Raw genomic sequence first — 126,207 nt, forward strand, 5'->3', positions numbered from 1 at the left:
CCAAAATATAACATGTAGCTTGAAATCAAAAGTTACAATCAGCAAAATCTGAATTTTTTTGTTGTGGCTCTAAGTAAGAAGTAATGCTTTTGTTAACAGTTTTATATGCTGGCTTTTATGTTCCCGCTACAGCTGGTGCTTTACCAGATTTTGGATGACTTCACTAGCACCCGCTAATGTTACCACTGAACTCAGGAAATACGAAATGTGTGTGATAATCTTTGAAATTTCTCATGCTGAAACCCTAGTCACTTTTGTCTGGTAGAATATGTTGGAGATTCATGTCTCTCTAGCATTATTTATCGTTTATTTTGGAATACTCGTATCAATATAGCTTAGCAACATTTTTCTTCATGTCCGAACGAGGTTTATACGCTTATTCAACTCTAACAAGAAAAAAGAAGTTGTGATTGACTTACGAATGTGGGCATTGGTGAAAAAGTAAAGAATATGAAGTCATCTTGAATCATCTCATTAAAAGATGAAAGCGAATCTGAGAAATCCAGAGAGGTTCCTATACCCACGCTTTCAGGAGCTATGAATACGTTTGAAAAATAACGATGTTCAAACTCAAAAATTGCATCTCTTTCATTTTCTAAACCAACTAGAAGATTTTGTTCAATGTTAATGAGCTTCCAAAAGAAAACAAATAAAAATTACAAATTTACAAACAAAGTACTTGTAGTTTTCGTGATCGTTTCATACAAACACAAGTTGCAAAAACGAAGAAACCGGCATAGTAAGCGATAGCACATTCATTTTTATGATTACTAAAAGTTTTTAATTTTGTAAAAATATAGTTATCCTTTATTGTGTGATGAATTGGATAATTCGAACTTTTTTTTGCTGTCCCGTGATCTTCGAATTAACTATGTTCGACTGTAGACCAAAATAAACTGATGAATCTGAAGTTCCAAGAATAAGTTAGTTATACATGACTTAAAATCTAATGCTGTTTTTTAATTACCGAGGCCCGGATGTTGTTGACCTAAAACTAAAAAATCCTGAAAAATGACCATAAAAATGGCCTAAAAATTATAAAAAATGCCTTAAAAACTTGAAGAAAAAAATACTTAAAAATATGACAAAATAAATTTGTTTTAAAAAATTATGTTTTAAATTAAAGGGATAAAGTTTTTATGGTATTTAAATTCACGCGTAAATTTATATGTATATATATTCCCAAGAGTATATTCAAAAATTGACAATGGAATTTTTCGAATAAGTAATTTCTAATTTATGAATGAGTTAAGAAATTTAAAAGCCAAAATATTAATTTCTGCGAGTTAAGTTTTAATATCGTATAAACTTTTTCAATATTCCCACGAAAGTATTGATCGAACACTGGGGTGTTGACAGTTCATGAAATGATTTTCAAGCTCAAATTGAAATACACTTATAATTTTTTCATTTTTTCATTACTTAGAATGATTGTTTTTTAGCAAAAATTTTCACTCAAAGGAGAAGAATGATTTTTATTTTTGTTTTTGCGTTTCTAACTCTTTTTAAGTGACAATTCGGAATCATTAATCCTCCCCATTCAAAATGCCATATCTTTTTTTTATAAAGTGGGCTTTCTTCTGATTTTCAGCAGGTGTAAACTAAGGGGTATAGGGAAAAGTTTGCCATTGAGAAATCAACTTTACGAAATATCTGGGATTGTCCATGCTAAAATGAGAAACTTTTATCGAGCGAGATATCTCGTCATTACCGCTTAAAAGGTTTATGTACTAGTGTAGTGTTTTTGTACATGATCGAACACTTTCTGCCAGGGGTAGTATATACATTTTTTAAGAGTTTGAAATCTGGGAAATATATAATAGATCAAAAATTATGACTGATACAGGTGATGAGCATCAACGAAACTATAACGGATATCTTTTGAGAATTGCTATTCAACCCTTTTTATTTGGCAGTGTTGCCCTCAAGAAACATGAGTTCCTTACATTTTTCAAACAAGGGCATCGTGTATTTTGAGATACTACTCCTGAGTTAATCCTAAACATTTGATTTTTACTTATAAGCTGTTCATGAAGTTTCTACGTTTACCACCTTGTGCTCACGAAGGTACAAATTCTCCTATTTCTTGACAAGCCAAGCAAGAGCGAATTTTAAACCTTGCACTTTAGGGGAATACCATGTGTGGATGAGACATATTGCTGTGCGTTCTTCAACAATGATGGTTAATACAAAAGTAAGTTGGTAAACAATAAATGACATTTTTATTGTTATTTATTGTCATTTTTATTATCATTACTATTCAACTCGATGTAAATCATGTAAATAAAGTGCAAATGAAGTGCAACATCCTATATATTTCAGATATTGACAATAATTTTTTTTTCATGTAATAGCATTCAGTGTGTACCTGATTTGCTTAATATAATCCCTCAGTTTTTTTCCTCTGGATATTTCGATGCTTCCAATTAAAGGGTTAATACGTTTCGTAATATTAACATAAAAAAAGAAGATTGCAACAGTCTGAAATCTTGCACAAAATCGATGCGAAGCACCAAAGCGAAAAAAACAATTTCCATGCCGTTGTTAGCTTACATTAGCATCCAAAATAAATCAAGAGTAATAACGAGTGATTTAGCAAACAGCCCATAAGGAGTCAATATTTCATCAGTCATCTCCTCTCTCACATCGTCAAATAAATATCAGTTCATCAGTTTCCAAGTTGAAAAAAAATGTATTCGTAAAACTCATGGGACAACAACAGAAAAAGAAAAGAGGATGGCCGTCTTTTCTCTGATACATAATGGATGATGCAAAATTTACGCAAATTTCACTAAAGAAGCTCGTCTTATTAATTATATTATTAATTAGGAGAAAGCAATTATCTCAGCGTGATTATGATGAATGGTTCTTTCTCTTTCTTACGTTTTAACACGTTCAAAGCCCGATATATGAAATGTCAAGTTCTTATTCTTTCTTCTTGTCCGTTTTTTTCTCTTCTCTTTGGAAAACTCCCTCAAGCTGTGATTGAATGTAACATTTTACGATGAAGATTCAGTGATGAAAGGGAAATGGCATCTATCATCGAACTATTATAGCTCCACGTTCTTTTTTTTTTACTTTTTCATCTTTTTTTTTCTCCTTTCTTAATCTTTGTCTGCGAGCCCTATCATTGTCTTTGGCCTCACAAACTCCGCTCTTTCTCTCCATTCAGAATACAAGTCACTTAGTTATTGGCGGTAAAACTGTACGAGCATTAATTACATTCCGAGAAAGGCGATATTTTGGTTGTTTTTATTGATTGGTTGGTCGATGTAAAGCTGCTTCTCTTCTCAGCCGAGTTTTTCGAGAGAAAAATTCCAAGAAGTCGATTAGGTGGGTGAATAAAATATGGATATGAAATGATAGATGCCATAAAACAATTCACGATTGCGAGATACTTTTCACTAAATCTTATATAACAGATATCCATAGAGTGACTGATCAAATAAAGACTCAAAAATTTAATAAAATGCTAAAATCTTGTTGACGTTGATCAGTATTATATTGGTACAGCTGAGCGTTTTTTGTTGTGGTTTCTTTATTATTTTGTCGATTGTCGATGCATATTCTAGTTGCTGTGGTGTCTTTCTATGACATTAAAATTAAAAAAAATTATACGGAGGCCCCCCCAAGATGAAGTTCAAGGTCTGCTACGACGTCCAGTCTGATCCTTAACCTAATTGGTTTAGTTTAGATATTTATTCGCAGGATAGGGCTATACACTATTTAGGGTGCTTGCTTAATTCCCCTTGATGCATTTTACTGGTGAACCGTTGGCACACCTGCAATTAGAAAAATTATCCAAATTATGGCAAATAACGTGTAGAACTCAAATACGTCATTCATGTTTCAGGGGGTTGTGTAGTTATTAAAGTAAAAAAAAATTAACTTTTATACGGAAACTCTGTCCCCAGAACCTCAATCACAAAAAAAGTGTTGTTCCTCTGTCTTTCCCGAGGCCAACAAAAAACTTCTACGTTTCTAAGTGCAATATTCTCTGAGATATTTAAATTCAAAAATCGAAGAAAAATGGGAAAAGAACAACATAAATAAGGGAAAGAAGCGTTGTCCGTTAGTTTTTGCTGTTCTTTCCCAATTTTCAATTCAAATATCTCAGCGAATATTGCGCTTAGAAACGTGGAATTTTTTTTTTGTTAGCCTCGGGATAGACAAGGCAACAATTTTTCAATTAGGTTTTTGAGAACAGGTTTCCGTATAAAAAGTTAATTATTTTTTATTTTACAACCTATTTACTATACATGACGTGTCTGACGTAATCTGATATCTACACGTTATTTGGATAATTTCTCTAATTGGAAGTATGCCTCTAGGATTAACGGTTAAAATGCGGCATAACTTAAGTAATCACCCTGTATAATAACAGCATATAAAAATATAATTTTTAAGAGCAGTTGATGCTATTATTTTTTTCTTGAAGTGAAGGTAATGTAGCTCAAACTTATATGAATATTTATTAATTTCATCGAGAGATGATGCTTTAGGTTAATCAACTGTTCAACAATTCCACAAAGTTTTATATCTTGGAATTTCAGTCTAGAAGATGACGATCGGAGAGAGTAAATGATCTGTTGCAATGGATCACACACGATGTTATGAAGGTGTAAACTGAACAAACAGAAAATTAATCACTCAAAATTTAACAGGGGTTCTAAACATTCCAAATAAAAACGAATCGGCGAAAAACTGTGTGGATTGATATTTGGTGTGTTATGAGCTTTTCAAACGCAACAAAAGTGGAGCCCATTTCTGACGTTACATTTTTCTTTGGTCACCTAAAACAAAATCCATGAGATGGTCTGGGATTTTTTATCTCGCATACCATTCTCATCAGACATCGCACCGTCTCAGGTTTCATTTCCATTACAGTTCTTCATTCGGAAAATCTCTCGTTAAAGACTGAAGTGATGCTGTCAAAAGTCATATAAATAAATAAATTTTATGCCTCTGAAATTAGCAATGTTTCCAAGGACGGAATTTCGAAACGATCCAAAACACAACTAAAAAAATAAAGTTAACACCACGATAGAGGTTATTTTATCTCGCCCAAAAACATATAAGAAAAAAAAATCGGAAATTTCGAGACGACCAAACTGGGAAGACAGTGATAAGAATACTTTTCGACAAGTAGTAAAAAATGCAGGAAATTTGTGATAAAAATGTAGCAAGTTTTCATTTTTTATGTCTGAACATAATTTGATATTGAAAATTTCACTTCATGGAATTTATCTGCCCCTCATCAAAATTCTAATCTATTAGCGAAGCTTTTAGATTCGAAATCACTTAATGCTTCACGGCTATGTCTTTGCCACAGCAACGATCATTCACACGATTTCATTTTTATCAATTATTCTTTTTAGCAAGCTGAAAAACAGAAGTCGGAACATTAATAAAAACTGCTGTCATTTTCTTTTGTCTCGCGAAGTTCGAAGTTTGATGGAACGTTTAGTTCCCTATGAAAGAGTTTTTCGTACTGAATCTGAGAAGATCTTAGAAGCAAAGAATAATAGTAAATGATAGAAAGATATGTCCGGACGTGCCGTGAAGCATGCGAACAGACATCATCGTTACCACAAACATTATTTGTCGTACAAGTGAGTGATGGGTCAAACTTCAAAGGCTTCCTTTTCTTACGAGCGGCTAAGAATATAATATAGTGAGTGAGTGGCAATGGGAGAAGGCAGAAAAACAAAAAAACGTATAAAATGGCCCCTCGTGTCATCTGAAAAGACAATTGTAATTATAGGTGTAGCGTCTTGGGAAAGGAGAAGAAGAAGAAAAACAAAGTACTTCTGATAGACATAACGACGAGAAGAGGCTGATGGGGGCTGGGTGTGACCCGTGACCTCCACGTAGGCTACAACCAAAACCCACGGGTGACAGTTAGCTTCGGTGTCGTTCGCCCCATGACCTTTACCCGTGGCCCATGTGGAAACGGAGCCACCTGCCCTACAGGCTTTTTCTTACTATCATTGGGTATCTTCTACCATCATCATGACCAAAATATATTTAAAAAAAACATTCCCATAGTCAATGCTATTACATTTTATGCGTATCTTAGTAAGGAATCTTGCGGTTGTTTTTTTTTTCACTATTATTACGAGGCTAATGATATTTCAGCTCCATTTAAAAACAACATAACAAATGCAAATTGAATCAATCAAGTGAATCTCATTCTTACACGCAAAAAATATGATAGTTCAAGTTGTTTTTATGACGTTTCATCAACTCAACAAAATATCATCAAACTGTTGCTCTCGAGCGCCACGGTGCTCATTAAAGCATCTAAGAGTATTCGATACTTTTTCCGGATTTTTTTATTTATCGATGGGTATCGATCGACACTCTAATTAAACACGACATTCGAGCTACATTCCAGAATTAGCATTATGCTGATTTGAGTCGGAGTATATGTCATAATTGCCATATGAGCACTGTTTTTCTTTTTATGGACACATAGATGATACTCATGACTTTAAAAATGTTGACTAACCCTGCCCTAAAACTTGGTCGGGGCTTCATTACACAATATTAAACATAAAGCATTTTATTACACATGTATGAAACTCAATGAAACCGTAGAAGACCATATCCTTGACCACTTTTTTGACTTGCCCGTGTCAGACACGGGCATCCTCTTCCTCGCGAAATTTACTTACTCGTGCCAAGCATGGGCACCTTAATCTTTGCCCTAGAAGGCGCTAATGAAAAGTAAACATTCAACTAAATTTGCACAAACGATATGGCTTATCGTTAAATGCGGAAAAACCGTTTTATCCGCATTTAACGCTGTTCTTTCCCAAATTTCCTCCGTTTTTCGAATTTGAATATCTCTGTGAATATTGCGCTTAGAAACATGGAATTTTTTTTGGCATTAGGAGAAACATCTTTTTAACTCGAAGTTGGAGCACGGGGGCCGTATTAAAATTTATATTCTTTATTTTGTTACACACTGTATTTTCACTCTCAAAACTGGTACAGGGCAATTTTTGAACGTCTGTTGAGCATTTTTATATGAGAATCATACGTCTACGACTGACGGTTGATGAGATAAAGGCCGTGCTAGCACTTACAGTTACAGGACACCCTGTATAAGAGAATACGATGTGTGTGTTCCAACAAAACATCAGTTCCTTAAATGAATTCAACTATTTTATTCGGAATTTCGAAAATCAATAATAACATGGTTAAAGTTCCTATTCTTTAATTTCACCTAGTCTTCCTGGTAACAATTTTAGGTTGCGTAAAAACAAAATGTTTAACCTCATTTTGAAACATTTCCATACTTCACTCGTACCAAAACCTCCTGAGATTGTAGTGTTTATTACATGGAATGCAAGAGCTGTTGCGTCAATCTTCCTATTAAATTTACGGGTCGAGACTTATTTTATTTTATTTTTAAATCTTATTTTATCACTAGAGAATCTGCAAGTGACTGACTGACTGGTCGAAAGCTTCTCTTGCAAGGCCAGATGTCAATTGGATGATGTTTATGAGGGGTCGTCTCTGCTTCACAAGACATTCTGTTTGCCTCTTATCTAAGGCCGATGGCAGAGCATATTTTTGACAATACTTGTATTCGTTACAAGAGATTTTTTATAATCTTTAAAAAAAATTCCTTACAAAACATCTTTTTTTTCGCCTTTGCTCCTATTACCTCAGGGTTTCAGAGGGAAAAATGAATGAATTTTTTTTCTTTTTGGAATTTCGTATTTGATAAGATTGGGCATAGAGAATTTCGGAATGCCGTGGATCGTCGGTGTTTCAAACCTCAAGATCCGGTTCTTATTACGATAAGACTTATCCGAAAACTTTTGTAACCTTAAGTGCTCTTTCGGTTAAAAGTTCTCTTCCGCCTATTAATTGGGTTTCTAACTAAAAAGAAAATACAACTGGCCAAAAAACCTTTATATTTTTCATATAACGGCCTAAAAATTTGGAAAATTTCTTACAGTAAAAGATCATTGGGGGATACATTATTGGAATACGCTGAATCGAGATCAAACTTGAAACTAAAAAAAATTTTAGTTCTCAAGCTCAACTGGTGTAAAATGAACAAAAAATCTTTTTAAAACTTTAAATTCTTAAAAAAAATTTCTAACGAGAACTTTGATGTTTCCCAATTTCAAACAATGGTTGGCATTTCAGGATATTTTAATATTTTTTATTTTTCCTTAGGCTCAGAAAAGTTGCAAATGTTGACAATTAAAATTTTGGAATCAATTCAATTAAACTGTATTTCCTCGTATTCATTCTCCTGATTCAGTTTTAAAAATTTCATTCATTGTGAAACGGAAAAATATTCATTCTTCCACGACCAAAACTAAGTTTTTGAAACACTGAACTTAATTTTAGACATTTTCGTCATCTAAAACCACTTAATGTCGGCCAGTCTCTAAGGGGGCATTATAGTATTTCTTTTAGATTTTTTTTACTTTTTTGCTTTTTTAACTTTTCAAGTTTTCATTTACTTTGAATTCTTTTTTAGTTTTTTTCATTTTTATTTCTTTTAGCAACTTTTTAATTTTTTTAAAGTTCATTTTAGAGTCTTTTGACTTTTTTTTAAATTCGGAAAGAACAGAAAGTTCAGATTTTTGAATTCGTTTATAGCAGCGAATGTTGCACTTAGAAATATGGAATTATTTTATATGTATATGTATGTATATATATTTTAGAAGAGGCAAGGCAACAACTTTCTAATTAGAAATTAGAAGACCAGGGGACCGAAAAATAAATTTGATTTTTTTATTTTGCGACATACTGTATTTTCACTCTCGATACTGGTACAGGGTGATTTTTCAATACATTTTGAGCATTTTTAAAGTAAAATTATACCTTGTGGTGTTTTAAGATCAATAGATGGCGCTGTGAACGTGGAGTTTCGTCCGGAAGAGAGAAAAAAAAGCACAGACAAGTTCATTCTCGTTTTTGGAGGGTTGGTGACAGTGATGGTAACTCGTGGGAAAAACCTGGTCTGTGTGGGAAATTTCTTAGCGTTTGGGGGAAATTTGGAAATTTCATTAAACCAAAGAGCAGCAGAACATAATTTAATTTATATCGTCGTTTCCCAGCACAACAAGGTCTACTTACAAGTAGACTTTCTGAGGCATTGTGGAGAAGAAAGACAAATTTGAACATGTATGGGTAAAGCATGAGTGTGTGTTTGTGTAGAGCGAACAAAAACCAAATCCAACGTCACATGTCTAAACTACAAATGTAATATGCGCTCCAAGAAATCAAAAATAAGAGAAAGTTGAAAATTTCAATAAGGGAAAAACCCAATAAATCAGTCGTCCACTGGCAGCGACTTGAAGTGATAAACAAGTCGTGCGCATTTGTCTGTATTCGCAAGACTTATCCCATTTCACAGAAAGTACGAGAACGTCATCCACTGCAAACGAACTTGAACGAGCGATATCAGCAGACGAGCGAGAAACCACGATGGAGCCGCCTAAGATGGGATTTTCGCGTCTTGTATTATATGCGCATGCGCAGTAAATGTGGTTTTTCTTCCCACGTTATCACTCTGATTTTTTTTTTTCGGTCTCGCTCCGTGCAGGCAATTTTCCGGGCAGATCTGACGAAATTTTGCTGAAATGGGAGAGGGAGTCCTCCCCTCTGATATGGGAGGGGGGTTAAAAATGGCTAAAAGAACGTATAAATAAGTCAAAGAAGCGTTATCCGTTAGTTTTTGCTGTTCTTTCCCAATTTTTCGCCAATATCTGAATTCAAATATCTCAGTGAATATTGCACTTAGAAAAGTGAATTTGTTTTTGTTGGCCTCAGAACAGACAGGGTAACAACTTTCTAATTGGTTTTTCGAGGGCAGGGTGTCCGTACAAAAAGTTAGTTTTTGTATTTGAATAACTATACAACCCCTTCCAATATGAATAACGTACCTAATCTCCACACGTTATTTGGATACTTTATTTAATTGGAAGTATGCCTCTAGGATCAACGGTTTGCCACTAAAATGTGGCGCGCATAAGGACTTTCCTTACTACCCTGTAGAACTCAAGATTGCAGCTGCTTAAAATGACTAGCAACGAAATATGTCGGTTTCTATTAGGATTAGGAATTAACTTAAAGAACCTGCAGCGGAAGCTATATATGGAACATTATTCAGTCATAAAAACCGATTTCGCAAAAAAAAAAAAAGTGACATAGACCGTCGTTATTCGTCCGAACCCTTCAAATGTTGTTTTTGTTACCTATTGAGGCCGATTTCGTACGATTTCGTGCCGTTTTGTGTCACGCTGCAACCTCTGCGTCAAACGGTTGATGAAATAAAAGCCGAATCAGGATTTAAAGGACACCCTGTATAATTTGAGGAGTATGTGAGAGAGAGAAGATGGAGGTTCGCCAAAACTGAAAGATATTAAGTATACGGTAGCTTATCTACCTATACTGCCGATAAAGAAAAAAATGTGTTGGGAGTGCCTTCTATCATTTCCATTTCGTGTTGTTCGCTTACAACGATGGAACACGTTCTCTCTTAATAGAAAAAAGATAATATAAAAAAAAAGAAAACTTAAGGAAAGGTCGCGTTTTATTTTTTGCTGTTAGAATCGCCCAACTTGGGCCTTTCATTTCTTCTTCCCTCTATCTCTCCTTTGCAATGTTTTGGTCATATGCCGTCTAAAAAAGTCGTGACCCGGGACTTAATTACGTACATGTGCCTCCACACGACGGAAATCGACGAAATCGAAATTTTATAACCGGATCAGTGGCTTCTGTGTGGGAACTTCTTGGATGACCTGACACTTAAAAGAAATAAAAATAAAATGTAAAAAAAAAACAAGATACAGGTGATTTCAAGGGTGTGGAAGAACTACTAAAAAATATATAGATATAAGTATTAAAAAAAGTTCTGTCGTCATTGCTATGCGAGTTACATCTTCTCTTACGAAAGAAAAAAAATGTAATCTCATTTATTAAGGATTGTACGCATGATAGGAATAATACCAACTCGAGTTTGATTTATTTTCTACTTCGAAAGACCATCATCGCAAGCATCTAGATTGATGTGATTCCATTATTCTATTATCATGAAATAATATTTGACTCTTTTTTTTTTTTTTTTACTTTATACAAGTGTGTGTATTAAGGTGGCCCTTAGCTATAGGTGATTTTCCGAACGTTAAAGTTTTGCTGCTCGTACCCCTCTAATCCCGTTCCAATCAAAAAATTTGTATTTGTATAAAAAAAACGATCTGTGCAAAATTTTAGCTCGATCGGACAATTGCTAAGAGACCCTCAAACGACTTGAAGTTGGAACATAGTAAGCCATGTTAATTCCCTATAAGCAATGAATAATTCCGTTCAAAAAGCGATATACTTTTCTCGGCCATTTTCTTTTTTCTTCTTGGGCCGGCATTACACTATAAACGTTTTACAAAAATTCTTTTATAAAACTTGAAAAATGCAACTAATAAGCGTATTGGTTGCATTCGCTCTAATGTAAGGTTCTCCGGTCTTAGAGAAATTTATGAGGACACATACAGGCAACCCAAAACTATTCTGAATCCAACTTCTTAAAAAAAAAATTGTCTCTGGCAACGATTTGTTTCACAGATCGTTGCCGGATACTGTAGAAAATATTCAACTGCTACTAAATCCTCTTGTAGGAAAAATAATGGTCAATGTTCTAATTCGCCGTAAGCCCAAACACAGAGCCAACAGAAGACGCCTGCCACAGATGTGGGTGAAACGTCAGGAAGAAAACACCTTAGACAGTGACCTAACAGCCCGGAAACCATTGGTAACTCATTGAACGCCGGCCATGAACGCCGGCCATGAAATCCTCAGACAATAATTTCTGGGGTCGCCTGGATGTGTACTCATAAATTTCTCTAAGAAAAAAAATGGCCGAAATAGGGAAGAGTATATCACACTTTTGAACGGAATTAATCATTTCAAATAGAGAATTAACATTGCTAACTATGTTCCAACTTCAACGTTTGAGGGTCACCTAGCAGTTTTCCGATTGAGCTAAAATTTTGCACAGATCGTTTTTCAGCTGATTGAAACAAGAAGGGGAGGAACAGCTATACTTTTAAAAAGTTGAAAAATAAAGGCCACCCTAGTGTGTATGTGTGCCTATAATGTTCCCAAATATTTCAGTAAACAAATATTGCAGTAGTCTCTAAATATATCGAGTTAAACCAAAAAATATGACGAAGGAGTGAATCATAATTGAAAAGGAATGAATTAACCTGGATATAAATAACCTGGATTTGTTTCAAAAAATTAGAACGTCTCAGAAATTTACGAGTGCAGTTAATGAAATGTTCACGTTAGGAAGTTAAAATTTACAGTATGTTTGTAATTTGCATTTCCATCCTTGAACATATCGGTGGCTTGTTTGCTATATATTTGTTAGTTTTCATTGGTTTCAAACTTCGAGTAGCAAATGCAAGTCGAGATCTTCCCTTTAAAAAGTCCCACCGCAGAGAGCAACAGGCCTACAAACGGGCCTCCGAACAGCATGCCGTAAAACTCGAGGAGCCTCGGATTTTTGAATGTTGGGGTCTGGTTCGTTCCCGGCTGGGGAAAGCAAGGTTCAATAAGGATCACAATGTACATTAGCCAATTAAATGGATTTTTGAAATAGAGATACAGCATTTTCCAGAAACTCTGACTCGAATTTCCCGGCATGCTAGTCTCTCTCGCTGTTTCCCAGCATACCGGCAGAAAAGAGGGAACACGTTTATTGGAATTTTATGCTTAGAAATTGAGTGGCGGAATATATTATATATTTGAAGACTGCCACGGTTTCATTGCAAATAAGGCAACGGTTTACCCTTTGCAACTGTGAAAAAATTAACACAGTAAGTATATTTTAACAACTTTATGAATGTGAGATTCTCCGTAAGTACGATGCTAAAACCCGTCTTATTATTTCTACAAATCTTTTTCCTGTTACACGATTATGACTCCTCGTATTTTCTCTACTGTTCCCGTATCGGAAAAAAATGCCGCCGGACTTGTCTACTTATGATTTTCTTTCTCCCTCTTCCCGATACAAGCCGTGTACTTCGTTCTCGTTCACAGGTCGGCGTGCCAGCCCACACTCAAAGTGGACTCTCTCAATACCACCTGCTGCTGCCACCTGGAACTTGTCCTCTCCCAAACACGGGGCATTTCCCGGCTTCTATAATATAACTGACTAACTATATAACTGACTTTTTCCAGTGTAATTTCTTTTTTTACAAAAGTAGTTAATTTTTACAAAATTAGGTTTGAGGGGGTCAGGCCAGATCAGATAACCTTCAGGACCACATCTGGTCCGCGGGTCAAGGATTTACCATATATGGCTTAAAGGGTGAGTCGCAATGAATTTTTAAAAAGGGAAATTTTGAGTTCTTAGCCTTCAAATAGCATCGAAATTAACAGGAATTGATTATAATAACATATAAAAGGTATTTTTCCGAAATTTTAATTTTTTCAAAAAATATTTTTTGCATTAAAAAAAAATTCCGTGTGCTGGGGTGCTGGCGCACGAGCCCCGTATGTCCCCCCTCCGGTGTACGTCTCTGATCCCACCGATATGAGTTATGAAGTGGGGAAAAAGCTGACGAAATTTTGTTGACAAGGGAAGGGTGGGGTCAGAGTTGTGCTGACTTTTGCTGATATGGGGGGGGGGGTTAAAAATGGCAAAAAATTTGCTGACGTAATACTTTAATGGCCCAGAATTCAAAATTTCTGCAATATTATTTTGAAATCTGTGGGGAGCCGGATAGAACCTCTAAATAAACGTGTATATTTGATACAATGTCAAGTCACGTATTATACAATGAGAGGAAACTCAAGATATTTTCATTTTACTGTATTTTCGTAATTATAATCTGCGGATTATACGTTAAAAAACATCGAAATTTTTTTGTGTTGGTTATTATAGCACTACTTATTACCCCTTAAACTTTTCTTCCAAGACATTGAAACAGAAATAAATATTTAAAAATTAATTTGCAAAAAGTAATATACTATTTTATAAGATTTATAGATGGCGTATAGTTGTGAGTAGAAAATCACACACAATATTTTTTTTACAAAAGCGCTTCCATTTCTCAAGTTTTCGATTATTGATGAATGAATATTTTTCACATCAGAATTCTATACACCGCAGTGAACTATAAGATGAAATTTTTCTCAAAATATAAAATTTTGAATCTGCGGATTATACATCGCACGCACCCGATCACAATCAGGGAAATTATTGTACATTAATCCATATCCTTTATACATTACCATCTGAATATAAATACTTTAGATATTTATCGGGATCCACACATTTTTTTTCAGAATAAAATCATTATCGAAAATTAAATCAAAATTTGGCATCTATTGACTATTTTGAATTCAGTTTCCTTCCTCAAACAATGACCTACTACTCATTATTAACTAATGCCAACGATTGCTTATTTCTTCATTATGTCGAACAACACTAGCATGAATATCAATATCCCCATTTTCTGGGATAGTCCTCGGCCAAGAATATTCCATAAATAAATGAAAATGTGAAAATGACTCTTTCTCGGAGATTAACTTTATAAAAAGATCAAACCTATTGATAGTTTTGTGTTTGTATTTCCATGTATATCTATCCTATGTATATCTGAAAATTGAGTAGGAAATAATTTTGGTAATTTTCTGTTTTGTGGGATTTCAGAAATAAGCTTAAAGTCTTTCTCTCATAATTTTGTCGATCTGTTTCTAAAAACGTCTGCGTGTTTTAAGTTCAGCTTTAGTTTTCAGTGGCAAAAGAAATCCTATTTTCTAGCGTGCTTAACTTCAATCTAAAATTCAAATTTACAACCGTGAGAACAAAAAAGAAACCTTCCATCTATCTCGTCGGGAAAAAACTACATGTCTAGAGAGAGAGAGAGAGAGATAGAGCCTCACGTGAGAAAGAATCCAATGATCTCGATAAAGGTCTCTATCGTTTATAATATTTCAGTTATTTTTATAGGCGAAATATCTCCTTTCATTTTTAGCTTTGATCCACGGTTCAACTAGTACCAGGAGTATCTGCTAAGGTGGAGCTGTTTGAACAGGTGAGGTTTACAGCAACAGGAGAAAGCAAAAATAAAGTAAAAAAATTTAGAAGTAGATCTTTGGCCTTAACCCATCACAGCTATCTGATTACCACATGTCTATCTAATAACAGAGTAACTTAGAGATCAACTGGTGCCTGATCATGGCAAAAAAAGTGAACGGACGCCCATCAGCGAAAAGTGTTTGCGTTGATTTAAGGTAGTGACGCTCTTCTCTTATATGCCTCCTGTATAATCTTGGGCGAGCAAAATTTCCCCCAAAAGGTCAAGTTTAGAAGGTGAGGCCAGTGATAAGGTGTCTTATAAAAAAATGGGTGAGGCAGGTTTGTGTATATGAACCATCTCTCTCTCTCTTCAATATACGTCTGAAACATAGCAAAATGTATTCCCCAGCGAACGTTGATTTTTCTTTTTTTCAATTTTTGTCTTATATTCCTCATTCTTATTTTTCCCGCACCTAAAAATATAATGGAAAAAAAAAAGTAAATGAAGCCCCGTAAACTTGTGGGTAGAATTTTGAATAAAGAAAACTAATCATATAGATGGTGGAAGTAGGTAGGTTACACTACTTATATGCAATGCAGTTATTCAACGAGAAAGAAACGGAAGATATATATAAGGGTGAATTTTTTTCTGATCTTCTCAACAATAGTTCAGCCGCGTTAACTAGTCACAGTTTATGCGTTCGGCAGATATATAATAGCCCATTTCTGAAACGGAGGCATCGTAATTACAGGTAGATGCATTCCACTAAGCTGCAAACAAGTAAAAGATGTTACGTCATTCTCAAGTTTGAATCAATGGGAAAACTGAAAGAAAATGAAGACTGTTACTTGAGAAGGCGTACGTGCTCAAGAGTAAATAAATAAAACAAGTTTAAATGACGTGCTCTCGTAATAGTTTGATGGCTCTTGTTACTTTTCCCCTCAATAAAAAAATAATAATAAATAAAAATCAGTTTCATTCTGGTACAATTTTCTCGTCCGGATTCTCATCGTTGGACCACATAAAGGTATTTTCGCTAATTACGATTTTCTAACTTGCGGAAATGTCTTACTGTGATAGTTATTTATAGCAAGTTATTTATAGCAATGGAATCTAAATTTTTCATTAAAACATTCTTCTTTAAAAAAGAAGTCACTTCTCATTTTCGTTAAAATGCGGAACTTTTTAGTATAGGGCGTGTTTTTATGGTTACGGGTCTTGAAAATTGGAAGTAGATTCCAAACGCTGTAATTTTGAAATTACTACAGGAAAAGCTGATGTATATATTTTAATGACTTATATGCTGTTTCACGAAAAATGTCTGAAAGGAATATAAATTCGGTGGTTGATTCTAAAATTGAAGTAAAACAAAGAAAAAAATATAAGCGAGAGAGAAATTCTGCTGTTATAATTTCACCCCCTTAAAAGGATAATGTGGAGAAATTTGAAAATTAAAATTTCTCTGCTTTACCTGGTCCAAAACATGCCGATAGTAAAATTTTCGCCTCTCTCGATTACACAAAAGAAATTTATCCCGTATCATTTGAATAAAAATTCGTTGAGATATCGATGATTGAAATGCTTGATTTTTGGTCATTCTTACGTACTAAAATAACAAAGTCTCAAAAATATTACGGAAACAGTCGTATAAAAAGCGACAAAAATCAGGAATTTGCAATCGTTTTAATTCAAATGGTATGGAGTAAATTTTTTTTCGCTGTGATAGCGAGGAGAAAATTTTACCAAATGACATTTTTTTTCACGTTTTTTTTTTGGAGCCATATAAATTTTTCAATTTTTTTCAATTATTTATCTTACGGAGATGAACTTCACAACTCCTTTTTTTCGCTGATATTTTTTTCACAATTTACTGGAATTCTTGAAGTAACTACTAATTCTACTAAATTCATGGGACAAACTTTAACAAGTTATATAAGACACCTAAGCAATAATAATAATAATCTTTATTGATTCAGGCAAAAGCCTCTGCAATTAGGTGGCAACAACAACAAATACAGTATTACAAGAACAAATTACAAATAATCATTTTACAAGCAACACACAAAAAAATAAGTTATTGTAAATGAACACTTCTGTTTGCGAGATAGTTAAAATAATTATGGTAAGTCAAATAAATATATGTAAAATGCAACACATGTTAATGAACCAAAATTGAAAAAGAAAAAAAAATATTTATCAGGTGGAGAAATTTAGTCCACAAACAGATCTCTAAAGGATATTATACACTTGCTTCCAAAAGTTATATCGGCCTATATAACATAACTACAACATTTTAACCGTGTTCTTCTGGATTGGATGGTTAATGGAACACAAATGCGTGTACTCGGGCGCATATTCCCTTCATCTGGAGCTTTCGGTCGGCACACAGTACTGGCAAATATTGTCTTACCAAGTGATACTGCAACAATGGATGTAACAGTAGTGAAAGTCACTCGTGGATTCCGCTTGGGTACTATAGCACTATACCGATCATCAGATTGGACCCATGTCTCCGATCAGCTGTTCGACTTGCTTGGGAATTGTTTTCGTAATCGGTATATTGTGCTATAGTAGCTAAGTGGAATCGACGAGCGACCTCCACAACTGTTACTCACGAGGTTGCAATATCACTTGGTAAGACACTATCTGCTGGTACTGAGTGCCGACGGCTCCACGTGAAGGGACTGTATGAGCGAGTACCACGCGTTTGTGTTCCACTACTGTGCAATCTAGAGGGGCAAGATTAAAGTCGCGTCGTAATGTTACATAAGCCGTCGCGTGCTTAACTTTTGGAAGCGAGTGTATCAGACAGTAAATGGAATAGATGATTTTGATTTTGTTCACAGTTTTTAAGAAAGGTAATAAAAGAGATTGTATGTCTTTGTATACCGAAATATTTGCACCTAAAGGAATCGTAAGCTGAGCATGTCATTAGTACGCGAGACCAGCTCTCAAATTCATTGGAGTTACAATATGTGCACGAAACCTGCGAGTTGATTTCAAGGATTCTCCCATTTATGAACAACCTATTTGCACCAAAACGAATTTGTATGAGAGCTCTTTTAAATTTAAGCGGAACATTGTAGTCAGTGAGATAGCTTTCAAAACCAAAATTGCTTTTAAGTTGTTTGTAGTGGGGGTGGTGAGAAAAATCAGTGCTCTGGATACCATGTGAATTTGCATGTTTTGGATATTAATTTAGTTTAGAATGACAGGAATGTAGTATTGGATGATAGCCTGGTCACTCTTGTGTTCTTCAAAAAACAATAACCGTTGTTATCATTTATTTCCCACAAATGCGCAAGCCAACTGTATTTTTCGCTTTTACTCGCCTCGTATCTATTACGAAGTTTTGAAAAGCATTGTTTTAGGAGCCTATTGGTCGGTATTTTTTCAATCCTGAGCCAGTGTATCGTAATATAAATTTTTTAAGAAGGGCTGAAATAAATGGTTGCCCAAGTTCTGCTCTGACTATATGTCCCGGGGTTTTTCTGTCCAAATGAAAAATTTCTCTGGCAAAGGAGGAGATTGGTTCAAGTTTCTCAAGATAAGATGGGGATCAGATCGCCGAACCGTAAGAAAGTACTGAGAGAACAAGAGAGGAAAAGAGTTTGAATGCTACAGAGGGAGAGGATATTTTTGCCTCAGCTAAAAAATGGGTAAAACTGCGTTTATTGCCGGTTTGGTTTATGGCTGAAATATTGATTTCGCCAAATGAAATGACCTGAGGAGGAAAAATGAAAAGTATAATTTGCGACCCCCTATAAAGGCTGGCCTTCAAAAAAAAAAATTCATATTTCTTGAGCTTGCCTCCTTTCCTGAAAACCATAACCTTGGTTTGACCAGTATTAATTTTCAATTTTTTATAACAGCAGAAATTTTCCAAAATTTGATTTTTGGTAAGATCAAATCACACCCGTATGGGCTCACCACCTTTTAGCTTTTTTATAGCTGCATTGAGTTGTGTCATTGTTATTGTAGTGTCAAGAATCCCGTCCGACCCACCAGTTAGTTGGACCGTATCATAGCTAGATACGCGAGTTTGATTCTCCGAGGTCTAGAATGTGGGTACTATAATAATTTTGCCAAACTTTCGGTAGGTATATTGCAATGTACAAAATTTCTTGGAGTGCGAAATATTTTTAGAGCGTCCCAAAATTGAGAGGATTTTTTGCTAGAATGGATAGAGAACACAGTTGTTTAAAGTATTTTTCCTTAGTGGATCTAAGAGTGGCATTATAACTGTTTTTCAAAATTTTGTAATTAAGCAAATCATGAAGATCGTTACTACGTCTCAGGTGTTTCAGGGCCCTGTTAACTTTGATTTTTTTCTCCAAACATCCCTTGTAGAACCAGTTATTTTTCCTTTGTCTAGTAGAATGGTTTGAGGGTTTTGTATATGATATGAGGTTAGTACGTCTGGCCGTAGCAACCATTGTTTCTACAAAAGGGGGAAGCATTTAATGGTGTTTGTGAAAAAGATCAAGCTCCATTGAAAAACTTTGTACAGCAGAGTCCCGCCCCATTTAGATTTCCCTGATACTGCAGTCGTAGTAGGTACCCGATGATCAGTTGAAAAATTAATTTTGCCTCAATGGGAAAGTGCTGGGGTGCAACGCTATCACAAACCTTAAAATCCGAGAGGAAAAAATTATAGATCGAGTGAGAAACAAAAAACAAATCAATTATATTTGCACCGTTTTGGGCTATACAATATACATAAATTCACCAAAATAGTTAGAGGGACAGGTATCATTTAATAAAATGAGACTATTGCTTACTAAAAATTCATAAACCCCATTCCCCCTACGATTTGTAATTTTATCTTTGGATTGCCTAAATACCATTCGCTGTCTGAAAAATTGTTTAATGGGAAGTAAAGTTTTTCTCCCATTCTGGCGATCAGCAGCAAATACAATAAATTCATACTGTTTGGAAATGTTGGAGAAATAATCAAGAAAATCATGTCTGGATCATATTGATTATCGGGAGGAAAATAACGAAATACGAACATTTTTTGTCGAACGGTAATAATCAGAAACCATCACAAACCAAATAGCAGCAAGATCAACTAGACGATCGGAGTTCGCATCGTATACGTCATCACAAAAAAGTTGATTATAAGTGAAATGAATGTTTGGATCTCCGTTGATTTTGAGATCGTGGGCATGTAAACGCAACTTTGCACGGGCCACGCGGGTGTGTTAGCGGAGAAATCCTCATGAATTTAAATATATTGGATCCCTTGAGTTTCATACGATTTTTGAAAACTGACTATTTCTGTTTATAAGATGAGAATTTGCAAATCACACGGCGGGGTACCTTCCACCCTTTCTTCCAATTCTGTGTACCCTGTCAAAAGACAAGTCACCAATACCCAGATGATTCAAGAATATTTCCACTATCCTGTCTTCCAGTTAATCTTTGGTTTTTTGATCCGTCTCTTCTATACCACTGAAGATCAGATTTTCTCTGCGGCTTCGATCTTCCAGCTCCACAATTTCAGATTCAATAAAGCGTTCTCCAGTGTCAATTTAGAAAGATTTGATTGATGATAAACCAGAGATTGATCCATATTAATTAATCTTGTCAAAATTGTCCATGAGAACTTTAGTACCCTTAATAGAGCTTTCCAAATTGACTATACGGTCCCTCAAAGTGTTAATATTTTTAGAAATAGACACTAGTTTGGTATTTGTGTTCATATTTGTAAGATAAAACCAACTTTATAGCATCCGCCACATTGAAGTTTTCATGCGATTGAGCTAATATAGTTGTGATTTTTTCCGAGGCGGAGGCACCTTCACCATCACAACTGCCATCTTGGATGAAAGTTGACATATCGTCCCACTTACCATCATCACTAACAGATTTAGAGTCAGTACACGCCAGTCGTTCTCAACTATGTCACGGGTGTCATGAATATCCTTGCTGACCACACCGGAAACATCAGCTGCTCTTTTCATTTTCAGGAGGCCGAGAGAGCACTTAGGACAACGCCAGCGAGCTATCTGGGCGTCTGACAATTTAACAGTAACTTTCACACATTTGGGATGAAAATATTCCCAACAAGCTGAACATTTGATTTTTTCTTAGCTGCTTTTACAGTAAATTTCTTTTTACAGGTAAAAGCACACAGCAACACATATATATATTTTCCATTCTGCACCAAAAAAATTCGAAAGCCGATTATTCTAAACTGATTTAAAAATTTTTGATGTTGGAATAACAAGGGGGGAAATCCAAAAATACAGAGCGAAAAAGAAAACGTGACTTGCTCCAGCGAAAGCAGTGTTGCCACCCAAGACACCTAAACAAACATTTTTGATCGTAAAATGGGCTGTCGAATCGCAATAGCAAAGGCGGTAGAGGGTGTTTTTAGAGAGTGGTGCGATATGTGCTATCAACCACTCTAGGGCATGGCTCCCACATCCTGGAGCAGGGTCCCCTCAAGCCAGAATTTTCACGGGCCCTTCTATAGTGAATTTATAGCATGAAAAAACGAAAAATTATGGTAATTGTCCCGGGCCCCAGGGCTAAAGCCCTTCCAGCCCCAACCTTGTAGGGGTCATGTTCGAGGGTGCATATGCTCCTTCGGATTGGATTGGAGTTTGTTTTTTATTCGTGCAAGGACAATTGAGGTTATGCTTCACCAAACAATGATCAAGCGGTAAAATGACTTGTGGTAGTATTTGCGTTACACACAAAGGTTGCACCATGAGCAGGCCTATCACATTACAATACCCTGCACCCTCGAATGGCTGATTGCACTTATTGCAGAAAATTTGTCAGGGAAATATATATATATATATTTGCTTTTGGGGAAATGCTGTTGAGCACTCTCTAAAAACACCCTCTACCACCTTTGCCATTACGATTCGACCACACATTCTACGACCAAAAATGCTTGTTTAAGAGTCTTATATCACCTCTTTTAAAGTTTGTCCCATGAATTTAGAATCACCCTGTATAAAAAAATTGTATTTCTTTCAGATACTCGTCCTAAAACACACCTATATACACCATCATAAAATTTCATTTATATTTTCATTCGAACATCATTATCGTAATTTCAACTGATTAAAAATATTCCAAGTTATGGACGATTCACGTTTCGGAATTTCAGACTAATTCACTCGTTTGAAGGAAGTAATTGTATCAAGTACAAATTGTATCATGTACTTCAGAGATAAAATAATATATCTGTAGGGAAACTGATACTAATGAAGAAACATCTATTAATGACATAATTCCAGCGAAATAATGTTATACTCTGCCTATTTATTTCTTTTCAATCAATGTTTTTCACGATGCGAGTTCACAATTATTTTAGGGCAAAGAACAAAAATAAATAAATAAATAAATAAAAGAAAACAATGAATACTAGTTGACAATAACAATCATCTCCAAGACCTCAAGTTATTGAGAGCTATTCTTTGAGTTCGAATACATAGTTGGATGGTCAACAGATATGGCCAATTGGTTTGCATGAAACACGTTGCCATAAAAGACACAGTTCAAAACGAAACAAATAACTTGTGTCGGACAGAGCGTGTGGACAATGGTATCCCCCCCCCCTTTTCTTCTTATCTACAAAAACCTTTCACCCATTCGGCTACGAACAACTTACGGTAATCACCGACATTTGCCCGAAGCCCTTTTTCAGCTCTTGACCTTTATTCTGTTCTCTACCCCCTCCCCTGCTATTTTTTTTAAACATTACATTGTTTCTCAATACAAAGGAATTAATCTGACCTTAGGCCGCAGTCTGGGCAGGAAATTGCTGCTACTGTTGATCTCTAGAAAACGGCAACGTCTTGAAAGACAACAGGCAATCATTTTGTAGTCGTTCTATATATATAAACCCGAAATTTACAACATTTTTTTTTCCTTCTCGCTTTATATGTAGGTTATTTGTCGTAAATGAATGGCTGTCAGTGGTATATACACGGTTATATGTTTATTGGCGAGTCTTCTCACTAGCTCACTTATTCAACATTTTCCCACTTTTGATGGAATGATGTACGGCTGTTTATGTTCTTCTACTCTAACTCATCTAGATCTCGCAAGTTTATTTCATTAATAACTTTGATTATATAAAAAAGAAATGGAATGTTAATCATGTTTTTTTATCAAAAAAACGTGCCAAAGTCTAACTCAATTGAACAAAACTTATGTAAATTTAAATCGGAACTACGTAACGCAACTGAAAAGGTGATCTTTTTCAGCTACTGTATACAGTTAGTTCTTGGTTTACGAACTTAATCCATTCCTAAAGTCCGTTCGTAAACCAATTTGTTCGCAAACTTAAACAATTTCTCCCATAGGAATCAATGTGAAATGAATTAAACCGTTCTTGGGACTCAGACGATTTCTAGCGTGAACTTTTACAGTAGCTCTTGGGCATAACGTAGAACCAACCAATGGTTAACCAATAAAGCATCGCTGAAAAAATTACTATAATTTGAAAAAAATGAAAAACGTAAACGAATGAGAAAAATATGCCAGAGCAATGTCTGGATATCACCTCGGTGTCAAAGCCGTCAAAATCTCCACCTGTAATACAATTTAGCAGTTATCATCTAAGCCAAATTGATGGTTCTGTAAAGCACTAGCTAACAAGCTTCGTAAGTAAGACCTATGCAATTTCAGATAAGACAATTATGCTTCTAGAAATCACTGGCTATTAGTTGTATGTCAGATATTATTGCAAAATATCTTTTCTTCACAGGGGTTTATAGTTTAAAGACCTGTTAATACAGGCTATATAAGAGGAGTCGTATTTGGAAGCGGGAACTTTATTTCGATGAAATATATTCTTCAACAAACTCTTCTGACGAAAAAAAAATTTCCATCACAGACTTGTGAAATATGTTCCCTCGGGATTTAGTCCGTTCTGCGTGTTCGTAAACCGAAACGTTCATAATTATGAACGCTTCGATTAAATATGTTGTGTTTACATGGGAAAGTTGGCCTTCCGAGATGTCCAATCTGGATTTTATCAGCTAATTTTAGCTACTTTCAGGGTGTACAATCGATTTGGATACATTTTAAGCATTTGATATTTGTTTTTGATTGAGATTAGTGCTGCTCTAACTTGAAGATATATTTATATATATGAAGTTTATGAAAATGAACTTCAATTGAATCAACAACTCGACTGTCTTGCGAAATTGCACATCCAAGGTTTTCATTCTAGAAAACGGGAATCGGACTGAACAATCTGTTTTAATGGATGATTAAGTCTCAAAGACGGTAAATAGAAATAACCTATAAAAGTGACCACTCGAAATTTATCAGGAATTCCGAACAGTGATTTAAACATTAAAAAAATTAACACAAATATTCATGAAAAGTAGAAATCATTTGCTCATACAGAAGCTGTCAAAAGCCATGTAGATGACATTTTTGTTTCTAAACCAGATAAATTTTACAAAAAAAAAAATTTAAGAAATTATCGAAAGATAGCTGAAATTCAGGGTGAAAAATGAAGAATGCTTCGAAGAGTAGAGGCTAAGTATTATTTTTCTTTGCTCAATAACCAACGGAAAGAACTTTCAAAATGTGCATGCCAACCAAATAATTTTAATAGTGTACAGACTTTTTGTATCCCTTGTCATTAGATGATAAAAATTCAAACAATGTTTTTGTAACTATGTCGGAACATGTTTGAGACAGGAGTTCATGAGAGAGAGAGATAGAGAGAAAGAATGTCATTCACATTATATTTTCATACTATACTCAAGTTTTCCTAATAAAACTGAACGTTTTATTAGGAAACGCTTCAACACAAACTGAGCACGAAAACCGCAACTTTATAATTTATGGATATGTAAAAAAAATTATATATTACTCTTTTTATGATGATGTAATTGGTGATGTACTTCATGTGCACTAGAACCAAAAACCACTGCTTTTAATACAATAACTAATATTGCTTTGTTAATCCTGAGTATTCAAAGTTTCATCTGCTTGTGTGACGAAATGATAGGCGAATTATAAGCAAACATTAAATTTTAACATAAAATTCTTTTTTTTTTATTCTTTATTATTAATTATTAATCGAAGAAAATTATTTTCTTTGATTAATAATGCTCTTTTCTCGGGCAGGTCATACAGATATAAAAAATATTTAATGTAAAGTCCCTGTAGTGGAAAAAATGAAGCTTTCTTTGAGAAAAAGATTCATATTGGTCTCGTATAACCACATACGGCCTTCTCAAGAAAACCATTGAAATAAAAAACCTTACCAAGAAGTCACGTACTTGAAAATTATCTCTAAAAAACTATAACTTCAGAGTCTGTTTATTATCTGAGTATTTTTTTGTTCAAGTATTATCATCGATGGATATGATGTCAGTAGTTACTTTTGTTTTTCAGGAACCATGTGTCTACGAAAGAGTTTTGCATCTTTCACCGACGAATCATATCTTTGATCGGTCATTCAATCTCTCATTTACTCGTCAGGAATATATGGTGGAAATTCTTTTGAGTGTATAACATTACAATAAGCTCTGAAGCGTGAGATTCACGAGATAGATTTTCCACTAAAGCCTGCTCATCCGCGTATATTCCGTAGTAGAAAAAGGGTCTCTCTCTCTTGTACGCATCGCAGCGAACTACTAATCTTCATCTTGGAGACATTTTTCGGTGACTTTTCTTGTGACCCTTGCAGTCTTTTCGCGCATGAAAATGCGTTTTTTAATATACTCCCTTCTTCCATTTTTTTTTTCCTGCGTTTCCGAATTTTTTGAGTTTTTATTCGTTTCCAGGTGATTACTCAGAAATCTTATCAGAGCGATCTGGAAAATTCATCGGCTTTCTCCTTCGCCCATACAAGAAGACCGTTTCCTGTCTGATGCATGACCAGTTCATACAGTTTTTCAGCGCAAATTTTGTGAAAATCTTCGGTTTTCTACCTCGTGATGGTTCACCGGTGATGGGAAATGATGAGAAAATAAAAACTTCAAATTCACTCGAGTAATTCCAAAAAACATTTTTTTTTTTCATTCCAGAAACGCAACTTCCGACATAAGTCGCATAATCTTAAATGGACGATAACTAATATCTCTTCTCGTTTAAAGCCAAGAAATATGTGCTTCGACAGATCTTACAACGTTTTTGTCTATATATATATATATATATATATATATATAGTATAGGTTAGGGTCTTCAATCCGTGACCAGCGGCCACTGGTGACTCACCGACAAAATTTTAGTGGCCCGCCTAGAAACCGATAAGTGAAAAATGAAATAAGCGTTCCACTATTTGAAACTGGAACTATGATCTTAATTCTCATTCATTTTGGATATTCTTCTAATCGTGTGAACAGTTGGTATATCTACAGAAAAATCAAATCTTGACCAGAATTCTTACTGACCAGTTTCCACTTTAAATCAATAAAAGAATAATTTGCTATTTCAAGATGTATAAGTTGGTTTTTTTTAACATCAGACTGATACTCCTGAGCATTAGTGTACAAAACGATCAAAGTGAGCGAGCTCTGAATTTGTCAATTTAATTAATAATTACTTCATGATTAATGATTGTTTATTTAATTAATTAAACTACTCTCACACACATTAAAAGCATTTTAAAAAATGTATGTTTTTAAGGCAAGTTTAGTGGTTTTAAGTTATATTTTTTGGGGCTGCTGATTCCAAAACTGGTGTTGGTTTTTGGCTCTAGTTTTCAAGATAATGCAGACTCTCAACAATGTAATTTGTATGCTGCTTATGTATTACCAATGAAATTTAATTTTCACTTTATCTCAAAAACTACAGCCAATCTGACAAAACCAATGCAGATTCGGAATCAACGCCCCAAAATCATCCTAAAATCACTGAAATATCTTTGTGCAAAAAATCAGTGTTGAGTAGTGTTATTGATATTTACTGTGTATGTGTGTGTGTGTATATATAATTTTTTTTGCGCAAAATAAATTCAAATTTTACCATAACACTTCATTGTGTAGTCGCGAAGTGGGAAGGCTGCCCAGCACCGATGATTCACCTTTCTCATTAAATGCGTCCCGCGTAACTTCACGAAAATTTAACTTGATGCAAAACGTTGAAGACCCCCTAGTGTAGGTATCTGAACTGCATTATTGATCTGTAGAAAGATATTTTTTCATAATATTGATACAAATCTCATTTCTATCATTTCAGTCGACTCTACAATATTTGTAATAATATTATATACTTTCAAAGAGAGTGATTCTGACTTTTTGATATTATCTACCTGACGAAATTTTCAAGTGACAGAAGCTTTTTGATTGATCTATGTTATGGTATATAATTGTCATCCAATTTAAAAGCCCCGAAAGAAAAAAATTATTCCTGTCATCCAGAGTCCAAACACTATCGTGTAGTCGAATCAATCATCTCGATTGTACGGTTGCTTTTCACCTTTGGTAATCATAGGCAATGATATTTTTCTAAACTGCGAGAATAGGTTGTTCTTGAATTCAAATTTTTAAAGAAAAAATTAAAAAATCGATGATAAATATGATATGTACCAAAGTGTTACGACACTTAAGGACTATTTACGAAAAACTATATCTCCTGAATATCGGTCAGTCTAAACAACTGTTTAATATCATTTCAAAAAAAATTATGACTGGTGCCTGATTATGCACATTTCCGATGCTAACATTTGCAATACATAAAAATTTTGTTTTACTATCTCCTGTTTCAATCTGTTAAAACATCATTCTTTGAAATTCAAGAAGATTTTTCGGATAGTCATCGTATGCATTAAATTTATCGAGCGAAACATACACTTTTTTCCGAATGAAATAAATAAAAATCAATAGCCATGAAAACAATAAATTTCACTCATGCGAAGTAATCACACATTCAAGGTGGCATCTCTCTCTTTTTTTTTCTTTTTTTGATACACCCAAAAGAAGTTTTTTTCATAAATTGTCAAGAAAAACCATCTGTTCTTACATGACCTAAGAATAAGCTACAACCTATTGTATTCCTCAATACTATCATGACGAATAGATAACGAGCAGTTAAAGTATATATATATAGATTTATTCTTTGTCCGAAATTTTTTTTGCAACAAATCTTCCATTTTCCAACACAATCAACTGGAACAATCTCTTGAAGAATATATGTACCTAGTGTTATACCTCTTGCAGCTGACTGATACATAGCTCTCCATTAAACTGATCTTTATTTAAAAAATGTGGGTTATTTCATTTTTAAAAGTTTTTAACAGCTGGCTGATGCGAAGATATATTTTGGAAGAAAGACAGAAAATTCAACTGCCCCGGTGGGGAATGGAACCCACGTCCCTTCACTTTCCGGGTGAACTCCCTAGACCACTAGACTACAAAGGAAACGAATATCTCAATCTTTCCTTGGAGCTCCTGTGCAACGAACACGAGCGTATTTCCTTTTGCCGTAGAATAATTGTATTAGCAAATAATGTGAATTGAAAGTTACGTAACAAGTGGCATTTGAAGTCCAAGTTGAGAAGAGTCGCAATATGACTTACTACTATAACTGAATCGCTTGCCATAAATTTTATTTTTTCCCGCTCAAATACTTAAAATATGGAAATGAAATGTTGATAAAACGTTAGACAAAAAATCAATAATTTTAATATTTTTCCACATTTCCCACACATACAGTCTTCGTATAAATTAACACTTTCACTACATCGTGACCCACCCATGAGTCACGCTGTTTTTTCACTGGACGCGTGTGGTCACCGGTGGGTCACACATCAACCAGTTGATTAAAAATATGTCTAAAAAGGGTAAAGGTATGTATGTTTGTATGTTTATGTATAATAGATGTGCAGACATAATAATTGAAGGGAAAAAAATGCGCCCTTTAGAGTGACCCAGTAGATTTTCTAGCGTCGCAAACGTGGTAATCAATTAATTAATTATATTACCTGAAAAATTGAAAAAATATAAACATCTGTAAATTCTCACCGAAAGTTGTCAAATTTTTCAACAAAATCAAGGTTTCAAAATCATTAAATTAAAAAGATAATGCCACAACATTTTGAAAAGCATATCAAGAGGGGCTTCACACCTTTTAACATAGTGAAGAACTATGCTCAAGTAGAAATATCATTAAAAATACTACTTATATATAACCATTGATATATTTCAAATTTTTTACACATATTTTTGATTATATACACTATCTTATGTAAATATATAAAGTTTTATACACCTTTAATACTTAATTTTTTTTGCAAATTTTAAAAATAAAATTCATTATAAAACAGCTTGGTCGCATGATAAAATAACATGACATCAATGTAATTGAATAAAAATTGATTCAAAATATGTAAAGGTCACTTTTCAGTTCGTGAAATGAAGCAAAAGATTGCGATTTCATTCTCTCAAACTTATTTAAAATTAAATTTTATGATTAATTTTTTTTAAATTTCAAAATTTAAAATTTAGTTTTAAATAAGATTGAGTCAATGAAATCTCAATCTTTTGCTTCATTTCATGAACTGAACAGTTTTCTTTATTTTGAATCAATTTTTATTCAATTTCATTAATGTAATGCTATTTTATCATGTGCGCAAGCTGTTTTTAATGCATTATTTTGGAAATTTGCAAAAACATTAAGTATTAGATATATGTAAAACTTTATAGTGACATAGGATAGCATAGACAATTAAAAATATGTGAGAAAATCTGAAATATATCAATATTTAAGTAGTATTTTCAATGATATTTGTACTAGAGCATAGTTTTAACCATGTTAAAGAGTATGAAACCCCTTAAAATTATAGTGCAATTTGGAATATTTAAACGAGTGGAAAAGAATAGAGTCAGATATTGCCTCAAACGATGGACAAGATCAATTGATAAACACAAAAGATACCGGAATATATTGACCCTTTGAATCCGAGATGTCGTGAGAGACAAAACACTTTATTTATTCGCTTGTTTTCTCTCTAAAGTTCAAATGTGAGAAAAATGATATGATCATGATTTGTGTGGATGTTTTTTCCCACCTATCATCATGAATATTATAATTTTTTATTTGAAAAAAATGTTATTCATAAAAATATGAGATATAGAATGACGTATTCGTACTCAACGACTTGTCACGCTCGCTACTTACCCGATAAAAAAATAAATAAATAAAATATTTAATGATGGCTTCGATCGCTGACTCAACGAATCCCATCACGAGATATACGCAGATATGTTTTAATGTTTTTGAATTTTCACTGTTCAATGGACTGGAAAGATGTTTTTCACCTGCAAAAGAAATACTATAGACTTTTTAAGAGATTAAAATCCAAACGATTCAACTTTTTTCCGTAACAGTTTGGAACGTGTCGGTATAATAGATGCGTGAAGAAACCGAGACTTTTTTCCGCACCCATTGAAGTTTTTATTCAGCAATATATATCGAGTTTTTCAATCTGTTCACGATTGCAGAATACACTCGGTGAGCCATCGATCATCGAGATATGTATACCAAAAAAAGCGTCCTTGTGCAGGGTCGAATAATAAATGATGGCTTCTACAGTCATTGACTTTTAGTGGTTCGAATGTCGAGTGTTTTCATGCTCTTTTCGATTTATGAACTCTAAGCCCGAGTGGCGTGGTGGTAAGGTGCTCGTATACAGGCCAAAACACACTGCACTGACGTGACGTGATCATCATGTCACGTCAGTGTAATGTGTTTCGGCACTTAGGTGAAGGTTTCCGTCAGGTTTTCCGGGAAGAATATAGATAACCATATTTATTCCCTAACGAGCTTCAGACGACCACCAATAGATGGCACCTTCATTTCTAACCCAACTCGTTAGCGGCATTAAATTGCAGTATAGCGATGCAGCTGGAGTTGGTGTGTGGTGAAGTAGTGGTATAGCAGTCTTACTCAGGCCGGGATTGCACTATAAATGTTTTATAAAAGGACTTGTATCAAATTTTTTGTGTAATCCCAGCCTTAGTTTTATTTTCTAGTAATTTGAAGTTCGTTTGATATGTGTTAAAACAGCAAAAAGTGAATTGCGTATATACACTTGTATAAGCTAAGTTTTTGTTGAAAATTATGTTCTTTAGTTTCGGGGGATCGGAGGAGAAAATATCGACACCCCACTTCACCAAATCATATAGCTACATGGTCTCCGCACGGCTCGCTTGAAGATCCGCGACGTCCTTGGACTACTTCAGATGGCGTTACTAATCAGTGGAAACTAACCCGCAGAACCGATTATATTAAAGTCAAAGCAAAACAAAGAATCAAAAACGTCGTTGCCTTTGATACACAGTGGACTAACGTCGATTTTGCAGCCTTTAGATATGAACATGAACAAGCCTTTTAAAGATTATTTAAGAAATTTATGAACCGAATGAGCGAGTTCCGAAAAAGAAACAACAAAAAGTGGTGCCTTTTTTAAAGAAACCCAATATTGGTCTAGTGCAGTGTTTCCCAAAGTGGGCGATGGAATGGTCCAAGGGGCGATAGAACCTGCTGATTTAACATAGGATTCTATGGGTTTACTTGAGTTGGGGGGCGATGAGAGGAAAAAATTTCTGATGAAGGGGGCGATGGAACAAAAAGTTTGGGAGACTATGGTCTAGTGTGAAAGTGGGTTCACGAGGCGGGAATTCTATATCCAACGAAATCATCATCAAATCCTTAAAAAAGTGTTGTATCAGTAACGTGGTGGACGAAACTGAAGACGACATTCTCTTTGAAAGTGACGACGGCGATAACAGCACAGTTGAAGATGAAAACGAAGATGCCACACCGTATTGACTTTCGATATAGAGATTCGAGAATCAGAAGAAATGCATTAGAAATTTTGAATCATTTTTCATTGTAACTTGTTTGCATGAAAATATACAATGTTTTCCCCTCTAAATTGCGCTAATTTTTGGGGGTCGGGTATACACGAGTATATACGGGTACATCTCTTCATTATTCGTGTAACTTGTAGGGCTAGGAATCGATAACAGTTCATCAAAATTTTTTAATCGATTAATCGAATGATTAATTTAATTTTAATCAAATATTTTTCGTAACCATATAATATTCATTGATGCTATGTGAAAATATATTTTATATTCATTTCTTTTTCTCACGCACCTACTCACTAGATGTAAATAAATACGATATAAGAATAGATTTGTAAATTGCGGCTACCCGTTTGAAGACATTTAATGTGCTGAGCTGATCTGTTTTGTCAAAACGTGGAATTTCTTCACTTGGATGTTGTCTTTTTTTTAAAAAAAATCGGTTGTTTTAGGTTACCTACTGATTTCTAAATTGCTTTCGATCATACTTGCTTGTTTTCCTATAAACTCCTCCCAAATGGTACTTGCGAGGAGAGGAGCTGACGCTTCCAAGAATACAAAAAACTACTATTCATAATAGAGACAATAAATTTTTCAAAGTTTTCTAAAACGCCCATCAAACTCAATTTGAAACTGAAATCATCAATATATAGAAATCTAATTCGTTTCGTTAAAAATATCAGGTTAAATTACAAACTTACTACGCAAATTTTGATTGAATATTTTTAATCGGATTGATTGTGTCGATTAATTCAACTAAAATTTAACTGTGATTTACAATTGATCGATTGACCAACCCGATCAATCGATTAATCGGATCAGCCATAGTAACTCGCAATGTTTCCACGCTTGAATGGAGAAGAAATTTCTTGATTGTTTTTCAATTTTTCTACAAGATTTTGTATGAGTGCATAGATTGCAATCAACTATTGATGAAATTACCTTTCATGTACCCAGTTATAGCATTGAAATCAACATCTATTTCCCATGCCTTCTTTTAGAACAAATATTTTTATCAGTCATTTCTTCATTTTTTTGAAATGTGCAATAGCATTAACTTGGATAGTTTTTCAGATGGCATGAGTTTGTTTATAAAAAATGTATTCTTTCGTGTCTTTTTTTTCCTGACTTCTATCTTTTTATTTTTATTTTTTTGTATAAATCTTTGTGTGTTCTATTTATTTATGTCTGTGTATATACAGGGTGTAAATTGGTTTATCCTTATACACCTTTATCTTTTGAACCATGGGTGATTGAAACATACTTTCAATTAGTAAAAGAACCCAATTAACGTGTTCATTTCAGGTGTGTCATTCTTTTTACTGGGAGCGTATATGTACTGAGATGCACAATTTAATTCCTTATACAGCCCCTTGTCTTCTAATTTTCAATTGAAAACATGTTGTCTTGTCTCTTCTGAGCCCAACAAAAAAATTTAATGTTTCTAAGTGCAATATTAGCCGAGATATTTGAGTTCAAAAATTTTTGAAAATAAAATAAAGAACAATATGCAACTTCTCTGAGATACTCTTTTTTCAGATTTTCTGACATGCTTGCTCCCTTAACTTTCAATCAACAGTATTTCAGTGAATATTACACTTAGAAGCACGAATTTTATTTTATTTTATTTTATTTTATTTCATTTTATTTTATTATTTATTTATTATTATTATTATTTTTTTTTTTTTGAGAGCAGGAGAGACAGGGAAAAATATTTCAAAATGGAAATTAGGGAACAGGGGAACAGACATAATAAATAAAACACATACGAAAAGATATCAAAAGAATAAAAACACAAAAAGGGAAAAATTTAAAAACAAGAACGCATACATTTTCTGAACAATCGATTCGTCATTCGAAAAAATATGCAAGGCAATGCTTTCACACAGATCAAGAAATATAAGAATTGACTGTTTCTTCAAAATATCTGTTCTTGCAAAAAATTATGGAAGATAGATTTTTTTTATTTCTGATGCTATACCTAATTGGGTACACGAACGGTGATTTTACTCAACAGTTGACCGTAGTCTGGATCATTATGCTGTATAGAATCTTGTAGAAAAATTCAGAAATCAAAAAATTTCTTCTGGATTCAAGCGAGGAAAAACACGAGTAAGCGTGTTATACGAGTAACGAATGAAGAAAACTTTATTGTTGGAAAAAACCCAATTACAGTGGAAGCATGCCTATATGCAGTCCAATTCAGTTATACCACCAGTAAGCTCCGGTCCTGGTCGATTCTTAAAGAGAATGATGCTAATAAACCACGTTTCCGACGTCAACAAAATGCAATGATCTTGAATATAATAATACGTTTTTCAGCAATTTGGCTTCTGCTTCCGTGGCATTTTTTTCAAGAAGTTCTTAAGATTAGGGCTCAACGTATTGATGGGGTGATTTTTCAACTTTTTTGTAATGATAACCAGACAATAAAATCGCGATCCGAAGCATGATTGTCGATCATTGTTCAATTTACAATGAAGTGAGCCTAAAATTGCCAGTTGTCCCATATATACAGACTGTCCCAAATTGTTTGCACAGCATATATCTCTGTAACCCTTGACTTTACAAACATACTTTCAGTTACAAAAAGTTTTCAAATGACCTGCAGTTATTGAAAATCTGAAAATTTATTTTAGGGGTCGTACACATAAGAAAGTGAAGGAAATAACTTTTTATACAGTCCCCGTGTGATTAAAACCCCTTTGGAAAGTTGTTGATCTGTCTCTCCTGATGCCAACAAAAAAAATCCACGTTTCTAAGTGCAATATTAACTGAGATATTCAAATTCACACAAAAAAACGGAGGAAAGTTGGAGGGAAACAGCGTTAAATGCGTATAAAAATCGTTTTACCCCCATTTAACGTTGTTTTTTCGACGGTTACGGCGATATCCGCTGTGCAAACAATTTGGCACAGCCTGTATAGGACTAACAATGCATTACAATGTAAACTCATGAATTACACTGTTCTACAAATAAAAATGAAAATCGTTTTTCTAGGGTAACAGTCTCGATTCTTATGGAAATCTGCCTCCAGAATTCATTTCATGTCCACAACACACGTGCGTATTCATATTGTCGTATTCATGTTGCTCACCGAATAAGGTACTAAGCGAGATGGCACGGGTGATCCCTAATTGTATATATTCCTCCACACAATATTTCTATTTTGTATATTTTCATTAAATCCGCCGGAGCGAGTGAACTCAACCCAATAAAACTGATGCTCTCCGCAAGTTATCAAACCCATTTGCTCACCAATAAGGTGTTAAGCGAGATGACTCGCTCCAACGGATATTTGGTCAGGCGTTTTGGACCGGCGGTGGTCAAAAAATCGAATAGAATGCTTGGTCTCATTTTCAAGAAGGTCTCTTCACGTTCTCCTAAAGTCATTCTTCCGCTTTTTCGTTAGTTCGTCCTGGACTGGAGTATGCTGTAAGGTTTTGGGGACCATACCTACAGAGGGGCATAGACTTGGTTGAAGTGGTGCAGAGAAGAGCTACACGTGTCCTTATTGGAACACGGGGCTTGAGTTATGAAGAGAGACTTCATTTTTTGAATATGTTTACATTGAATGAACGCAGGTGTCGAGGAGATATGATTGAAGTGTTCAAAATTTTCAATGGGATGGATAGGAGGGACCATGAACTTTTAGTACACCGCCAATCGATTGCTTTTACAAGGGGACACCAGTATCGATTGGTGAGGGACAATGCAAGGTTATGGTGTCGCAGGGAATTTTCTCTAATAGGGTTGTTAATAAATGGAATAGCTTACCCCCGGAGGTAGTAAATTGTAACACAATTGACAATTTTAAAAAGAAATACGATAAACATGTTGGGATAAATTGGAAAGCTATCCATACTTAGATTAAGACAACCATAAGTATTCTTTATGGGCATTGTAGAATATTTTATCATAAACATATATTTTTTATAATGTTTCTAATTACATTTTTAATTGGGTTGCTTTATTTTTGAAATATATGACATCCATATTTGTTATGGGCATCTTTTTCTCAGCCACCTCGCTGGGCATTTTGCCTGTTGTGGTGTTGTATTTGTATTTGTATATTTTATATTTCACAATAAGATTCTCATTTCGTTTCTTTTTTTTGTATCCTGTGTATATAATATGGCAAGTGTAAGATAACAGATGAGATGGCATGCCCCCCCCCCACCTCCAATCGCTTTCAAAATATACCTCCATCCTAATATGTATACATATTCTTCCGTCTTAACGAAACCCTGAAACTTTTCTCCAACTCCCGACCCCATCTCGTCTGTAATCACCACAAAATTTGTTAATCACGACAGTACCCAATTGTCCAGGGAAAATATGTTGTAAAAATTTTGTATGTTATTATTTTTTATTTTTGACACAAAATAAAGTATTCCAGACTCTACCACGAAGCTGGCCTGGAAGAGATCTCGTCAACGGGATAAGTCCAGTGGCAAAGTTCTGGCGTTCATTCATTCATTGCCTCCAGAATTCAAATATGTAATTTGTTTCTCTGTGTCACGCACAGTTTTTAAGTTATGGGCAATTTCAGATTTTAGATTTTCTCCGATGCTGTGTATAACTGTGTGCTGTGTATATAGGCAAAATATGTAACAATCACTATTCTAGTCATTTTTAAAATTGTATCAGAACATTCCAAACGGAATAGTATCATATATTTTATGAAAAAACTTATTTTACTGATAGAAAATATTAACAAATTTATGTTTCCCCAAGAATTTGAAAGGCTTATTTTTTTTTCTCTTGTGGTCACTTCTGCTCTCTCAAATAATGTTTCAGCAAGCATTGCAGGTATCTAATTTCCTGCATATCGCTTTTCCATGGTCAGTATGTCTTTATGAAACCTTCCACCATGTTCTCCGGAAACATCCCTACAGTTTCTCAGGAACATAATGCAGATGTGAATCTAGGAAATTAACCTTGGGACATGTTGCATCCTAAATCCCTGTATGCACATATGAGCTGTTGAACTAGTTCTTCATAGTTATCAGCTCTTTTCTTTCCTAGAAAGTTTTATTCGTTACATTCCCTAAACAAATCCATGCACTTTTCGTTTTTGGTACCAGGAATTGTTCAACATTTGTGTCTTTCTGAAGTTCTCTAATTTGGGAACTCGCAAAAACACTCAATTCTATATTTTTCTGGCCAAAACAAGAGGAAACTTTTTTGAAAGCTAGATAAACCCTTTTCCAGATGGATTCATGACTTTGGCAAATTTTTTTATCAGACAGCTGGATGTGAAGCGGGGCTGCAGGACATCATCACTTGCTACCGATTTCTTATTGTGTATATTTCTATCTCCCACTTTCCATTCACGTTGAGGCCAAATCTTTCTTCTTTAATGGGAATTTTTGTCGCGGTTATCCCACTCACGTAGGAAACATCCGTATTTGGTGCAGTCTGGTTGCATACCCAATATCATGAAAACTGCTTTCAAATCACCACACATTTTGATAACACAAAAAATCATCGTGTCTGGGTATGGAGCTCTCTTGTTCAACGGCACAATATGAACCCGACCATCTCATATGACACATTTTCGCTCTTTGGAATGTTGTAATCTCGAGGTGTCATTGTGAGTCCACTTCTAAAAACTTTAGTCACTTGTGAGCTGAACACCAAATATGCATTCAGCTACAAATACAAAAAAGGCAACTTGCCCAACTAGGTGGCGGAAAGAAATTGGGTAAAAATGCCCATAACAAACTTTAAGAGCAAAACGTCTGTACGAAAAGACAGTGCGATGAGAATATAGCTACTTACTATCGTCACTAGAAATAATGAATGTAAACAGTCTGTTAATCAGGTGTGTTGTGAAAAATGATGACTTAAATAATGATAATCAATTTTAATACCCAGTATTTTACCTAGTTGCAGACCTCACAAATTCATCTCACGGGCTAGCCGTTGGCCACCCCTGGCTTATATATAACTACTGTATATCAGTTAAATTTTTCATACATGTTGAGTAACTAAAAAACTGCCTGATGGCAAATTTGTATTTTCAGATTCGATTTTCCCATACCATACACCTCTAAAGAAACAGATATATTTCCATAAAATAAATATTTTTCTTGTAGAACAGTGTTATTGAGAGAGGCTCAGCTCTCTCACAAAATTTATTGTGAGGAAGGGGATCGAGTACCCCAAACCCCCACGTTTTAATGCTTATGTACATAATCAAGAAAAGAATACAAAATTCACGCATGTTTGTGGTGCTGTGTCCCTTCTTTTTAATAGGTCTTCTTCGCATCGAATTCTTAGACATACGTTATCTGAGGAGCAACGAACGACCCTCGCAGAAATTCAGGGCCTCTGCCCTGTACGGCTATCAGTCAGATTACCATTTTTTATCTATTTTATTTATTTATTTTTTCATTCCCTAGACTTGTATCTATTAAACGGCAGATTCTTCGATTTTCGTAATACGAAGTACTTCCGTATTTAACCCGATGTCACGGGTAAAAACGACGTGCATCATCGGCCCCCACGTTTTCTATGAACTTTTCGGCCGCCCCCGCTAGCAGCTAAGAAGGCTTATAAAAGCCGTATAACCGAGGAGGCCCCCAACGCATCCCCTTTTACTGAAGGTAACTGCTTCGTGAAGGTTGTGCCCCATGGCGATCGTGATTCGTAAACACGCGTTTCGAGCCTTAAAGTCCAACACCAACGTCTTCATGACATTTTATTTACCCCCGCAAAAGATCTGCTCTCTCCACCTCTCTCTCAAGTTTTGACTAGAACCAGCAGGCTATATATAGTTGGTGTTTTTTATTTTAATATTTCTTCTCGCTTAAATCGAATTGCCGCCTTTCTGTATGCACGACGTGCTGCGAGTAGGCGTTAAGGGGTGAGTATCATCCCTTACACCTTACATGAGTAAAAAAAATGAATGCTGGAGCTCAATTGATGATCGTGTCATGTAAGTTTGCAGTCATTAAACGTTTGCTGCTACTTTTAGACGCGAATAAATAGCTATCTTGTTTTTCAAATTGAAGTTTTATGGCAATTACGAGCTTTTGACGATTCCGCTTTTCTGCTTCCTGAATAAGCTCATGAAAATTTGATGATTTCAACTGCCAGGAATTATTATGTTCTTGCCATGGCTGTTTGTTCAATACTATTGGGGAAATTTTTCTCACGCTGTTCATAACACACACACATATTTCATTTTGCACTGAGCATTATTAATCTTTTACATTGAGCATTATTAATCTTTTACAATGAGCATTATTAATCTTTTACATTGAGCATTATTAATCTTTTACATTGAGCATTATTAATCTTTTACATTGAGCATTATTAATCTTTTACATTGAGCATAATAAAACTTTACATTGAGCATTATTAATCTTTTACATTGAGCATTATTAATCTTTTACATTGAGCATAATAAAACTTTACATTGAGCATTATTAAACTTTACATTGAGCATTATTAATCTTTTACATTGAGCATTATTAATCTTTTACATTGAGCATTATTAATCTTTTACATTGAGCATTATTAATCTTTTACATTGAGCATTATTAATCTTTTACATTGAGCATTATTAATCTTTTACATTGAGCATTATTAATCTTTTACATTGAGCATTATTAATCTTTTACATTGAGCATAATAAAACTTTACATTGAGCATAATAAAACTTTACATTGAGCATTATTAAACTTTACATTGAGCATTATTAAACTTTACATTGAGCATTATTAAACTTTACATTGAGCATTATTAAACTTTACATTGAGCATAATAAAACTTTACATTGAGCATTATTAAACTTTACATTGAGGCATAAACTTTACGTTGAGTATTATTAAATTTTACTTTGAGCATAATAAAACTATACATTGAATCAGCATACGGGTTGTTTCTCACCAAATGTACCCGAAAGAAATATAAATTCTACGATACAATTTAAAATTCAATAATATGTAATAAATTATCAAGAAAGAAAGTAAAGTTCCAATTTTCCATGATTAATAAAGAAATTCAAAATTTAACATTTTATTACTGTCCTCGATCGTAAAATTAAATTATTAAAATTTACGCCTCTCTCTATTTTATCGAAAAAAATTAACCTCGTAACAGTTGAATAAAAGTTCAAGATATCGATTTTCTCCACTTTTTATGTTTAAAATAACTAAATCTCAATCACACACATTTCGGGATTTAAAAAGTATGAAAAAATCTCTCTCTCTCAAAGAATTGTAATCGAACTTCACTTAGAGCATTTTTACATTGAGCATTTTTAAACTTTACAATGAGCGTTGTTAAACTTTTCACTATCAAACTTTATATTGAAAGCATAACAAAGCTTCAATTTTTAAAATAATTTGAAACTAATTTTTTTAATTAAAAAAAGGTTACAATACGCCCCACCACGCATGTGCAAGCTTTTAGTATGCATTCGTGGTGACCCTACGTGATCTCGGAGCATTTTGTCGGCGCCCTAAATTGCCATGAAACACTTGCTGGGAATCGCAGCCTTATTGCAATGCTCTGTAGCGGACCGATCTGTGAAAGGATTGTGGAGTGAGACTGTTCCGCGAAAAGAAAATGGTTGACGTCAGTGATGCTGGCTATCTTAGGCATTCGATTCTTTGTTAATATGCAAATTTTAAGCGTTGTTAGAAGTATTTACGACGACTCTAATGCTACTTTTTTTTTTTTGTTACTCGGTTTTTTTATCTAACACTAACGCAGGTCGTCACGTTTAACTAGTCATTTTAACGTTTTAACATTTATAACTGTTGATTAAGTTTGATTTGTAATTATGTTCTAAGTTTAAATTAAAGCCTTCTAATATAATGAAGTCGTGGAGTGCTACATTACCTCAGTGCAATGTAATTTTTTTCACAAAAAAGAACAGCTTTTGTGAAATTCACTGTCCTGTACTATAAAATTGTTGATCTGTCTGTCAGACGCACTATTTGAAACACTCGCAGTTTTATTATTTAAATAATCATACTTATTTTTGGGTAGAGGTAGACATTAGACGGCTCTAGAGACCACATTTGGTCCGATGAGCATGTCTGTTCTGTATGAAAGACTCCTTGACATTTAGTGACTTAATTTTTCACAAAACTTTATGTGAGTTTGTTAAAGACAAGTGTTTTTTTTTTTTGTTGCTCTGAAATTTAAGCTGTTTTTTTTTAAGAGTCTTTTAATATTTTCTCTTTACGGTGTGTGACAGTGCGTTTCAAAAAGAAAACATATTTATCTTGCAAAAAGTAGAGCAAACATTCAAGTTCTAAAGAGCAATAATGACAACGCCCGAAAGCACGAGGACACTTGAATACTGACGTGTAGAGAACAAAAACAATATTCCAAAAACACCTGAAAATTATTTATACACTGCACGAGAAAAACATCGGGAAATACTTTGAGAAAATGAGCAGTGAGAAAGAGTATATACAGAGCAGAGATTTAATAGGACTCCCAAGTAGAGAATTTTAAAAATTTCCGTATATTACCTATTATCAATCCTAAATCGACCAAAACCTAGTTGTACAATATTTTAACGAAAAATTCTTGGAATCAAATATTCTATATATCTGTCATGTGATATAATATCATGATAGAAGATCTGATGCATTTTCTCTGCAAATAAATTGAGATATAGACCAACTCCACTGGGCATTGAATAATCTTTACAATACTTCGAGGCCACGCGATAGGTATTTGTTGATAGATATACAGTCGAACCCCGATTTAACACCACCATACGTTCCAAAGAATTTTGACGCTATAACGGGTTTGGCGTTATATCGGATCATGGTTGAAATAGTTTTTCAGAGAAGCACCATTACATAAATTCACACGTTTACTACGAACTACTATATCTCAATGCCTTATTAGTATTACTCTATAAATAAAATAACCTATTTTATATGCATTCAATTTCAAGTTGATAAAAGTAAAACTGTAAACACTGTTCAATTACTTGCACATTTCTGTACATAAAACATGACAGAAACACACTTACCACTGAAATTATTATAATTCTGCATAAATTTAGCGACTCATTTTATTTGGGCAAAAACAAAATAAACAAAGGGAAGTAATGGCGGCATTGCTTTTAGTCCTTAAATACAGGGTGTCCTGTAAGTGCTAATGCGGTTTTTATTTCACCAACCGCCTGTCGTGGTAGTATGATTCCAATTTAAAAAATGATCAAAAGGAGTTCAAAAATTAATCTGTACTATTTTTAAGAGTTATAATACAGTGTATCAAAAAATAAAAAAATGTAAATTTTTACACGGTCCCCATGTTCTCTAACTTCCAATTAGAAAGTTATTGCCCAGTCTTTTCTGAGCTCAACAAAAAAAAGTCCCATGTTTTTAAATGCAATATTCACTGAGATATTTTAATTCAACTGACGGACAACGCGCGCGCGCTCCTTTCCCTCACGTAGGTTACCCTTGAACAACTTTCCTGCGATTTGTGAATTCCAATATTTCTGCGAATAATGCAGTTAAACACATAGGATCTCTTTTGTTGGCTCGAGAGGAGAGACACGTAAACAACTTTCTAATTAGAAATTGGAGGACAAGGGTATAAAAATGTAGATTTTTTTATTTTGTGACACACTGTATTTTCACTCTGAAAACTGGAACAGAGTAATTTTTGACAACACTTTGAGCATTTTTTTAAATTGAAACCATACCTCTACGGTTATACTACATACCATACAAACGGTTGATGAGATATATGCTTCAGTACCTACAGGACGCCCTGTATATTAGTTTTATAATAAAGGAATTTTCTGTTTTTCAGATATTGAAAGAAAAACACTTTTTAACATGATTGAATGGAGCAAATCGAAGGAGATGAGTTCTTAATGAACAGGGCCGCAAGTAGGGGGTAGCAAATGGATCTGGTGCTTCGGGCGCCGTACCAGAACTGGCGCAAATTTCATCCTTTAGCCTCTCCTTCAACATTACAAGGGCACACCAAAATGCATGCTTGCCCCGGCTGACTAAGCATCTAGTTGTGGCCCTGTTAATGATTACTAGAGCCCGGATTACATGCACTTAAAAAGTGCTAAAATATGCATTATATAAAAAACGAAGAAATATGCACTAAAAAAATGCTGAAATATGCTTTGAAAAATGCCGAGATATACCATGAAATCAAAAATATGTGCGAAAAATGAAAACAAAAATCCATTCAGTATAACTTGCCGAAGTTATGGCACTAAAAATCAAAAAAAAATTTATGCATTTGAAAATGTCGAAAAATAAAAAAAATTGAATGAAATTGTGAAAAGTGTGCATTTAAAAATACGAAATATGCATAAAATAACAAATTTTCTTTAAAATTCTTCAATGTGCCCTGAAGGATAGGTATAAGTATACTGAAAAATATACGTGAAATGGAAAAAAAATGTTCATATTCATTTATAGAATGCTGAAGTTTCCCTAAAAATATCCATATTAAAAGCACTGACGTTCACAAAAATATCCATATTAAAAGCACTGACGTTCACAAAAATATCCATATTAAAAGCACTGACGTATGGCCAAACCCAGTGTTTCCCAAAGTGGGCAATATTGCCCCCGGTGGGTAATGGAATTGGGTGGGGGTGGTAGAAGCTACGAGGATAACATAGGATCCTATGGGTCCGCTTGAATCGGGGGCGATGAGAGAAAAATATTTCTGCAAAAAGGGGCGATGGAACAAAAAGTTTGGGAAACTATGGCGTAACCTAAGAGAAAATAAAAATATACAGTAAAACTAATAAATATAAAAATTGCAGAAAAATGAACACATGAACACAAGTGCAAAAATATTCATTTAAAAATGCCTAAACATAACAATACTCAATAGCGAAATATTTTCGTGAAAAAATTGTAGAAATCTTATGAAATTCGAAGAATGAAAGGCTAAAAATGTGTGATTCTCGCAAACATTAGTACAATTCGATTAATAAAAAAAAGGCGAAAAATATGCACTTATTCTAAAATTTTGGGAATTTTATGCATTTATATGCACTTATTATGAAAAATGTTGAAATATGCAATTGTATATTAACTTATGCGTTTGCATATAATCCGGGCTCTAATGATTACCCATATCACTCGAAATGTAATGACCAGCGAGTAAAATACATGCACTGTTGAAAGTCTTATCTTGGCATCGTTGAACAAATTGGTGCAGTACGCTCGCTCATTGCATACTTTCCCTTATCGATAAATCCGCTTCTATGAATACGTTGGTTCTTTAGCTTTAAGGTCCCAAAACACGTTCGGGTATTCATAAGAAATGTGTTTTCTAGATACCCTCCAACCACATCTTTCTTTATTTTTTAAGTCATTTGCTCTAAACTGTTGTTATGTGGACCGATAATAGCAGTGGAATGAAAAGAATAAATCCTGAACTCTTTTCGAAAAAAAAAAAAAGTAAAATGATGGGAGAGAGAAGAAAAAAATGTGGAAATTCTCGGAAAATGGCATAGACTTTGTATACATCCAAACGATAGTTGGCGTTATAACGAGTTGCAGCTAAAACGATTTTTACATTACAATCCCAATGTAGAAGATTTGTTCACTGAAAATTTGTGGTGCTGTAACGGGGGGGGGGGGCACTACAACGGGGTTCGGCTGTATATATATTTCCTACCCTCATCAGCTTTTCATTACCTGTGAAAGTGATCTGAAGATGTTAAATTGTAGATCAAAGCAATGATTAGAGCCCGGAAGTTTAGGCACTGAAAATGCTCGAAATAGGCACTAAAAAAAGGCATTCATAGTTAATGAAAGAAAGGAAAAATAATTAAAAGCCTAGATATTAAGTGTCCGAAAACTGGTTAAAAATCGGTTGCACTTATTCCGTCTACTGTTTCAATTATAGCTTATAATAACTGCATTATTTCATGTCAAAAATAAAGTGTCTGTAGTCCCTCTGTATTAGTTCGGTTCAAGGGCCAGAATTACCATTACCAGACGTAGGGAGGAAAATAATTGTGGGTCTCCGAGTTACGAATGATTCTAATTTATTTGTTGCATTATTTGAAAAATCCATTATAATTTTTATAGTTGAAACACAATGTTTTATTGGTATAAAAAAAATTAACTTTTTTTAAATTCATATTACTACGTATGCGTATTTCAAGGCAGGGCCCGATGTGACCGCATTTGTCACACCCCTGAGGGTGGCTCTGGTCAATTCAATCGAATGTTAAATACCTAAAATAACTTGCCATGGTTATTTGCAGTGTATTGTGAAGTAAAAATAAAATGTTCCCCAATGCAATATGGGCCCCCATGGCCAGTCTTCTCAACTCCTGCACGGCCTGGGTGAGCGAAGACGTCAACTGATGACCTCTTGGAACAGTGATCGGTCAACTATACATGTACAATGCAATCCAATGCATGAGCAAGATATGTTATAAGGAGAAACAAACTTCTAATTTTTCTTAGCTTCTCTCATACAGGGTGGGCAAAAAGTTCGTAGAAACTTTAAATTCCTTTTCAAAATTCTTCAAAAACAGTTTTTATGAAAATTACTCACAAAAGACTTCCCCTCGATTCTTTTTACACTATCAATAACTCCTTAATCACACCGAAGTTTCTAATTATAAATATCCGGGTGTAATTATTTCTGCCAACCTCCATTGGAATCTCCATGTTCATTACGTCTTTCATAAGTGTCTCCAAAAACTTTTTTCTTCGTCGGAACCTCAAAAACTCCACCCGTCACCTCAGACATCTCTACTTTCAAACCTACATCCTTCCTGTACCCTAATATGCCTGTGAAATCTGGGACCCCCATGCTCTCTCAAACATGGACAAATTAGAATCTATTCAAAATAAATCCGCCCGCTTCATTCTTAATTGTTGATCATCCTCTGTCTCCGTCACTGAACTCAAGCGCCAACTCAATATGCAACCGCTTTTTATCCGTAGATATATCTCTCGACTATCTTTCCTTTTTAAAATTCTCCACTGCCATTTTCATATCGACACCTCGAATTTTCTAATTCCAGCTTCATACTTTTCAAAAAGAATTAACCATTCACAAAAATTTAAACACATCTTTGCATCCACAGATTGTTTCAAATTTAGTTTCTTTCCTCGAACAATAACTGACTGGAACAACCTCCCGTCAAACATTATTGATTGTACAACAGTTTCTAATTTCCATTGTAACATCAATCGTCGCTGTCAAACTTCAGCACCACATTTCCTTGTATAGGCCTCGGCCAAGCAATATTGTATAAATAAATAAATAAATAAAAACCGGAAAAATAACCGAAATAAAAAAAACGGCTTGCAGGGTTAACATCACTAGGTAACAGGAGTTTTTTAAGATAGGAAAAAAATAACTGAAAACAGCCGATAGATGGCGCTGGTACGAGCGACTTTGATGGAAATATTCAAATGAGACGGTTATAAACACTTGCGCTCCTAATCCACAATCAGTTCACCGTTGTAAACCGTGTATGTGAACAAGGATGCTGAGAGCGAAGGATAAAGCTTTGTTGTTAAAGTTGTTTTACGCGAACCAGGAATCAGCGACCATTGCGTTGCGTAAATTCCGAGTTCAGAAGAATGTGAGGACTAGAAAAGGGCTTTTAACAGCGACAGGCCTCATAAAGCTTGTTTAGCGGTTTGAGGAAACTAGAATGCTGAAGGATCGTATTAGAGCCGGACGACCATGTTTAAGGAAGGCATGTTCGCCGCGTGTTGCAGCCGAAATGGAAGCATTAGCGTCCTAATCACAAACGCATCGTACGAATCGCACCAGCAGTGCCCAGTAAATGGGTGGAAAACGGCTACGGTGAATATATGCGCAGCGTTATTTAAACGCTTCTACGCGCGCGGTCGTGCCATGTTTGCGTGAAAGAGATGCGCTTTCTACCGTCATGTTTATGCAAGATGGAGCAACTAGTCACACTGCACTCCGGTCAAGGCATTCCTGATACAGACGTTCGGGGAAGACAAAATCATTAGCAGGCGCTGCAGGTTCCATGGCCTCCTCGGTCTCCAGATTTGATACCGGCAGACTTCTGGTTATGGGAATATTTGAAATCCCGGATGTATCGATCCGGTCCATCCAATCTGTCGGAACTTAAAGATGCGATCCGCCGGGAAGTGTCATGTATACATTCGGACCTGCTGCGTGACTCTGCCCTTGCTAGATTTGTGACTCGCCTGCAATGCGTTATTCCCTGTGGTGATGGTCATGTGGAACACATACTGCTGTGATAAACGATTTGGAGGCATTCTGTTTGTATCTTTTCTTTAAATTGTGTACGTCAGCGCCACCTATCGGCTGTTGTTTTAGTTATTTTTTTTCTCTCGAAAAAATTCCTAAAACATTCCTCTCGAAATTTAAAGTTTCTACACTGACTTTTTCTTTTTGCCCCCCCCCCCCCCGTATATGGGCTGCTTTCACCTGAAAAAAAAAAATTCATCTCTAACACCATCCGGCCAAAGCAAAGTTAATGAAAGGCAACACCAAGTTTTCTATCTTCCAGGCACTTGCACCCATTCGCGTTTAAATGGGGCTGGAAGGGGGGGGGGCTTTCTGATAATAATTAACAGAGAGTTGACGATTTTAAAAAGATCAAGTCTTTTGAAGTTCCCCCATTCGAAAATTGGTAAAAGTAGGCATTTTTCCTGAACTTCCGGGCTCTGGTAATGATATAGTATGGGGACCTGAAGTTTAATACAGACACATATAAAAACTCGAAATAACAATCTATTCATTAATACAATTTACGGCATCACGCATCGCATTAAAGTCCATTTCAATTAATTCATTTATGAACCGAAAAAAAAGGGGTGATTGATTTCAATATTGCTTTTTAATACTCAAAGTTACGTCATGCTGTTTGATGTGACAGTAAGAGGGATGATAGAGCATTTCTAATACAGTATTATCTATTCAATAACTGCTATTGACCTCAACTCATTCACATCGCCTGTCAGTTAACCTTTTTTTCTTTTCTTTGTTAACAAAGTTTACGCTCTTTGCAAGAGTTTCTAGTATCTCTTTATAGCATATTTATCGATTCAATCCATATTATGATTTCTTTTCTTTCTATGTCATCTTCTTGTATTTTATTCTTTTGAGATGCGTGTAACCTCTCCTTGACTTGGTGATTATTTCATAACTATTTCCCAGGGAACATCATGAAGGACTGGATGAGGTGAGAAAATTGAAACATTTATGAGCGTAACAATTAAATCTATTGATTTTTGTTGGGTTTATTTCATCATCAATTTAGTTTAGTTTGTAATTGTCTTACAATATCCAATAAAAATTTAAATAATAAAATCATTGTTACGAAATCTTATTAGTGTGTTGATCGATCAATAATGAAAGTAGTCAAAGTAGTTGAAGCATCTGGAAAAAAATGGGGTAAAATATTTATATCATCGGAGTCCCCGTCCCTATCATCTAACTTGATCATACTGGATCAATGCTATTTTTCTAGCCCGAAAATGGCGACAAACTATTTAAAGAATTTTCCATAACTTTATGCTCTAATGAAGTTATTTGTTTAGCATACTCGATTCTCTATGGTACCGTATATATATTTGAATACACAAAGCAAATACGTAGTCAAAAAAACCCATTATACCAATTTATTTTCTAAACTGTTTGGTATTTTAGAAGGTACATCTTTTGGTGTCATTTCAGTACAAAATACGGCTATATAACTATAGTACGTCTATATATAGAAAGAGTTGATTACTAGTCGGTGTCATTCCTTGAGAACCGCTGAAATTTTACTTTTACATTTTCAGAGATTTATTAAAATCGCAAATAATTGAAGGAATTCAAAATAAAATTCAAGGTAACAACTACTCAACTTCGCTAAGCAGAACTTCATGTGTTTCTACAGAAAAATAGAGGAGAACCATATATTTAAGCCTTAATTAACCATTTAGCTAATTAAAAAATCCACTCTAATTAATTAAATTTCTGTGCTGATATATACTGTTTCAATTAAAAATATGTTAACTGCACCCATTTACATCCGTAAATTTTTTTAATCGATTTTATGGAGGTAAACCACACAGAGTGTTAAAGTTTTCGAATCGACATAGATATGATGGAAAGTCTATCAGCACTCACGAGAGAGAAATTTAACAACTCTTCTAAAATCTTGACGGACAGCTTGTCCAGCCTTAAGGCAATAAGCAACCCTTTGTCATCAAGCAACATGGCTAGACAGACAAGAAAATTGTTCCACAGTAATCCGCAAATACAACTATCTTGGGTTATATCGCTGTCCTGTGGAGCAATGAGCAAGCTGGCCGGCTGGCCAAACAAGCAACTAAAACGGGGGGAACAAAGAAACAACAATACTCCTACCGCAATCATCAGCTAAGGAAGCCATCTGGAAAAACCTTTTGCTTGAATGGCAAAATGAATGGGATAATGAAGAAGCATCAGATAGGAAAGTTCACCGCATAATTAAAACGGTGAAGGCAAACAGCCTGAACTGGAAAAAGAGAGGTCGTAATATTCCTAACGGGACATGGTCTTTTTCCAGAGCACCTCCACCGCTTCGAAATCCTCAAAAGCCCTGACTGTAGATGCGGAGAAATCGGAAACGAGTTGCATTACGCCACCAAATGTCCAGCAACTGCACCATACCATCAACATGCTCCAGCAATTAGAAATATTGACGATTGGAGGAGACAGATGCCAGAAAGACAAACTCTAATAATGAAAATCACAAACTTGGTGAAATTTATGGAAGCAAATCCAAATCTGGTACGAAGAGACCCATCGACCATCAGTCAAACCAAGCACTATCACGATAAGTCCCCGAAGATCCTCAATAATCAGATGACCGTTTCTTTCATATGGTGAGGTGTCTGAAGACGAAGGGCTCTTGAGTGAATGATGCTTCAATTTAGGAATTAGTCGTTGCAGCGCTGTCTCGTCCCTTGTCAAATTTGCTTCCCTCTCGATGGCAAATTCTATTTCTATGTATATATATGTATTACTTTATTTTGTACTTTTCCCTCTTTTGTGTTTTCTCAATTTATGCTAGATGTTTTAAGCATTTAATCTATATATTTAGCCTATATATATTTTGTATTTTTGCATTGCTTTTATATTTTTTGCGCTGTTTTTTGTGTTTTTGCATTCTTCATTGTTTTTCATTGTTTTTGTGCATTTGCATTCTTCATTGTTTTTCATTGTTTTTGTGCATTTGCATTCTTCATTGTTTTTGCGCATTTGCATTCTTCATTGTTTTTGTGCATTTGCATTGTTTTTGTGTTTTTGTTTTATTCATTGTGTTTTTGTTTTATTCATTGAGTTTTTTTTTTAATTTTCTCATTTTTGTGCTGTAATATTTTGTGTATGGGATTCTGTCTATGTAATTTGATTATGTATAATAAAGTTTTCTGCGACATGGTCCCGCCTCTTCACAGGGGCAATGGCTAAAATTGGCTAAAACCGGTAGAGCCTAAAGAACTGATCGATACCATCTGGAACTGTTTTCTTATGTAAAATACTGTAAATTGATAAATTTGATCTGATTAATGTTATACGATTGGAAGAGGCTTTCTTCGGTGATATTAGAATCGAAAGAGTAGGCGATATGGCAGTATTGTACTTATATAAATTCGAAATTATTCGATTAAAATTATCAAACGAATTATGAGGATTACTTGACTCTAAGCATTGATGAATGTCGAGCGACGGACCCTGTTCACTGATCTCAACGACGATCAGACATTTCCATTGGTACAGTAAAACCTTGATTATCCGGGTGCGGATTAACACGCTACGAAAATTATAGTTTCATGTTTGGCTCTTCCCTATCCATGTTGTTGTCTGTGGTTTTTTTAATTCATTACGTAAAGATTTTGTGAAGCTTCTTGTTAATAAAATCAGGCATTTCTATATTGTAGAACTGCTGGATTTCTTCATTCTTTTACAGAGCTCCCGCTATCAGCCCCATTCTAAGAAGTGAAGTCGCATGTCTTAGCGTTGAAACGGCAGCACCCCATAGACCCTCATAAGAACATTGCCTTGGGGCGATGGACATTTGAAGATTTTCAGACATGTAGCCAATTGCAGACGATGATAGAAAAAAAGCTTCTTATGTATTTGGAGATGTTTGTTGAAATGCATGACTTTTTCAGAATTGAAAGACAAGTCACAAGGATGGTGTAACTTCAAATACGTGACCGCATCACTCATCGGCTGGACCAGCGCTATTCCCTATTTGTGTCATTCTCATTGTACATTTTAGAACTGTGCAGAATGGCTGACAGGCAGGATCGTCATTTAAACTTTTTTCGAGAAGGGGGGGGGGGCGGCAAAGAACATACATGCACACAATGTATATATATATAATATTTCTAGAGTGTATTTTCTAAAGCCTGGGGGTTGATCGCCCCTCCACTCAAATGACGGGCCTGCTGACAGGCAAAGCATAACCGTGTTTTTTGGTTATTCGTGATCACCATTCTTGCCATTAACTCAGATAATGGAGGTTCTACTGTATTTCTGTCACATATCCGTGAAGCTCAGTTCATTAGTAGTGTGGATACGTAATTGTGTATAAATAAGTGTAATTTTTTTTTTTTAATTTGATTTTTTTTTTTTGCTCGGATAATATGAATATATACATTGGATAGTCACATATACATTATAAATAGTAAAATAACGTTTTATGTCATTTTTCCATTTTTAATTATTTTTTTGACTCGTGGCAGTTTAACCGTGTTTTTCGTTTATCCGTGATCACCTTCCCCACCATCCGTGATCACCGCCCTGATAATCGAGGTTCTACTTTACTTGTCTGTAGTAAAGCGCAAACGGTCAATACTTCTAGTAAATACAATTTTTAGATCGATTTCAGCGCCGAAAATTTAAATAACCGGAAATGACGTCGTACAACTTCCGAACCAAACACCTCCATCCAATCAAAATACGTTGCGAAACTTCTGCCGGCGGTTAGTTTGTCACGTGATATGATTGTGATGCAAAATCGATCCAGACCTCTTTTGCTCATTCTATAATCATTGTTGTTGATAACCACGTGAAATTAAACAAACTTACGCTCAATGAGCTTACGCACAATCTTGGATAGCATATATAAATACAGTCAGTCACTATTATCAGCAAATCTTCTAATGCTAATCACATGAACAGGAAATTTATGAAAAGTTGCAAAAAACTTTTGTATTAAATTTTTTTTCAATGCGCTAACGCCAGAAATATCAATATATCTATAAATCTATTCGCATTATATCATTGATTTGCATAATTGAAAATTTAAAGTTCAATATTTAGAGTCGTAAATTTGACACATTCCAGATACAGTATTTCTCTCTCAAACAGAAGATCCTGTAGTGCTGCCATCTACGTGCAAACAAATGAAGTAACAATATTACTCCTAGAATCAGTGGTGCCATCTGTTTTCCAAAGTAAAAACCTGTATACTTAGAACTGAATAGAAATGCTTAAAAATTTTAATTTCATAAATGTATATTCATAAAAAAATAAAAATACATTATTTTATTCAATGCACATTTTTTTATTACTTTTCTTAATTATAATAAAACTTATTCCTGAAACAAATGGAAACTTCGTTCACATCAGATTTTACATTTAATTTATTAAATACTGCAATAACTAAATTTTCTAAAATTGTCTCAAATTTTTGTTGAAGGAGTACTCAAACCGTTTTTGATAGCACGAAATTGAGCATAACTAATTCATAAATCGGGAATTTATGATATACAACGGTGATTATGCATAATCTCAAGCTCATATTGGTAAGTATGATAATCCATCAATTAATTACTTGATTAACTGAACATAACTATGGTCCAGGATGCTGATTCCGACTTGTTGTAATGTTGGTTTTGTTTGCACATGTTGATACGTGTGAAGAAAGCCAACATAACTGATAATGGTTATGAACTTTTATTTCTTCCTCACACTTATCAATTCAATTTTTATTGCAAAATATGTGTAGTGCACGTATCGTTTACGGGAAAAAACAATTAATTTGGTTTAGTGAAGAAAATGACGGTTGTATATAAATTTTTCTTTGCATATCAGACTTTCCAACTTTATTCGGGAATTATGAATAATCGCCGGTAAAAGTGATAAATGTAGTGAAATTTAATAAAACTTTCTTTATCGAGACGATTGATGATTATGCATAACCACCAGTGTATCATTTTTACACAAAGTAACACGTGGGCACCAATTGCGACCGAAGACAAACGTCGTATAAATGTGAAAGTCTCATAAACGAGGTTCTGCAGTATATCGTATCTCCCCAATAGCGGACAAAAGTTTTGGTTCCATGGGTGTCCGTTATCGAGAGGTTCTACTGTATATATTGTTTTGAGTGTATTTCTAAAGTTATGGGGGCCCTCTGAGCGAATGCTAATGCTTGCCCATGTGAAAAATCGAGCCCGGTTCCATATCTTTTGAAGTCATTAACATCTTTCTGCTAATCGGAAAAGGGTTTTCAGCGTAAATTTCCTGTTGAATAAGCCATGGCAGTGAAAGCTGACAGTATATCTGCCAGTCACTGGAAGTGAAAATAGTCTAATGAAGTCTAAGAATTTGAAGAAGCGTAAAAATGTGACTTTTCAGTGTACATCCTTTGCTAGAAATACTTCAGAATAACGTTGATGAGGAGCATGTACGATGATAATTGGTCATTCCATCCTGATTTTGAGTTTGATTTTTGAGGAGATATAAAAGGAAAAAAACATTTTCGAGACGTTTTGAAGAATTTTGTAGACGCTATTGTGAATAAGGGATGGAGAGCTTTTTCTCAGCCCAATATATCAAGGTAACAGATATTTTCTAGATATTATGCTGAGGTGAACTCGGAAATAAAAGGTCATCTGGTTTCCATCGGGACTTAAACCCGGAGTCCCAGTTTCAAAGAGAAGAAAGAAGAAGGTGTCTCTCTCTTTCTCTACCGTCCCACCTGGGGGCCATTTGCTGAAGTTAAGAGAGGCTATACTAATGCCTCTACTTCACCACCTCACTCCACAGTGCGTGAAATAAGGTAGGCAGGGTCGTGTCTCCAGTAGCGTAAGTGGTAGCATGCTTGCCCGGTTTACAAGAGGGCCTGGGTTCGAGTCCCGGCGAAGACCAGATGACTTTTCTTCCACCTCAGCATAATATCCAGAAAATATCTTTAACCTTGCTGTAGTGAATGCTTTATAATTTTCAACTCGCTATAAAAGAATATCTTTATATCTATAACAGCAGCTCTTTGACAACCCTGCAAATCCCTCATTATAGCGAGATTCTCGTTATAAGCCATACTCGTTACATCGAATTTTTACTGTATTTATTGGTTATTATATTGATATACAGGATGATTCAGAAAAGATGGGAAAAACTTTTAAGAGGTGGTAGTACACATAAAAACAAACAAAAAATTAAAATTTAAATTTAAAAAAAAAATATATATTTTTTTTAATTCTAAATATCTAATATCACCCGAAATTGGCATTTCGGTATTTCTTGGCGATATGTTTAAATGTAGGTGCTCGATATGTTTAAATGTAGGTGCTCGATATTTTTCACCGTCTGCGAACTTATGTCTCGTCTTACGAAGGTAGATGGCATTATTAGGAAACTGTCAGTAGAAATTTTGAATCGACCTTCAAGCGGTGGATTCACTTTCAAACTTCATTTCTTGTCAACATTGGAAAATAAAAAATTTCCCGTCAGTTTATTGGATTTTGCATCGTCTGAAAATTGTTATTAGACGCATGTAGACAAGACGGCCTGTCTCCCTCTACGTCCTATATCAAGGACGATAAATATTGGAATTTTTTTGTTTTCTAGTTTTTTCACCCGAATAGTATTTTCTTTATTTATTATGGGGTTTGGTTTAACATTTGATGAGAATCGGGTCTGTTTAGTGTGTTTTCATGAAAGACATCTAATAGCTACCTGTGGTTAGTGAAAAAATAATAATACCAATAAAATTATTAACGTCATATTGAAATTGAATTTCGATTTTCTCTTCTGAGAAGATTTGTGAAACACTATTGGATGTTCCCAGGTGTGTATGTTGTACGTATTATTTATCCTTGTTGTGTTTGTATTTGTATTAGAATTTCAACCCTGCATCGCTAAAAGTAATTTTGAAAATTCACCTATTGTAAACACAGTGCAAAACAAATAATCATCAATAGAACAAAAGTATGCATATTATGTTATCAGTTTTTGTCCGTATTCTGTTTAAGATTGGTCATTTTAGCGTATAAAAATTGACAAAAAATCAAGAATTTCTATCATCGATATTTCGAATAATTTTTATTCGAGTATTATAGAGTAAACTTCTTTCGGTATATTCGAGAATACAAATTTTTATAATTTGCATTTTTATTTTATTAAGATTCATACAGGAAATTTTATTTTTTATTATTTTTCCCTAATTATTATTTTACAGGAATGAAAACTGCTCGGTTTTTTTTTTTGGGGTTTTTTTTTTGGATATTTATTCTTATTTTATTTTAATCAATCATTGATTTTTCACTCCTTTCAAGCATTCTTCGTGGAACGCGCTGTATACTATAATTTGTTTGTACAAGATTCCTAGACGACAAAAAAATTTGTTATGAGATCAGTTATTCAGATTCATCAACATGGAATCCGTTTCTAGCGAAATAATGTAGAAAATGTGAACACCCAAAATGCGTAAAAGGTTGCGGTGAAGTATTTACGAATACATAATGGCGTGAACGAAAAACTTTTTTATGAAGTTATAAAAAAATTGCTTGGAATGTAAATTATAAAAATTTTCAGTCCTTTCGGATACCTTTTATATTAATCCCTGATTTACAGAAATCAAGTGTACTTAGTGTACTTATTAGAATTTGAATACAACCACAATCTTTCTTTTCTTTTCTTTTTTTCTTTTTTTTTTGGTTATATTTTTGCCAATGTCAAGTTTAATGTTAAGCTTATTATTTATTGTGTATGTGAATTATACAAGACTTCAAATGCAAAAAAAACCGGTTAAATCTCTCTCGGGAAACTGGTTCAAACATTGTATTTTTCCCGTACAATAAGAATTAGTAATATCTTTAGATACATTCAAAAGACAAGAAATAAATTCAAATCACGAAAATATGGAAGTGAACAAATATTTATGAAGCGCACGTCAATCAACAAGATGGGCAAACAAAGCAATGTGCTTTGCGTTATGTGCCCAAACTCTTTTGTTTGCATCGTTGATATTAGTTTCTGTGAGAGAAGTTGTGTGGCAATACGAAGGAAATCGATTTACCGACACACTTCTCTGATCCTTTTCTCTTCAACAATCTACGTATTTTATAAGTTTTTAGGCTTCTCTGAAAGCTTCTGCTTTTCTGTCCAAAACCTGTTGCTATGATATTCAACACGTTCTTATATACTTTTCACTATCTTTCTCTTTGTACTCAGTTATGCTTACTATAAAATTTCTGTTTTGTGTGGACGTGACATTTAAATTCATTATAACATTTTCGCAGACTTTTCATTTCTAATTAGATAAATAGCTTCTGAGACGAATATAAAATGAGATAAATACGTAAGTATTCATTTTCGAAACTAGGAATTCATTAGCAAAATGACATCTTATCGACCCCAATGTCAGTCATGCGCACGCACTTTCTTTTATTTTAGCATAACACGTGCATCTATTTGGGGAAAAAAAAGAAAAATTGAGAGCTATGGAATAACAAGCCAATTCATAAAAGCCATTAGAAGCTGCTGATACATGTTCATACTGGTTCAAAAACTAGCTATTAAAGAAGCATACATAAATTTCGACCAGTTGAAGTAGTATGAATACGTCAACGATAGACCTAATGAATACCTGACATTTGTCTGAAAATTACTTTACTATCGTCTAAAGCTCATGATTGGCACTTTCTAAGTAACATCCTATTTTAATATTTGTCGACGTACTGGGTAATGCAGATTTCAGAAAATGATCATCATTATCTTTAGTGCAGTTTAAAGCCCCGTAGTCATTTTAATTTAGTACCTATGCTGGAAAAAAAAGAGGGACATCAAGTTCGGCTTTATTTCCTGCGCTTACTTCAGCAACCCTTGAGACTAATTAAATCATATGAGAAATAATTTCCAGTAACGGAGAGGGATCCAACGGCTATCAAATACGAACTCCCATCAAGTCCAACCACAAATATCTAGCTACAAAAATATATATTTAAAAACATGTGATACTCGGTTACGCATGAGAAAAATCGTGGTGTTTATGGCTATCTGGAGTTGAAATAGTATGTATATGATGTGTTTTAAAATACTTCAAATTCTTAGTTAGATATTTACCAACTGATATTTTCTTTTTTCCTCCCTTGATAAAACTCTCAAATGAAGTGAAAGTTTCATACATGTTAAAACATCGAAATTATAACTTCTTATCTTCATTATTAGTTTCTTAACTTGTAATATATATACGTTTATGAAATGTGAGATACGAAAATGTATAACAAGAAGTCAGTGGCATCAGTATGACATCCCATGAATATGATGAGGAAAGTAGTAAAAGCAAATATCGAAGAAACACATTGAAAAAATTTCGAACGAATATGTTGAGCTGAAAAATTAAGTTTCTAAATGAAGACTTTGGTAATTATCTAGCGAAATTAAAATCGGAAGAAGAGTAACATTCCTCATTTCATCGACTTAATTTATGAGTTTCGTAATGATTTATGTCCAAGATATTTTCCCTGAAATTATCGTTATGAAAAAATACATAACTTGTTCTTTACGATGTGTTTTCAAGCACATTTCATCTGTCAAACTTACGCAGTGTATAACGAAACATTTAAGTCTTCATGAAACATTCTTTGTTTAATTCTTAGTAGGTATAAACGAGCCATAAATACTAACAGTAAATATTGTAAATAAAAATAGATATAAATATTTAGAGACACCATTTTTTTTCTAATGAGATGATATCTCTAATTGATAACCAGTAAACTTGAACAAACGCCTGAGAATAATCATTTCGAAAAACTTAGGGTTATAAGTTAATAGTAAATGTCATGAGAGTTTCCGACCCCCACTTAAGGCAACGGACATGATTTAAATGAAAGCATTCATTCTTACTTTTCATCGTATCAAACTTCAAAAGCGTTATCCGATTTAAATGGAGTTCCTTTAACCCTTGAGTACGCTCATGTTACTTGGGTGATTGAACATATCAAATACCTTAGATTCTTGAAAGTACTTCACTTATTTAAACAAGTAGTTATATGAATCTCAAGTTCTTTCCGAAGTTAAGTATATTTTGTTAACTGATCATTTTTGAGACAGGCTATTTAATTGAGCCGTCAGTAATGTAAAAATATAGTCACACATTCATTTTTAGGATGGGACGTGCAAACAAAAAGTTTTCTTTTTATCTTCACGACTTTATTCATCTCGTATAACTTGCCCACTGTTCTACAGCCGTCGATTTGTCATTTCAAGATGTTTAGTTTATTGAAACTTTAGTTCTACTCTCTAACGCGAAACAGTCTTCGTTTTCTCTGTCCATTGCGAGAAAAATAACTTTTCCTATGTCCTAGAGCAAAGAATGTAACCGTTTATTCTTTTCTCATGACTTCAGTTAAAGTCTGGTGAGTTTTATTAGGAATTCTTCCGAGTAATTCTTCCTGTAATTGCAGTTAATCACTTTCCAAGTCAAGAAACAATATCACAAAGGTACTACTACATTAATAAAGTGAAACAAGCTTAATAAAATGCCCATGTGACATTTCCTTTTTCATCTTTTCTACTTGTTTAATATATATTTACCGAAGGGTGACTGCTTATTGCTTTCAGTAATTTTAGTTAAGATTTCTAATTTGCCCATAGAAACTTAGCCCTTGGTATATTCAACACATAACTACAGTGCTTCGCTTATGTGCATTTTATATTAGGTTTCCAGAAGAACGCATGTTGTTTTTAAATTACATGTAATTACAATAAATTACATTATAATAAATAATAATCAAAATATTTTTTGACACTATCTAAATTTATAAACTTTGATGTGCGTGTATTTAAGCTATAAATATAAAACAATATGAAGTTAAAAACTCTATCAAACTACAGACTAATGGAAAAATTCGTAATCACCATCTATGTAACTTGAGAAAAATTAAATTACATGAGAAAGACTATTTAAATTCAAAAAAATAATTAAAATAAAGAAAAATAATGGGGAGTCGACTCGTATAATAAAGCTGCAATGGTAAGGTAATTCTGCAACAAGTCTATGGAAGATGCCGTTCAATAAAGGCAAAAGAAAATACGCACGTGCAACTGAAAAAACTGAACGAGAAATTGTATTTCTTTTTCGTAGTATCATGTTTTTTGGGTGGAATTCCTTTAAAGTTCTCCTATTTCCGAACTGCAAAGTTATTCCGTCGCTATTGGAATTCTATTGTCGAAAGGATGATTTGAATGCATTCACGAAGCTTGGGGAAATTTTTCGATATATGTTCGTGCATCGATTCCATTTCGTTTAAAAATTTGTGAAATCCAAAAGAGATGAAAGATAAAAAAAACTATTCATTTTTCACGGTTTTTTTTTCAGAAATATATGAACAGTTCTATGTTCTCGTGTTATGTGCATGCAACTTGAATCGTGTTTGCTTGATAAACGATTATCGCTAGATATTTCGGAAAGACGTTCGTTGCTGATATATGAACAGCGATAAACAAAATATAAAAAAAATGTTGACTTTTAAATTTGACTCTTATTTTGTATTACATAAACTAAAGTTGAAAAAAAATATAACTTTTTTTTTATTCCATTATAATTTACATATTTCGATATTTGTGATCCGACCACACGCCTTCATTGGCGATATAATAATTAATTAAAAAATTATTATCACCCGAAGTTTTTTCAGCGTATAATATTATTATACAAATAAGAAATATTTTTTAGATTATAACTATTCTAATCACGACAGGCTTAGAAGGCTTATGAAATACGATTTTTTTTTCTGTTTTGATTACGGCTGGAAGTTTTCTCCTTATCATCTCATTCTAAATTTTAATACTCCTGATGAAGATTTGGTTCAATTATAATGCGAGTTATATTCATTGACGTGAAAGAAATAAATTGAACAGCTCAAGAACACCCAGAGTTCGGGGAGATGCAGCTCGTTAGTTCTATCATACCAATAAAAATTATTACGTGAGTGGCCTTTTCCTCTTTTTTTCTATTATTATTATTATTATGAAGCTTATGATTCTTTGGCTCGTACTTGCTCCGAATGAAATTATTAGTCAGCCGAAAGCACACGCACACTCGCAGATATTTTTTGATGACGTTATCCTATTGTCATACGCAATGATCATTATGGCCTTATTAATGTCAGATAACGAGTTCTAAACAAAAGATCTTCAGGATTCTTTTCTTCTCTCCGCTTAAGGTGATAAATTGTAGGAAGTCTTGGCCATTTCTGACGGTCGCAATAGGTCACGCACTGCAAAATTCATTGGTTTTCGTCTCTTTTCAATTTTTTCACCCCTTCACAAATAAGCTTTCTACTTCTTATTTTTTTCCTACTCTGCTTTCAATGCAGTGGCTTCTTCCGTTTTCTGTCTTCGAGAGAAGAAAAAAATTGGAGAGATAACGACTTCACTATTTATGACAGAAATTGGAAATAAGGTTGCATTGAATATTCGAATTATTGGACTTCGAAGATGGTTATTATCTTCAACGACGACGTTCGCATACTTTCATGGTAAATAAATTGACCATGAGGACTAAACGTAAACGTTGATTGCTTCTGTGCTCAACACATAAAATAATCTCAGGAAAAAAACCAGAGATTTGATTACTTTCTTTAAGGGTTCTCGTATCGTTCTAAGAATATTCACAAAGCAGCTTGGCATCTTTTGTATGGTTTTTCATAGCTGGCTAATTACGACAAAGAGTGCTCGAATCGGGTCCAGTTAAATTTTTTCTGGTTTATTTGTTTCTGATGAAACTACTTTTTATTTACGGAAATTGCTTTTTTCAAACAGCCCTATTATTGTCACAGACTGATACGATCAAGATGGAAATTTCAGCTTTGTTTTCCTTTGAAGATGACGAAAATTTTTAACATGGTTTTGTGGCAAAATGAATTTTTATTGAATTAAATTTTACTGAAGTAATCTGTAGCAAAATCTAGCCTCAAATAAAAAAGAATAACTGAATTCATCTGAATTCATTGTGTGTGTTAATCCAGCCTATTCTTTAGCTTGTTGATAACAAATTGCCTTATTGAATGAACTGAGAATTAGTTTTCATGTATATCGCACAATTGGTGTTTCAAACCCACGCTGAATTGGCTGCGATGTCAACAGCCTCGAATTCCTATACCATGGAATCGAAGCATTCTCCGAATACCTAGTGGAATTTCACCAGGGAGATATGTGTTGTAGCAACGACATCTATATTTTCTAGAGTACAAAAGAAACAATAAGAGAAAGAGAACTTTTAACACATTTCATTACAAAACCGTAAGGAAAGCAATTTCCAAGAATTATGTTTCTTTAGTAAATCGTATTTTTAGCGGAAACTGCAAAACGTATCTTCAAATTGGTACAAATTTTTTATATCTGGGAAAAAACAGTTTCCAGATGGTTTTCCAACCGATATCCCCACAGTTCCTAGAAATGATCAGAACTGCATTTTTACCATATTTGTATCAAGACTTCTAAATAAGTGTTAATCTGACCCTGACTCTATACAGTGGTAGAAAAAATAATAGCGTCAGTGAAAATAGGCAATTTAAAAAAAAGTAACTGTCAGAATTTTTTGAATTTTTTTCAGAGATGACGAATACAATGAGAAATGATAAAACTCATGCGAAAAATTGCAATACTTTCTCAGTAAAATTTGTTTTCTCCTATCACTACCATGCAAATGGAAAAAAAATTAAGGCTACTCCTCTTTACTCGCATCACTTACTTTATTTGCATATTCTTTTTGCTTGTCATCACTTCTGGGAGCCTCTCGAATACAATTCGAATAACTCAAACGTGTTTTTTTTTCTGCAAACCTCGATTCATAAAGATGGGACGATGCAAAATCTCTTATAGAAAAAGGTAAGATCCTCCTTTTAAAAAAGTGTAGATTAATTTCTCGAAAAATTTAATAGATTATTAATATGTCTAAGACACTGCAGAATAATTTCCTGAAGAACAGCGGATTTTGTTCTGGGTATGAAAGGTTGGTTGGGCCGTTTTCTTTAACAGATTGGCAGAAGAGAATAGCAATAAGTTAAGATGTGAACAAAAAACATTTCTTCAGAAAAAATTGGGAACGTTTCAGAACTCTCTCGGACCAGTAAGAATGTCCACAGTAGAAAATCAGGATGTTCGAACACCGTGTTCGAAAAAAAAGGCTTTCCTGACCACCATTTTTACGAGCACACAGTGATGAGATTGGAGTTCGCTAAAATGTATTTAATTTTAAGAGAATGAACGCGTGGTAAAATGTTAGCTTTTTAGATTACATCTCATTATAAAAACTATATAAAACTTCAAATATTTATCCCCTTAGAAATAACGTGCTTTCTAGCAAACTTCAATCTTATCACTAGGACTCGGATTTTTATGATTTAAAGATGAAACGCCGTTGCTGATCGGTTAAAAAAACCTGAATTCAGGTTTTTTTAACCTATCAGTAACGATGTTTCATCTTCAAGTCATAAAAATCCGAACCCTACTCATCACTGTGTATGCTCTGACAGGGTGGTCAGGAAAGTCTTTTTTTTGAACACACGGTATACGGACATCATAATCTTCTATTGTGGACATTCCTACTGATCCGAGAGAGTTCTGAAACGTTCCCAATTTCTTCTGAAGAAATGTTTTTTTGTTCAGAACTTGAAGTATTACTATTCTTATGCTATGGCTCTATCATTTGTTTCAACACTGTATGTTTCATGAATTATATTGGTTACAGACAAATTAATATACAGGCGTACTTCGCACTACGTGATTAATTGGTTCCACAAAACGATCGCGTAAGACGAAATCACGTTAAGTGAGTAAGTAGAATTCAACATGGGTTAGATAGGAATGGGAGTTTTCTTTAGATGGACTAAAAAATAAATAAACCCAACCTCCTCTCCCCCCCCCTCCACAGCAAAATAATTTTTTGAGTGAATTTGTTATTTATTTATTTATACAATAATGTTGGCTGAGGCCTATACATGAGGATGCAGTCGATGGTGACAGAAGAAAAAGTTTTGCATTTTTCGAAAATATAAAAGGCGTGGGAATGAATCAACGACAAGTGGAGGGGAGTAAGTCATGGCCGTCTTAAGAGCATCATGGGCTCCCGGGCCAAGTGGTTTTTCTGAGGACCTACCAGGTAAATTACAGAAAATTTCAACCAAATCTAATTTTTGTGAGGCCCCTCTTCTCTCGAGGCCCCCGGGCCGTGCCCGGGTAGACCCATGCATTAAGACGGCACTGGAGTAAGTTCCAGTTAGCTATAGTATGCGGAAAGAAACTTTAATGCAGTCGGTGGAAGCAGAGATAGGGCTTTTCTGATGTGGATGGTGAAATCTACTAGAGATATATGTTGGCTTGGAGATCATACCGGAGTTATCAAAATTTGAATGTCCATGGAAAATTTTGAAAAACATGGTTAATCGAGAAAGAAGACGGGGAGTACTTAGAGGGAGAAGATTACGTTCGCGTTTTAGTTCGGAAACATACTCAAAGGAGGACCAACTGTCGATTATTTCAACTTATAAATAAACCTCGTCACACAATTTAGGCAATATGAATAAATTTAATTAATACTTTTCACTTCTGTCTTCACTACTTCTGATTGATTCTAGTGAATGTAGGCGTTTTTTTCTTTCCTGAAGAGTCAGGTATGATGTAGACTGATAACTTTTTTATTGAAAGCAGTCGAGATTCGGCTGACAAATAGCATGCTTTGTCTCTTTATAAAAACTTTAGCAGCAAAGTTAGAGAATTCTGTATATCTCTCGCAAATATGACAGTTATAGATTTATTGGAATCGTTTTTTTCTATTAAAATTCTGATGACATTGTCGATGTGTTACCAAAAGATGTTCATTAGTGATATCTGGTGAGATGGATTCACGCTTCGATATCTCAATGAGATGGGAAGCTGGATGTGTTAGGTCTTCAAAGGTGAGATGGATTTGAGCGTTTCTTCCACACATGTTTTATCTGCATCAATAAATTCAACGGGTTTTGTCATTTTAATTATGCCATGCTCTAATTTGCAAGCCTATTTTCAGGACTAAAATCGAACTAGACACCAAATTTTTCGGGTCGAAATTTCTAAAATCAAGTTTTCAAAATCGCGTTATAGCGAAACCACGTAAAGTGAGCGATACCTGTAAAACGTCGAATAGATTATTTACTCTTATATATAGAGGTGTTTTTTTTTTTACAGTGCCTCACATACATGGGATTCCTATATAGTAAAAAAGTTGTATATTTTCATTTTCACCCGAATCTTTCTACTGATATTTTTGTTTGATTTGTGAACATGAAACCCTACTAAAGCTTTTTCAGATACATTATGATTTTGGAATCAAAAGAACTCGAATTCTGGAGTGAATTTTTATTTTTGTACAAATTATGGAACCTTGGACGGATCGTGTGATCCCTTGGATGTAGTATTTAGAATGTAATATGTGTTTTTTTTATCTGTGTTAAAACTGTTATGTGTTAAATAAATTTCCCTTCCTTTTTATTGCATCATGCAAGTAGCCGTATTTTTTTGGGAAAAAAATTTCGACTTGCATGTTAGCATTGTAAAATACATTTGATTGAAATAAAATGTAATGCATCCTATAGCAATAAATTATTATTTTAAGATTAAACTTTAATGTAAATATACTATTTTATGAGTAAAAATTATACATACTATGATAGTATGATACAGTTCTAAAATTTATTCTTATTAGGCCAAAAAAAAACTTATTGCTCTCCATTGTGTAATATGCACGACCAATGGGAAACGAAATAAAAAAAGTCATTTATTATTTATCAACTTGCTCTGATAAACTTGTAAATGAATAGCTATTAAAAAAGTATTACATTCAATAAGAATGTGGAAGAGTGTATAGTTAAAATCAAATGCCATATAATGTAGTATTGTACATAGTTCAATCTTTATTATCACGCTGCTCAATTCATAATTTTTAGTATTGACAAGACTACACCTTTTTAAGTTGACCTCCTGTCTAACTTGACCAGAAAACTGTTACACCGTGGATGGTGAGCCTGCACAGGTTTCACTGTATTTATAATACCCTCGTTGGACGAAAGTTGTGAATTGTTAAATCTGCTTTTGTAATTTTTTCTCTAAAGAACTGATATCTGTATATTTAGAATTAAAGAGAAAAATAAAATAGCGTCATTAATTTTGCGCTTAGCATGTCTCTGTTAATCTTTATGTTTCCTTTAAATAATAAAAATGATGAATAGACCAGAATTTAAATACGTGATTTTAAGTAGTAAGCGTAAAATGCATAAAATAGCATTTAACTTACCAACAAGTGATTTTGGTCATGTTTCTTATATAAATGTCAGTCATATTTTTGAATAAAATGGAGAAGAATATATTTTGGATTTATTTTTTTTATTTTTTTTTTTTGCACAGAGGAATCCGTGGTGAAACGTTTGTCTTACTGACGATTCGAATACTCTACGCTAGTAATAGTCTGATAATTTTGCGGTCAGCTTATGAGATGCCCGATGAATACTATTTCGGCTTCCATCTGCCTTGTAATGGTTTATTTTTACTCACAAATCACTGAGTTTAATGCGGCTTTCAGATTTAGAAACTCTTTTTTTAGAAACTCGCTGACAATAACCAACTGCAGTACTTCCCACGACTTCTGTGTGGCTGTAGAACTTGGACAGTCAGCTGACTGCATAATATACGTGAGTGGAACAGAGCCATTAAGCAACAAATTAAAAGTGGTATGTATCAGACATCTAAGTCTTATAAAGCATTTTCCTGTTGAAAACAGCAGATTTATTCATTACCGAGAAAGTTAAACATACAAGAAAATACAATTAAAAATACGAAACATTCTTTGTCTGCAACGTCTTTATTCTTCAGCCGAAAGCATATTGCCTACATACCTTTACGAAAATAGCACTCAGCTCCATTGTTATCATTGTTACACATCATACATTTTTTTATTATTATTCATGACTTTGAAAACCACGCAGTACACATCATCATGAGTAACGTTATATCTATTAAGAGAAACATCAAAAAACCTATCCTACTTAAAATACATTTTAAAACAACAGGGTGGTCGGTGTCATGCGCACGCACGTATGCTCACTCAATAAAAGCAATTACAGTGTTTTACTACTAAAGCCGAAACTTATAATTAAATTTGTTTGTTGAAAATGATATGGGATGGATAAACATTTTTTTTTAACCAAGAAATATTTTAATTCTATTATGGCAAAAAGATAGTTTGATTTCTCCAACTAACATCTTTCGCAGTTCACGCAAGTGTCCGTACAAAATGTATAACAAATGGAAGAACAACCGATTCATTTATATTTCACTCCTAAAATCTTCATTAGTGTGCCATAAATACATTGGTTATAGATAATCACAGCATTATATACTTCAGAAATTTCAGACAGTTTCATATAAATTTTAATCATCATGTGAAGACAAACATTTCGTGAGAGTATGTGGTAACAGTTTGAAAACCTTTCTAGTGTGAAGAAACTCCGTCTGAATACATATATTTAATGTATTATACAATTCAACGATCTGACACTCGTTTTATATATATATATATATTTTTTTTTTAACAAAAGTGAAAATTTTTATACGAAATTTTGATATTTTAATTTTTGCATTACATTTTCTTTCATTGTTTCGCTCTCACATTATAGTACTTTCGATGTTTTGAACATGTAGGGAGGTGGTATCTTCTGATTACTCTCCTTGACTATTTTTATATAGCAATTAAAACCTTTTAAGACCAAGTATAAAGAAAATCTTTAATTTTGTTAATGAGGAAAGGCGGTGAAAATAATGTCAAGATTGCCATAGCAAAAACAAAGTAAAATATTTTCAATCATTTGCGTGCTTCATTCAGCGATTCATATAAATATGATCATATTCATGCTCAGTTGTAACACGCTCTGTCTGATTAAATGTCTTTTAATCTTTGCAATGTATTTTCATACGAAAATTTCACCTCATATAGTGTTTGTAAATTATCGATTGAAAATATGTATAAAAGTCAATTACGGTGAATTGCTCTCTTGAGAAAGTCCTTACTGTTAGTTAAATTTTTGAGTCGTGGTAAAACCAAATTTTTGCCCTCTTCGATATCATCTGGCAGCGAAAATTATTTATTTAGATGTGGTATTTGTGTATTTATGAATATGTGTATATAAAAAGCAAAGAAACGTGAATAAAGTGTATTATTTGAGGTCACCAAAAAATTAAATTAGCATTGTTGAATTATTATTACATTAATGAAGTCTATCAGCTCTATAGGTGGGTTGGACATACTGGGAAAACACCATATTTTTACTGGAAATAATTTGAAAGGTTAGAAATTGTGTTAAAAATTTGCAATAATATTTCAGCTTATTCATTTTCGTTTATATGGCGGCTTCTTTTTCACTCCACATTCTTTTTAATACGTTCAAAACATTTACGCGAAAGAAATTTTTCTCTATTCAAATAATCCATTCTTACTACATTAGATTTTAAGCGAACACGACGTAGTCAACCGAACTAACGAACAGCATACATTTGAAAGATTGCTCGTCAAACTGTATCACGTCAGGAGTATTTTTCTCCTTTTTCACTATATTCTCGATTGCAATGACTACTAGCACTTCCTTTTTTTCGTGCATAAATTATAAGGAATGGCACTAACACCATCAAAATCCCTAACTTTCTCACTCTCATGTCATCTCCTATTGGCTCCAAATAGTGACATCTATCAAGCTATTTTCGTTAATTACGAATGCCTGTTTCGCCATGATATCTAATTTTTTGTGCCGGCAATTGAATATTCATATAAACGTGATGTTTACTCTAATAATTTCTTTATGATTCACATCAATGAAGAAAATTTACTTTCATGGAAAGATAACGATACTTCCACACACACACACACACACACACAATATAATGCTTGGTTTGAAGCACAAAAGATGTAGATCATTTTTATTTGCTCATTTTTTGCTCCGCAGTCATTCTTTGCACTCAGATGCGCTATAACTAAAAGGAGACGAACAGTCTACACCCGAATCCAAATGCCTTGACAAATGCATCCATGCCTGAAACTAGATCTACTGAAAAAGAGGCCGATGCTCTAATTACTCGGCTTCCTGACAGATATAAGATGAGGAAACCCCATATGATACCATAATCGTACTTACCCAATCAATTTGAAATTTTGGATCAAAGCTCCAGAAAATTTCCAGTGATAAAAAATATTTTAGTCGAGCAATTAAAATTAAGCGAAGAGTTACTTTGAGGATTTAGCTTGTTGCATACAAATGATGCTTTGCTTATAGACTCACTAATCATTAAGTTCATGCCTCAATTTAAATATAAACAAACTCGAATAAATATATTTGGTGGTATATGTGGTGTAGTGTTTTCGAAATCTGGATGGTATGAGTTTTGACCATGCTTGGGTAAAAAAGGATTTGAATATCATTCACCGCTATGTTTTATTTGGGTATTACATATGCGAAAGTCCTTCTTTTGTAATGTTAAGTGTGAATAATTGTATTGCCTACAGCGCTACACTGAGATGAATAATCAAAGTCACGGAATAAGTTTTAATCGCTTGAGCTAAATACCATATATAGATATATATATGCAAGCATGCACAAAGAGATGTAAGCTAAGCTCTTTTTTGAATTGAATAAACGAAGCCGATGAAATCTATTACAACGAGACTGAAAACATTTGAATTCAAGTTGACACGAAACATGAATGACGATATCTGTCGTCCGATACAGACATTTACACTCGGTATGGTAGCTTCCCTTTGCGAGCCAACATGGCTAAGTTACGCTTTTCATTAGCCTCTGGCTTTGCCTCGTCACTACTAACTATTACCGACTTTTTACATTTTTTATTTACTTCTTGAATCCGTCGTGAACTTTCTTCGGTATTTTGGCGTTTTCCGCCATAAGCACGAGCGCCAGATCTATAACGCAACCAGTAAGCTCTTGGAATATCCCGTTTTCCTCCCCACCACATTCTCTGAGAGTGCCAAACTGGAAGACGTCCCGACCTTGCCAAAGCAGCGATATAACGCTTTTTCTGCGACTGGATCCAGTTTGGATGAGTGAAGTTGTCTTCGGTATTGTCAGCTTGTCCATCCTCTTCTCCTTGGCATTCATTGTTTTGGTTTCTGGAAATTTCATTTGAGTCCTTTACAGATGGTGGAATCGCGTCATTCTGCTCTTCGTCAAAGTAAGTAATTCGTTTTTTACCGCCAAAGCCACTCGGTTGAAATCGACCGAACCTAACTGCATTCAACCGGCCGAGTCTAGCCAGAGTAGCTACGTTTCTTTTGTCGTTATTCAAAATCTCTGATGATTCTGATTCAGTGCCTCCTTGTTCCTCGATTGGGTACGATCTGGTATCTTTGGATGATCCAGGCCTCCCGTGAGCTTTCAGGAAAGCCCCAATATGACGCTTCTCCTCGGTCCAGTCACCCATATCTTCATCTAGATACGAGTTTTTGTAGAAGCTATCAGCATCATTTTCTTTTTCATCGTCAAGTCTCTTTTGACTTGTAGCGAATTTGGGTAAACGCCCGTTCTTGGCAAGAGCTGCCAAATATCTCTTTTCTGCCACGTGGGGGTCGTTCATCACTGGCTCACTTTCAGAGGGCTGGTCAGCAGAATCATCGGCGCATGAAACCACCAAGACCTGAAGAAAAAAAATTATATTTGAAACACTGTAATTTTCATGTTATTTATCTGTTAATTAAGTTATAAACCTAAATGAACAAAATAAAAGTAAACGAAAACTCAATTTTTCAGCAATATTATTTTTGCATAACCTAAAAAAACCAGAAGATTTAACTAGAAAAACCCTTTCTTTTTTTTAATTATTCATTTTATGTCTCCAAACAGTCACGCATTCTGCTTTCGAGACATTGTAAGGCATAATTAATTCGCTTGACTTCATGAATAACAGATCAAGTGGTACTCGAAAAAGTTACAGCCTATAATTCTCCTGTTCGGTTTACTAAAAATATAAAAAACAGTATGCACTATTTTTCCTAGAATATCAGTAATAATTATAGATACATGTTGATAATTCTTAAAATCAACTTTCGCTGAAATTCAAAAGGAAAAATTGTTTAGTGGAACGAAAGTGCTATCCTATTTAATAGAGAGAGAGATCAATTTCTCTAAATTATTTCAGAATATTTTTTATTCATTTTTTCTTTTTCTATTAACATAGCATATTTGCATTAAAAAATTGTATTTTTTTCTTTAAAAATGTGGGGAAAATATTTTTTTACACTTCTGTCGTACTAGCAAAACAAGCAATTACCCGAATCATTTGAAATCGCAATGACAAAAATGATTGATTTTTCCGAAGGAATTTTCAACATATAACAACTACGAAACAAACGTCCCGATTGTTTCATTGAATGCTACAGTAAACAAGATTTTCGTTTTTGATTGATGATGAAATGTCTGCCCAGAAATTCAGAAACTTCTTGAAGGTTTAGGATACATTATCTTTCGAATTGCAATGCAGCAAAAAGGGCAGACGAGAAAAATTAGTCCAAGTACCGTAATTTGACGTTCAGATGCTGCAGCCTTGATTTATGATCGTGAATAAAAAATACATGTAAACGATTTATAAAAAGTATGCTATATTATATAATAACATTGATTATTATTTTAGTTGAGTAACTGTTTTCTTTAAATATCATTAATCCTCCAAATAGTGCGGAGCGAAAAAACTAGATAAAATAAAGTTTTTTGAAGCACAATGCATACGTGACAGCATATTTAAAATTTGTATCTAAATTTTTCTAGACTAGCTGTTGTCGGCTAAAATTTATAAAGAGACTGACGTTTTTCAAATGAAAATTTCTAAAATTTTTAGCAAATTTTTATTTTTTTTTCCAGCTCAAAAATACTTTTTCACACTTAAAATGTAATGAAAAATGTTGAAAACTGCGGTATAACTAATTTATTCTCAAAAGTTATTACATTTTATGTTGAAGCTTAGCTGTTTCTGACGTTATATAGTCGACGTTCGACTTTACGAACCTCCAATTTACGAACTGCACGTTTTTACAAACTAATGTTCTAGTCCCACGCAATATATTAGTGCTTCAAATGTCTTTCCCAATTTAGATTGTACGAACCACTTTTTCACGTCCGTACTGGTTCGTAAAAACGAATGTCGACTGTATTACGTCTTCAGTAGTATAGAAGAAATGCACATTATTTTTCCCCCACTGGAGGTTGTGACTTGTAAGCTTATTTTACGTACACTACAATGAAAGGGGAAAAAATATTTTTTTCAATCAAAGAGTCCGCGAGGTATCAGAATAACATTGTGGTGAAAGACAAAAACACTCTAGACAGAGGCGGATTTGATTCGGAGCCCCCGACTTTTAAAGGAGCCCGAAAAGCCAAAACTCCACACTTTTTCTAATTTAAAGGACCCAATATTTTCTTTTGCGCCCGGGGCATCGACCGACTTTAATTCGCCACTGACTGTAGAGCCTCAATATTCTTATATGTATTATTATTATTATACTTTGCACATTGGCTCTCTTACCAAGTACGCTCTGGTCACGTGAAAGAATCTCAGTACATTTTGCACTGAAGCACGAGATGATCACGTGGCCGGATGCCCCGGAGGGTCCGAAGGGCCATGTGTGTAGGAACAGCAGATCAGCTTCAGCTCTCACATGAAAAACATCCATGTCGTCTTTATCTTAATCTAATGTAAATATGTACCTGTAAATACAGGGTGGGCAAAAAGTCTGCGTGGAAACTTTAAAAATTCATAAAAATCGGAAAAATAACAGAAATAAAAAACGGTTTGCATGGTTAGCATCGCTAAGGTCACGGGAATTTTTTAAGACAAGGAAAAAAAAACAACTAAAAAACAGCCGATAAGTGGCACTGACGTACACAGTCAAAGAAAAGATACGCAAATAACAAACAGAATGCCTTCAAATCGTTTATTACACAATATGTGTTCCACATGACCGCCACCACAGGGAATAACACATTGCAGGAGAGTCACAAATCCAGCAACGGCAGAGTGCAGCAGGTCCACATACACGGTTTACAACGGTGAACTGGTTGCGGATTAGGAGCGCAAGTTCTTATAACCGTCTCATTTGCATATTTCCACCGAAGTCGCTCGTACGAGCGCCACCTATCGGCGGTTTTTTAGTTATTTTTTTTCCTGTCTTAAAAAACTTCCCGTGACCTTTTAGCAATGCTAACCTTGCAAACCGTTTTTTATTTCGGTTATAATTTCCGGTTTTTATCCATTTTTAAAGTTTCTACGGACTTTTTGCCCACCCTGTATCTTCAATATAATTTTATAATTAAATATAACGTATCTCATATCATGTCTCATCAATACGGAATCAGATGCGCTGCCGTCACCTTAGCAACACCTATAGCAACGGTTCTCAACCTTTTTTAGAATCAACTACTATCTCGGAGCACCTTGTCTCAAAAGTTAATGGTATTTAGGAATGGTCTAACGGGGAGGGGGATATATACTAAAGAAATGCAAAGTAACGAAATATCTCTAAGCACACGCACACACACACAATTGTGGAAAGTTGGCAGGAAATTATATTTGAAAACTTTTGAAATTTAACATAACATCTCAAATTATATTCTCACATACAAACATACAACTAATACACGGGTTATTAACAAAATTTATCCATACACAAAAGCTCTTTCAAAGTTCAATAAATCAATTTTTATATTATAGCAAGAACAACGATAAGATTCATACAATCAATTCAGTTTCCCCCTCCAATTTAATTATTGCATCCAATTGAATTCAAATTTATATTATTTCATTGCATGTCATTCTATATTTTTTATTATTCATTATGGAAAGCAATCCAAATTATTTCTCACTAAATAAATATATCGTAGCTAGAGTGCACTATATAATTTAATGAGAAATTTATGAATGTTTGATAAAATATTTTGTTAGGGTATAAATGTTTAATGTACGAGAACCTGTGTGGTTATATATTTTTTCTATTTTTTTTTATTATTTCAGGTTCAATTGCTAATTACGCATTTAGGCAGCTCCTGCATTTTGTTTTGGTGATTGTATGAGAGCAACACATCCCGTTTCATAGGGATATGTAGTTGCGAAAGGCACAGCCACATGCCTACTATTTTTTTTTTCAATTTCAATTTTATTTTATCAAATAACAATTACATACTAAAAATAATCATTACCCAAAAGGAAAATGGCTGCCAATACTAAGGTTATAATCATAAGAAAAATAAAAACTGATACACACAAACTTTTGATGGAAGAAAATATAAGTTCAAATCACACAAATAATCATACTACAAAATCGAGTTAGTTAGTAGTACAAAGTATCATGAAATAAACTAGTAAAATATGTGCAATATGTCTATTATGCTGTAGAAAAAAAGGGGGAAAGAAATGTATATGCATATATACGTGTACACATATTGTGACTGACTTTCGGAGTGCTACTTCAATTAGACATTAAAAGGTAGATTAGTGGGTTTTGCAGTATATAACTGTACTATGTGGAAATAAATTTCAATATCATTTATTGTGTGAAGATATTCTTTAGGCTTTCTTTTGAAATGAGGTAGATTAGTAATGATTTGCATATCATATGGTATTGAATTGAAAAACTTTGGGGCTATAAAAATAAAGTGTTTTTGTAAAATATCTTTGTGTGCATGTTGTATACAGGGTGATTCAGAAAAGATGGGAAAAACTTTAAGAGTTGGTAGTACACACAAGAACAAACAATTTTCATCAAAGAATTCATGGTTTAAAATGAAATGCAAACGTGCTACAGGACGCAACATAGTAAAAGCAAGCACACCAAGACTACGACCCCCAGCTCGTGTGCTTGTAGTTGGCTGATCTGCCACCATCTCAAAAATCTCGTCTTCCACACCTGCTGTTCTGGCAGTCCTTGTACGACCTGCATCAGACCGAGAAGCAAGAAAAGATCCCGTTTCGCACAGCTGCCGATGCAAGCGCGCGCAAATGTTTTCGGATTGGGCAACCGAAAACGCTCACCGTACATTCGTGCTGCCTCTGTGGTACTTCCATTTACAGCTCCTTAAATGAAATGCGTGTCTGCTTTTTCAGTATTACTAAATTGTCTCATTATCCCGTACGTTACAACTGTTAGAACGCGATTGCACGCTGGAATAACTTCACAGGGCTAACGTCCGCGCTTTTTATTCACTGTGACGCAGATTCGCATACGGTTTCTTCTTCTTCCCCAGGTTACATTTGCATGCATGGTGTTCTTTTTCTCCCGATAAATTTCAACAGGAATGCCATTTTAACGTTTCCGGAGCGGCCCTTTCATGTTAGACCATGCATTCTTTGATGACAATTGTTTGTATTGGTGTGTACCTCTTAAAGTTTTCCCTTACGAAAGAGAATTTGAGACGGGGTATTATCGTCATTATATATATATTATTAGTCGAATTGATTTTTTTGTACGTTAATTATAGGACGAATATTATTGGTGTAATCACCGCCATATATGCAAAGATCGTAATATAAGTGTAATTGAAATCATGAAAAATACAAATTTCTGATGAATACTTCGTTAACATGACCTTTAAGATGAAAAATTTGAAAATCATGTACCTCAATTTATTATGCAGATACTGATCTGCATAATAAATTGTTTACTTGTGACAATCACAAGTTTACTTGTGATTTACATTTTAAATTGTTATCGAAGTAGAGACCAAGATATTTAATAGTTTTGATATTTTCGAGACAAGTACACGAACATGAGGTGAGATTACATTGGTTAATATGTATATCAATTGAATAGGATCAGTGGGTTTGCTTTGTCAGATACGATTTTGAATTCTTGTAATTTTCAGCTAAAACTCTGGTAGACTGGTTTTAAATGCGATTTTCAGTTTGTTGTGAAATGTCAAATTCGTGAAGACCTCGTATTCCACTGAGTTTAGGCTGACTAGTCTTTTGTTCACGCTGAACACCTTTAGTACTCATTTCAAGTCATTCAGCACCTTCTGTCGAGCTGCCGGAAATATTGTTCAAAATAGCCTCTCAAGGCTTCAAGATGTGCCTAAATATTTTTCAGTTCTTTTCTTGAATCATAAGATTGTTTTCATTTAAGCAGCTGTTTGTGTAAGAGAAAAGCAACTGATATATAGACACCTTTTCAACGTACTCCAACCAACACACATAACTTTTTTTTTGAAAGAAAACACTTTTAACGCTTGCATCAAAAACTAAGTTATAACTTGGAACGACAGATTCATTTCGTTCATTATGTAAGAAAAAAATGTTGGCCAAATACGCAAGTAAGTTCTCAAACCCAGTCTTCATCATCTAAAACCGTCCCTAATAGAAGGTTATGTCTCTCCCATCAAAAATACGACTACATCTGAACGAAGTTCCATCAAACGTGTCATCGTTTTTTTCTCGAGACAACCACCTCACTTTAATGTGCAGTAGGAGGATGCCAAGATGCTTCCCATAATCTTCGCACATTAGTTTGAAGAGCTTACTTTTAAGAAGTCGTGATTTCACATAATTTATTATTTTTTAGACATCGTTCACCACATTTTATGAGAATTCATCCAAAAATTAATCATTTCACTCCCTGATGTGTTAGTTGGTAGCGGTCTGCAAACCCGCCCCTTTCTAGAGGGCAATGGTTAAAATTTTCATCAGACAATGAAGCCTGGGCCGGCTATGGTTTGAGAGAAAAGAAAGGAAGTGGTCTGCAAAGAATGTCTTCTTGACAGCTTTGTGAGTACTGCAATCATAATAAACAAATACAGTAAAATCCCTCTTAACGGACACCCCCCTCAGATGCGGTCACCCCTCTTTCACGACGAAATAATTATTTCCCCGTGTATAATAAAAGTATGCTATTAAACCCCTGATTAACAATCATCCCTCTTTTACGGACGAATTTATTTTTTGTCACAGCAGGGTCCGCAAAAGAGAGGTTTCACTGTACAATCAAAACCGGTTGATCTGGCAACGTCAGTCGATTTATCCATTCGTGGTTCGAATTTGGTGCACCCGATGCAGATGATAAGTGTATCTTCCACGTCATCAGCCAAATCACTGATTCGGTATGATGCTACATTTCACAAGGGAAAATGTTGGAGATCAACTTGGACAGCTTTTCATCCAGCCAACAATTAACAATATTGATTGTACAAGATTTAATAAAAGTATCCTTAATTGTATGAGTTTCACCAGCTCCAGCTACATGGTAACTCATAAAGGAGGGAGCTTCCGGTACTTTTCAATTATTGGTTTTATCAGGTATTGCTATGGTGTTGTGTAAAGCCAAAATTGCATTTCACTTCCTCTTGGAAAAAAACAGGTAGTTTGTCGTACGAACCTGGATGATTTCCTTCTAAATGACATCGTAGTTTATCATCTTAGTATATGAAACCAGCAGGTAACATTTTCAGTTTTCCTGATCCTCCATTCCTATCTTTAAGTGTTTGTTGATTTAAAAATGGTAGCTACAAATCTGTGTTCACCGCAATTTCTGAAAATCGGTTTCGCTTTGACCAGAAAGGTATCAATTAATTTGGGTATCAAGCACCAAACGTTTGATTTATGGGAACGTAAATATATCAAATCATAAAAAAGAGCATACACTAAACTTTCTAGCCTCTCGCGCATTCACGCTACTTTTAAAACTCAAAAACCAATATCAGAATCCATACCATTATTTTTATCAATAAAGAGAAAGATGCTCGGTTTTTCCGATCGATTTTCTGAAACGTAAACACATTTTATTGACAGAATACACTAAACATTTTTCAATTTTCTAACATTGAATTCAAACAAGGATAATGTCAAACTCTTCACTAAGTTCCGATCTCAATATGCGTAGTGGTGGTATAAATGTACAAGAATGCAAAATTCTCTGGATATCGAATATACTAGCGCTTCTATGCTGAAAAGACGTTATTTCGAATTGTACTTTTGGGGAGTGGAATTTCTCCTAGGAACGAACTTTTATTAAACACTAGTGATTCACACTTTGGGAATCTGTTCCTTTTTTCTTTGTTGGACATCTTTATTGGGAAAAAACGTCCAAGAGCCATCAAAAGTTGAATACAAAGAGAGCGTAAGAAAAGAACAGAAAAATTCTCCTTCAAATAAAGTAAGAAAATACTAAGCCTAGTAACTGCTAGTAACTGATAAATTACTCACAAATGAAAAGACGAAGAACTTCTTACAAATAAAGGGACGAAAACTTTCGAGAAACAACGTAAAACGAGGATTTCTTCTATAGTAAGTTAACCATATTTCACCAATGAATGTTTTCACTGACATATCCGATGCTTTAACCGTAAATCGTTTTGAGATAGCAAAAAACGTCAAACTAATCTTCGAACCAAGTACGTAAAAAAAAAGTGAAAAACTTCACCTTTCTATTTGTCATCGTATATAATTTGGCTGATGGAACCCTAAAGAAACTTCAAATATCAAAGAAAAATTTTATCCCTCTTTCAAGAGTGTCTGAAAAATAATAATTTTTTTTTATATTTTTTTTTTAACATTCTGAACATTACCGGAGAAACAAAACCTTGTGAATACTCCAGCTGGTTAAACAGTATTTACCGCCTTGAAAGTATTGGAAGTAGCCCCGAATGACAGATCGAAGTTGAGCACCCCTTTAAGCGTGATTATCAGAGAAAAACCTTAAACTCACCAGAAAAATGTTTTCGTTGTTAATATAAAAAGGTAGTTTTGAAAGAAAGTTTTGTTTTAATATTGCCTTTTAGAGATCAAAATATTTTTAATCAAATACAGTTTGTTAATTTTGCTGAATAAAACATAGTATACTGTATTCTTTACACAATGTTAATTTATGTCAAATTTACTTTTTGGTGTACTTAACCCTTTCCTACTCAGTGTGCCCAGACTGGGCCCACCTAAAAATTTCTTTTTCAAACATTGAAAATTAACGATAAATAAAATGAAAATATTAGTTTAGAGATTTTACCTTATACTTCGAACCTTCTTTATCAACACTAGATAACAACACTACACAAGCCGATCCATACTTTTGGCCGGTGTTTATTTTTTGAAAACCCTTATTTTTCAAAGCAATGAATTCAAATTTGATAGATTTTTTTTTTGGATATGAAAAGGATTTCTAGAAAAATATTTCTATGTTATTTTGTTGGCTGTACACTAATCTCTTTATTCTGTATAAGTTTTAACTTTTTACACTGAAAGCTTGCCTAAAATCGATTCCCGAATTCAAGGTATGCCCTCTCTTTGGGCGCACCTTGAATTAGATTGCACTTACCGTTTTAATTTTGTGGGTGTGCCCTCTTTGGGCACACCCACAAAATTAAAACGGTAAGTGCAATCTTCACAAAATTATACCCGCGTACTCCTCTAGGCCTGAATAGACTGCCAACAATTTTTTTTTTGAAATTCTAACTTTAAAGGGTAGAGTGCCGGAAAGGGTTAACCGTTTAAATGCTTTTTAAAACTTTCCAGATCCGTATATAACTGCCACATTAGAAATTGCGAAACCTTCACAAATTGCCACCTATTTACATGAAGAATTTTTTTATCCGATTGCGAGCTGAAAACTGCTTTCCTCTTCCCAACAAGAAAATTTACTCCACCCAACACCATTTCCCTCACTATGATACAAAAACACCTGTCATGACGAAAAAAAATCCTTTTGTATTATTTATACTGAGAGTTTATTTCTTTTCAGTGCTGAAAGAAGGGGGGGAAACACAGTCTTTTTTTTCTCGCCCCTTCTCTTATCTAACCTTGAGTTTGCGGAGTCAACTCCAGTGGGCGAAATCAACAAGGTTTTACTGTAAAAACAATTTCAACGCGTTTTTAGCAGCCGAAATATTTCGGGATGGCTGAAATCAAGCAGATGAAGTTCGACGAGATATCTCGGGATTGCAGCTGAAAGAGTAAATTACTTTTTCTTGTTGATTTCCCGATGATACAGTACTGTATGTACTGCTTGATACACTGTATACGCCGCTGTATTTTTTACAAATAACGATCGTAAAAGTGAAGCATCCTTTTTAAGCAGATAATTTTTACAGCCCAGGATCATAATAATAATAATAACCTTTATTGATTTAGGCCAGAGGTCTTCAACCTTTTCCTAGCTGCGAGCACTGCCTGTACTCATCATCAAAAGAAGAGCACCCTTACAGCAAGTTTGACATACTAATGCGTGAAATCAGGAAGATTTCAATACTTGAATGCATGTGTACAAGCTGTTTAATTGGAATTGTTGATCAAGTGCTCGCGAGCACGAAATCGGACACGCGCATGAAGCACTCTGGGTGATTCAGGGAGTACCTGAAGGTACCAGGGTGATGGAAGACTACAATTTTTGGGTTGACCTGTTTTTATCCAAACAATATCTTTCTTTCAATTTTTTTATGTTCAATTAATTCAATTGAATAACTTTGTCCTAAGTATTTTTGTTTTTTTATTTCAAAGACAACGAGTTGTGTTACTCGGTTGATTTAATTGTTTATCAACGGCATTCGATTTCGTTCTACTCTAGCGTAAATACGGAAATGCGTTAATAGCGTTGCTACATATATAAATTTGAACGCCTACATGTGAAAAAGAAATCATTCATTTTTTGATGATTTTACACGGGCTTGAATCTAATTTACAATTACTTATACAAAATCTCGTTTGAATATAACTGAGAGACATTCGTTCTATCTCAATAGAGCATTACGATATGAATTTTTTTTTAATTTTTCGGTCTTTGCATACATAGATGAGCAAAAAGAATGCAATTCAGCTGAAAAGAGATTTGCTACTCAATAAGGAACTTATTTCAACAACTTTTTAAACAAAATATATATTCTGGCATTCATATTTCAAAACACATTTTAAAATGTAAGGAGCATTCGTTGTTTTTTTTATATTTATGATATTTCCGGAAATTCAACCTATTGAAAATGTCTCTTGAAGTACTGACAATGAATGTACGTCATTGCACTGAGATTAGTACAGCATTTTTCAGCTGTCAGGAAAAATAGTTTGTACATTGATATATTCGATGTTTTCTCCATCACACAATTTCCAACCAATTGGAAACACTACCAATATCAGGAGGGAATAGGTTCAAAGTAGTTATTCCCCCTAAAAAAAGTTTCCTATATGTTTTTATATTCATATTAAAATTTTTTGCAGTTACCAATTGCTTGAAATTTCAATTTCGATTGAATTTCGCTTGAAATGTGCGATCTCATCTCTTTTAGCCAGTAATCTTTGAATTCGGTGGAAACCTCATTCAGTAAAAGAGCCTAAGGATACAACACATGAACCCCTTCAGTCGCACTCGTCCTTTCTTTTCTCAACTTGGTCTTGTGCCGAAACAACAAGAATGAGAGATCTGTGATATTTCTTCTCTTTCCTTTCTTTTCAGATAGTCCCGGAAATTAATCCTCAAAGCTGGATTTCGAGTTTGGGCCGTGATCACATAGAAGATGACGTGAGGACAGAATGGCTAAAACGATTCGATGCCCTTGGGTCGAGATAATAGCCTACGCAGGGGGCGGTGTAGTCAACTTTATCACTGAGCCGTTGACAATGTCTAAGGATCTGATTAATGATGACATTAGGATTGTGCTCAGTGAGTATTTTCGAGATTCCACTCCAGAGAAGATGTGCAGGCAATATTTCCCTTTTTTGAGTTGCTCACTAGAACTCAAGTTTTATAAGGATTTGGCATACAGTAGATGTAGTGAGGAATCAGGTATCAAAATAAAAAGTAATTCGAAGTACGCAGCATTTTTGATAAAAATAGAATAAAATACAAAGGCCGCAACAGACAAATTGACCATCGAGGTGGCTGATTAAATTTTACCATAAAAAAATATGTATGTCATGTCAAAGTACCAACCCAATATAAAAGCATGCACACGAAACTAAACGCAGTCAAACTCCATTGTTATGATATAAAAAAACGGAAAGATTTTATTTTTACAAAAACCAATCTAGTCTATTATCGATTCTATTTCAATCAATATATTTTATTATTTTTATAGGTTACACGTCTTTTTATTAATGATTCGCCCTACATCAGAGAATAAACTGTAAATAATGTAAAAACAAAGCTATCAATCACGCTATTCGACTGACTTTTATATACTTGTCATTTGCATTTTGTGAAGCTTTTCTGTTTTCTGGTTTGTTGGTTAAGACTAAGACTTGACTAGAAACTTTCTTCTGCATAAAAACCAAATTTCAGGCTTTCTAAATTTTGTGTGAAAAAAATCTCAAAAAAAGTACATTTCCTTTCAATTTTTGAAAAAGGTGATATAGATATACGGCAATAAGAAAATTATGTATTAATAAAAAAACTAAGGAATATGGTTATTATTGGATAAATGAATGAATGCGGCAGTGACAGAAAAATTTATTTTTGAAAATACAACATCTTATAATATTTACTAAATGTAAATATGTACAAATTTACTCTTGTCTTATATTGATAAATATTCACTTTTTTCTCATGCTTCAAAAAATTATATTTTTAAGAATATAATTAGGTGTAAATAAAATTAAGTAAAATCCAGCTTTATTTATCAATTTTGATTCTTATTAAAAATATATTTCTGTTGAACTTCAATATTGCACTATTATAATCCTCACTTAACATGAATGTTTATGCAATAGAAACAAACTTTTCAATCATTAAATCCAAGATCACAAGTTGAATAAAATTAAATATAAGTAAAGAAACCAAAATTTTTACACTCTATGAGTATAATATCCACGCATTATTATAATACTCGTACATAAACTCGGTTATAAATATCGCAATTATTCGCAATCATTTACCAATAAATTATAACAATGGTACATAATATAATATGATCAACCTCAAATCGAGAGGATGTCTTTGATTTGAAAACTATGTAGTAAATTTATATTTGTTTGCTGTAGTATTGATGTAAAGATTTCCATGAAGTCGTAATTAGTCTTCCTATTTATATCGTTCTTGCCTTTTACTAATTAGGCATCTCAAGTGCCATTAGACTTACTATTATCTATCAAATACTTTGTGTTTACGCACTTTTACACACATTTCCTTAATTTGAAATTGAGGTAATGATCTTTCCCTTTGATGATAGAGTAATTCTCTACCATTTAATTGTTCCTCCACAGTTCTCTCTTCGATGAAGACCTCGGCGATGAGTAAAAAAAACTGGCATAGCGATATCGATTTTCTCAACATCCTTATCTTAGAATCAAAAAGTCTCTCTCTCTCTCTCTCTCTTCATCTATTAAATTATTCATTTTTCATCACAACACTTTATAACCACTGTCATTATCCGCTAATTACCAGTTCGATTTCTTGGAGTCTTCAGGAAAATCTTATTAGCTGGAAAGTTGGTCGTTATCCAGTTTAGACGGTTCCAGCAATACAATAACTATAGATATGATAATTATTAAACATATAAAGAATGAACTGAAAAAAAGTAGAACAGTTTAAAAATTTACAGTATTCCACTTTAATATGCAATTTGTCATCATTTAGAGACTCTCACTGGTTTTTCACAATTGTCTTCAAATATTTCATGATGATCAGTAGAGAACCGAGGTTCAGGTAGAATGCCATAATTGCCTTTTTTTTAAATATTTTTAAACCTTTTTTGAATTTTTCCTCCCGTTAATTCCTATTTCGACACTGTTTTATGTTTTCCCATGAATTTTAGAGCCCATATGCTGTATAACCTGGATATTTTAGGCATTAAAAACTTCAAAACAATTGCTAATTTTAAAAATTTCAATTCTTAGTATAAATTCTTATCAGGAAACCTCACCCCTCGAATGCAAATATTGAATGCAAAGTTGAATAGTTCCATTTGAATGCAAGTAGGTATAAGTGCCTGAGAGATAGACATCTGACAAAACAGTGTTGTCAGGCATAAAAGTGTCAACGCTGTAAGTCCCGAACTAAGTTGGCAAGCTGTGTGTGATCTGTGTGACGTCGTGTTTAAAAACACAAGTATTGATTATCGAGAACAGCTTTTCTTTCTTTCAAACCGAGCGCAAATCAGGTCTATCACCATGTGTATGGGTGATATACTACATAGTGAGTTGTGCCGGAAGTGTGTGTGTGTGTAGCTGTGTATGTAGTTAACAGTCTGAGTGCGTATGTAGTGTTGTGTTTGATTTTTCAGTGCGCCATCTATATTTCAGAAGTGAAGTGAGTGATGTGCCGTGATTGAATTAAATTTGTACTTTGACTTACATTTGTAGGTCTGTTGCTCTCTGTGGCGAGACTTTTTAAATGGGAGATCAGCTCGCATTCGCACCTTGAAGTTGGGAACCACAGAAAATATCGCGAATAGCTGTGACTCTTTAACGTCCTCTCACGAGTCTTCTGAACACTGTTCTTTTATTTTGGTAGTGATTCATTGGCAACTAATGATGTAGCGTTTGATTTTCGTGTCCAGAAAATTCACCGAAAACAGTTCGACATGAGTGAATGAACGAGCAAGTAAGCAAATAAGTCAGTGAGTGAGTGAATGAGCTCTATAACAGTTTTTCTATATTAATTAATTCAATTCTCTAGGTTGCTCACTCTATCACACACCCAATCACCTGGTCACTCATTTTGTCACATACACTCAATCAGCTGGTCGTTCACTTACTCACTAAGTCACCCATTCTGTCACTCTCTCACTTACTAGATCATTCAGTCTACTACTACTCTCACTATGACACTCACTCACTGGGTCACTCTTTTAATATATCTCTGTCCACAATAACACACTAACCACTCTGTCACTCACTCACTAACGACTGTATCATTTACTGACTCACTCACTCGGTCATTCCTCACTCACTTATTGGCTCACTGACTCGTGTCGAACTTTCGTCGGTGAATTTTCCTTGAACCATTAATTTTAGGGCTTGCGCTACCTCAGACTGTTTGTGCTCACTTCGACACGTTTATCACTGCCCATCGCATAACATCACTTAAATGATGCCATGTATTCGTCTTTTAAATTTTGGCTCTATTCGATTTTTCCTTTACACCAAGGCAACGAGAAAATACAGAACCCGTTCAAATGATGTCATTTATGTACCGAATTTATTGTCACTCTGAAAATCCTGCTACGTAAATTTTTTGCTGCGTAAATAGTTTTCGCTCATGTTTGCCTGCAATATGTGCAAATATGATAGCTCTTCGTTTTCACTGTCCACCACAATGATGAATTTTAAGTTTGTTGCTTATTTTTGAGTGAGCTTGAAGGACTACAAACACTTATTATAAACTAATAAAGATAAATAGACGGTGTAATGGCAGCCAATTTTCGGACCCTTTATATCGTAGTTTTTAGTTTTTTTCTGTTGTTTTTTTGATTATCTATAACTGCCTTTTTATGGGGCCTACTTTAAGCATTTTTAGTGCCTATGTTAAAGCATTTTTAATGCTTATGTTAAGCATTTTTAGTGCCTATGTAAAAGCACTTTTAATGCCTATGTTAAGCATTTTTAGTGCCTAAACTTCCGGTCTCTAATGATTAGTGTGATTCTATGATTTCATTCGTTTTATCTGATGATTGAATGATAAGCACACGAACGATAAATTATTTTCTGAGTCGGGTTGTTGTATGCGTCTGTGGTAGTTTGGAACTATCTTCTCTTATCAAATGTTAGTGCGAATATAAATGAATACACGAATGTTAAATATTAGTACGACTCATTTCTATAAAACAGCTGTGGCATTACCGAAGCAAATCTCTATTTAAGTTCTTCTGTAAGATAAGTTGCTCGGTACTTATGATGATTGTAATGATTCGGTTGTAATGATTTTTCCTCTCCGAATTTTCTTTTTTTTTTTGACGCAAAACTTCTCAATAGACACAAAACATCTAGCTCAAGTGAGAAATTCGACACCTGCAGTTTTTTGTTAATGGACCGACAAACTCAGAAGGTTGTTAGTAGACATCAAGAGGAACAAAAATTGCAATGGAACGTGGTGTCGCAAACCACTTTGAGAGGGGAAATCTCGCGAAAAACGCATGCAAGTTTCGACGTCACGCTGGAACAACAAAAAATACAATAACAACTACAAAAACATTTATTTGATTAATTATTACAAGAGTTATTGGAAGTGGTGGCAGCTGGGGTCATTGCACAGTCTACAACGTCGTAAAAACGATTCCCGGACGCGCTCGAAAATACCAGGTATGCTTTTGATGTCTGTCGCAACGACGACAATCCGCGCTATGAGATCCTCCGTTGTATCCACAGGCGTCGCATAATCGAGTGATTTAAGATGACCCCATAAGAAAAAGTCACACGGATTGAGATCCGGAGAACGTGGAGGCCAAGCAACGGGTCCCGCGCGTCCAATCCACCTCCTTGGGTATATAACATCGATTTGCGTTTTTCGCGATTTTCCCCCTCTCAACGTGTTTTGCGACACCATGTTCCATTGCAATTTTTGTTTCTCTTGATGCCTACTAACAATCCTCTTAGTTTGTCGGTCCATTAACAAAACACCCTGTATATTAATTTGCAAGTATAAATTGTTCATTTATCTGGTTTCGTAGAAGAAGCCACTGATACATATCTATCTGTATGGAGAGAAATCCTGCTTGTTTTGGTAAATTTGAGTTTTCGAGCAACTTCTTATCTGATTTAGGTTATTTTATTGAAACTTACGAGGGTTGGTGCATGCAAATTTTCTAAAAAAACACATTTTCGAATTTTTAAATTTTCAAATGCTATAAAATTCTTTGCGTTTAACTGTGCTAAATTTTTTATTCTACCTGCACTAGAAGTATTTTTAACTTAATTTAATATAAACTACTAGCAGGTATTACATATGCTAATGTTTTCCATTAAATGCTCTTTTCTCAAATGAGTTTTTTGTCAGATAAGGAACATTTTTTCGAACAACACTTGTTCAAATGTCTTGAAACTTTGTGTGCCTCTTAACACTGATTTAATAAAAAAAACTTATGGCACAAAGTAGGGGTAAATTTCAGTGATTTTTGAAAAAGCTGCGTGTTGTTGAACTTAAAATTCGAGAAAAAAAAATAACCAACTGTTAAAATCCTGCTCTTGTTAAATTGTATAAAAATGTCCATAGAATTTCAGAAAAAAATGGGTGCCTAAAAGTGAACAGAAATTTTTTAATGTTCCTTAAATGAAAGATTTTTCCCATACTAAAGCATGGGAAGCCATCTTGCATCAACCCCCTTAAATAGAACGTAACAAAAATAAAATTTGTATTAAATATGAAATCACCAAGTATGAATAATATTTAAAAACAAAATATCCAGGCACTTTTTAATTCAGACAAAGCACAGTAGAATAAACATTTCTGTCTTTAAATTTATCTACTAAACCATTTCTTTATTTGATTTGTTTATGATTATTCACTGCTGCGTGTTATTCGAATCATTACTACGTAAGCTACGTAATTTCAGCTTCTATCTTTAGTACACAAACAAGATGACGTTTACTTTATAATGGTTCAATATTACAACCTACTTTGATTGACCTTAAGTGCTCTTTCGTCTAGTCTTCCATGAACATAAGATATCTTTCGAGATATATATTAAATTATGATTAAATTTTTAATGCGATCAGCCATGGCTTATGTAAACACATGCAGCTGTTGAATCAGTTTTGTTAGAAAATATAAAATTATCACATAATCTTTCAAACTTAAGTTAACTTGAATGATGAAAGAAAAGCAAACTTCATAGTTTCTAATAGCAATGTATTTTAACGTTTCCATATGTTTCGATCATGTTACATTAGCTATAAAAATATTAAACTTAACCATTTAAGTGGTTTTTAAAATTTTCCTGATCCACAATATAACTGCCATATTTTAAATTGCGAAACCTCCACAAAGTGCCACCTATTTTCAAGAATTTTTTTTTCCCGGTTGAGAGCGGAAAACTGCCCCCCCCCAACAACAAAATTGACTACGCCTTCGCTTCTATTTTCCTCACTCTGATACAAAAATACAGGGTAGCAAAAAGTCCGTAGAAACTTTAAAAATGAATAAAAACCGGAAAAAACCGAAATTAAAAACGGTTTGCAAGGTTGGCATTGCTAGGTCACGGGAAGTTTTTAAGACAGGAAAAAAAACTAAAAAACCGCCGATAGGTGGTGCTCGCACGAGCGACTTCGGTGAAAATATGCAAATGAGACGGTTATAAGAACTTGCGCTCCCAATCCGCAACCAGTTCACCGTTGTAAACCGTGTATGTGAACCTGCTGCACTCTGCCGTTGCTGGATTTCTGACTCTCCTGCAATGTGTTATTCCCTGTGGTGGCGTTCATGTGGAACACATATTGCTGTAATAAACGATTTGGAGGCATTCTGTTTGTTATTTGCGTATCTTTTCTTTGACTTGTGTACGCCAGCGCCATCTTCAGTGACCTAGCGATGCTGACCCTGCAAACAGTTTTTTATTTCGATTATTTTTCCGGTTTTCGTGGATTTTTAAAGGTTTTACGGACTTTTTACCCACCCTGTACCTGCCATGAAGTGTGTGACTTTCTAGGAAGAAAAATACTTTTTCTTTAAATCTTTTTGTATTATTAAATTTGTTTAATTGACTCCGCCCACTGGCAGTTGATTAATTGGAGGGGGAATGGAAAACATGTTTTGATGTAAAAGCAATGTCAATGCGTTTTTAGAAGACGAGATATTTCGGGGTGGCTGAAATAAAACAGATCAAATTTGACGAGATATCTCGGGTGTGCCACTGAAAAGAGTTAAGAGCTGTCGTGTTTCACGTAAGTATACCCATTTACCATACGTCCCGTTCGACCGAATGGATGTATGATCACCGTACTTACAAACGGGACTTTTTGAACTATAGTCATGGGGGCCCCCACAAGGGCGGGCTGACAGGGCTCTAGCCCTGGGTCCCATGACAATTCTCATCATTTTTTTTGGCTTTTCACGCTATAAATTAACTATAGAAGGGTCCATGAAAAGTCTGACTGGAGGGCCCGCAAAAGATTCCACCCTAGGGTCCCTGCTCTAGGCTATAGTTGTCATCTAGTTATTGTTATCAGAAACGTTGAGTCCCGATGTGATCACATGGACCGTATTAGAATTCAATATTTTCTCTAGAAAATCAAGATTCGCAGTGTGAAATATTTTAAATAAATTTACGCTTTTGCTATTACCTATATTACACTGAAGAGCCAAAAAAACTGGTGCACCTGCCTAATATCGTGTAGGACCCCCGCGAGCCCGCAGAAGTGCCGCAACACGAACACGACGTAGCATGGACTCGACTAATGTCTGAAGTAGTGCTGGAGGTAATTGACACCATGAATCCTGCAGGGCTGTCCATAAATCCGTAGGAGTAAGAGGGGGTGGAGATCTCTTCTGAACAGCACGTTGCAAGGTATCCCAGATATGTTCAATAATGTTCATGTCTGGGGATTTAGGTGACCAGCGGAAGTTTCTAAACTCAGAAGAGTGTTCCTGGAGCCACTTTGTAGCAATTCTGGACGTGTGGGGTGTCGCATTGTCCTGCTGAAATTGTCCAAGTCCGTAGAAATGCACAATGGACATGAATGGGTGCAGGTGATCAGACAGGATGCTTACGTACCTGTCACCTGTCAGAGTCGTATCTAGACGTATCAGGGGTCCCATATCACGCCAACTGCACACGCCCCATTCCATCACAGAGCCTCCACCAGCTTGAACAGTCCTCTGTTGACTTGTAGGGTCCATAGTTTAATGAGGTTGTCTCCATACCCGTACACGTCCATCAGCTCGAAGCAATTGGAACCGAGACTCGTCAGACCAGGCAACGTGTTTCCAGTCCTCAACAGTCCAATGTCGGTGTTGTCGGGCCCAGGCAGGCGTAAAGCTTTGTGTCGTGCAGTCATCAAGGGTACAGTACTCTGGTTGCCCAGTGGTAGGACCCGCCCTTACTGTAGTGAGCATAAATAGAGTCATCAAGGGTACACGAGTGGGCCTTCGGCTCCGAAAGCTCATATCGATGATGTTTCGTTGAATGGTTCGCACGCTGACACTTGTTGTCTTGCATTGAAATCTGCAACAATTTGCGGAAGGGTTGCACGTCTGTCACGTTTAATGATTCTCGTCAGTCGTCGTTGGTCCCGTTCTTGCATGATCTTTTTCCGGCCTTAGCGATGTCGTAGATTTAATTTTTTACCGGATTCCCGATATTCACGGTACACTCGTGAAATGGTCGTACGTGAAAATCCAAATTTCATCGCTACCTCGGAGATGCTATGTCCCATCTCTTGTGCGCCGACTATAACACCACGTTCAAACTCACTTAAATCTTGATAACCTGCCATTGTAGCAGCAGTAACCAATCTAACAACTATGCCAGACACTTGTTGTGTTATATAGGCGTTGCCGACCGCAGCGCCGTACTCTGATTGGTTCCATATCTCTTTATTTGCATACGCATGCCTGTACCAGTTTTTTTTGGCTCTTCAGTTTAGCAATCACTATTACAGTAAAAGTCCGCTAAAACGAGTACTGCTTGTAACGAGAATTGCGCTATTACGAGTAATTCTAAAGTGATTGTCAAAGAGCTAATGCTGAAAGTCAAAGAGATAAAAAAATATATACCGTATATTGGCTTATATAGCGAGTTATATATATATTTATGAATGAACATCAGAACACATTCGCTAGAACGACAACGGAAATTCTCGAAAAGCATGTTTTCCTCTCCCTTTCTTTAAGAATTATACATAAAACAGAGGCTGGAAAGATTGGCATTTTTTCCAAAAGTCTCTTCATCCTATTCATAAGTGTTTATAAACGGAACATGTCAGTACCTCTCCATAGATAAGAAGACTACGTGTTGTATCTAATCTTCTAGTTATCTATATAGGAGGTGGAAAAACACTTCATTTTATTTGTAGTTGTGTTGCATAGGCAGGTGGAGCACGACCTCTGGTTTCGACATCGTTGTTGTTTCTTTTGAAAAATCCTCCCCACTCCCTCTCTCTTTTCTTGAGAAGAAAAGAAAGAGAGAGGGAGTGGGAGCTTCTAAAATGGAAATGGGCTGGATATATTGCAAGAAGACAGGACAACAAATGGACTACAAGTATTCTAGATTGGTACCCCCGTGGTGTTAAACGTCCGAGAAGGCGTCCCCACGCAAGGTAGATCGACGAGATCAGAAAAGTGGCTGAAGTCAACTGGATGGCTAAATCATCAGACAGAGCAAAATGGAAAAATTTAGAGACCTTTTATATAAAGCCCCCTTCCCCCGTATGCATAAAATAACCACGGAGTGACAAAAATTTCCAATTTGGAAATCAGTCTCTAAATATTTCAGTTATCCCGTCGTATTTCAATATGTCTACCATCCCTTGTCAAAAAGGTGTGGCTTTTTTGCTTGCTTCATTCTTCTATATTCTGTTTGACTCCTTCCGTGACGCCACTTGATGTTGAATTTATTCCTGGAACAAATCTTCAGAGCTATGATGCTTACCGGCAATTCATCAAACCCCCGGATAATGATTTTCGCAATGACTCCCATGTGAGCTTTTTGCTACGGCGTTATTGACCCGGAAGAAAATTCAGACTGAAAAAAAAGCTATGATATATTCGCGAGTTGAAATATATCGAAATAAAATGTTTCCAAAGAAGTTTCTGATGATACTGTGCTATACGTTGAGGACATTGAAATGGAAAGTCTTGTAAAAAAGATAGAAAAGGACTTGATTAAAATTAATTTATGGCTAGTCAAACATACAGTAAAATTAAGCATACAAAAAACTAAATGCATGTGTTTAAATACCAGAAACATAAACGCTAACACAACTGCATAAAATACACAACCACTGCTACTATCAAATAACAACCCAGTGTATTTCTGTCAAGAAATAAATAGAGTATCTGAATATGATTATTTGGGCATAATAATACAAGATGATTCGAAATGGAACATTACATTGCGAGAAAGTAATTAAAAAAATAAAAATTTTTGCACAGCTGTTTTATATAAATTCATATATATTGTCGGTTAAAAAAAATTCTCAAAAATGATTTATGCATAGATATATTCAATTGTGAATTATGGAATTTGTGCATGGGAGGGGGAGCATACGATAGTAACATATAATCTGGTTCCCAACTTCGAGGTGCGAATGCAAGCCGATCTCCCCTTTAAAAAATCTCGCCGCAGAGAGCAACAGACCTGCAACGGTAAAATCATCAAACATTACATTTCACTCATAGTTCGAAAAATATGTGGTATGCGGCAGCACTATAACAAGCATTACACAGAAACAAGCTTCACGTTAGGTTCACAACACGGACACGCACATTCCAACGTGTACCAATTCGTTAGAAGTTCCGCAGAGGAATATGGACGAGGTACATGTGTGGTTTAGTAGTAGTAACATATAATCAACTGAACAACATTATAACAATAGAATAAGCTCTCAAATAATAAATACCTCTAGCCCAAATAAAGAGAATGTCATATATTAACATTTAGACAAAATTATATGTACATGACTGTAAAATTTACATTATTAAATAATAATTGGTTGATAAAAAAACCATAATATAGAAATTCACAGACATATAAAAATATATCAGGTCCAAAAAAAAAAAAAACTACTCCTATACAGCCCCGAAAATATTGAACTGCTTCTCCATAGCATTAACAATACAATTAATGTTACAAATTCCACAAAAGATATTCTTACAATTATAAAAAACTCAAATTATGCAGATATAATACAGTGAGATTCATTTACTAATTTTTAAAAAACATCTGAATTTTATCAAAAAAAACATACCGTGATCTCTTACTATTACGCTTGAATATTTCTCAGATAAGATTAACGAAGACAATACTATAATAAGTAAAATACCATAGTTATCAACGCTGTTGCATTATAACAACTTCAAATATGTATCTCATTTAGATCTGATGGAAACATTGCGAAATACCTACAGGTCACACAGTGTATGTGTAATTTTTTTTCTCTTTATTGTTTTTTGTCTACATTGTATTGTTTTGTATTTTGTTGTTCACTGTGTTTTTTTTCGTCTGATTGTGTGTGTGTATATATTTGAAATAAAAAAGTTTTCTTTGGACAATACTGAACTTTCTCGTATGGAACTTTGAAGTTAGTAAAGTTAAATTTTGTAAAATAACCCTATACTTTTTAGAATAAAATGAATTCTGCATTTTTTTTTTATTTTATGGTATTGTATTTTAGACAGAAATTTTCCTCTCATTCCATCTATTATTGCCAACTTAATTCATTTTATTGATTTTATAACTTCTTTTCAAAATTGAATTTGTGCTTCATCAACCATAAATCACTTTGAGCATGATTTTCTTTTTTCAAATCAGTAACAAAGACTGTCCCCACTTCCATTTTGTGTCTTTCTTGTACTGCTAATCGATCAATTTTGAGAATAAATTTCATGTTTCCAATGGCATGTCTTTTTTAATAAAGTTATAAGTTGAATAAAATTTCTTCTCCAATTTCAGTTCTTGAGATATATCTCGAAATACTTCAAGCAGCAATCTTGATGTGTGTACATCACCACATATGCGTAGAAAGTAAAAAAATCCTTACTCTTAATTTTGTTTGATATTTTACTGGTTCACTTCGTAATTCTTTGTGAAGAATTCAACGATTTCTCGATTATTAAGTTTCGTGATCGATATTTAACGTTGTAAAGGCGAAGAAGCTTAACAGAGCGTGAGTTGACAGAAACTTTGTGAGGTCGCTTGCGACAGAAAGCAATTTTTTGCTAGTTTTTTCAAGATTTAAAATGTATTTTCTTCTAGTTGTTCGCTTCTGAGCAAAGGAAGCAAAATTTTCAAACGCAAATTTTGTGCTTGCTATTCAATAAAAGTACATTCTTGAGTCATTCTGAAAATTTTTACATAAAAAGTGCTTCCTTCCACTTATTCACAAAACTTTTTTTCGTTTACTAAACTTTCATCGTGACAATCTGCTGTAACTTAACTGATAGAGTACTAGTCACCTTGAAATGAAAATTTTAACCTTCTAAGTATAAGCGATGCTGCAAATGTTTAAAATAAAAGTATTTAAATTGTGCTACAACTTGTTGTTTTTTTGTTTTGTTTTTTTTATTTTTAAATATGGTATTTATGTTACTATGAAAGCCCGAAGTGTGCGGCCAATTCGTGACGGAGTCGGCCACTTCACGAATTAGCCAAGAGTTTTGACCGAAGTCTGAATTGCAGAAATGAGTCGGACTTTGGTCGGCCATTTCACGAAGCGGCTGGAGATCCCTGGCCAAAGCTCGTTGTGCTGATGTTAGACGGCCCGTTAAGAGCCAAAAATCCTTTTTTTTTTATCGCCAACGTTTCATACAGCAGCTGTATTGGATTAGCTCCATGTGACGAGAAAAAAAAAAGGAAAATTTGAGAGAAAAACTATGAAAATAATTATATATAGTTTTTATTGCCAAATTTTGGAGAAAAAATGATTACCGCATTGTGACTGTGGTTTCGTGGGTTGCCATAACTAACGTGGACATAATTATCACGAAAAAATAAGCCAACTTGACGTTGATCGTGAATCATGTCTTTTGTTATTGGACTTCGTCCAGGGATCACCTGCTACTTCGAGAACTGGCCAGGACAATATTTAACGAAATTGGCCAATTCGCGAAGTGGCCGGCCTCGTCGCGAATTAGTCAATTTCGGGCTTCGGCAGTAGCATTCACATGCATGTTAAAATATCTTCGCTATGCTATGATCTTCAAACTAAATTTTATCTCTTGAACTTTGTATTGTTATGCTAAAATAATTGAAATTTTTCCTAGTTGGAGTATCTTTTTCCAGCAGCGTAATCCATTTTTTTATCGTATCTTTAACGTAGTAAACCAAAGTACGAAGTAAACCAAAAATCTCTTGACTTTTAAAAACTTGATAAAAATTAAACAAATTGCTGTAAAAGTACTGTGTGGTTTGCACCGAAATTCATGCAAAATCCGAATATCATTTCGCATTAGAAAATAATTTTATTAAAAATTTTGCAGACGGGTGGTGCTTTGCCATCCATTTTTCAGATGACATTCAACGAAGTGAAACTTGCTTACGCGGCATAAAGTTGCTTTATCGATGTTTCACAATATCAAGTCTTTAATATGTCTTCCAATGCAGGAAATTCCGTTCTGAACAATTTCTATTCTCAAAAGTCCGCGAACATTGAACTAAAACAAGAAATAAAACGTAGTTTTGTGGGTGGACAGCCGTCCAAAGTAGCTACTTGTTTAAATGAAGTTACTAAAAGTAATTATGTGTGTGTTTGAATACTTACATTTTTTTATGAAAAACGTTTTAAACTCAGTGTTTTTTATTTTTATTTTTTTGTTAGGAATTAAAATTCGAATTTACATGACATAGAAATGTTGGTGAAAACCTCACACCCGTATAAGATTTTTTCAATTATCAAGAATTTTCAAATAATCTGATGGTTTTTCCTTCACCCTATACATACTCATATTGTACATATCTCTGTTCTTGGAATTCTATTCGAATTACTATTTAGTTCACTACTATAGTTTTTGTCTTTTTAAATACTACATGCTAAATCAATACTAATACGTTTCTCAAATATTTCACATCCTTTAGTCAAAAATGTTGGATTTCTAAAATTATTAACGTATTTATACAAAATTATTAACGTATTTATACAAAATTATTAACGTATTTATACAAAATTATTAACGTATTTATACAAAATTATTAACGTATTTATACAAAATTATTAACGTATTTATACAAAATTATTAACGTATTTATACAAAATTATTAACGTATTTATACAAAATTATTAACGTATTTATACAAAATTATTAACGTATTTATACAAAATTATTAACGTATTGTTATTTATGGTACCTAGGTATATAAAAATTTATAAACAACATTATAAAATCATTACCAAACTTCCCATGAGTTTTTTTTTTCCCAAGAGCGTTTTTGTTTTGTATACGTTGAGATTGAGACCCATTGTAGCAGAAACTTATTGACTCATTTCACAGCATAAACTTGTCTTTTAAGTAATGTTATTGATACTACACACGATGTCTTGTAAATAAGAAAAATTAAAAAAATATTTTTTTTGTAACAATATACGTGTGAATTTATAGAGAAAGAAAGGAAAAAATATTTTTGACAGGCTCTTGAGAGTCTGCGTTTCTTAATGCTGAAACGTGAGAAAACTGAAATGGAACTCACGGAAGCTATTAAACATATTGGTTTCACTAGTTCCATTTCAGTTTTCCGCGTTTCAGTTCTAATAAAGAGGGAAAGAAATCATTTGGTGACACAACTCCATTTTATATTCTTCGTAATGTGCGAACAAGCAAAAAAAATCATGAAAAATAGCCTCACGTTCGTATTACGAAGAGTATTTCACTCTTATATTTGCTCCATACTTCTCTACGCATTAAAGAGGAGAGGAAAAGTTGAAATCGAGAGTTACATTTTTTTTATTTTCAAGATAATGCGAGAGAAAAATTTGTATTATTTTCAAAAAAATTACTGAGTTCTTGCCATTTGAAATTAAAATCATTGATCTAATGCCAGAGTAACACAAGTGTTTTTTCCAGACAAATACTTGAATTGAGAGAACTGTTCCACAAATGCCCGGCATAAAAGATTCATTTTTCTTTCTTAGCAATAAAAATTTTAAAAGCAGAGAGATATTACATACTTAACTGACAGAGTTTTTTTTTAGCTTCCCAGTTATTTAATATTCGTATTGTTCTTACGTTTGGCGAGCACATTCCTTAAAATGGTACGTATTTGAACATGTATTCGTGTGTTATTGACACAGTATACTTCTGGAGGATGTATATATATGATTCCCGATTCATGGCTTTTGGAATTCCGTTTCTGTTAAAACTCAAACATACTGAATCTCAAGCAAAACTGTGTTTTTGAATCGGCACGCGATCTTTATAATCTTGAAGAGCCTTTCAGAATACATCAATTTGTTTGAGTCACAAAGGATTTAGCATGTTTCTACTCAATATCAATTGCACTTTACGGAATAATTTTCAAGTATGATGGCTAATGATAAATACAGCTTAAAAAGAAATCTTTAAACATGCGAACATACTGAGTAATAACGAATATATTCATGAAAAGATTATAAGTACGAGTATACAGTACACAAGAAAATATACGTAAGTCCTTATCACAATATACAGTGGAACTTGGTTAATTCCAATTTGGGAAAATTCAAACATTTATGACCCTTGAAAGAGTTTTCTATTTAATTTAATGTTAAAATTTCTTGTTTAATTCGAAGTTGGAGGGAAAAAATTATGGTTTTCGTATAAGTAAATTTTTAGTTTGGAAAAATTCTGCAAGTCAGACTTTGTTATTTGATAGAGTATAAAAAACAAATTTTCAAAAAAAAATGGAAGTTTTAAAATTCTGTTTTTCTCTACTCTTTTTTTGAGAATTTAATGGCCATTTTAACATTGTTCAGCTGGAGTGCATCGAGAATGTATACCACTTGGTACTGATTATATTGTTCAACCTATTGATCATGGTTTACCATTCAAAATCTGAATCTTTTTATCGTAATTACGAGCATGGAAAGTATCGGAAAGTACAAATTTTTTGTGCAAACGCTAATGAAAGTATATTTCCTTGATATAGCATAAGAACGATAAGCGAAATTCGAGAAACAGTTTTGTAACGGATGATCATGAATTGTTTCCGTAAATCAGGCTTTGAGCATGGTCGAGAAATTCTGTAGTGAGCTGATTCCAAAACAGAGAAATAATGTAGCAGCTAAGATGAATTATAATTATAAATTATTAAAATTTGGAAAACTGTTTCGTAACTGATGATAAAATTTTAATAATCGATGTGAACGTTGATGATTAACTTTTTCAATTTGTAGTCAGTTTACGGATTCAGGATAGATTAATTGGATAATTCGAACTGTTTTCCAGTGACTTTGCACTTCAAATTAACCAAGTTCGACTGTAATAATTTTTATTCATCTACAAGCTGGAACAATGAATTTTATTGTTGAAATTCGGTTTTATTATTCAAAATACTACGGAATCGATTTAAAGTTCTTAAAACATCTGTAATGTAGTGTAAAGACCATTAATAGAGTTAATTTTTCTCTGGGATTCTCCACTTTAAGACTCGTTTCTATGGGTGAGCCTTTTGCAATAACTAAGCAACTAATTTCTAACTATACAACCCTTTGCTACATGAATGGCGAATCTGAGTTCTACACATTATTTGGATACTTTTTCTAATTGGAAATATGCCACTAGGACAGTGCCGTATTAACGCATGGGCCTAAACGGGCACGGCTCGGGAGCCTCACAAAAATCTTGGCCCGGGGCCCATCATGCTCTTAAGACGGCCGTGCTCTAGGATCAACGGTTTGCCAAAGAATGCGGCAAGGGGGAATTATGGAATCACTCTGTACATGTATTTCAAGCTAGTTTTTGCATGTTAACAGGGCCACTTTCAATAAAGTTTGACTGCTGGAAATTTTTAAAGTTAATGTTACTCAAACCAAAGCAATTTGATGCTTCTCTTCGTCATATAGCTCTTGGTACAATAGAACTTGGTTAATTCGAATTTTGGATAATTGGAGCTTTCACGAACTCCCCTAGAGTTTTGGATTTAACTTAATGTTAAAATTTCTTGTTTAATTCAGACTTTTTCGAATTTTTTTGATAATTCAAAAAGCTGGAAGAAAAAAAATCAGGATTTTTTTTGTGAGCAAATTTAAGTGGAAAAATTCTACAAGAAGCCAAACTTTGCTTTTTTCGATCAAGTTGTCAAGTAATAAACTTTTGAATCCTAATTTAATAAGTTTGAAAATTAAATTTTTCGCTACGTTTTTTTTTATAATTGCCCATTTTAACACTGTTCAGCTGGAGTGCATCAAGACTGTGTACCACCACATAATACCGAATATGCTTTTCAACTTAATGTTAAAATTCAAAATCAAGATGTAACATTCAAAATCTGAATTTTTTTGTCATCATTAAGAGATTAGAAATTATCGGAAAGTTCAGATTTGTAATACGTTAATGAAAATATATTTTCTTCATAGCATAAGAATAATAAGCAAAATTTGCGAAACAGTTTGGCAATGGATAATCATAAACAGTTTCCGTAAATCAGGCTTTGAACATGGTCGAGAAATTCTGCATTGATGCTGATTCCAGAACAGTAGAATAATGTAGTAGCTAAGATCAATTATATTACAATTATAAATTATCAAAATTTGGGAAATAGTTTCGTAATTTTTGATAAAATTTTAATAATTGATAATTATTATCTTATATGAATGTTGTTTATTAAATTGCAATTTGTAGTCATTTCACAGATCCGGACTCGATTAATTGGATATAATTCGAAATTTTTCCCAGTGAATTTGGACTTCGAATAAACAAAGTTCGATTATATATACAATTGAAAAATCAGCTCAGAGAAGAACATATATTTAACATGTAGAAAAAGGATTGTTTAGCTGCAGGTTGTGCAATAAAAAAATATCAAGTATTTAAATATCACCATAGTTAGAATTTTAGAATATCATTTGTTAAAATTTTATCTATTAACACAACAAATTTTGCTCACGATTTATGAAATCAAACGAAACACCCTTTTTTTACCTCATTACTTTCACGACATCATTTGGTAACTTTCCATTAAAAAGCTCAAAAATACCAAATAACTCACCATTATACTTTTCCCGTTAAATTAACAACCAGTGTCAAATTATATGTTAGGTTTTGTTAACCTTCAGCCCCCATTCGATTGCGCAAAAGTTTAGTGAAGTCGAAGATTCTGTATATTAATCGATTTGAAATATAATTGCGAAGTATCATATTCTTATGCGAAATCAAAAAGGAGGAAAATTGAACAGGAAATAGAATTCTCCTTCGTTTGAGCAAATAGATCGTATATCTTCCAATCGTATATTTTTTTAATGCTGCCTAGAGAAAGGAGAAGGATTTTGCATTTATTTTATTTTTATTTTTTTTTAATGCTTTTTCGCTTATATTTTTATCAATTGCCATCATATAAATTCATAAAAAAATAAGATAAAAAGAATAGGCAAAATAATAAGTATTTGCTGCCTTTTTTTTTCAGATTTGCTAAAGCAAGACTGGTAAAAATTAATTGAAAAAATAATTGCCTTCAAAATTAAAATGGGATTCCACGCACTGTACCACGCATCTACTATCTCAGATATCTGAAGCATTAATTTAAGCGTCATATGGTTCCGAAGGTTTCGGAATTTTCACGAGTCGTAAGACAACAAGGGGAAAAAATGTCTTCATTACTACTGTAATGACCTTTTTTTATTCCATATACTCACATATTTTTGGAATAAAGCAAAAATCATTTAAACTTTTCTCTTTTGCTCTTCCATTTTTTTGGATTAACAAGGAAATTTTCTCTACGTCTTTGTATTTTTTTCCAAAAAATGATCTCGTGTTTCATGAAATTGGCGATTTTTAGACATAGAGAGAGAATTCAAACCTATCTATAAATTTCACTGTAAGCGTATTTGATATTTTTAAAATCGTGCATACAATATCACCAGTTCGTGAAACGTAATATACATTGTGGTTCCCAGAGTATGTGTGCTGTGGTTCCCAGGGTATGTTGGAACTTTTCATCAAGTTCCAAATTATTCGAAGCATCAACTACAGTTGGAATATTTCATACATTATAAAATTTCCTAAAATTCTGTTTAAAAAGTTACAGAATTTCAAATCTCTTTCAATGCCTGTATTGCATACCTATATTATACAAGTGTGTGTATCTATCCTCTTCGCTTATGTGTACCTAATTTTTAACGGTTTTTTTCAATGGTTTTATATTATTCTTTTTCAAATTAAGACCTGAGGTACACATACAAGGCCGTAACTGGACTGTGGCGAATGGGATGATGCCCCGATCCGAATTGGGAGGGTCCCACAAGGAAAAAAGTAAATTTATTTTGCTTATTTCTTGGAAATTTTGAGTTTCTTGTTAGAAATAATCTGCAAGACAGACTCGCTTCCAAAATTAATCATTGAAAAAATGTTGTGAAGTAACACAATTTTCCCGCCAGCAAACCTGCGCGCCGTCGCCAAGAAGCTGGTTTGGCGCAAAAGAAAACCTGTTCTCGAGGAACGAGCAGGAAGAGTGAGAAAAAGACGAGTTTTCGGTCTTCTGGTTTTTAGCGCGGTGTAGAGCAGTCGTCGAGTGAGATGTTCTGCCTAGCTCCGAATTTCCTGTTTAGAAAGATGCCTAATATACAAGATAATCGGAGAATAACTCCCCCGATAACTTCCTACTATCCCAGGACAAATGTGAATCCAAGAATGTCTACTATGATAATGTCCAACGACAAGATGCACTCGGATCGACTCCTATGACTCCACACACACGTAAGATCTACCTCGCAGTACAAATGATTCCCAGCAGATCGCTTCATCTGGTGCTTCACCAACTCATCCCATCACAACGCACTACACCACGAGGTTGCTCCCAGCCCTTCCTGAGAGAATTGGCGACTTTCAACAGTTCATCTCCTCATCCATCGGGACATGTTCGGTCCTAGGAACTGTGCAAGGCCTCAGCCAACATCCTGGTCACGGCACTATTGTTACGAAGGGGGATGTTTAGTTTGGAAAGTTAGGCTTTCCATTTGGGAGGATCCGTGATCGTATATATAGGTTAAAACATACTCATTAAAACCAGTACATGAAAACTCAATAATTACTAAGAGAAGGTTCAAGGAAAGAGTTGTCTTTAATTAGAATATATAGCTCAAATAATTAAACACGATGACACAATATTACAATAATTTCAATGACGAGGTGGATGGGAGAAGGAGGGGGGCTCGGCTTACGTTAAGACATCAGAATTAAGGGAAATATGGAATATGAAATAAGGGAATTAAGGGAGACATATGAAAAGGTCGGGTATCGAATATTACACAGAATTTCTAAAACTCTACTCCCAGTAGTTGTGGCCACTTATCGCATAAGTCTTCGTGGTGTCCCGGATGTTCGCTGAGGCCTCACGAGTCCTTGAACCGAACATATCTCGATGGATGAGGAGATGAACTGGTGAAAGCCGCCATTTCTCTCAGGAAGGGCTGGGAGCAACCTCATGGTGTAGTGCGTTGTGATGGGATGAGTTGGTGAAGCACAAGATGAAGCGATCTGCTGGGAATCATTTGTACTGCGAGGTAGATCCTACGTGTGTGGGGAGTCATAGGAGTCGATCCGAGTGCATCTTGTCGTTGAACATTATCATAGTAGACATTCTTGGATTCACATTTGTCCTGGGATAGTAGGAAGTTATCGGGGGAGTTATTCTCCGATTATCTTGTATATTAGGCATCTTTCTAAACAGGAAATTCGGAGCTAGGCAGAACATTTCACTCGACGACTGCTCTACACCGCGGCAAAAACCAGAAGACCGAAAACTCGTCTTTTTCTCACTCTTCCTGCTCGTTCCTCGACAAAGCCGCTTGAAAGATCTCTTAATGCAGCTTTGTTCCTCGAGAACAGGTTTTCTTTTGCGCCAAACCAGCTTCTTGGCGACGGCGCGCCGGTTTGCTGGCGGGAAAGGTGTGTGACTTCACAACAAAAATGAGAGGGAGATGAACCCTTCCTTTCCTGAGCATAGCCCTTTCCATTGTGGACTTCCAAAAAAGTCTGAGCGACGAGGCACGCTACGGCCCTGTACACATATTTGTACCTAATTCAAATTGTCCTAGTGAAGATATTGACCCAAATTAATTAGTTAATTAATTTTTTTTTCTTTTTGTAGGGCATTTTGGCATACAATAAAAACACAAATCCAAAAAAACTTAATAATCAGTTTTTCCTCAAATGTGAAGAAGTTGGATAAGGTATCCCGAAAAGACCGTATAAATACTGCAAAACAAAAATCCTCGCTTCGGGTAGATAAGAAGGGGGAGGGGGGAAGTCCAGTAAATGATATCTCTACGATCGGTAGTTTTCAAATAGAACCCGAAATGAAATTTACGATATCACATATATGGTTTAGACTTAGAGCAGTCTCCCAAACTTTTTTGTTCATTCGCCCCTTCTTTAGCAAATTTTTATTTCCATCGCCCCAACTCAAGTAAGCCCATAGGATACTATACTAAACCCATATCTTCTACCGCCCCCTTAGACCATTCTAAGTCCATTTTGAGAAACACTGGTTTAGAAGAAGTTTTATTGGAAACGTTGAGACTTTTTTTGGGTATACATCTGATATCATGTTCACACGGGAAGATCCTCGAAATTTTCACTGTAGATATCAGGCCATGCTTTCGTAGGGAGTAGAATGGCTTATTGAGCTCGATCCAAAAGCGTAGTGTCAGAAAAAATGTAAGCAGCACGAAGGCCAAAAACTATGCCTACATTGGGGTTTGTTCAATACACAAATTTCTCCAAGCGATTCCCGTAAAAATACATCCAAGGGATCATATTTGTCTATCGCAATGACCACTCAATAGAACAGCCACGCCCAGTCCGAATATGACGTCTTGTAGATATCTAGTTGCTTAGACACTTTCTGCACTGTCAGTGAGGAATATTGTTGTGCAGAGTTTGTCTCTATACGGTATAATCGTAAGTGCGATTGCCCTGCATGCCAGAGGTCCTGGGTTCGATTTCTGGTGTAGAGAAATGGCACACTTCTGTGTTTCTGTTGTATTGATTATCCCCCTTGCCCGGTATGCAAGGGGAGTCGGGTTCAATTTCCGGAGGAGACAAATCACAATACACCCCACTAGCGCCACAGTGGTGGTGGTCAGCTGAAGTTAGTTTTCTGTGGTTCCAACCTCGAGGAGCGAATGCGAGCAGATCTTCCCGTTAAAAAGTCTCGCCACAGAGAGCAACATGCCTACAACGCTACAAATATTCAATCATTACACTTCACTCGTATGTGGTAGCACTGAAAATTCAAAACACGACACTAGATACGCACTCAAACTGTTAGGTACCTACACACACACGCACTTCCGGCGCAACTAAATCGATAGTAAATTGCCCATGATGATAGACCGGAATTGTGCTCGGTTTAAATGAATGAATGAGAGTTTGTGCGATCTTGAAGAACATCTTGTATGATGCCTTGTATCACACTTAGAATAATCTGTCTGTACTACCATGTATTTGTATTACGTTGTTGTTAAGATGAGAATTATACAGATTCTTGATGAGAGTTATACATTATTTGTCCATGCGTTGCGCTTTTTTTCTTTTAAAAGAAATAGAAAATAAATGCGCAGGGGAAGAATTGTGGAAAAATATTGGAATCTAATCAGTCTCAAATAGAATGATCGCAGAATGAGCATGGATTTCTTTGAAATAAAAGTATTGAAAATGCACTTCACTTGATCTGATTGGCCAAATATTCCATTGCATTTCAAGTTTCCTGTGACTAGAAAATATTCCTTTCAAAATCGCAATACTGGAATATTCGGGTAGTAAGAGGCAGTGAATTTATTATCGAATTTGAGGAGCCTGAAAACTCGGTAAAAGTGTAATACTGCCCATCTATCTCAACGCCAAACATTCGATGCTTAAAGACTATGATCCTTGCAGGTGTTATGCATTCACTTGAACAGAATTCTTTCTTCTCAAAATTCTCTTATTTTTCTATGGATATAACAATTTATTAACATACTTATTTGATTTCAATTGAATCAGAATTCAACGACTTAACTTTTCGACTGCTACACTCGGGTGTACTAACGCGATATTGTTTGGATGGAATAAAGATAATCTGAAAACACAGAAATTCGCTATTCTAGTTTAACGAGAACTATGCTGATTGTTACTGACGTCGATGATCTTCATACGATAACAGAAGTGAAAAAAAAATTGAAACGTTTTCTTTCGTTCCAGAAATCACATACGAGAGGTAAAAAGTTGGACAAACTTTATGTTCACCGTTATTATTATTGGAAAAATATTAGCAAACAAAGGATTAAGCACCGTCGGCCACTAACGTTTAACAATAAACTGGAACGCAGTTATCTGTATTTACACTGCACTGAATCAAGCGAGCACAACAGCTTTATGAAGAAGAAAAGTTTTTTCACTTAAAATTATTGTTGATCTTTTTCATTTTATTGTATTACATTTTTTTCGTGGTAAAAATTTCAACAATGAACTTTGAAGCTATTACTTCTGTCGACTTTTTAAAAGAAGAAAATAAAATAAATTCAGCCAATACTAGAACTGCATAGCGCTGAACGTGTTAAAAAAATATTTTAATCGTAATTCAAAGTTTTGTGAAACAGAACTTTTTTGAAACACTCCAGAAAAAAAAACCCGTTAATATTTCATAGTTTATTAATTTTTGGAAGAAATCGTCTGAAAGAAATAACTTAGATTAGTTAAATTTCTTTTTTTTTCTTTTCATTCATTAAATTTCTCTTCTTGGTTTTCGTGTTTTTGTTCACGGATACTTAAGTTTGTAACATCTGTGCAATTTCATTTTGATTTCAGTGTTTTGCTTCTTTTTTCTATTCTTAAATTTACTTATTTTTATGCATTTATCTAAGCTTTTTCTTATTTTCATCACTTAGAAGAAATGGTTTTCATCTTCAATGAAATATTCATTTAGTTTATTCATCTTTCTATATCCAGGATAATGGAATATACGTTCTATTATTTAATTATTTTTATTACCCCATATTCAATCACTTTATAAGTGTTCTTTTTTAAAATATATTGGGAAGTTGTTTAAGGCATGCGCGCTTCTTTCAAGTACACACTATGTTATATATACCATCAAAATATATATCCGTGAGAGATAGAAATTGTTGATTGAATCTGTCTTTGCATTTAAGAAATAAAACTGCATTCCTATTTTGCGCTTGATATTCCCTCGTGTTTGTTATAAACGAAATGTACAACTCACAACCATTAGCAGGGTTCAATGTATATGTTATTTATCTCATCCGAATTGTATGGAAAGATCATAAGTTACGAATGGAGAAAAATTGCGTAACACAGTATATGTGCCTAATGATATATGTTGTTCTATAAAGTCAATCCAGTTCTAGAAAGTTGAATTCAACTTTGAAACGCATTCACACACACACCTAACTCATTTATAACGCGAAGGTAATTATGTTTTAAAATTCGGTAAACGGTGCCGTTTAAGAAACGAGGGTTATAATTCAGTCTTTGCTGACGTTTAGTCCATGAGATCAAATTGCTTTACCGGCTAAAGCCGCTTAGTTGGACATTTTTCAAGTAAGTGGAGAAGCAAGTTTTCAATAAAATAGAAAGTTTCACTTTATAAAATAAAACAACTGAAATAGCATACGAGAAAAGTTAATGTATCGTGAAATTTTCATGTTTCCGCGTGAAAATATCCAAATATATGAGTAGAAAGAAAAGAAAAATGAAGGATTCCACTTGGAACGAGAAGCACGTTACCCAAAAAGGGAATTTAACAGGTTCCAGTTATATTGTAAAAATTTGAGTCTGATGTGGTGAGCTTGGAAGTGAAAGTAGGTAGAATAAAAAAGAACCAGTAACTTTTTAAAACTAGACTTTTCTGCTTACAATTTCAATTTTGTAATTGATGCCCTAAATTAGTTTAATAAAGGTTTTACCTATCAGTTAAATTAATAATAGTACACTGAAATTTTGAATTTTTTTTGTTTCGAATAATTACCTGAATAGATAGACGGCTACTAAATGGACGTATCTTAAATGGGCGACGAGCCAAAAAGTTTGACCCATAGAAGGATATATTGCTCTGGTACGAAATGCTTCGAAATTCTCGCAAATACAGTAATCTCATGATTGAATGGGTTCCTTTATGTGGCAATAACTTTGCCTTCTCTTAATCGTTATACTGTACAAGCAAAATGATTTTTCATTTACAGGCTGGATTCAAATCGTTAGTTCACAAACCATGCTTGCCACCGTTGACTTCAAAAGTATACTTCCAATTGCAAAAATTTTTCAAATGACGTGAGGTTTTTTGAGATATCATAACTTTTCTGACAGTTGCACACGTGAAAAAAAAAACTTCCTAATCAGACCCCTTGTGTTAAAACACCCAATTAGCAAAATCTTTTTACACATTAGATAAAGTTAATTAATAGATTCATGTTCTACAAAAATGTCCTTCAATCATTTCAGTGGTTTCATACAACAGAGATAGGTTAGGCCGGGATTGCACTATAAAAGTTTGATAAAATATGTGCGACAAAACTTTAAAAAAAAACAATAAGCCTATTGGTTGCATTCACTCGAATGTAGCCGATGCGCTTATTGGTTATTTTTTATGTTTCGTAAAAGATATGTTATAAAACTTCTAAAGTATAATCCCTGCTTTTTGCAATAAAAACTGATTCTTCAAGAAGTCATTTACAAAAATTCCACATTTTCAAATCCGAAAGTTACCGAGATATTGAATGTGTAAAATTATTATGTTGTGGTATTTGTATTTGTATTGGTTTAAAAAAAATGTCTATTTTTGGGTAATGTACAAAAATGTAATTAGGTATACTTGAGAGGTATTTTTTTATTTAGAATTTTGTTGTTTGAAAAAATGATTTTCATCGCTCACCGTGTATAATAATTCTTATTCTCTGGGAAAAAATTATTTTGAATTATAAAAAGGTATTTAATTTTAAACCAGTGGCATTGGAGCCGGGGTTGCTGCAGAAGCTCGAGCACCCACAGGTCTGAAACATTTATAATTCTTTGAGAACCAAAAAATAAATTGAAAAAAAAAAAGCATACTGTGTTACAAAATGATGTCTCTTCTGCACATAAGAAGCAAATACAAGAAACGTAGGCAGCAAACCACTGGGTCACAAGAGAAACGAGAATTCGAAGGGTGATTTTTTAGTGGAACCCACTTAACTGGGAATAGTATTATCAGGGTAGAACAATTCCATTTGTTTTAGTTACATTATAACAATTACATTCTTTTACAGTTCGAATTTAATTTACATTTTCCCAATTTGTAAACCACGCAATCAGTCATTGGCAATGAGAAATCAAAATTTAAAATCGAATGCTTCGATGAAATATTACACTTAAAAATATGGAATTTTTTTGCAAGTCACTCCTCAAAAGAAGATCTACATTTTACTAACCTGAAATTTTAGCACACGGGGTCTATCTGTAAAATAAGAAAATTCATTTTTTGCACATATATTTTTTATGTAGCCCTTTAGGAACAATTTTGAAATTTTAAGAACCAAATTTTATTTGAAACTTTTTATATAATTGGAAGTATACTTCTAAAGTCAACAGTTGCAAACATAACCCTGTGGACAAACAATTTAAATCAAATTCAAATTTATTGCTCTGGTCATAAAACTAATTACAAAGGGGACAACACAATAAGGTACAATTAATAATTAAATTAAAGATAAATTGAGAATACATTTGAAGACCGGTAGGACGTATGGGTGAGACAATTACATGCATGTTATATGACAAAATTTATACGCCGATTCGCAATACATTGAGGGGTATAATTACAAAATCATTGTACAAAAGGTAAATACTATGTACATGTACAGTTCTATTATTGTATTCTACTATTACTATATATATACTCTATGGGTATCTTTTTCTCAGCCACCTCGTTGGGCATTTTGCCTGTTGTGGCCTTGTATTTGTATAAAAGCGGCCATAACGCTAAAATGCAAACACCTCCCGAAACATTGAAATGTCAGAAAGAAACCGGAATATTTTGTATGAGACTATCAGAATTAATTTATTATAGAGGCTCCCAAGTAATTTATTCTGTAATAACTGTAAACTTTGCATCTCAGGATCACATGATGCCAAGTCTCTGGTACCCTTTTGTTACAGAAAGAACAGGTCTCTCTTCCTAATTTATTGCCTTTACTCTACAATTCATAAATACCGAGGCCAATCTGAATTTAAGTTGGGGAAAAAACCCGTTTTGTACGAATTTCCCAGTTCTCATCGAGATAATATTCCTGGCCGATAATCGTTTTTAAGAATTTATATTCGGGAAAATGCGACAAGTTTTGAATTTGTGATATGTCATTTTGTATGCTTTGCTCAACAAACAATTTAAATGGACCTGTATAATTTCTCCCCATTTCAATAATGTCTAGAATCCAAACAACACCGATATTTCTCCAACAGCAAAAATGTGTCCACATCACAGACAAAACAAAAAGCATCTAAAAACAAGCGAGAATCACTTCCTAAAGTTTCTGTGAAGTTTTGTCAGGTTATTAAAATTTCCACAACTATTTTGACTACAAAGCATTTTCACTTAAGACGAACACCTATATACTAAACAACGGCTCATGATTAATATGGTGCACTCGACTTACGCTGTTGGCGCATTGATACAGCATGTTATATATTAGGGTTCTGTTGTTGACACTAAAGCTGAAAAGTTTCGAGGAGAGAGGCCTTCGGAGAATCATTCATTTATTTTAAGCGCTCTTTCCAGATCTATTTTCAAGAATTTGAGTCGGATGACCTACACGCTTGACATCATTAAAAGTGGCAGGTTGTTAAGGCAAAGAAATGCTTCCTTCTTCGTTCATCCTCAATTTCACCATCGCTTAATTTACGTGATAATTGATAAACTAGAGACACTTACTTCCATAATTTTAGTCGAAATTTTCATAAAAGCACTGGTTTCATAGAATATCGAGGGCATGGAGTTATTAGCAGGAATTCCATTTATTACAAAAATCTTCTATTACAGGAAATTTATGAATACGTCTTTCTCAATATATTAGACTAACCATTATCACAAAATCTCCTCGTGCAATTTGTTGTTTTTTTTATTTTATAATCATTATTGAAATTACACTCTCTCCTTCGTATCCTAAAGACTTCACACAAATCGAATTTCAAGTGCTTTAGCATTTGTCAATATTCTTAGAAAATAGAAAATGAACAAAAAGAAAAACATAATACAGTAAAACATCGGTAAGAGTCGTCACTCCGGTTAAGTTGTCATTTTTCTTCGATCCCACCCAGCTCCAATAGATAACAATGTTATTAAACACTGAGTTACTCGTCACTAATTTTGGTTAATGTCACTATGGAAAAGTTTGACAGAGAGGAACAGATAGATGATTTCTATGGCTCCCTTTAAAGAAAGAGCTTGATTACAACATTAAAGTATGTTCAAAAGTGACCATAAAAGCCTTATGTAGCATGTCGGAACAGCTCAAATAATGAAAGTGACGCTGAGGAAGTTCAATTGCCGAATAAAAAAACCGAATTTCTTGGAGCGTTAGGGACTGTTCTAGCCGGACCTGATTCCTACACGGGCTTCCATTAATTTGGGGCTTCAAACTTGAACGAAATATCTTTGTTGACAAACCAAATATTTTTTTCAAAGTTGAGAAGGGCTTCTAATGTCTGTTTTATACTGCCCAGGGTCCTTTCAATTCAAAATTTTATCCTGTGTCCGAAATTACCGCATATTAGTGCCATGAAATACTGATGAAGAATTCAAAGCTCTAAAAATAAATGTGTCTTGTATATGTAAAATTAATGTGCATTAATTTTGTTGTAGAGAAATGCTAACTAAAAACTATTCTAACAGTTGATCTTATTCTAAATTTAAAAAAAGTGCAAGTGTACCAGTGTATTTTGCCATAATAAGTTAATACTAAACGTTCAAAAAGGTAAAAATTTCCATTGTTTTTCTTTATAATTCATAAATTTTATTAATATTGTAATTGTAATTCATATTTAGATTAATGTTATATAATTTGAAATTTATACGATTTCCACAGTATTGCACATTATTCCACAGTATTGGAAACTGACGGCACTTCGCTTAAGTCGTCACTCCGTTTAAGCCGTCATAATTTCTTGATAACTTGAGTGATGACTTATCGCGGTTTTACTGTATTTTATTTTTTTTCATAGAACTTGCGATATGTAATGTCTCAAGCGTAGACAATTGCTGAAACAACCTGAGATGTTCAAAACGTCTTTTAGTCATCTTTAAACAATTAATTCAAGCATTTTTATCTACTTGAAGTTAACGCATACAGCGCTACAAATCTATTTTGCATTTTTTTTCCAATATGAAAAATAAGCTAATAATTGCTTATTTAGCTCATTTCTCTGAGACTTTTTTTTAACGATTTTCAAAAGCATTCGTATGTGAAACTGCACCCGAAAGCTGGAGGCATACTCTACAGCTGTGTCTAAATATTTACTATTCCTTCCATGAGCATACACTTGAAGCTTAATCGAGAAAGAAGTAAGTATAAGATTACGGCATCTCAAGGAAAAACAAACACTAGTTTTCAATCTTATCTTCCAGTTCCTGACACATTTCCTGCGAGAATCCAGCCATCACTCCAATGATATACACTACTTCTGGGTCAGATTCCGGAGATTAGTTTAGCAATATAGATTTATTTACTTTGAATTCTTAACACGTTCATTTGAAACCAAGTGCATTTGCTTGAAAAACTGCCAAGATATATAAAAAAGGTCTCTCTAAAGCCACATTTGAATTCGAATGGAAAAAAAAGGCAGCAAAAATAAATTTGAATGTTGGCCGGGATTACATAATGAAAGTTTGATAAAAGATCTTTTACAAAATAACCAAAAGTGTATTGGTTACATTCGCTCTCTCATAAAGGGCACTTTTTACACATTAGATAAAGTTAATTAATAGATTCATGTTCTACAAAAATGTCCTTCAATCATTTCAGTGGTTTCATACAACAGAGATAGGTTAGGCCGGGATTGCACTATAAAAGTTTGATAAAATATGTGCGACAAAACTTTAAAAAAAACAATAAGCCTATTGGTTGCATTCACTCGAATGTAACCGATGCGCTTATTGGTTATTTTTTATGTTTCGTAAAAGATATGTTATAAAACTTCTAAAGTATAATCCCTGCTTTTTGCAATAAAAACTGATTCTTTAAACTTTGAATTTTTTTCTCCATCTGCTAGTATACTCTCTATAGCAGTGGTTCTCAACCTTTGGAAGCCAACGGCCTGATTGATTTATTTTCCGTGAGTGGAAGGCCCGGTCATAGACACGAATAATGAGAAATAAATGGGGGAAAATGAAACTGAATATAAATCACGATTTATTTTGATTGATTATTATTTGACTGATGTCAAGGTCAGTTACTGGGCCGCAGCCTCGTGGTTGAGCAACACTGTAAAAAATAGTTCGTGTACATGTCTTGAGAGTTGGTAATACTCTCTATAATCTGGACGACTCTTGATAAGCTGGCCGTGCGCTAGTCCGGCCCATCCAGTAATCCGGCGTTTTTAGGCGGGTTTTCTTTCAGCATAGAAGAAGAAAACATGTCACTGCATGCCTGTGTGCCTAAGTTTATATTATTTAAATGTTCTTTTTTTCAATTAATCTCCAGTAATCTGGCGATTTCGGTAATCCGCCACACCCTGGTCTGATATGTGCCGGATTAGCAAGAATCTACTGTAGTTTTTCCCCTATTTTGATTGAAAATGTAAATCTTTCGTGAACAAACTACATCGATTTCTACATATGATTTAACCCTTTGACTACCGACGGTACTTCTACTTGTACTGTAAAATATTAATACTGTAAACACTACTTCCTTTTTAATCCCTATAACATTTCTCACATACGTTGCTGAGTGCTGATATTTTGAAGTTTAAATGCGGTATAACTACTTTACGATTACTAGATGACAGCACAAGAGTGGGACAACTATTTTTCTAAATGTGTTAATTAACATAATTCAATAATTAAATTAATTAATTAATAAAATTAGATGTTTTACCCCTCTAAAGCTGTTGACTTGACACTCCATAAAGGGTTCCCTAATAAATGTATAAACAAATAATGGTTTTCTTTGTGATAAAATAAATAAATATTCATGCAACTGTATTATTCAGCATATTTGAATTAATATTTTTCATTTTTATTGTAAGAGTATAGTCCTGACGGTACTTTAAAAAGTAATAGGTTTATTAATTCATTGCGTATTGAATAACTTTTGAAAAACAATTATCATTATTTTGTTTTTAGGCTTTAATTAGAACCAAAATGACCTAAAAAAAATTACCTACCAAACAATTTACATGATAATAATTTCATTTTTTCATAATGTGGTAGGTAAAGGGTTAAATACCTTAATCAAAGCACACTAGCATGCGTGCATTTAATCACAGTTACGAAACATTTTACTGAAGTTTAGCAAATTAGCTGATCCCCATAAAAAAGAAATGTTCATACATGTTTTGGAACGAAACTGTTTCGAATATTATCTCCTAAAATTTGCACAAAGAAGGCAGCTCCAACCTAGACTTTGTTACGGAAGGTCGTTTATATGACAGCAATGAACAAGTGCCGTAGAAACCCTTATCTGCTTGCCGCAGATCCCAAAATCCGTTTCGCTGCTCATGGCTATTCATGCTAAGCGCACGAACAAAGACCTCGTGTCATTTACAGCATAATGTTGATGCGAGGGCAGATCGCTTGTTAAAGTTAACCGTCCAAACTCTCCAGACATGAATACAACTCAGAAACTGCACATCAAGTACAGTCGCGACTTGTGATTTTGTTCACAACTTTTGATATCGTTTCTTTTCTATCCTAAGTCAGTTAAGTTTCACTTTTTATCTATAAAACGGCTTCGTTTTAACGAGTGTGTATATATAGGGTACATAGCTAACAGCTGGCAACACAATTTACTGGCGAAACGGCAGGCAGGCTTTCAATTAGAAAAAGTATCCAAATAACGTGTGGGTCTGATATACGTCATTCATATTGCGAGGGGTTGTATAGTTATTAAAATAAAATAATACATTTTTATACGGACACCCTGCGCTCATAAACCCAGTTGAAAAAATGTTGCCCTGTCTCTCCTAAGGCCAACAAAAAAAATTCTACATTTCTAAGTGCAATATTCGCTGAGGTACTTTTGAATTCAAAAAATGGAGAAAAATTGTGAAAAAACATCATAAGTGGGGGAAAAGCATTTTCTCGTTAGCTTATGCTGTTATTTCTCGATTTTTCTCCATTGGATACTTTTTCTAATTGGAAGTATGCCACTAGAATCAACGGTTCAACAGTAAAATATGGCAAAGGGATTTTCCTTACTACCCTGCAGAATAAAAGATTGCAGATGTTTAGAATGGCATAGCAACGAAATATGTGAGTTTCTGTCGGAACTAACTTAAGGGACCTGTAACGTAAACTATATGGAATATTGTCCAGTCAAAAAACCGATTTCGCAAAAAAAGTAACATAGACCGTTATTCGTCCGAACCCTTCAAATGTTGCTTTTTTTACCTATAGACGCAGCGGTTTGCCTGTAAATTTCGGTGCCAGCTGTTAGCTATGCACCCTGTATAAAGTCCAACAAATTCCCTCCAAATTGTTTCATGCTTTAGTTTGATATCTGAAAAGTATTTTCTCTGAGACACTTTAAAACTATAATATTGCCGTTTAAAGGCTTACTTTCCAACTGAATCTACTCAAAAAAATCACTTCCGATGAACTTTACATTTGTAAGCATTCATTTGAGTTTGATCAAAATTTTTCATCCAACAAAAAACGGTTATAACTCTTTCATATAGTAACTATAATGTAACTAATACAGTACATGAAAAAATACATTTTTTGCATTAAAAAAACATTTTAAAATTTATTTAAAATGTCATTCGTTTCACCGTGTCTGTTAATTTAAAATACCAAAACATTTTTTTAGTACATTCCATTTCATTTTAAACAATTAATGAATGATGTAGTCAGAAAGTTACAGATGAAAACTAATTTTAAGTAGATTTTAAAAAGCAATTTTTTTAGGAATTCAAACAAAATATTTTTCTCGTCAATTTTTTTATTGAATTCGATATTTTTTGAACAAACTAAAAATAAAAGATTAGGAAGAATTGCCAATTTGAAGCCGATTTCAAATTAAACATTCATACTTGAGCTAAAAATTCAAGAAATGAAATTTTGGCTTACTAATCAGAAGAAGTTTCATCATATTAGCTTTTTTTACAAAATTCGGTTTGATTGTTTTTTGTTTTTTTTAATTCATTTATCCAATAAGCACATAAAATTTAATAATGCTATTCAATTAACTTTATTTACTGTTATTTGAACACATTATAAAATACAAAATATGTTTCCACCATTAAAAAATCATCATTTGCACTGATTTTTATCCATTTGGATCTTTCTTCTGAATTAGCTTATTATCTCATATCATCACGCACCGATAAATGAACAGGTTTTTACGAGATGCACAGGCGATAATTCTGCTCTCTGTTATGAGTGGCACTCACAATTTCGCGGACTATTCCGCTTCCAGATGCGAACGGGTTAATTAAACTGAAATATTTTTGAAAAATTCTGCTTGAAGCTGCGTAAAATACGAAAATAACTTGTAAAAATACGAGAATGCTGATAACAATAAAATATTTTAATTTAATGAAATTTTCGAAAATAAGTTATGTTTAGCTGTATTTTTTTGAATAAAATTATGAATGTTTTCAGGGCATTTCGCTCATATCATTGAAGCTGTAACTCCCATTTTTAGTGCGATCCACCAAACGTTAGTACGTAGTATTATGCGTATATACATTTCATTTCTCAAAATACCACAACATTCACAAATCACAAACATTCAAATTTCAACATGCTTTCTTATATAAATCGTAGATGAGGTTGTAAATAAAATAAATTAAGTGTTTAATAGATTAGTCGATATGAATTCTTTCATGCCAATATTTAGATCTAAATGTTAAGTAGTATTTTTTCGTAACTTTTTTTAACCATCAAAAAAGTTTCATTTTGAAAATTTTAAGGAGTGGTTTTTTCTATCGTTCTTTTTAGCTGAAAACAATTTTTTTTCGTTTTCATCCCCGCGTTATTTATACCGAATTCATTAAAATCAGTAATCAAATCAATGCATGAAAATTGGCAGCAAATGGTAAAAATGAGCTTAGTATGAAATAACCATATAAAAATATTACATATGAGACATTTGAATGAAAAGCGTAAACACCTGTTGAAATTATATTTAAGCACATTAATATATAAACATGTAACTTATTTTCCGAGGTATAAAATGCACACCTGCTTTTAAACCTATATTTGAAGGACAAAAATTGGGTCTTATATGCCGTACGTATTATTATTTCTTTTTCTTTTTTTTTTGACGAAGCAAAATTACGCGTTTAAAAAAAGTGTGTAATATACATTTATTACATATGAATTCCCTCTTCCGAATTTTTGTTCTTCGATGTTACGTATAACAATGAACTAACTTACCGCTGCCAAAAGTGTTACATGCAACAAGGTACGGCACCAAGGCCGAACTAGTAAGCGACGTGAAGCCATAGCTCGAAAAGAGGTTTCCGAAGTTAGTTGAAGTTGGATGTCGACAGCAAAATAGCTTCGCTGATATCTGAACAATCCAGAGGGGAAAGTGAATTTCACTCTTCGTCTACTAGATGAGATTGCTACGGATCAGGAACAATCCCGCCACATTTTATATCGATATTCAGAGAGTTCCAGCGCCCACAAACACGATTGGTTCGTCGTTTGGTGACGTCACTTTTACCCTCCGCAGAGTAAAATATTTTCTACGAAAAGTGCTGCAAAGGCGCATCTCTCGCTCTCTCTTCCTTTTAAAAAATATCAGAAGATTTGTCACTTTTTTGAGAGCCCTCCCACGAACAAAAACCTGAAAAATTTCCTCTTTGCGATGCTTTCTGAGCAAAAAAAACAAGCTTCTACAACTATACTTATAAAAAATAAAATTTAAAATAAGGCTCGAATTTCACTTCGTTTTTTAGACGAAAACACCGTAACTTGAATGAATGTCTTAGGTACCATAAATTATATTATGCGGAGTGAAGTTTGAGCATCGAAAAAGATAACAAAACATGAAACAAAGATAACAAAAAAAAAAAATTAACGTGTTATTTTCTCAGAAACAATTACACCACACCGGCATCATCAACTAAAGAAATTGCATTGAATGATACATTTTTTGGTGGGTATTGAAACATCATCAAAAGTTTGCTTTCAATGTTCATCTTTTCAAGTGATTTCTGGAGAACCGTTACAACATCGGTCACATGCCATCATTTTTAAGCACACTCACTTCACTCCTCGTACGTTGTAACTGCTTCTTAAGAATATATATATATATTTGAGCAGCAAAACAAACTTGAAGGGGCTCTATATTAACACTTTCAAAACTGATTCTATATAATATGTATTCGGGACATATATATCCCGTTAGTATTGAAAGGCTTAATTTCAAAGGCATGTATTTCTTTTATTTCGTGTTGTTTTATTTGTCTTCCCTTTTCTAAACAATCATGACACAGTAATTTTTTTTCGGTTTTTACCATTCCTTTGAATCATATTGTTCAATTTGCTATACTGAAATTTTGCTATACATGATCAATGCTGCTTGTGGTCCAGAAACAGAGAGCGAGAAATTTTGAATGTTTAAAAGATAAAAGGATGTTCTCTCTCTCTCTCTGAAACTTAAAAGGTAATGATTAAAATTATACATTATCCATGCACCGCATTTTTCGGAATTAGCGCCTAGTCGTTTGCACCGAAATGAGAAAAAAAATATATAGGGAAGTGCGAGTATAGAAAATACATTTTTATTCATTTTATTTATTTTATTTTTTATTTGTTATTATTTTTTATTATTATTCCAATTCAAAAGGTGATAGGAACCTGAAAAAAAAAATTGGATTCTTGTCATTACATTAACAAATGCATGGTGTTTGAAAAAAAAATATCATGTCCGAGAAAAAAGTTATTTATCAGAAATGATATTTATGGGGTAATATGAATACGGGGTTAAAAATAAAGAAAACTAATGCAAATTGGTCAAACTAGATTTAACGAGTCTATGACAATGAAAAATGAAAATTTTCATCGTTTGTTTTGTAGTTGATGATAATGGTGGTGTCATAGTCTGTTTACAAGAGTCACAAATGCAATATTCCTAATTTGCCCCAAAACCGTCAAGGTGGGCCTCAGAGAACAACAGGACACACACTATTTCTAGACTCCTTTTTTCTCTTTTATGTCGCTAAAGAGATATTCTAGCCCAACTCAGGTAATACTTATTGTATTCCATATTATCCGACACACATCTGTGAAAAAATTGCATTCCATCTAACCGGAGAGAATCGCAAGCTAAAAATTTGCACAGTACAATAAAATAAAACACTTATGATGTACATTACGCTTAGTTTCAAATTAATAGGCACACACCTTTTTAAACTTGCCTGAGTAAATTTCAGGAAGTAGAAAAACAAATATTTCCTGCTGTAGCAGCCGTGATGATAGTAACAACCGAGCGATCATCATGAGGACATTTTGAAGTAGTTTATCACTGTTACATTTGGTGGCCATACCTGAAGACGGAGAAAACCCGGTATTCCATATTACCTGACTATTCCATAATTCCTACATTTCCTATGCATACCTATATCTGAGAAAGTAAACGCCGCATCCGTGCGTATCCACCTTACCTTTCCAGGATAGAATTTGACTACCATGTTGTTACTGTTTTCTTATAGGTGTATTCCGCAAACAAATATTTCTTAGAAAATGCTTGACAAATGCTCAAAATCCTTTCTAAATAGTTGGAATGCTATCAAATTAGATGACATTTGAATTTTATACAATAATGTTAGCAGGCGATTTCTTCTCAAGGGGTTGTGTATTTGAAGAAAAAAAAAACTTTCCTATGCGCTACAAGCCTATAAAATATAGGCTGGCGAAAAGTCCTAGCCATAACTAAAAAATGGATAAAAAAATCAACCATTCCACGCAGAAAGGTGCGATTTGAACTAAAATACTTATCATGGTTATAGAGATGTTTTTTGTAATCAGTTTATGAAAAAAATAGTTCAAAAATTTCTCTCACACATGGTGCTGTATCACAAAAACCTCGACATAAAATGCTACACAAACAGTACATAATTAATGTTTATTACGATTTGCGCGTTATATAAAACTTCCATCAACTGGGGTGACTGCCCAGTTATAAAATTGAAATTAAAAATTTTCATTCAACCGGTTAGTTATAAGTCGAAAATAAAATTTTTATGTTTGGTTCATGGTTCGTAGATATGATTTACGTAGTTTTTATTTTAATGGATCACCTTTTTTACGAAAAGTAAAAACAGGGTGGGAAAAATCATCCGGCATAATGGGACGACTATCCACCACCTGATTTGTGTATATAACAAGGAAGAATGTGAGTAGATTTGGGGCAATGTGACCACACGGGGTGACAAAAGAACTGCAATGGCAACAAAAACAACGCAAAACAATGCAATAAAATTTTATTTTTAAAACATATTACCTTAATTATGATTCTTCCTTAAAACAGGTGCGCGAAGAATTTCGATAAGTTAGAAAGTACACGTTTATAAGTTGGAATTAGGTGAATTATATACATTAAAAATTAATTTGTTATTATAAGGATGTAAACTTTCGGAAAGTCAAATTCGAATTTCGAAGAGAACAAAGAAGAAATAAGAAAATTTCATACGAAGGTTTCTAACAACTGGCTGATGCGAAGATATATTTAGGAAAGAGAGAAAATTCTACTCTCTCTCTCTCTCTGTCCTCTTGCGGGGAATCGAACCCACGTCCTCTCTCTTGCTGGGAGAGCGCCCTAGACCAGTGGTTCTCAAACTTTTCAAGCCCGCGGCTCAGTTTCATTCGTTTTTGTCAGTCAGGCTCGGTCAAACAAGACCAACGGAAATGAACGAGAAAAAATGGAACGGCAAATCACTCGCGGCCCGGTATGAATGATATCAGGGCCCGGCGGTTGAGAAACACTGGCCTGGACCACTAGACTAAAAAGGCAACGAATATCACAATCTTTCCCTGGAGCTCGTGTGCATTGAACGGGGCCGTACATGGACGGTCGGACCTAATTCAGGCCATAGCTCACAATTGCTGCACTGCCGCCAGATGGTGACTTATCCGAGAATAAGTCGTACGAAAGTTCAACCCAAACGATGATTTCTCTGCAATATAAGTTAACATACACAAAAAACAACTTAACATAGTTCAAAGCTCCACACAAACACATATTATCTTCAGAAAATACGTTAAATCTAAAATTGAAAGAGTTGAAAAAAAAATCTGGAACCCCTCTCGAGAAAATTCTGCGTACGCCTATGTGTGTCGGAACTATACCTAGAAAGACAGGCAGGGGTGTGTGACCCCTTAGCTTTTTCCGGCAATTTTTGAACCTTTTAATATTTTAGAGCATGGTATAATATTTTTGTGATAGAATAGTCACAAAGAAATAGTGGGTGAAACCATTGATCTATTATTATATTTTTTAGTTCTTAAAGCACTCTGTACAAATGAACTCTCTCGATGTGTGTCAGTGTTGAGGAAACTCGAGAGCGGGGATTTGTATTTTCTATATTCCCGATAGGATTTCAGTGTTGCATCGCCTCTAGATTTTAAATAGGATCAACAAGTGTGATCTTGCTATATTTTTTTTTTCGCAATCGGAAGCACCTTACGATGTTTTTTCCGAAGGGTTTCAACCAAGCTTGTCGATTTAAATTTGAAAAAATTCACGTAATTCCAGTGATGTGGAATGACTATCTGTAAGCAATGAGTTTGTCGTAAAATATTCTGGAATCCTTGACGTCCTTTTGACGAGGAAGGTCCCACGATATTTCATACACTTTCTTCTACAGCAGTTTTTTCGCTACCAATAGACGAGATATTATGTAAATCTCGGATATTTATGGCAACAAGTTGGGGTTTGGATTTAGAACAAGGTTTTCATTGGTAGGTGGCTTCAATGTGGTTTCCTTTTATTATTGGGGTATTGGTAAGGTATTGTTAAACGTGTGATTTTTCATTCTGATTCACACATCTATCATCAATACTGTTTGCTTACTTCACAAAAGTTTTGTGTGGCGTAGTTTTCATTCTCTTCTGAATTCTCGTCACCACCACCACTGCTTCTAGATTTTTCTCACGCGACCTTTGTCAACTTCTAAAAAGTGTTCGCTTCGATGAATCTGCGCCTTTTTGCCATTTTTACAGCAATCATAAGCACGTAGATAGTGCTATTTTGCAGAACAAACAATTTATAGGAGAAAAATGATAAAAATACTTGACAACAAAAGGTGAGACACCTGCTGACCGACATACACAGATAAGAATGAAGGTAAAAAAAATAGTCTCACGAATGGAAATTACACAATATTAGAAGCACAAAGAGACTATCAGAAGAATTTCGACCATACAAAAATCAATTGGGACAATGTTGGTAGTATTATACGGTGAATGTGTTCTAAAATGTATGGAAGGTCCAGTGTGACCCCTTCCGTCTTTCTAGGTATATCCAGTCGTAACGTAACTCCGTAGCTGAGAAAGATAGTGAAAAAGCCTTGGTGTACACAAAAGAACATGATTCAGAAAAAGTGAAGAAATTTTTAAGCTTTTGGTTCATTCTTACTTGAGATATGCGAACAGAAAGAGCGCACAGGGTCACACAGACCCCGTCCGTCGTTCTAGTGTTAAATTGATACTCTGAGACAAAAAAAAATCTTCCGGTAAAGTGTAAAAACCAAAACTCCAATTGCTTTACAATCTTCATTACATTTACTAATAACAACAATAACTCATGGGACTCACCTGGGTATCAAAAAGGCTGCACAAATGAAAGTTTGAGGTCTTCAAATTTTTCTTGATATTGAATCTCGTCGAAAAACCGACTTATTGGCGATATCCCTTTATCAGAAAAAACGTTCCCCAAACCGCCTCATTTGCATGTAAAGCAAATGCCTTGACGACTGCAGAGCCACAAACGATCAACCAAGTTAAGTTTTACATCACCAGTAAACATTTTTTTTTTTTTCAAAACTGGGCAGTCACCCCAGATGACGGTACCACATTTCAATTTTGAGCACCCTTCACCCGTTTAGATACAGCCCGAGCTAGAAAGTGTGCTGATATTGAAATGTGGTAGTTTTATGTAATGCAAATCGTGATAAGCATTAATTATGCACTGTTTGTGTCGCTTTTTACGTGATGCAGCGTCAGTTGTGATTGGAATTTTGAACTTTTTTTTACTATGTATAAAAAAATCGATGCCTCGATAAGTATCTATGTGCAAACCACACTTTTTTTACATCAATTGATTGATTTATTTTTAAATTTTCTCCTAGACTTTTCGCCCACCTTGTATTTTTAAAGTACGTGTAAACTATCCACCGTTGAATAGGTACCACTTGGCCAATCCACCGCAGCGGATAGGCCAAGAAATACGGTGTATTATTTGCAAGGAAATTAAAACATTTTTAATTCAAAATAAATGAGTATGTTGAAGCCAGATTGTAAATTTTACCGAGTTACAATGCGGCTAGTCTTTATAAATAAAAAAAAGAACCATTTTATGGCAAAGCTATAAGTAACGTTCAGCCGCTTCACAAAGAAGGCAGAGTCGGAATCAGCCGGATTGAGTAATATTTGTCGTTTGCGATACGGCGAGAATCTGAAATGCGAGGCAGTTATTCCTATACGTATACTTTTAATAATCAATTTCTATATTGTTTTTTTACCGACATTTATCGTTACGATATGTGGGTGGGAGGATAAACGACATGTAACAAAAGAGAACTGCAGATGTAAGATTAGGCACATTGATGCTCTATAAAAGACGTTTTATCATCCTCGAGATCCATCATTACGAATTAGATCTCGCTTTTAGATCAAGAACATGAGTGACGAATGATAAGGATGATAGAGCTTTCGTGATCATTGATCGATTGGATGCAAGCACATTCACTTTCTTTACTTGAAGGCCTGTCGTGAATCGATTAAGAGAAAACGGAATTGAGATAAAATATGACGGACACTTAAAAATTCAAAATTTTACATCTTGAAATAATAAAAACGAATAAAACGATGTCATACAAAAACGATTTCCAAAGGTTTTTCTACACCAATTCTGGTTAGATTTTTAGGAAACCTACCATGTCTCCCAGAGCCAGAGCAAAGTGTGACGAACGCTGTAATGTTTTTTTTTTTAATTTTGGAACCACATTTTATATGCACCATATTGTTATTCGATACTTTGAGATTTATTTTGTCTAAGTAACACTAGCTCGAAATCAGGGCCATAACCAAGGGAGGTCGGGGGGCAGGCCCATCATTTGGAGAGTACATGTTCTTTGCCCCCCCCCCCCCGGAAAAAGTTGAAATGACGGCCCTGTCGGGGCGGGGGGTGTCTGGTGCCCTGGATCAGAAAAGGGGCAACTTTACTGTTTTTCCGTTCAAGATTACGGAAGGAGGGGCACCAAAATGGAAACTGGACCCGGGTGACAATAAATTTTCGTTTCTAGTTTCTCTACTAAAAATTGAAACCTTTTTTGCAAAGCTCAAAGTCTCGGGAACAGTTTGACCAAGCAAGGCCTGACTTAAACAGTAGGATACTCTAACCTAGGCATTTTCACCATGGTGCTCCCTGAAGTACCCATAGTCGTGAATGCTCGTATCCGATTTCGTGCTCGCGAGCACTTGATGAACGTTTAATTGAACACTTTGTACAAAATAGCATTCAAGGATTGAAATCATCCCAAGTTTATGCATTCGCATGTCAAATTTGCCGTAAGGGTTCTCTTCTTTTGATGATGGGTACAGGCAGTGCTCACTACTAGAAAAGGGTTGACCTCTGATCTAACTTTTTAACGATCAGAGACGAGATATCTCATCCCAATGCAAATGAAAGAAATACACATTACAAGCTGGTTTTTTTTTCTACCTATTTTCTCATCATCGCAAATCCTTATTGTAACCTTATGAGCGGAAGTTTTTTCCCTCACCACTCTTTCTGTACTCAGGTGTTTAGTGATTCCCCCATACATATGAAATGTATATAAAGCATCTTGCTACTACACATAAGTAGAGAGATATATAGTAGAAAGAGAACGCATTAGGGAGGGTGAAGGATGTTGATGATCATGCAGGAGAAATCTATTTCTAACAAGTGAACAAGGACACCAGTTTTTATATTTATTGCTGATACTTCAAATTCACATCACCCAAATTTATTGCCAAAAGTCTGTAAGGGGTTCAACTTTGACAAATGTTAAAAAACGTCAGAAATGGTTAAAAGAACTCGTCCGATAACGATAGTTTGTGGGATCTAACAATAACTTTTGGGATATTTTCTTCAATATCATCACCATAGAACAAAAATGGAGGATCAGTTTCTAAAATGATAGATTTTATTGAAAAAGATGGCTATGTTTTAACTCCTACATGTTAATTTTTTTCCTAGAGAATAAGACAAAAGGTAAGCTTCCACTAATAAACATGACAGGTCAAGACAAGATTTTACTTGAATTTAACACGTGACCAAGCTCCAGTACAAAATTTCAAAGCATTGTGAGTGGCATTCGAGCATTAGCGTAAGGGGTCAAGAGAGAAAGCAGGTGTAGTGGAGACAAGGATGATGAATGACACTTTAGAATTTAGGGTTGACATTATGCAGCATCCTTAGGAACTTTGATTTCATTGCAGTAAGAGGTGTCAATATTGTGATCAGTTTTTCTCTTCTTCTAGTGATCATATAACTGCAATACTAATTCCAAGAGATACAGTTTTCTACAATCAGTGAAGTTGAACATGCATGTCTGTAGTGAAATTTGAATAGACTTGCTCCGCCCAAAGTTTAATCCATGGAAAGCAAACCATATGAGAAAAGAATTCAGCAACTTGTGTCATTGAAAAAAAATAATTTTATTTTCATATACATAAAGTTTCATTTGCTTAATAAGATTTATTTTACCTATTTTTTTAGGGATGAGAACTATAAGGCACTAAACAAAAATTTACAGCGATTCTGCTTTCAATAGTTCAGGATACAGACAGACACACAAACAAAAACTACTTCCACATCTTAGGAAGGCAGAATATTTGATGTAGTCAATATAATAATACAACTTAATGCGATCTATCTTGACCAAAAATAGTTACTTTAACAGACTCCTGGTCTTGTGTAATGAAAATGAACAATGAAAAACCATAAAGAAAACAAAATGATATCGGAATCCACAAAACTTCCAGGCACATTTTCTTCTGAAACTTGTGTAAATTCAACTTATAACAATAAAATAAACACTCTTACAATTAAAAATGAAAAAGAAAATCAAAAATAATAAACATATAATGCAGCAAAAACAAAATTTGAAAGGGTCAAAATATAATCAAACAAATCATCATTTGCACTCAGCAACCCCTTATACGCCGTGCCAACTGAATATCTCGAACCATAAGAGTTTTACGTCGCGCATGTAAAGCACACAGCATGCCATCTTCAAAGATAGATACAAGATATGCTTCTGAGGCTTCTTGTAAGGCTTCCAGTGCTCTTGCTTCAAACAGGTGAACCTCTGCAGTGATCTCAGAACATACCTGTCGCACTAATCTTGCAAATGGCAACTTCCTAAGCAACAATGACTGTGATAGGAAGCACCATGTTATTAGAACATGCAGAAAAAACAATAAAAACTTGCAAAATAAAACATTAAAAGAAATGATCAGAATATATATCTAGCACAGATATTCTTAAAATTTTTTAAGAATTGATTGATGATTACTAGGGTTTGGATTTATATGACCTAAAGATGAAGCATCATTGTTTATAGGTTAAAAAATCTTAATTTAATATTTTTTAACTGATCAACATCGTTTGATTTTTAGGTCATGAAAATCCAAGCCTTAATCATTATGAGGCTATTCCGTGGAACCTTTAACAAATTTTTAATATTTCTAAAATATACAAAGTGTCCCAAAAGTCTGCACTCGCTCGAACGAACAAGAATCCTCACATGCAGTAGATTAGTGTCCAAAAATATATTTGTGAATTACACATAGTGTGACCATTGACCCATATTTTACGTGACAACTATTTTTCCATAATATTTGACTATTTCATCATTTTAGTAAAAATGTCAATTTTGTGAAGATTTCTTAAAAACACTTTGAAATTTTTAAATTGTGAATTTGTAAATTTTTAACATGAGCTATGTATCAATAAAAATTTCCGCTTTTTTTGCCTTTTTTTTTTCCATTTGGTCATCCTGGTTATATACATAGCTTCAGGATAACAGAGAACATGCTCAGTTAATCATTTTTTTTCTCCTCCCTTTTTCATTTTCTGCACAACAGGACTAATGAGGCTTTTTGGATCACATGGTACTTCCCTTTTTTTTGAGGGACATACAAGATAACCAATATGGCGACTTCCTGTGCAATTCATGAAAGAAACAAATTTAAATTAAAGAAACACAGAAATTAATCATTTTTTCTTTTTTTTAATGGAAACTAGAAATTTTGAATTTTATTTTAAACTTCAAGTTATCTATCAGCCTGTATTTCCTTCAAAAGTGCTTGATTAAAGCTGCGGTACTTCGATGTAATTAAAATGGGCCCATAATTTATTTAAAAACATTCTAAACTATATGGATTGATGCAATTGGATAATATAAGACAATATGGACACATTAATTCTCATTTTCCCGCTTGAGAAGATATAAATAAAAAGTTGAAATCAATGTTATTGCATGAATATCCACCTAAAAAGTGGGTCTGGCTCATTATTTTATATTTAATTTGCTAGGCTTTGTATCTCTAAGCGAGCTCAATATTTCGAAAACCAAAGATTAAATTCAATTTTTAAAATTATTGATGTGGCGGGAAAACTCCAATAAATTTCCGCATTTCTACGCTAAAATTGATCTCTATGGAGATCATCCAGTGTGTATCTCAGGAGTGATGCTGATGATGTTTATGACGTCTATTCGAAAAGCCTCATTAGATCATTGCTTAGACAGTTCACAGAAGATTCCGAGCGGCTTTTTTTTTGTTTCTCACCACAAAGTTCGAACACCAAACGCTTGGTGTACAGACTTTCTTCAATATCAATGTGCTGTTTGATCGCCATGGTGCAGTTTTTGTAATAGTTCCTGTATCAGAAAAACCATTGGTGA

The 126,207-nt window shown here is 34.3% G+C and overlaps 2 protein-coding genes across 3 annotated transcripts in view; both read right to left on the reverse strand.

Moving 5' to 3' along the window:
- Positions 1-65,945: 65,945 nt before the first annotated feature.
- Nplp1 (Neuropeptide-like precursor 1) lies at positions 65,946-115,654 on the reverse strand. Its single transcript, XM_089238970.1, has 2 exons — positions 115,460-115,654; positions 65,946-69,800 (listed from the first exon to the last, which is right to left on the reverse strand). Exons 1-2 carry the CDS (start codon positions 115,526-115,528, stop codon positions 68,883-68,885), a joined length of 987 nt encoding a protein of 328 aa, XP_089095096.1. The 5' UTR covers positions 115,529-115,654; the 3' UTR covers positions 65,946-68,882.
- Positions 115,655-124,429: 8,775 nt separating this feature from the next.
- Positions 124,430-126,207, reverse strand: part of LOC149080029 (histone H3.3 type c-like) — a 16,065-nt gene continuing 14,287 nt past the window's right edge. For both annotated transcript variants that reach the window (XM_089238972.1, XM_089238971.1), the window contains exon 4: positions 124,430-124,675. In XM_089238972.1, coding sequence (XP_089095098.1) covers positions 124,445-124,675 — 231 coding nt within the window. In that variant the 3' untranslated portion in view covers positions 124,430-124,444. The remainder of the gene's footprint in view (positions 124,676-126,207) is intronic.

The sequence above is a fragment of the Pholcus phalangioides genome, unplaced genomic scaffold (genome assembly GCF_987345545.1).
Source record: "Pholcus phalangioides strain wild (caught in Gottingen) unplaced genomic scaffold, Ppha-v1.0 ptg000011l_1, whole genome shotgun sequence".
NCBI lineage: Eukaryota > Metazoa > Arthropoda > Arachnida > Araneae > Pholcidae > Pholcus > Pholcus phalangioides.

Excerpts from the sequence above, each read along its gene's own strand:
- Nplp1 (XM_089238970.1), bottom strand. The coding sequence starts at position 115,528 with ATGGCTTCACGTCGCTTACTAGTTCGGCCTTGGTGCCGTACCTTGTTG. Across the intron at positions 69,801-115,459 it reads ATGTAACACTTTTGGCAGCG|GTCTTGGTGGTTTCATGCGC; the intron begins GTAAGTTAGTTC and ends TTTTTTCTTCAG.